General features: G+C 39.3%; 1 protein-coding gene and 2 long non-coding RNA genes across 8 annotated transcripts; 1 reads left to right on the plus strand and 2 right to left on the minus strand.

Annotated features, from left to right (window-relative positions):
* Window positions 1–19,819: 19,819 nt before the first annotated feature.
* TBX18 (T-box transcription factor 18) lies at window positions 19,820–50,356 on the minus strand. The gene is made up of 8 exons (XM_001926951.5): window positions 49,627–50,356; window positions 48,233–48,437; window positions 45,963–46,064; window positions 42,749–42,920; window positions 34,457–34,624; window positions 30,775–30,839; window positions 24,315–24,409; window positions 19,820–22,795 (listed from the first exon to the last, which is right to left on the minus strand). Exons 1-8 carry the CDS (start codon window positions 49,931–49,933, stop codon window positions 22,071–22,073), a joined length of 1,839 nt encoding a protein of 612 aa, XP_001926986.1. The 5' UTR covers window positions 49,934–50,356; the 3' UTR covers window positions 19,820–22,070.
* Window positions 50,357–53,595: 3,239 nt separating this feature from the next.
* LOC146406082 (uncharacterized) lies at window positions 53,596–64,149 on the minus strand. The gene is made up of 2 exons (XR_014805293.1): window positions 64,041–64,149; window positions 53,596–59,468 (listed from the first exon to the last, which is right to left on the minus strand). It is a non-coding gene; the product is annotated as an uncharacterized LOC146406082 (long non-coding RNA).
* On the plus strand, window positions 59,395–87,313 carry LOC146406083 (uncharacterized). Of its 6 annotated transcripts, none has more exons than XR_014805267.1 (4): window positions 59,395–59,550; window positions 61,399–61,502; window positions 68,010–68,186; window positions 83,800–87,313. It is a non-coding gene; the product is annotated as an uncharacterized LOC146406083 (long non-coding RNA). The 6 variants fall into 6 exon arrangements; XR_014805274.1 differs by having other exon boundaries at window positions 59,405–59,550; window positions 61,435–61,502; XR_014805266.1 differs by lacking the exon at window positions 61,399–61,502 and adding an exon at window positions 80,961–81,123 and having other exon boundaries at window positions 59,405–59,550.
* Window positions 87,314–144,179: the final 56,866 nt, after the last annotated feature.

Consider the following 144,179-nt stretch of genomic DNA (forward strand, 5'->3'; position numbering starts at 1 on the left):
TGTCGAAAGGGGTGTTTTTTTAAAAAACACACTGACTTCAAAGAAATGAGTTGTGGCATCTGTAACATCTATGGAGCCGCGCCAGTGGAGGCGAGCGGGGCTGCAGCCGAGGGGCGCAAGTCGTGCGATGATTGGAGCTTGCGGCGGGACTGAACAACATCTGGGCTGCAGCACGCCGGCCAGGACGTTTTAAAAGAGCTCCTGTGGTGCCTCAAACTTTGATTTTACAGAGCTGTGAGGAATGAAACGGGCTGCATTCAAAGGCTCGTGTGTTTTGGCTCACGCGTTTTGTCCTCGGTCACTGGGACAGACCACGCCGCCCCCCCGACCCACCCCCCCGACCCTCCGCTGGGGAATCAGGAGCGCTATTGAACGATCTTTCTCTGTCCACTCTGCCTGCTCTGTGGGCCTGTGCTGGGGGTCTGGGCAAGTGATCCCTGAAAAGGGTATAAAATAAGAAATACCTCTTGCCGGTCTGTGAAAATTACACTTATTCTTTCTCAGCAAGAAACTCTCAAGAGATGCATTTGTGCAAGAACTTGACACCTATCAGTTGGTTTTGGATAGTATGCCAGTTGGAAACTGAAGAGTTATTGTCTGCATGTGTGCACACGTGTGTGCAGTGAGGGAGTGAGGACAGTGACCTACATCTGAAAATGAAGAATATTCACTGTCAGTATCACAGGATACCAGTATCTACTCCAAATATCACAATATTCAAAAAATATTTACCCTCTCTCCTTTCTAGAATATTCATTTATTCAACACATATTATTATGAAAACAACCAAGTGTGACATAAAAGTACACAGCGTCCTTGACAGAGACAAGACCTGGGACTGAATCACAGCTTTGTAGCCCGCCTGCTCTGTGAGCCTCAATCACTGCTCAGATGCTTTGGAAACATTCAAGTTCTTTAACATAGCACAGGTAGAGAGATAGCACAGTGATGAAAAGCATCATTTCTGGAGCCAAAGCCCTTGGGTGCAAATCTTGACTTGGGATGCAAAAACCTGCCACTTATAGCTTGCGTGACTTTAGGAACATTATTTGATCTCTCCTTGATACTCAGTGTCCATATCTGTAAAATGAAGGTGATAATAACAGTAGCAACAATAACCTATTACAGAGGCTTATTCTTATGACCAAGTCTGTTAATACATGTAATACATTTGGAATTTTACTTGGCACAGAGAAAGCCTGTTATGTGATTGCTCTTTTAAAACACACGTGTACGTGTGTGTGTGTGTGTGCGCACACACACAAATGAAGGGTGTTATATCAGAATGAAGCCAACAGATGAGAAAATCGAAAAGTCCCTCTCTTGTGTCTGCAATGTTCTCTTTTCAGCCCTCACTTGACCCAGCTCTGTCCTGGACTTCCTGATTCCCTTGTTTTTACAACTTTGTGTGTGTCTTTTAATCAGCGTAAGCTTCTTTTGCCAACTTTTTATGCATTATAAAGTTTGGAAGCTTTCCATCTCCAAAACACAAGCAGAAGCAGAACCCAAAGGGCATGTTGTACATGTAAATTAGAAATGGAAAAGGAGGAGTTCCCATCGTGGTGCAGTAGTTAATGAATCTGACTAGGAGCCATGAGGTTGTGGGTTCGATCCCTGGCCTTGCTCAGTGGGTTAACGATCCGGTGTTGCTGTGGGCTGTGGTGTGGCTCCGATCCCGAGTTGCTGTGGCTCTGGCATATGCGGCAACTACAGCTCAGATCAGACCCCTAGCCTGGGAACCTCCATATGCAGTGGGAGTGGCCCTAGAAAAGGCAAAAAGACAAAAAAAAAAAAAAAAAAAAAAAAAAAGAAAGAAAAGAAAAAAAGAAAGAAATGAGAAAGGAAGTGCAGGAGCCTGGAGAGAAGTCACTGGTTGAAGAGCCTGACATTTAAGACTCTCACTTAACTAATGCCTGCTAACATTAGGAGCCCCAATCGGATCCAATATGAATCTTGCCTTGAGTATTCACTAAGCTGTATAACTTTAGTAAATTACTTAGTCCGCTTGAGTCTTAGCTTCCTCATCTGTAAAATCAGGATGATACTCTTAACCTCCATCCAGCACGATTACATAGATTATACAATATAAAGTAGGTAAACTGCTGAATAGAGTATTTGAAACATAAATAGTACACAATTAAGAGCAGCTATGACCATTACCCCTGGCTACCTCTTAGTTAGGCAGGAGTGTGGGGAAGGAATTGCCTTCCACCAGGAAGAAGGGAGAGAAAAGAACCCCACAGCTCTCTGCTTTTCTTTCTTTTAAGCCACAGATGCTTAACAGCATCTGAAAAAGCCTCCTCCTTATGCTTGATAGAAAAGAAGTGGGCTAAGGAGAAACCCCAAGCTTCTGTTTGCTCAAGAAAACAGAGACTTACCTATATTAGAATCAACATGAAGACCAACTTTCAAATAACTCAGGAAGAAAATATTGCTTTCAAAAGGGCCGGTGACCTCAGTTCTTTGTGCCCGAAACAAACAAGCAAAAACCCCAAGCCAAAAATGCCAACAGAGCAGCAGGGGAGGAATTAAAGAATGACTTTAATAGGATCATAATCTTCATGAGCTGTTGCATTTCTTCCATTCTTGAAAACTGACACTCATCAGGGTAGAATAGTTCAGGTTCACATGCTGCAAGAACTTACAGAATCATCCCAGTGTGGAAGCCTATAAATGAGTCACTTTGGGAATAACACATTTTTCCCTTCTTCTTACAAATTCAGCACCAGCAGAAAGAGATCATACTCTCTAGAAGCCACAGTGATAATCCTCCTTATCCAACCTATTTTCGCTTCAAGAAGAAAGAGGGTGTTGGGACCCAGCTGATTTGTCTTCAGGTTTGTGGTGGGTCAGCTTAACAGTCATGAAGTTCAATTTCCTTTTTGATGGCCGCCTTTCCCCTTTATCTAACATCAACCCAACTTTACTTTTTATTGGATTTCCATTTCTTCAGTGGTCTTCATGGAGACTCAGCTCCTAGAACTGTTTCAGCTGAGGATAGTTTAGTATTTTGAACATCATTAATTCACTCACTGCATAATGCAGGCTAGACACATTTCCATCAACACTGTTGTCTTGTCCTTCAGTCTAGAAACTTTGGCATGGTGCCCTCTCAGAAAGCCTGGATTGCGTCTAAAACCATAAGGCAGAGAAGGAAGCCAAAGTTAAGCTACCTCGGGAAGATTTAGGCTGGGAACAAAGCTCTCCTGTCCAAACAAGAGCGAATCCGCCACACTCAGACTACTCCACTGGCCAGCCCAGAAGTTTCCACATTTCCCTGAGCAATTTTATTTGCTGCCATACCAATTGCTCCGTCGTGACCCCCTCTACTTCTGATATAGTGACAAATCCAGACCCAAGTGCAACTACGTCCTCTTTCCAAAATTCATACACCTCTGGCATACCAGGTACCCCTAATGCTTGTCATAAGCCAAAAATCATTTTCATGGAGTATAAAAGATCTTTGTTCTTCTCTAGCAATAATCAAATGGTTATTTTTATGAGACTCCATCCCACGTTGCAACCAGTAGCCACCCATAAGTATAAAAAGGCTTGTTTCTATCATTTTACTGAAAAGTTTACATTACTACTAAATGGATGTGAGAAAAGACATAAAGGGTGTTAACACTAAGTGCCTGAATTATGTGTGAGTTCCATTCTGTGACTTCAAGGATCTTACATTCATATTCTTGACACCAGGCTAACAAATTCATAGTAACGCCTGCCCCTTTCTAAGCACTCTAAGTGATGCTTCATTCTGCCTCTGTGAGTTTCTCTTTTCAGTCTTTACTTCCTAAAGAAAAGCTGCCCTTTTAGCTTCAAGTCCCACTCAGACCCTCCTAGGGATCACAATGCTCATATGTGTCATTTTTCTAATCACACATTTTCTAATGTGTAAGACTGTATATATTCAAGAGTTTAAGAGAATGAAATTAAATTCCCAAAGCACAGAGATCTGGCTCTCACTGAAGCTTGAGGACCGTGCAGTGGAACATGGTAGCCACTAAACCCTTGTGGCCATTAGCATTTGGAATGTGGCTCATGTAACTGCAGAACTGGGTTTGTTACTCAGTCAAGTTAAGCTTAAATTTAAAAACAAAACTTTGTTGTGGAAGGGCTACACTGAAAATTTAGCACCTAAACTGTGATGTGCTATTACTGTAAAATATACACTGGAGTTCAAAGACTTAGTCCAAAAAAATAAATAAATAAAATTTTAAAAGAAAGAAAGAAAGAAAATGTAAAATCTTCCATTAATTATCTTTATATTAATTACATTTTTTTTTTCTTTTTCAACCACCCATGCCACATATGGAAGTTTCTGGGACACACAGATCAAATCCGAGCCAGAGCTGTGATTTATGCCACAGCTTCAGTAACGCAGGATCCTAACCCACCCACTGTGCCGGGCCGTGGATCGAAGTGGCACCTCCAGAAATAAGCCATATCATTAACCCACTTTGCCACAGCAAGAACTCCCTATTTATTACATTTTAAATGGCAATATTTGAGATACATTGGGTTAGATAGGCTACTTTAATAAAATGAATTTCATCGGTTTCTTATTTTAATATGGTCCCTAGAACATTTAAATTTACATGTATGGCTCATTTTGTATTATATTTCTATATTATAATATATTAATATAATATAATTATAATATATTAATATAAAATTAATATAATATTGTTAGAAATAATATAATAAAATTCTTTATTATATGTTATGTTTCTCTTGGGCAGTGGTGCTCTAAAAAAGAATTATGAAGAAAATAGAAAGAGTAGTTTCTAGATTGAAATGCAGGAGAAGGTTAGAGAAACTATTAATTTAGCCCATCTTGTTGCCAGGATTTTGGCCTCTGCTCAGTGGTGTTGAATGGAAATATGGAATTTTGGGTGAAAGGGAAAAAGATAGCTTTATTGCTTTGTCAGACAAAGGGGGCCAAAGCAGGCCCCCTTTAAGACTGGGCCCCCCTGGGGAGAGATTGGGAAGAGGTTTATAGTTTGGGGGTGAAAAATGGGGCCATTGATAAGGATCAGGTTAGAAGAGAGCTTGCATTGTTTTTCAAAGCTAGGTGGTCCCAGGATTGGTTCTTGAGATCCTTCTTTTAGAATGAAGAATGCTTCATCAACATCTTCCATTCATTGGGGCCTTCAGTTCTGTGGAAATACTCAAAGATGTTGTTACGTATATTCCTTGAGGAGGAACCAGGACCCTGCCCCAAGGCTTCACTATTGTCTCTGGACTCTTCCTCCCTGACCTCTGCAATGCCTCCCTTCCCTGATTGGCAACCTTCTAAGCATGCTTTTTGGAACTCAGGGCATGTCAAGGAGGCTGAAGAGCATCCCCCTCAAAGCAAAAAAAAAAAAATAGGGGATACAGAAAAGCTTTGTGTTCCCAGGAGCCCCACAGGGCCCCACCCAGTTTCAATCTAACTATATAAAAGGAAAATAATTTTATTTGAGAGTAAACAACTATCTCATAATTCCGTGTAGGGTTAATTTCCCATTCCATGTTCCTAACCAAAATCCTGCACTGGTCACTTCTGGTTACTGAGATTTTTCTGTGTGACGCTGACCACTCAATTCCTGGATGTGACATGTTCCCCCCTCCCCTTATTAAAGTGTTTCAAATGATGTTATAAACACACAGCTTACAGCAAAGGCATTAAATGTTCCTGTATACAGTGTCTGTATGGGGCTTGATTAGACGGAAGGATAACAGGAAAATTTGTGTCAAAATGATTCTTTAAAGTGAAACCATAGATCAAAGTTCACCACTGCCAAATATACAACTTGAGAACAAACTCAAGTGCTGCTATTAATCATGGTTTCTGGGGATTTGATGACACAGATTAAACTGCTGTAAAGAATACTGCTGTGCATCACATCCTTGCAACTGTCATCGGTCCTTCTGCCAAGTGTTCCCAGAGCAGGAAGAAAAGCTGTCCAGCCTTTGCTGTAGGTACAAATCTCTGTAGGTGTAATCTTTCACTGAGATGAATCAAAAATCTGCGCAAAAGGTTTAAGTCACGACAACACAAGCCTCTGCTTTCTTAGAAGAAAAGAAAAGTCTTGGAGAGATTGAGGGGCCGAGTGGAGGTAAAACTTGGGGGGACAAGTAAATTGAGGTCAGGTATCACATTTAATTCATTCCCATTGAAACTTCAATCAGATATAAGACTTGCCATCAAGATTCCATAAAAGGGAGTTCCATTGTGTCTCGGGGTAAGGAACCCAACTAATATCCATGAGGATCCAGGTTCTATCCCCGGCCTTGCTCAGTGGGTTAAGGATCTGGCGTTGCTGTGAGCTGTGGTGTAGGTCGCATATGTGGCTCAGATCTGGAGTTGCTGTGGCTGTGACAGTGGCCAGCAGCTGTAGGTCTGATTCAACCCCTAGCCTGGGAACTTCCATGTGCCAGGGGTGCATCCCTGAAAAAGACAAAAAAAAAAAAAAAATCTATAAAATATTTTGAGTAATTTGTAATCTATCATATTTCCAAGATCTGATGCTATGTAACTTGTTTTGTACATTTTTAACATCTTCCAGACAAATGCTTCTTAGAGTTGATGGCATCTTATCATCACTGTAGCCAGGCAGTATCTATGATGAAGTCATTGTTGCCTGCATTCGGTCATACTAGTCTTATTTTAATCACTTTCACTGAGTTCTTTGCACTGTTGGTACAACAAGGGTTGAGTTTAGCTGCAAAATAACATGTCTTTAAGAAGGTTACATAAGAATACAGCATGGAAACAAAAGACTGCTGTGCTCAAAAGAGGCACAGAGAGAGAAAGGTGGGGCATAAATGGGTGCTACTGAAGTCATCATTGGAGGAATGAGGTCAACAAAGCCTCCCGCCTTCTGGTTTATTGGAGACGTGCAAAAAGCTATCTCATTGCATGGAAGACAGAAGAAACTGCAAAGCAACAGGAGACTGATGTGATTGAGGCATATGTTGCACAGGAAGATGGATAAGGCCTTGTGTCAAGTTTAACTAGCATCAGATTTTCTTCCTGAGTGGTTCAAAAAGTGATGATTTATCTTCGATTCCAAAAAAAAAAAAAAAAAAAAACAATGTGTAAGTAAATATATAGACAAATAGTGTTAAAGAAGTGCTGTGACTTCAGTCTATTTTGGGTCCCCATAATACACTCCTAAGAGACTTCTTTGTCTTTAGTAGATAATACTTTGTGCTCTGTTCTCCATCCTAACATATGGAATGCTTGGGAAGAATTAATGTATTTACTTTTTTAAAGGATTGTTTTAAAATATGAATCACTTGGGTTTTTGTAGATGAGTAACATTCAGATACAGAAATGATGAAATTTCCCTGTGCCCTCTTGACTGTAAATAAAATGATCATCTCTTCTTCCCTACTTAAGGTCTAATAGGAATGATGGTAGCAATTTACTAAATAATATTGATAGGCTGTTTTGATTGTGGGGAGAATCGAATGCTTGCTAGTTAGATGACAGATGAGAATCAAACACATGCCATTTGCTTTTTGTATCAAGCTCATTTGTGTATCAGGCTTCGTTTTCTATGCCATACTTTGTCAGTTACCCAAGAAACATTACCCATCCTTTCCTTTTTTCATCTTTTTGTCTTTTCAGGGCTGCACCTATGGCATATAAAGGTTCCCAGGCTAGGGGTATAATCAGAGCTCCAGCTGCCAGCCTACACCAGAGCCACAGCAACTCCAGATCCCAGCTGCATTTGTTCACGGCAACGCCGGATCCTTAACCCACTGAGCAAGGCCAGGGATCGAACCTGCAACCTCATGGCTCCTAGTCGGATTCGTCTCCGCTGCACCACGACGGGAACTCCTCCCCATCCTTTCTCAGTAAAGCAATGTCACAAATACACTTGGATCACAGAAATAAGGAACTTGGGAAACCACAGCCACTCATGTTATAAGAGGTCCCAAGTATAACATGTCTAGTATGCAATAGTATTTGTTTAAGCTTTAAACTAAAAAACTTCAAATCAAGATCAAGTGTTCCTTTCTTCAATCACCTTCCTCCTAGTCTATGCCCATGGATGCCCCTTTCATGCAGAATACTTATGCCATAGTGATTTTATATTTATTTGAGTTATTATTTGGTTATGTCTGTTTCCCCTGTCAGATCATATACACTCTATGTGTGCAGGGCAGTTTTATGTCTTATTCTAATACTTAAGCAGTATTCCAATGTCTAGAATGAGACCTGATTTATAAATGATGTTCAAGTGAGGATTTGTTAAAGATTGAAAGAAAGAATGGACAAATGATTGAGATTTATTTTCTAAAAGTTATGAGGATTTTTTTTAGTCTTTCTTACTAGAATTAGTACAGTGCTATGTACTAGAATTATGCTTAAATTTTTTAAAATTTTACTAAAATATGTATAAGATAAAATATACCATTTTAACCACTTTAAAGAGTACAGTCCTACAGCAATTAAATACATTCACATGATTGTACAACTAACACCACGATCCATCTCCAGAACAATTTCGTTTTCCCATGCAGAAATTCTGTATCATTACACACTCACTGCCTCTTCTTCTCTCCCCTAGCCCCTGGCAACCACCACTCTACTTTGTATCTCCTTGAATTTGACTACCCTATGTATCTGATATTAATGGACTCATGAAAAATTTGTCTTTTTGTGCCTGGTTTATTTCACTTAGACTAATGTTTTCAAGGTTCATCCATGTTGTAGCAGTGTACCATAATTTCATTCCTCTTAAGGCTGAATAACATTCCTCAATATGTATATACCACACTTTGTGTATCTGCTCACTTGTCAGTGAACACTGGGATCACTTCCAACTTTTGGCTATTGTGAATAATGCTGCTGTAAACATAGCTGTACAAATATTCATTCAAGTCCTTGCTTTCAATTCTTTTAGGTATATATTCAGAAGTGAGATAGCTGGATCACATGGTAGTTCTATTTTGAATTTTTTAAGAAGCCACCATCCTTTTCCACAGTGGTTGCACCATTACTGCCTGCAATGCATAAGGGTTCCAATTTCTTCATATCCTTGCCAACACATTATTTTTTTTAATGCTATCCATCTTAATGGTATGAAATTGTATCTTATTGTGATTTTGATTTGCATTTCCCTAATGCTTAGTTTCCTAATGATACTGAGCATCTTTCCATATGGTTATTGGACATTTGTATACCTTCTTTGGAGAAATGCCTATTCAATTACCCATAATAAAGTAGGTTGTTTTTTAAAAATCTGTTATTGCTATTGTTGAGTTGTAGGAATTCTTTATTTATTCCAGATATTAATCCCTTATCAGACATATGATTTGCAAATATGTTCTCCTATTCCATGGGTTGCCTCTTCACTCTGTTAATAGTGGCTGCCGATGCACAAAAGGTTTTAATTTTGATGAAGTCTAATTTATCTATTTTATCTGTTGTTGCCTAGGATTATGTTTTGTGACACAGAGTTTACTGCAAAAACCAATCTGTGATCAGATGCACTTGAGTTAAAATCTTGATTTTGCTTTTTTCCAGCTGGGTGGACCTGGGTAAGCCAGCCTCTTATTAATTGCTCCCATTTGTTTATTAGTAAAAATGTACAAAATAATATTTGTTAGAATTTTGGAAATTAAAACATGTAAAGGAGGTTTGGGATTACAATTCATATTAAAAGAATAATAGGCAATGACACCAACAATCATAAGATTTGAATTTGGACCTGATATGGTTTTCCTTGAGCCAGTTCAACTGCAAGATCAGTGAACTTTGGCATGAGGTCAAGTTTTCCTTCAAGAAACAAGTTGACACCATTCTTATCTTGATCATCTCTTTCTTCACATATTTGCTCCCTTTTTAAAGAGTATGAAAATAATTTTCTTAAGTGATGACTTCAGAAATAATCCCCCATAAGCATTTTGACATTTTGTGCACATATTTCCAGGGGGAATCATAAGAGGGAAAGCTGGCTGTTTCACTTCTTCTCTATTTTAATCCCTAACAGTAAATTCATTTCACAATGAGGCCATTAGATGGAGGTGGCTCTAAGGCTATCTTTATAAGCAAACCCAAATCTAAGCTTGCAAATGCTTCGAGGTTCCAAAATCAAAATCCTAGGGACAATCAATCATAAACAACCAACTAAGTAAGGCTATAAGCTATAGTGTATCAATAATTCCTTCTCTTTGCTTTGGATTTTCGCTAAAAAGTCTGACCCCAAGTTCCTGTCTGTGGAACACTCCTAACCACTTCTGGTTTACCACTGCCAGGTTAGAACTGATTTTTCACTCAAATAAACTCTTAAAATATTTAATATGCCTTAGTTTATATTTTAACAACTCTTAATATAACCAGGACTTTCCCATGGGCTTTGAGCCATCTCTGAACCCCTTAGCTATTCATCTGAGGTAGGAAGAAGGTGGCAAAAGGAAGGTAAGCTGTGGAAAAGGGTATGTTTGGGGGATTTTTTTCCTGCCCATCAGTTGCTTTTCCAAGCAGGAGCCTCATGTTTTAGTTACACAGAATCAGCAAGGAGAACTGTCTCCCTTTTTCTCTTCCCTTCCCTCCCAGTCAGGATTTTCCCATCAGTCATGAGTATTTCCCCAAACTCCTTCCTTCCATGCTATCTGATACTAGTTAGGCATCAGAAAACAGTCTGAGGAGTTCCCTTGCGACTCTGCAGGTTAAAGACCTGACATCTCTGTGAGGCTTCAGGTTCTATACCTGGTCTCACTCAGTGGGCTAAAGGCCTGTTGTTGTTGTAAGCTGCAGCATAGGTCACAGAAGCAGTTCACATCTGGTGTTGCTGTGGCTGTGGTGTAGGCCTGCAGCTGCAGCTTCAATTCTACCATTAGCCCAGGAACTTCCATATGCTACAGGTGCTATAAAAAGAAAAAAAAACAAAAACAAAAACAAAAAACAAAGAAATAAACAGAGCTACTTTTAAGATTTCAGTCTCCATTTCTAGTATTTTCCAAGTTGGGGTATACTTAAGTAACATTTCTATTTTTCCTATTCAGTTGGGGGGAATTAAGATAGAATGCTAGGGTATCGAAGCCTTACTTTGAAAACTGGCAAATAAAGGGGAAGTAATCAAGTGTTTCTTCTGCCTTTTCTGAATGAGATATACAAGTGGGTAACCACATAATACATGAGCAGAAGTTATTCTTTATAGAATTCCTCAGCTGATAAATGAGTAAAGACTGACAGTAATAGAAAATCACCCACTTCAGTACCTAACGAATTAATGAATATATGTAGATCATCAGTGGTGATTAGTGTCCAGAAAGGCAAGCAGGTGTTATATGTTCCCTGATGAAAAGATGCTCTCTAGAAAATAGTCTTGTCAAAAAGAATTGAACCTGTATCTGATTCAGCCTACAGATCCAATTATTAAGTTGTAGGAAAGAAGAGGGAGAAGGAGCGCATTATTAAAGTCAACCACAAGGATGCAGTGGAATGGGGACTCTGGAGGACTCAAACTCTTAAAAATCTGATTTTGTCAACAGATAAAGTGCAGGACACAGAGAGAGAGAGATGGAGGGGATCTTATAGATCAAAAGATACTGAAAAGGCATAAAAATCAATCATGATGAGCAGATTTTAATTAGATATTGATTCAGACAAACTTCAAAAATTATGGTGTTCAAAAGACAATAGAAAGTTTGCACACTGCTTAGATGTTTGGTGATATTAGGGGATTATTATTAACTTTTGCGAGCCCCAGTTTCCTCACTTATAAAATGAGAATCAAAGCATCTTCACAGGATTGTTGTAAAGGCTAACTGGAATAATGTCTGTGACTGCAGGATCTTCTATAAACTGCTGGGCAAACTCTAGTCATTTTGTATATCTCCTATGAGTTAATTTTTGCATTCACTTTTTCCCATCTTCCCCTAGGAAGAAATGTCTTCTTAATTCATTTCATAGAGGTAAGGTAAAAGAAAGCATCACTTTCACTAATAAATGATAATTTGGGCTTTAGTCTGGTTGGACAAGGGAAGAGGATGACAACTTTTCACCCTGTCCTTCACCAGCGGGAACTACACAGAGAGAGTGAGGAGCAGAGCAAGGAGAAAGGGGCTGGAGTGTGCACAGCCAGCAAGGGAGCCCCTGACTCTGGGAAATGGTCTTCCCTGTTTCAGACTTAATAACTGCTCTTCCCAAAGCAAACCTCATCAAAGGGAGGGACCATGTGTCAACTCCCCTCCAGAGGATTCTCCTGGCTTCTGCCTTATAGAAGAAAACCAACCTGAGGCCTGGGTCATGCGCTGGATGACTGTGTGGCCAGCCCAGCTGTATGGAGGACAGAAGAACTGCTTGGTGCTCAATAAATGTGTTACCTCATGGGTGAGGTGCCAGGCAGAGACACCTGACTTAGTGAGTTTTCAGTGACCATAGAGCCACCACTGTCTCACAATAACCCTCCAGAAGCCTCACCTACGCAGTGGTTGAGGAAGTGCATATTGAGGGAGGTTTATTCTCATTTGCCCATTATCTACACTTCTCTTGGGCCGTGCACAGCTTTCTGCTTCACAGAGTTTTTTCCTGAGCTTTGCTGTCCAATGTGGTAGCCACTAGCTACCATGGGTTTTTTTTACATTTAATTTTGAAATAATTAATATTCAATACAATTAAAAATTTAGTCCCTGATCACACTAGCCTCATTGGAACTGCTCAGTGGCCACATGTGGCTACTGCACTAGTTAGTGCAGATAGAGAATATTGTCACTGTTGTAGAAGCCAAAATCCCATATTGGACTATTGGAGCATTCTGTTCCAGAGGGCTCATTTCTCACTACCACCAGCCTTCCCTGGCCTTTGGCAATGAGTGTCCCATCTTCACAGCTTTCCTTGATTCCTTACTTGTCTCCATGAAACCTTAGTCACATCCTCCAATGTTCCCACACTCCTGGTTCTACCTATATTTTAACATTTATTACATTGTTTCAGGACTGTGTGTTTGCACACTGGACCCTCTGATGAGGCTCTGAGCATCACCACCCCCCCAAACAAAGAACAGCTTTTTCTTGCTTATCACCACATATCCAGCAACAGAATCTGGCATGTGTCAATTATTCAACAAATGCTAAATGCAGGGATAAATGAATGATTGAACTTCAAGTAAATAAGCAAACACCTATGTTGGGAGTTCAGGGTGTCTTCTCCCTGGGGTTCTCACAGAAGGATTACACACACACACACACACACACACACACACACACACACACACACATGCACAACAGAAACAAAATACTGTTTTATTAGTCTGGGCAGATGTTTTGTACCCCCAAAGCACAGCTACGGTAAAATTTGCTTTGTGAACTCAGTAGGGCCACCTGCTTTAAGAATGCTCCCTTCTCCTGATCTTTGCTTATTTCACCCCCAATCTCTTAAGTGGATCTTTCCACTAGAATCTGAAGAAAAACCAAGCCAAATACTCTCCTATACACCAAAGAAAAAAGAATGGACAGATAGTAAGAAGGAGCTGTGCCTCACTCATCTAAGCTGCTCACCTAGAATGTGGAACAAGCTTGTAGATCAACAACCATTGTTACAAGTTTCCTCATAGCAAGAAGATTTTTTTCCAAAGTGTCTTGGGTCTCCACCAAGAGAGAAAACTTTTTTTTTTTCCTGACAGAGCATGGGAGTTGGAGGGATCTCTAGGTCATCTTCTGCAATTTTATTTTTAATATTATAAAGTAAGTGTTTTTTTTCTAGATGAAATATTTATTGCAATGTCAACTCACATGTGCAGATGAACAACTAATATCTAGAAGTCACTGTGTTAGTAACCTTACATAGCAATCCCTTTAGAACCACCATGCCCATAGCTCCCAAGATACACTATACACATTGCCTATGAAGCCTGGCCTTCTCTGCCTATCTTGCTGCAATCAACAACACATCTGTGGCTAGCTAGATGTCCCAAGATGTAGAAAGCCCCACTTTGCTCCCATTATTTCTATACTAGACTCTAGAGGTGACTGCAACAGAAACAGTCAATTCCTGAAACTACAGCTGAGCCTGCTGAAGTTCCCTAGATTGAAAGATCCCCATGCTGTATGCAATACATTCTTCTCTTAGGGGTATTTCCCCTTTGAATTAAAATCATATCCTAATAGCTTTTGAAGATAGTCATGATAAAATGCCTAAAATTGGGGGAGGAGCATCCTACTTAGGTATCAGCCACAATCTTGAAAGAGAGAAAAAAAGAAAGGAAGGAAGGAAGGAAGGAGGGAAGAAGGAAAGTTCTTCCTTTCCTGTCCTCTTCTCAGGAGGCACCAGCCTCTGTGTCTCCATTGATAATGGCAAATCGGCAGCTACCAAACGAAACCTTCGGACCTACCAAAATTTTAGGTACCTTTGTAGACCTACAAAATTCATTCAATTTTGTATTAATTCATCCACACAATTATTCGTTCATCACTTTTTTATCTTTACCATAAGCTGCAGCAAAAAATAAAGGAGACACAACTCCCTCCCTTGTGGATCTTCCACTGTAGCTGGGCTGGTGGACCTCCATGAAAAGCGTATATTGAAGTATTTTCTTTTAAGAAAAGTATGTTCAGAGGGCTGTGATAACATTTTAGAGGGAGAGTTTATTTCCCCTGGGGAAAGGAAGATGGAAAGAATATATGCATTTGCTTATGTTATTGGAGAATAAAAGAGAAATAAATCTTAATAAATTAGACCCTCCAAAAATAAAAAAAAAGAAGATTAATGTAATGAAAGTAACTGGCATATTAAAAAAAAAAAAAAGAATGGGAAAGGCTTCACTGAGGAAAGACTTGAAAAATGAGAATGTAGGCTTGAAAGACATTCAGGGCTGAGGGAAAAGCATAAAGAAAGACAAGGAAACTTGAAAGTGTTTAATGTCATTGAAGGGGGCTACCACAGAATTTCTTGTCTGAAGAAATCTTGTCTGAAGCTTGTAATTGGGTCAAAATGGTTACCTCCGAAGGTCACTTTTTTCTCCACACACAGCTCTCCTGCTTGACTTCTTAGAATCTTCTAGCTCTAAATTTTTATATTTCTGTCTCCCCACCCTACCCTCACAAGGTAAAACCAAGTAGACCTCAGACATTTAGACATATACAATTTCTATTTCCTCTCTTCTCAATACACAAGGTCATAAAATTCAGAAAAACAAAACAAGCAGAAGCTACAAGGGACCCACACGGGTGTTCATTCATTCTGAGCCAATCTTCCCTAAGGCAAGGGACTACTGGAACTTTGTAACATTCTTTGATAGAAGTGACTTGTGAAATTGTCTTTATTGTTGCCGAGTAAGAGCTTCTAATTTGTTTGAAAAACATATGGTTCAACACATTTTCCCTTGAAATTCATTTAGGCAAATTAAGAAAAAGAAATCTGCAAGTATCTCTACAATCCATTTCACCAATTACCTTTTCAGAAAAACGTGCAGGAGTTTTCCAAAACCCTAAACAAGCAAGGTTTCCCTTTCCTGTTATTAATAGAGAAATATCTTATTACAGTTCTATAAACATAGCCAAATTGAAAAAAATTGCATTTAAATGATGCTAGGGTTTCCAAAGAAAACCACAAAACAAACTCAGAGTTAAGGCGATAATGCATTCCTGTTGTACCTTGGCACAGGAGCAAGCATTTTGCAGTGACCATCTGGGATGTGTAATATCATCATAAGGGCGAGGGCACCAACTCACAGAGAAGCCCAGAGGCAATACTTTTTTTCCTGCCAAGGTGATATGTTGCAGTATATTGCATTTTGCCAGAAAACCAGCATTTCAACTTTTACAGGGCATTTGAAGATATCAAAAGTTTTTTTTCACTGCAATACCCTCAAATGTTTAAAATAATGCCAAAGTAGATACTTAATAAATATGTATTGATTGAATAAATATTGAAGACGGTAATAAAAATTTCATGATGCATTGAGAGCCTCTTACTTTCCCCTAAGGCACTGAAGGATGTATAATTATTTACCTAAGAACAACGTTTCAGGTGTATGGGGAGAAGCGGTAGTTTCTCAAGTACTATTAAGTTTATACACCCAAAAACATTTTAAAATGCACTTCTGTTACTACGACTTCCAGTAAGAATGTGAAAAGGCAGATTTTAAAAGTTCATCTAAATGTCCTGGCCCTCATAACAAAAGTACAAGCAACAAAAGAAAGAAATAGATAAATTGGATCTCTTCAAAATTAAAAACTTTTATGAGGCAAAGGACATCATCCATAAAGTTAAAACAGAGCTCACTAATAGGAGAAAATATTTGCAAGCAACGCAGCTAATAAGACTTGTATCTAGAATACATAAAGGACTTTTACACCTCAATAATTAAAGGACAACCTGAATAAAAATGGGTGAAGGAGGAGTTCCCATTGTGGCTCCGTGGTAATGAACCCGACTAGTATCCATGAGGATGCAGTTTCTATCCCTGGCCTCCCTCAGTGAGTTAAGGATCCAGTGTTGCTGTGAGCTGCGATGGAGATCACAGACTAGGCTTCAATCCTGAGTTGCTGTGGCTGTGGCTGTGGCCAGCAGCTGCAGCTCCCATTCAACCCCTAGCCTAGGAACTTCCATATGCCATGAATGTGACCCTAAAATGACAAAAGAAAAAAAAGATTGGGTGAGGGACCTGAACAGACATTTCTCTAAAGAAGATATACAAATGGCCAATAAAGCACAGGAACATGGGCTCAATATCATCAGTCATCAGGGAAATGTAAATCAAAATCACAATGGTATACTATTCACACCCATAGGATGGCTCTACTCAAAGAGAGTGATAATAACAACTGTTAGAATATGCAGAATTTAGAACCTTCACGCATTGCTGGTAAGAATGCATAATAGTGCAAGCAGTTGGGAAGGCAGTCTGGAAGTTCTACAAAATATTACGACAGGATCTAACAGTTTCATTCCTAGGCACATACTCAAGAGTAATGTAAGCGTATGTCCACACAAAAAAATGTGTACACCAATGCTTTTGCCAGCATTATCCATAACAGCCAAAAAAATGAAGACAACACAAATGTCCATCAAGGAATTGATAAAATGTATTGTATACCTACAATGGAATATTATTCAATAAGAAAAATAAATTAAACACTGGTGCATGCTACAACCTTGAAAACATTATGCTAAGTAAAAGAAGCAAGTCATAAAGGACCACAAATTGTATGATGTCACTTACATGGGGTGCTCCGTACAGGCAAATCTCTGCATAAAAAGGAGATGAGTTGTTGCCTAGGACTTTGGAATAAAGAAACAGGAGAGGAAAAAGGGAGGTGACTCTTATTAATGAGTATGGAGTTTTTTTGCAGGATGATGAAAATGTTCTAGAATTGAATGTGGTAATGGTTGCACAACTCCGATTACACTAAAAACCATTGAATTTTTCACTTCATGACTTGTCCATTTTGTGAATTATATCTCAGTAAAGCTGTTATTTAAAAAAAAAAGTCTCTAATTTATTATTAGGTTTTTCAAGTGACTCGATTAATATAACTTTTTAAATTTTAAGTGAATATATTTTTTAAATTGATATAATTTTTAAATCTTTAAATATAATTTTAAAAATGAACAAGATGACAATGTTGATCGAGTCTTGCATAAATTCAATGAACTGCAGAGTAATCAACTGTTTTATGTTATTGTATATGAGTCCCAGTATGAATAAAACCCTTCAAAAAGACAAATTCAAGGAGTTCCGGTGAAGGCTCAATGGGATCTGTGGCATCTTGGGAGTGCTGGGACGCATTGTGGGTTAAGGATCCAGGGTTGCTGCAGCTGGGGCTTAGGTTGCACTGTGTCTCAGATCTGATCCCTGGCCCAGGAACTCCATGTGCTGCCGGGCAGCCAAAAAAGTAACAACAACAACAACAACAACAAAAAAGACAAATTTGAGTGTTTGCTCCGTGAAGATTTAAATGTATTTTGAATAGCTTGGAATGATCTCTAGATGTCATACTTATTTCACTTATTTCCAAAGTGAAACAATTTTATGCCAAGCAATTAAAAGCATCATGAAAAAGAAGTTTTATTAACATTTTTTTCTGTTTACCATAAAATAGAAGATACATTATTAAGTGAAGCTTCCTTCGAATAATAATATGCAAAAGTGCATCCTAAATATTATAACTAAATAAAGCACAGTTTCACTTTAAAGTAATCCAATGAATTTAAAATAATCCTGGTGGTGTAATGCTCTTTGTAAAGGTAGATGTATATCTAAAATAGTTTTATAAAAATACATATTTTGGAACTATGTATATTCAAATATATGTATATATCTTCAAAAGATATATTTATATAAAGCTATTATCCTACTATTAAACTGAATATTACACACCAAGGTCATATGAATGTGAACCTGAAAGATTCAAATAACAATAACAATTCTCATCCCTGACACTCTTTTCACAAATAAAAAAACTGAGACTTAAAGTGGTCATGTTTTGTCCAAAATCATGATGGGGATACCCATGGTTTGAAACTAAGATTTCTAATTCTCAAGGAAATGATATTCTCAGTGTCCCAAAGTTCCAAAAAAAAAAGAAAATTTATGATCCTAAAAGCTAGCAGCATGAAGATAGACACTAAGTTCGTAAACATCTGTTGGATGTTTCTATACTTGAGAATGTATATATATGTATACAGGTTCATTTCCATCACTGACAATGTTTTCAGGCTTTGAGCTCCTAGAAGGCTGTAATCATGTACATCTGCTTACTTTTCACATATTCAACCTCACCCATAATTTATCTGAGCATCTCTCTTAAGGAATAATGGTCAATGAGATTAAAATACGATGTGGTAATAATTTAATAAAATGATTTAATTTCCAGTGGAAGGCTTAAGTAAACCTCCATGGAGATAAGTCAACAAACTCTCCATGAGGAAACCCAGCAGAGTGACACTTTGAAATAAAGGATTTTTTATAAAGCTGTCTAGTTAAAGACAGCATGGCATAGCATCTACCAACTTGACCATGAAAGAAACTCATAAAATTATTCTTAAAGGCTTTATACCAAGTTTGGTTAGAAATCAGTCTTCTTGCATCTTCTCCTTTGCATCGAAATCTTTCCACAACTGTTCTACTCTAAAAATGACTCATTTCTCCTAATCGAGACTCCGGCTATCTCCAAAACTTCTGTTTATCTATTTCATACTAAGGTGTGAATTGCTAATATGTTTAAATCTAGGGAGTGAGGTCTCAAGAGGAATTCACATTTTAAAAGTTAAGTGCCTTTTGCTAAAAATTTCACTAAAGAGTGAGTGTGATCCTTTGCTCTATCCCTGTGCCCCAACCTCCTCTGGGGGCCACCAAAGTCTCCTGACCCCCTACATTCCAGAAATCAGGGGTCAGCAACTGGGCGCCCGATTGCGAAAAACTGTTGACCTCTGGGAGGGAGCTTGTATGGAAGCAAGTGTTAATTTTCAAAATGTGACTGGTTGTGATAGCAGCAACCTCACCTCATCACAATGTCTCTTGGAATGTTTTCTGAGCAAGGGGTCTAAAAGTGATCTGTCATCACTGGTCAGTGGTACAAGCAGCTCATTCTTATATCCTTGCCCTTCCCCCCACCCCAGACCTGAAACAAAATATACCACTCTGCCCTCCTCTTCTCATATTTGAATTTTCACGTGTTCAACATTTGTCAGGGCTTCACCTTCAATGACATGGTCAAGGCACCAAGAAATTATATTTAACACATGAAAAATGAATACCAGGCCCATGCCTTCTAATCATAAGCCACAAAATTTGTGTTTGGGATATGCATGTGTGTGCTTATTCTTGGAACAACATTTATAGACACTTCAAATGATTACCCTCCAAAGCCATAAAAGGGTTTAGTAACACACTTTAATATATAATTTCTTAAGCATTTTTAATAAAATACAGATATATAATTATAATTATCAATGTATGTATGTCATTTAATATAATAATAAAAGGCTAGCCTTTGAAGTGACATGATGATTAATATTTACAGTAAAACCTAAAGGAAATAGCATTTGTAAAATATTGCTAAATCAAAAAGAAAAGATTACTTAAAAATTCTACTCGTACTGTGGAGTCATCTCAAATCACGAAGAACAAAAAAGGAAAATCCTCATCTTATTAGTACATCTAGGTATAGATCATTACTTTCCATGCTTTCTCAAGATGGAAAACCCTTATTCTCCTTAAATTATGCCAAGCTCTCAGGCTGAGATGTTCTGTTCCCAAATCTGTGTCAAGCTATTAAGACCATACACAAACATCTTACACAGATCTACCTATTGGAAAGATGACATGTGCCTTTGTGCTAATTTTAAATTTAAACATCAGTGCTGATTTGATGAATGGTTACAGAGTCCATGTAAATTTATTGGTATTTATAAACACTCACATCTGTGCAAACTGTTCAAACAGTAATCCCCCTAAATATGTAACCGTCACACTGTTTTAAAGTAAAGAGGCAAATCAGGAGCTACCTCCTTCCCCATCTAACCTAGGGATGGGGTTAAATGGGGAACCTGGGTTAAAGCAATTCTGTTTAAGCACTGAAAGGAAACCACACTGCTTTCATTTGGCCACTACATGAATTGTAATGAGTCAGTGCACAGGCACATAATTTTAGTTTCTTAACAGACATGCAGTAATGCTGTTCACCATGCAATCGTAGCCTTTCCAACTCATCTCATGATGCTCTATCAAAGGAATGACTTGTTTTGAAATGGTGTATACATCATTGAAGGAATTTTTTCAAAATAATGCTGCGTTTCATTTTTTTTCCACTTTTGAGGTTAAAAATGATGTTGAGGTTAAAAGTTTTACAGCGCCTTTATCATAATTGGTATCTTCCTCCTTAGTCCTCCAAGAGGGCCTTCATAGTAATGGGCTTTGGCCTTTGCACTGCAACCCCCAAAAGACAGATTGCCGGAGATAACCCCCTGAAATTCCTTACAGTGTCATTTAACACCACGAAGGCCTAGAATCTTTCTGTTTTGAGAATGACTCAGAGGCACAAGGTTCAGGAGGCGGGAGGTTTCAATTTGTAGGAGTTACGAGGCAGAAGTAAGTAGCATGAATGCCTTTTCCCTTACTTAGAGACCACGGATCAGGAAACTCAAAGCAAAATGGGGAAAAAAAAAAAATCCTGAATGAAAAAACCACACTGTAAAAACCTAAGGGATAGCTGACAGTATTATTCCTCTTGATTTAAAAAGTTAGATATTTCTCGCTGGAATCAAAGAATTTGAGGTGGATTTATTTTCTTTTTGCCATTCCACACATATCATATATTCCTTCCCTGGTGAAAACTGGAATTTAAAAACGTTTACAGGGCATGCTTAAATAGTCTCCTTGATACTAATTAAAATGAGCAAAAAAATACTAAATACTGGAAATTTATTCTCCGCAGATGAATAAGTGCCTCTTATACGTCCAATGGAAAGTGAAAAAAAAATCACAAACCTCTCCATCTTTCTGAAGAAAATAATTATTGTGGGTTATGAATTTTTACAGAACCAAAGTCACCTAATATCAAAGTTAATCCTTCATGATTACAAATTCCTCCAAACTAATGCAAAGATTTCAACTGGCTTTTACATTTTAGGTTCTCACACAGTGCCTAAGAATAACAGAAATCACAAGACTCTGTGTGCGCTGGTTACTGCTGGTTTTCAACACTCAAGTACAAAACTGGGTAGAGCATTTTTCTGAAAAATTAAGTTAAAAGTCTTAGTCTGGTTAGTATCATTGCAAGTTTTAAGTTTGCTATTTGTTTCTTTTAAAAGCATGAGAACTTCGGTTAAACATACTACATGTATGCCAATATTCTGTGCAACTGGATGAACCAGGGGAAATAACCAAGAGAGGATGTGATTTTGCAGCCTGCAAAACTCCACATGCCATATACAGTACACGTATATACCATAGATAATTACAATCTCACCATTAGAAAGTTAAAAAACTCAGGGAGCCTTCTTTTTCTATTATATGTACATTTTATAAGCTACTGATAGTTTCTTTTCATATTAGTTTCCAAAAGAAAAGAAAGAAAGAAAATACATCAGTCGGATTTGAATGCAGTTTAACTTAAAGGCTTCATCAGACCATATGTGCAGACACTTGAGATGATGACAGAGTTAAGCTTCCTAGGGTCCTAGAGTCAAAGAAACTCTGTTGACCCCCACTGCTAAGCAGGTGCACTCCTTCCACGGGGGGCAACATCTGCCGATCCGTCATGGTCCCACTCGGCGAGGACCCCAAGAAACTTCCTTGGGAAGAAACAATTTTCTCAGGACTGGCAGCCAGTTTGGGGGATGTAGAGAAGTTATATCCATACAAGGCACAGGGGCTGTGTAACCTGAACGTGTTGTAGGAACCCTGGTGGGTCTGGTTAGCAGCAAAGGCGTTGCTGGAGGGTGAAGGCATGATGTACTGGAGCTGGGGAGACATGCCGGAAATCTGCATGGACAAGCTGGTCTGCGGGCAGCTGAAGGTGTCCCCATCCGTGCCGGCCATGGACATGTTCACCGAGGCGCTGCTGCTCACGCCCACGTAGGAGGGAGTCCTGGGCGGGGCGAAAGTCTCGCCTGTCTGGTTGGTGAGCCTGTTGTAGGTCTCCGCCAAAGATGTGCTGTACCGGTTGAGTGTGAGACCCGAGCGGGCACAGGCGGAATAGTCAGCTGGGGCCAGACTACACAGCTGGCTGGTGTTGGGACCCAGATGAAAGGCGGGAGATGAGCAAGGGGAGCCGGACAAAAGATGAGGGTGGGTGGCCGGAACACCATTCCCAGAACCTTGGAGTAAGGTGGAAGAACTGGTATTTCCTACAAAAGAAGTTGAAATAGAAAGAGCATCTTTTTCTTTCCATTTTGTAAGCATGAGCAACACCACTTCTTACAAAGGGCAGGTACAAAGACAAAAAGGAGATGGTCTCCACTCTCAAGGAATTGTAATATCATTGACTTCAGACTGAAATATTTTAAACATAGATTCTCTCAATATTTTCAAGGAAAATTATCTCCCGGATTTTTTTTTCCTTTTCTTTCTCTCTTTCTCTTTCTTTCTTTCTTTCTTTTTTTTTTTTTTTTTTTTTCCGGAAGATAGGACTCTACCACATAGAATTTTCAGTTTCTCTGTCAATTAGCTTTCTCCAAGTTTTCTCATTTTTACTCTGTATCTTGTTCCAAAAGTATAACTATCACCTCACTTCTACCCACCTTTTTTCTTCAGCAGTCTGCTCTGGATCAGTATATTTTCTTGCAAGAAAAAAAGGGAATTCAAAAGAAAGAGCCAAACGGCTCAAAGATACATCCTGCCTAAAACATACTTGCAACTTCCCACTGACAGCTTGTGTGTGTCAATGACTATACCACACAGGGCTGCTGCAATAAAGCAACTGTCTAGAACTTCAAAAATCTCATTTCCAACCAGAAGACAGGTTGGTGAATCACATGCTCACACAAGAGCAGAGGTCCAGCAAATAAACAGCCCTGTACAACAGAGAGGGTGTTTAACCCTGCATCCAATCAATAATGTGGTGGAGGCTGACTCTCCCCTTCTAGATTTGCTGGCAGATTGATGTTTGCAACTTGACGGAACTTAGGGAGAGAGAAGAATTCCAACAGGCTGGACAGGTTGTAAAACCTTCATTGCTCTAGCAACAGTGTTTTATATAGCTTCTCAAAATAATCTAAAAGCCCAGTCTGCCCAGTGATAATCATCTAAAACCCAGCAGGCCAAATTCTCACCGGGGTGCTGGACAGGATGAGGCATAAACAACCTGAGCGTAGGAGTGGGCTGTGAGCCCTACCTACTGAGTAGACAAGGAAGCATCAATCCTTTCCATGAAGCTCCCCCTGAGGAAATATAAGCCCTGGGCTTGTAGGAAACACTCAGAGCTGAGCTCAGGGAAGTCTGCCTCACCGTGGCTGATGTTCTCATCATATATCTAACAGGAGAACCCTGTTCAGAGGCAATTCTACTGAAGGAAGAGTAGAAAGAAGCTGGCAAGAAAGGGCAAATAGGGACCAGCATCGGCAATTTCTTGTAAGGTACACCTGGTACCTGGGCCAACCACTCTACCTCTAATTTTAATAAGAGATTTAAGGGTAAAGGAAAGGTTATGAAATACATAAACAGCTTACAACATCCAAGACGTAACCTATGGCCACAAGAGCCATTTTCCTGGCCCACCACACAGAAAAGAGAGGGACCCTATAATAGGAGAATGTTGGTAATGAGGTCACCATTTTAGAGGCAGGTAAGGACTTGTGAATTTTTCCGTGCTTGAGCATCTAGGCAGGCCCTGTTTGTATACATGACCTGGAAGATGCTGTGATTTACCTTGCTTGGGAATTCCAGGGATATCTTCAAAGGTGAGAGTCCGTAGTGAAGGTCTCCAAAACGCATATGACTCCACAAGGGCTTCCAAGCCCATTCTAGATGGAAGGGTCAGGATGGGGGCGAACAAAAGAAGCCCAGTTAGCAACAGCCAGAGTTGTAACCAGTAATAAGCAGCTCCGAAAATACCACTGGTGTTGACAGTGCCCCCCACATTGGCAGGTTAGGGGCTTAACACAGGCAGAAACAAAGCTTCAGAGATGAGCTACCATCCTGTTGCCAGGAGCACAAAAGGATGAAAACCAGCCAGGATGGTTGAGAACCTGTTAACGGTTCTCAGAAAGCTCTGCAGACCTTGGAGGCTAAAAAGCTGTCCCCTGGGGCTAAGAAGCTGAGGTAAAGAGCGTCTATCCTGACTGATGTGAGTCCAAGGCCTGCTGGGTTCTGGGACCCACCCTCCCTCCCTGTTACATTACTTCCCCCTCTCATGAGGAAGGCTCTGCCATGAAAGCACTCCCCTATAAAGAGGCATTTCTGGCCATCCTTTGGTGCCTGGGGCAGCCGGATGAGAAGAGCACGCATCTAAAGGAAACTCTCAGGGGTATGATTTCCACCACACCTAGGACAGCCAGCGTCAGTTCAGGGGCAGCCCTGGCTTCTCAGCCCCGCATGCAGAAGGATTGCAGGACAGTGATCTCACGGTGTGCCAAGGTCTACAGAGCCAGTATTAGCATCAAGCATTATTTCAAAGCCCCTATATCCACTTAATGAATAGACACTTAAAGAAACAGGATAACTTCATTATGGGCTACTTGCAAGATATATGTATATTTCAAAACAAAGGTGACTACTCTAAATACCTATATAAATGTATGTATCTCCTACTGTAAGTGATTCAGAGTCATCCCTTCCTTATAGCAGAAAACTAAGTCCTCTGGGTGCTGGAAATGAGGCTGTTCACTCAACTAGCACATTCTTCTCTCAACCATCTCAGCCCTAAGCAGTTGGTTAATCTAGGTTAACACTTGTGCTTTTCATGAACCACACAGCCCGACTGCAGGCAACGCCTGCTTCCTGAACATCAAACAGTGCTCGGACATCTCTTGTGATAATTAGATACAGTTTTAGGTAGTATAGATCATCTGTACTTAAGGCATATATCAAAGATACTCTACGTGCTGCCTCCTCTGGATTCCCTGCATCCCCAGGTCATAAACCTTTATGAACCAAGACTAGAGTAAACCACCCCCCGTGCAACACAGCGAAAGCTCTCTGAACACTGTATGTGTGGATAAAACCATCTCCCACCTGACTTTTCCTTATTCTTTTTTTTTTTTTTAATGGCCTCACTCATGGCATATGGAAGTTCCCAGGCCATGGACTGAATCTGAGACAAAGCTGCTACCCACACCCCAGCTGCCGCAACTCCAGATCGTTTAACCCACTATTCAGACCAGGGAGAAATTGATACCTCCATGGCGACCCGAGCCACTGGAGTCAGACTCTAAACCCACTGCACCACAGAAGGAACTCCCTGACTCACCCTTCTGTTGCAAGGCTTTTCACTCTGAATTTGCTTCCTGAGCATGTTCAGAGTATAGACTCCTTTAATTTGTTGATTTCTGTCATGACTCTAGGAGGCCATGACTACCCCATATTAGTCACAGAAAGAGAGTGTGTGTGGGGGGGGGGGTGGTAGTGCATGCCCCGGATGCATAAACAAACCATCCTCACATGAGTCCACATGTGGACCTGACCTATTTCTTAGGTTGAGGTTGGGGGTGGGGAGTGGCACTGCTCTGGGAGCACAGCAAGAGCTGTCCTCAACCCACACAGGTGCTGGCACAAGACTGCACTGCCTCACTTACCTGGGCTACACTGAGCCTGAAGGACAGAGTCTGGCTTCTTCCAATGGAATCGGTGTGCCCCAGAGAGAGGACTCTTTAGTGGTAAGGACACTGGACTGAGGGTCAGGAGAACTGGGCTGTGACTGAAACTCACTGAAACTCATTACGTAACCTTGACTAAATGTTTGACTGCAATTTCCCCACAAAAGTAAGGACTGGAATACAAAGCTCTGAATCCTCTCCTAGCTCTAAATTCATTTGCCACTAAGTGATTTTTTCTCAAACCAATTATCGTATCTGTGGCTGACTGCAAATCAGAATCAAGATTACTCAATTCAGTAATATTTTCTGTACATTAAAGTATTGACTGGGGAGAAGGTCGGCAGCCTGGTCAATCCCAAAGCCCCACATAATCTGTAGGTCACACTTAATATTCAACTCAATGAATGGTAGGTGCTATTTACTCTATTTTTAGCTCATACTAATACTCAATTGTTTATGACTTCCTAGAAACAAGCTTTTTTAAGTGAAAGAAGTTAGGATGCGGTTTTGTATAAACTGCTTTGTTAAACCACAGATGAGTTTTCATAATTGTAGTTTTAAATATTAAGGATACCAAAGTAGTCCGGGGGTGGTCTCAAGGGGAATTCACTAAGAGGTAATTAACGAGCACCTACAGAACTTAGAAATTTATTAACTATGGAGATAAGCATCCGTGCGTTATTTGCTTTAGCAATGTATTTATTAGACTTCAAATACAAACCCAGAGACCAAATTCTTAGGGAGAAGTTATTGATCCTCACAAACATCTAACCCTAAGCGCTAAAGAGATGCTCTGAAGGTGACATACCTACAAGTGATCTGATTTAGAGCTACTGATATTTTTCCTGAGGCTGCTGTTTCACACTGCAAGTTCCAGAAGGGATTTCAGATATTTTGCAGGAAACAGTTATAAAATATTTATTAGCTGAATCTGGACTATTTTTTTAAAAAGCCTTCATTTTCTCCATTAATGGAGACTTTTCCATCTAGTTAAAGAAAAGATAAAAGGCACCTCCTGCAGGAGTGTAGCCAAGGCGATAATTTATACAAGATGCCTTTGAACAATTTCCACGTTTTATCACCCCCCTAATTTATGCTATCAAATGGCCAAGTTTATTTAGTAAAATGGTTATGTTTTTCCTGATGTATTTAAAGAGAAGAAATTTTTGTACCTTCCTGAGTAAAAAATTTTATAGGGTCAACCCTAAGGCCTAACTGAAGAATGAAACTATTCTCAGCACATAAATTCTCCTTCACATAGCAAATGTCCTGCAGGAGAGCTTTTAAGGGCTGAAGCTACTGATTCCTATAAAATAGGCTGTGGAACCATAAATAGCCAGGAAGGTATAATTTTTAATTAAAGCAAATTGTTTTATAAAGTTTAAAAAATCCCAAGTCCAAGTTTATTTCTTGTCTGCATAATTTGTTTATTTCATGTATAGGGAAAAATAAATACAGAATGTATATTAAAAGGCAGTAACACGACTACAACAAAGCCGGGAGTATTAAGGAAATATTTTGAACTTTTTCTCATGAGCTTTCTTCTCTATTAACATATGAAAACATATCATCCTTCCCCAAGCCCTCAGTACCAGGACACCCTCCTAGTCTCACAGATAACTTGGGCTCTTTTTTTTTTTTTTTAAGGAAAATAATACATAAGTCAGAATCTTTAAAGCTGACTAGATTTTCTCTTCTCCATGTAAGTGTCTTTTGCCTCTATCAATGGAAAATGTTAAAATCAGATTATATTTTAAACTGGGAATATTGATTCACAGATCTTTAGCATCCCCAAATCAGCACTGAAGACCTTATCAATGATAAACAGAAGTCATTTTAATGAGGGAAAAATAATGGAACTATTCATTCCACTAACAAGGAAGCTATGTACAGGCTCGGTATTTTTTCTGCCACTAAGATATTTGAACATTTGGAGCAAAACAAAAATTTTAACATCATTTAAAAAGTGTTAAAACATAACTCATTATTTTTGACATTTCCGTTACTTTAAAAGGCTCAGAGTCAGGAAATAAATAGTAGCAAGCACCACGGATGCCATGCTTATATACTTCTGAGACAGCCAAAGGAAAGAAAAATTCCTATCAAACCCAGCATTTTGAGCTCAGGACACCAGACAAGACACTCAGTGGTTTATTTTCACCAATGCCTCTGATTTTTTTTTTTCACTGATCGAATTAAAAAAAAAAAAAAAGGCTTTTCATTGTGCTGACTTATCTAGAATTCTTCCTGAAAACTTGTAATATGTGTCTTATCATTTCACTTTTACGCGTAGGCTCATTCACTATGACTATGACCCAAAATAAACCTTTAAAATATTTTTAAAGCTATTACTTCAAAAGTGAACTGATAGGTCCTGCCGTACAGCACAGGGACTCTATCCAATCACTTGGGGTAGAACATGATGGAAGATAGTTTGAGAAAAAGAATGGATGTATACATGTAAAACTGGGTCATGTTGCTGCACCGCAGAAATTAACACAATACTGTAAGTCAGCTATACTCTAGTTCTTAAAAATGTTGAGAGTAAATCCCAAAATTTAAAAAAAATGAACTGATAGTAATATACAATATGATAAATATAATTAACACTGCTGATTGTTATATAGGAAAGTTGCTAAGAGAGTAAATCCTAAGAGAGCTCATCACAAGGAAAAAATTTTTTTCTATTTCTTTCATTTTGTATCTGTATGAGATGATGGACATTCACTATACTTATTATGGTAATAACTGCATGATGTAGGTACATCAAATCACTATGTGTACACCTTAAACTTGTACAGTGCTCTATTTCAATTATATCTCCATAAAACTGGAAGGAAATAAAACCCAACGGTGTACAAGCAGTGTGATCCCCCAGGGTCAACAGCAGTGAGCTCTTTCTCCTACAGGAGATCTTGGACATCCTTCCTGGCTGTATATTCTCAAGCCTCAGTGCTACCTTCCTGGCATCTCAGAAATTTATTCTCTGCTAATAAAATAAAATTAAAATAAAATAAAATAAAATAAAATAAAATAAAATCCCTAAACTAATGCAATCTTAAATGGATAAATATTCTTCTGCTGTAACCAAAACCACAAGAAGGTTCCATCAAATTATTTGTGATGATAGAAAAGAAGTCATCCCACTGGCTTCTCTCAGACACCTCACCAGGACCATCTCAGCTGCTAAATTATTCAAATTTCAGAAGCTTTTCTGAAAAGTGATGTTAACCAGGAAGTCAATGGAACATAACAAAAACCAAGCAAAGTTCTTCTCCACAGTGAAAGAGACATCTAAAAATGACAGGATCATTGCAACACAGCAAACAACGAATAGTAGGAATACTTGCAAATCTTCCCACAGAATGAAAGAATTTCAGAAGGAAGCCCAGTTAATCTGTCTTGTTGACCCACCTGTGCTAAGTTAAAGGCTTCTCTATTCATGTTACATTTCAGTTCTCACATCCATCCCATGGTATTTTAATGAACCACTGCATATGAAGATGAAATCAAGTCTTTCTGCAAGCACTTGAATTTATTCTGAAATAAAGGTCTCTGTCTACACTTACCCCGCCCAGTGAATCAGCTGAAAGAACAAAGTCCAGACCACTACCTGATTGTTTTCGCTCTACAATTTTAAGTGAAGTTGTCCCTAAAATAAGAAAATTGGGGATTTTGATCACATGTGGAAAGAGCCTATCAATACCAGGTTTTCAAGGAGTATAATAATTTCTGGAGTAAAGTGATCAAAATGTCTCAGATACTTCTTTTTAAAGACAAAATGCTTTTAAAAACATTTAAGTCAAAGCCTTACCCCGCAAGGGCATCTGGAGAACATTAGTCTATTATTACTCTCTATTACCACCAACAGTTATTTTAGAAAATGTTGTGCCGAACTGTACTGGAATAGAATCATACCGATAAATTAAAAAACTCCTGGCACACAGACTAGGTGATCTGCTTTTTGATAAAGGTAATAGAGTGGAATTCATCACTGTAGCTCTCCCACTTTGCAACACCATAAAATGTGACACTGAAAAAATAAACAAGTGTGTGGCTGTCAGTAGATCCCAGATGAATTTAGAAACTAAAGAACATCAGCTGTCTTGGCCGTGGGGAGAAGTTTCACATTCTAGTTGAAAATCTGATGGAGAACAAGCGATTCTGTCATATTTTGAAGACAGATCAATCGATTGTTGTGACATCACTAAGCAAAGTCTAAACCAAGAGCAGATGTAGAGAGGATTTTGACTTGGGATATTGAAGCCCCTGGGTCTGTAAGGACAGTTTTCCACACGGCCCCTTCGGGGCATGTACAGCATGCACTGTACACCCTGAGAACTTGTATTTTCACCCAGCATCACACATCAAAGTTCACCTTAATGAGCCACAATGCTACATCCAAAATAAGTTTCATCCAAGACCCAATGGTACTAACACATTTAAATCCTCTTCAGCAGTGATTTCAAAACTATGTCAAGTAAATTTAACTGTTCACTTTGTAATGAAAATTTCACAATAAAAAAAAATCCGATATATTTATCACAGCCTGAAAGTTCTTCACGAAGACTCACCTGTTACGCCCAGAGTCTCGGAAGCCTTTGGCAAAGGGGTTCCTATCTATCTTCAGGCGAGTAATCTGCAGAGTAGAAAAAAAATCATATCAAATCTTCCAGTAATTGCCAAGGAAGGTTATTAGAAACAGAAATGATGGAAGAACTATAGGTAATTCCAAAATGAACTGTCAGAAGATTCTATTGTGTTCCTCTCCCCTATTTCTCAGGTATTTCATTATCTTAGGAGCAAAGCTACAAAAAAATTTCAGAAATTATCTTGACATTCATCTGCTATGAAAAGACATTCCCCTACCTCTAGTCAAGCTCTGTAATAGATTAACTTTGCTTTGCTTTTAATATCCCTGGAGAAGGAGATTCTAAATCATCTGTTGATAATTTGCCCTTTGTTTGACACTCTCCTTGAACTAAAGTTTTTTTCCCTTTAACTCTGGGACGTGTGTCTATTTGTCCTGCAGTAGTGGTGTGGGGGAACAGCTAATACCCAGCTTCTACTGAACAGCCATTTGTATGCTTTAGTATTGTTAACCTATCCCTCTCTTCTTCAAAAAAAGGTAATATACACTCCTTTAACTTTTCTGCCTCCCTATTTTTCTTTGTCTCTCCTTGAATCATCTCCTCTTTCATCTGTGATGAGATGTGATTCTCGTCATCTCTTTCATCTGTGGAGTTGTGACCGGGTGAGAGCACTACAGTGAATGCCTAACCAGAGGTAACCACTACTGGAATATTGAGATTCAATCTTATACATGTAGAAGGAATAAATACTGTCTTGATTTTAACGACACTTCTAATTTGTTGACTCAAAGCTAGATTTTTGCCCAATGAGACCATAAGATTTGAGGGAAAAAATTTACAAATGGTCTAATTGTCTCCATTAAAAACAATTTTTTTAGTTACGTCATCTTGAAATTGACACTGTTTCTTACCAGAGCTCCACCTTCCCCGAAAGAATGTACAGCCTATTTTATAAAAAGCACATCATGCTTTGTTTTCTGTGTTCTTTGGTGTGGTGGAATCTACAAAGTTAATAAACATGCTTCTGAGTGTACGGTTTTGGCTAAGGACAAATAAACACTATTGGATGACACTAAGGCAAAGAGAGGCATCTTTGGAAAGTCACCTGCAATCTCCCTATGTTGTGCTGTGTTGCTCTCAGTCATCTGCCAACCTGCCATGTAACACCTGAGATAGGTGTACTCCAGATGCCATTGTCTTAGGTTTTGGATAAAATTACATTATAAATGAGATAATATAATTTACCATGTCTGCCACTCTGCCATTGAAAGAACTCTTCATAATTCATTGTAGCTCAATTCTCTATTTATTCAAATAATGCTTAAAGAACATTTAATAATTTAAATGTCCACTTAAAAATGTGCTTTTTAAAAGAAAACAGACTTGCACAATGGTGCCTTGTCTAAATAAACATATATCACAATTACCATTATCGTTACTTTTATTACAATGGATGTGACATCTATTGAGTATATCCCATGCGTGCCGTAATACAAGTTTTATGCATATCATTTCATCTAATTCTCACAGCAACTTATACGTAGTTGCTATCACAATTTTATGTTTTCTTTTATACTGGCGTAAGTTTCCTATAATCATAAGGTTACTTGGCCATAAAACTGGGCTGGGACCCCCAAACTTTACGGCCCATGCATGGAACCAAATTTGCATGGCTACTTACCAGTTTTCCATGAGTTCTTCAGAATGGTAGCTGGGCAGTTTTAAAATGAACATGTTTGCATTTTATCACTATCGATTCCATTTCGTCTAATTTTTCCACCCTCTTAATTGATTTGTCAACACATGGTAATTGGTATTAGTCACCAGTGTGTACCAAAGCCAAATGTACCTTATTTATTGTATCACAGAGGCTGGGAGAAAAATACATACTTAACATAGTTACTGGGTGTGTTCAAGAGAGAAGAGAGAGACAGAAAAAAGATGAACTGGGGTTGTTTAAAAGGTACCAAATGGGGAGTTCCTGTTGTGGTGCAGCGGAAACAAATCAGACTAGTATCCAGGGGGATATGGTTCGATCCCTGGCCTCACTCAGGGGGATGGGGATCCAGTGTTGCCGTGAGCTGTGGTGTAGGTCACAGATGCGGCTCAGATGCTACATGGCTGTGGCTGTGGCTGTGGCCAGCCTGGGAACTGGGAACTTCCATATTCAGCAGGTGCGGCCCTAAAACAAAAACAGCAAAAAGCAAAAAAGAAAAGGTACTAAATGACTCTGCTCTTTTCTACTCATGTACTATGTTTTTCCTTTAAAAAATTCATTTTTCTGCACCTAACATATTTTAAAGAAATCTTCCTAATTATCTCCAGCCTTTTAAAGGTCAATTTCATGTTCCCTCCTAAAAGTCTATAGAAAAGTATGACAACGTGAGTGTGAGAGGCCAGGACATCCTCAACCATGGGACTGGTGTCACTACATGGAAGAGAGATGAGCCACTCAGTCCTAAAGGAGGACACACAGGATAGTGTCCCAATCTCCTAAGAAGCTTTAAAACAACAGGAAACACAATAGAGAGATTATAAAGCCTTAAATTGTTAACTGAGATGTATATAAATGTAAATAGAAGCAGAAGCCTAGAATAATTTTGCTGACTATTGAAATTTTTAAAAAAAGCTAATACCGACCACATCAGCCTCAACTACATTGCTATTTCTTATGAAAACTGGCCAGAATTGCATGGACCAAAAAATTGCCTCATTTCAATTCTCCAAGTGCTTGACACAGCCTTAAAGAAGTACATAACCTGGAGTGCCCATGTGGCACAGCGATAACAAACCCAACTAGTATCCATGAGGATGAGGGTTCGATCCCTAGCCCTACTCAGTGGGTTAAGGATCCGGCGTTGCCAGGAGCTATGGTGTAGGTTGCAGATGTGGCTCAGCTCCCACGTTGCTGTGGCTGTGGTGTAGGCCTGCAGGTACAGCTCCAATTCGACCCCTAGCCTGTGAACTTCCATATGCCACAGGTGTGGCCCTGAAAAGACAAAAAAAAAAAAAAAAAAGAAAAGAAGTACATAAGCTGATTCATTTAGAAAAGACATATTTCACTTCTCAAATTATTTCTAATTTTATAAAAGGATTTCTCCACAATTGCTCATCTCTGACTATAAGCTTATGCATCATTCTCTATCACAATTAGAGGCATGCTTTGAAAGAAGTGGATAGACCTTTGTATACATACCAAAATAACTATATGTGATAAATGCTTCTGAAATATTTGCCATAATAGCTGGATTGCACTTTTAAAATAGAGTGAGCTGCCAAATTCCATGCCTAGTGATACAGCTTACTCTTCATATGCTCCATGTCTAGTTTCTAGTCAGTACACATGTTTTCTAAGTTTAATTATGACATCAGGGCTCCACATCTCAAAACAGAAAGTAAACCTACACTGCCAGTCATGAGACACATTCTGGTCTAAAGAAATCCCCACTAGAGTAGCTTTACTTAAGGAATCATTCACACACACACGCACACACACACACACACACAAACACACACACACACACTGAGTGTCATAAATGGCAAATGCTCTATGACAATTCATAACACTTAGATACAGTGACAAGGATGGCTAGCTTTCTATCTGCACCTGAGATAAAAAGTCTAGATACCAATTCTCCTAAGATACCAATTCTGAGAACAGTACCTGCTGATTCTGATAGGCGGTGACAGTGGTGAAAACAGTTTCTGGAAAGGAGAACGCCTTCACTCCCTCCCCAGATGGGACAGGCTTGATGGGAGAAAGATCATCCCCACAGTCTTTACGGATGACATGGACTCGTGGTTGGTATTTGTGCATAGAATGAAGAATAATCTACATCAAGGAGAGAAAAGCCAAATTTGTCAGCAATTTCTACCCAATCTCAACACCATGACTAACTATTTAATGTGTAAAACAAATCCATGTTGGAAATAAAAATATCCAAGGATGTGAAAGTGCCAACTTAATAAAGTATATCAAAATTAGAATGGGACAGCGTGGAAATTATTTGCAAATTGTGCATAAAAATACAAAAAAAAGGAAATCATTACTTTGGTGGAAGCTTGTGTACAAGCATCTGAATGTAATATCAAATTTCTGTTTCTGAAAACACAAGAATAAATTCATAGGCATTTTATTTATAATGAGCCAAATGGAACACAGAGTCCAAAACAATAAAACTAAAAATGAGATTGAAATGATTATTTGAATTCCACCACACCCATCTCCTAAAAATAAGTATTCGCACACCAAGGTTTTCTTCAGAGAACATTTTTCCTCTGTTGTAACTACAGCATGCCCACTCCAGGGCAAAGGGATTTTAAGGTTACCCCAGGGTTTGCCTTTATGTGTGCTTCACAGTCTCTGGTTTGCCTGCAGAGCCAACCAGAGTCCGTGCTTGCATCACAACAAGGCTTCCAAAACCCAGATGCCCCGGGAGGAAAAAGCTCTCAGACTCAGCTAGGGGAATCTGATGATATGGTTCAACTGCCTTCTGTCCAATGATTCCACTTCTGAGAATTTATCCTAAGGAAATATTCCAAATTCAGAAAAGCATCTCATGTCCAAAGATGTGCAGTGCACCATTTATAACAGTGGAAAAACTATAAACCACTCACATGAGTTGATCGGTTAGGTAAATGAAAGTCCACACAATGGGATACAGATTATTCAGCCATTACTAATGCTTTTAGGACATTTTTAAACCACATAATGCAATGCTTCTTTTTAAATCTTAAATTAGAATAAAGGATCCAAGTTGTTCTTAAACTTACCATAACTACATAAAAATAGACAGTAAAAAGGACCCTTACAAAGATATGATCATCTCTGGATGATGAAATTGTGGGTGAATGTTTTCTTCTTTATTTGTTTTCTATTTTCAAGGTTGATGGAGTGGGGTAAAGAAATACCCGGATCTGATAGGGTTTTCTTGTTGCTGCCCAGAATCCATGGTTAGGTATTCACTAATGAGTTTAGGTAACAAATCTATGTCTTTCCTCAACTGTACACCTTGAAATCGGGTTTTGAGGTGTTAGGAGTTTGGAGAAATGCTTGAACAAAAGACTGGGTAAAACATGGTGGTCAGCCTGCCTCATGTTTTTCAGGATGTGCACAGTTTAATAGGCCCAATTCTGAGCCATTGGTCAGCCCAAACACAAATATCCCTCTACCTGCAGGGTGCCCCAGGAGTGTCTCCTTGTCACATAAGGATGTTTTTACTCTCTGTTATTAACCAACAGTTTGGGAGTTGATTAAACTAAAATTTTCTTTCAGTGGAGGAAATGCCTGTATAGCAGAGCTAATGATGGTGCTCACCAGACATGCTTGATGGAGGGACTGTATGAGTATAAGGAAAGAATGAAGGGACAACAGCCTGGGGACACACAACTTTCCAGGTCTAAAAAGGAGAGAATTTCGGTAACTCATTTATAACTCACAAAATCAATTTAAAGTGTTGCAATTGGAATTTTTTAAGATAAAAACTTATAAAATAAAGTAGAAAAATAGAGTAGGCTGCTTGTGGTAAGGGTAAGTATCATTTGGCAAAATACTGTATTTTCTTTGTGTGTATGTGTGTGCACAAAATCCAACATCTGATGTATGTCTGGCTATGAGTTAAAAAAAAGTTTGAAGAAACAAAGTTTGATTCTAATGATTCTAATGATTAGCAACTTCCAGAGCAGAAGAAAAAACGGAAGAAGCCATTTTACATTCAACAGAACAAAAATGAAGTGCATGGCCAATTTCAGAAGACTAGAATGAACTGACTTAGAATGAGGAAAACAAAAATTGATTTGGGTTTCTGTTTACTAGTCAAGGAAAACTTGGTTCTCGTTTACTAAGTTATTGTTCTCTCAAGCAGATGTTTCTATGTAGCTACATCAATTTTAATGTTGTCTATATTCTTACAGAATTTCTAAAATGACTTAAGGTGGGCTATATGGGGGTAGGGTGCAAAATCGCTATGCGTGCCGATGTTTGTATGTTAAAGGGTAACTGCAAAGAGTAACCTGAAAATTATTCAAGTGAAATAATGTACTTTCAATATTATTTATAGGAATTTAGCATACCCCTGGAGATTGTTGGGGAATGCTAAATAAGCCTCGCTTTTTTTATAAAATAGCATTGTTTTCTTTTTAATGAACTACCAAAGTTACAATGACAAGTGGTCAGTAATATTTTGGTTATTTAATAGAACTAGGGGAACCACTGGCTTTATAAATAAGGAGACCACAATGAAAATGCCCATGACTGAAACTCAGATAATTATAGCTGATCTGCATGTTCCATGCCCTCTGTTCTATTTGGATGGAGGATTTTTTTTCTCTTGCGCATTACCTAGGAGTATAGACAAACACACAGACCTTTGTCCACAAATACACTGGGTGCTTTCCCATGTACAGGTTAATACACATTTTTTTCCATGTTAAAGACAATTTGAGTCAAAAGAAGCATCATATTACTTATATTTTATCTGATGGGCCTTAAGTGCCTATAGTTTGACAGACATTTCAGCTGTGCCTTACAAAACTGCTCAAAAGAGAAACACCACCTGCTGATCCTGGAAATGTTCTAGATGACCTAAATGCCAGTGTTGGAACAAGTCAAGCAAAGAACCCAGAAGGAACAGATAACAAAAACCTGGTTCCCTGCAGTTTAGTGATACAAGGCACTGACTCACTTTGAATGGTGGGGTCAAGGCAGATACATCTGGTCTTAAGCTCAATCACAAAGTGGCCTTGGTTTTATTTCAGGTGTGATGCTGGATATGAAGCACTCCTTACAAATATGGACATTCAGGAGTTCCCGTCGTGGCGCAGTGGTTAACGAATCCGACTAAGAACCATGAGGTTGCGGGTTCGATCCCTGGCAGTGGGTTAAGGATCCGGCGTTGCCGTGAGCTGTAGTGTAGGTTGCAGACGTGGCTCAGATCCCACATTGCTGTGGCTCTGGCATAGGCCAGTGGCTGCAGCTCTGATTCGATCCCTAGCCCGGGAATTTCCATATGCTGGGGGAGCGGCCCAAGAAATGACAAAAAATAAAATAAAAGCCGATTCCTTTAAAAAAAGAAAAAAAAAACAAAAACAAATATGGACATTCAAATTCATCAGCACATTTAATTCACTCAAAATTCTCTGGTTCCCGTACAACCCATGCGAAAACCAAGACTCAAAGAACAAAGGTGATTTGCTCATGAACTAATGTTCGACCTCTAAGCTGTGGCAAATTCCTTCCATCAGGGAGATCTCAGCGACCTCCCGTGTGATCTTTTGCTTCCTCACCTGATTCTCAAGCAGAAACAGGAAGAGGGTGAGGACAAACTCAGAGCTAGGATGACTCTGTATCAAGGAATCCTCCGTAGCTGGAAGAAGAGACCCTCCTACAGGTTCCCAGGCTATGGCTGCCTGACTATGCTTCCCTCCAAAGCACCCCAGCACTATGGGTATGAGTCCTGTCAAGGTTTAAGGTGCACCATTACCTGTTACATGCCTTCTGTTCTGCAGGGAAATGTTCATCTAAATGTTTCCCTCTGGACAGCAAATCCCAGGTAAAACATGCATGTGGTGAGAAGGAAATACCGCCCCCCCCCCCCCCGCCGCCACGCCCCAAGCATGCTGACCACCTGCACAGAGGTAGCTTGAGAACCAGTCCTGGTTTGTATACAGTCCAAGATAAAGCTGACGATAGGTTACCCAAGGAGCAAGGGGGGATAATAAAGTCTTTACGACATTCAAGATCAGCTTTTGGGTGGTGGGGTGTTTCTATGTTTCTAGAGTCTCACCCATGTTCCTCTCTAAACAATCCCTGTTATTTGGAAAAATGAAAAATCACTTTGGGGAAAATCACAATGGTGCACAATATCATGTTTCATGCCTTCCTAGGCCCACTCACAGCCCTGTGACAATTTGATTCCTCCAACCTCTCTGTGTTTAATGAAAGTCCTAGATCTACATGGAGTTCTTAAGTCACCATGATGAACACTTGTATGTCTTTAACAGAGTAACACCTGATACTAAGAGGACAGAAAAATTAGAAAGTAAATTAAAAGACAAATTAGAAAATCAGGAGTTCCCATTGTGGCTCAGTGGGTTAAGAACCTGACATAGTGTCTGTGAAGATGAAGGTTTGATCCCTGGGCTTGCTCAGAGGGTTAAGGATCCAGCATTGCCACAAGCTATAGCACAGATCACAGATGCGGCTCGGATCTGGCAGTTGCTGTGGCTGTGGTGTAGGCCTGAAGCTGCAGCTCCCATTTAACCCCTAGCCTGGGAAAGTCCATGTGCTGCAGGTGTGACCAAAAAAAGAAAAAAAAAAAATCATCTCTCACTAGAGTCTACAGCTTGATCAGAGATTAATGTCACTTCTTTTAGAATGGGGGAATGTGCTCAACCATATAAGGGCAGTGGGGTGAGAGTCCCTGAGAGGTCTCTGCACCAGGAAAAGGACTGCGATTAGTCCCACCACAAAGTACTGCTGTCTTCTCAGACCCTGAATCACATCAACAGTAGAATAAGATACAAATTCCCGGAGTTCCCTTCGTGGTGCAGTGGTTAACGAATCCAACTAGGAACTATGAGGTTGCGGGCTTGATCCCTGGCCTTGCTCAGTGGGTTAACGATCCGGCATTGCCATGAGCTGTGGTGTAGGTTGCAGATGCGGCTCGGATCCTGCGTTGCTGTGGCTCTGGCGTAGGCCAGCAGCAAAAGCTCTGACTAGACCCCTAGCCTGGGAACCTCCATATGCTGTGGGAGAGGCCCTAGAAAAGGCAAAAAGACAAAAAAAAAAAAAAAAAAAAAGATACAAATTCCTAATCTCTAATCCAACCTTATTTGGGGTCATCAAACTGAGCAAGTATCACAACAGACACCTTCTTCATGGGGCCTTCCAATCTCTCCTGGCTGGAATAGTGTAGGAACTGACAGCACGATCATCTGGGTGCCTATCTTCTCTCCTCCTCTAGGCTAGAAGGTCACTGAAGGCAGAGACTATGACACTATACAAAGCCTTTGTTTTTAAATAAATAACAGACAAGAGAATTTTCCCTCCTACATTCTCTTCTAGTGTCAAGTGAGGCATACAAATACAAATTTGCAAAGGCAATTTCCTTGCTTCCAAAATGCACAGGTACATTTCTTTCTCTCCTGGTTCCCCACAAACACTAAATACTTTCCTTTATTAAACTATTATATCCTGTCACCAACCTTGAAAGAAAAATTTTACTGGAAGATGACACTTCTTCAGATGTTGCCTGTTTTTTGATTTTTATTTTTCTTAATAGTGAACCATTATAATTATTTAGGTATAAACAATTGTGGTTCAAATTTCAAACCGCTCTGTATTTTAAACAAATGCTGCATGATAATTAGTGTTATGTGTTAACTTGGCTAGGCCATGGTACCGAGATATTTGGTTAAACACAAGTTTCGATGTTGAATTGAAGGTATTTTTTAGTTAAGATTAATATTTAAATAAGTAGATTTTTAGTAAAGCAGATTACCCTCCATAATGTGGGTGAGTTTCATCCGTTCAGTTGAAAAACTTAAGAGAAAAGGATTGAGGAAGTCCCCTGAGGAAGAGGAAATTCTGCTTAGAGAACTAGGCTGCAAAATGAGCTCTCCTCGGGTCTTCAGCCTGGCATCTACCCTGAGAATTTCCAACCTACCAGCCCCCACAATTGCATAAGCCAGTTCCCTAAGATAAATCTCTTGATGTTAGATAGATAGATAGATAGATCGATCGATCAACTGATCTGGATAGACAGATATATTCCATTGGTTCTGTTTTTCTAGAGAATACTGTTTTAAATAAAGTCTACTGAAATTATGAAGTTAACATCATGTAGATGGATAAATTACTAGATATATATCTAATATTGTAGATACGTTAGGTATTAGCTATAAAGCCAGAAATTTGTTCTGAAAGAACTAGAATTAAAGAATGACTATATTTGTTTAAGTTGTTTAAAGGAGTTTATACTTTATATGTGACAGTGTATAGTTTTTAAACCCAATTATCCCTTTAAGTAGATATTCTCAAACTACAGAACTCAGAAAAGTAGAGTATATTTATATTAAAAACCCCTCAATGAGTGCACTGGTAAAATTTCACAGTTAGCTCTCTGAATAAAACAAAAGAAACAAGTGTCAAGTGAAAAATAAGTGCTACAACTTGATGATGTATATAAAGAAAAAAAAAAAGGGATTCAAAATAATGCACTAAAATATAGGGCATGACCCATATGTTCATAGCAGCAGTATTTATAATAGCTAAATCGTGGAAGCAACCTAAATCTCCATCAACAGATGAATGGATTAAGAAAATGTGGTGTATATGTTGCATACATATATATACACACACATGCAATGGAATACTACTCAGCCATAAAAAAGAACAAAATAATGCTATTTGTGGCAATATGGATGCAACTAGAGATTATCATACTAAGTGAAGTAAGTCAGAAAGAGAAAAACATATACCATATGATATAATATCTATAAGGAATCTAAAATATGGCATAAATGAACTTGTCTACAAAATGGAAGCAGACATGGAGAACAGAGTTGTGGTTACTAAGAAGGAGAGGGGAGGGAGAGGAATGAACTGGGAGTCTGGGGTTAGTAGATGCAAACTATTACATTGAGAGTAGATAAGCAATGAGGTCCTACACTATAGCACAGGGAACTCTATCCAGTCTTTTGGGATAGACCATGATGGAAGATAATATAAAAAGGGGAATGTGTATATATATATATTCATTTGAGTCATTTGGCTGTACAGCAGAAATTGGCACAACACTGTAAATTAACTACAATTTTTAAAAATACCAAAAAATAGGGTATGAAATTGAATTCAGAAATGAAATGTACTATGTTACCTTTCTGATCCTGTTTTAAATCTTAAAAGGCAACAAATAAACAAAAGCACAGGCAGTTTGAGAGACATGAGTCTTAAAAATCCAGATACTGCATTTGTACCACAACAAAATTTTACTTGAATGTCTTCATTAAGGTCAGTTGCTTAAGATATTGTCTAGCAACTTACAAATCACATCCTGTCATCACTGTTTTACTAGCTTATAACAGTTTGCATTTTTTTTAAAAGATTTGCCCGAAAATATCCTATCTTATGTCACCTCTTTGAGAAATGAAATAGTTGGCAGTCCTTTTATATACATTATATCTTCAAAAGGCATTTCAATCCTGCCTCAATCGAAACCCTCTCAAATAACAGAAACTTAATAGAAATGTCGGCATTGAATGGAAATCAGCATGTATCCAGAGTTACTTACTTATTAAAATAACAATGTAGAAATCTTGCCCAGGAACAATACTGCATAAAAGTTAATAAGGTGTTAAAAACGACTGTATTATTGAAATGGCAGACTTTAGCATACACATATGTATGTATGTATGTATGTATATATAATATTTCACCAGTTTTATGACTAAAAGGAATTATCATTATAACATATTTTGACACATTGGATGTCATTACAATACAATTGGGAGCTTGCAGATGGAACACACAAATAGCATAAGCCTGGACTATTACCGAGAAGCAATAAGCCTCAGATGGAAAAGAAGTGGATGCAGGCAGGACATAATAAATCATTATACCTGTTCATCCAACTGCCAAGAACTCATATTCAGAGTATACTACTTGGCACTCCATGGGATTTCAAACAAATGTTTGGGCTAAAAATGTCTGCTCAAGGTTCTTTCATTCCAATACAAACGCAGTTATCTAGTTTTACCTATTAAATGCTTCACAGAGTAAAGCCACTGCCATAGTCTCTGATGAAAATATAACCTTGTTTTTGCATTGATTATGCACAGGCTGATAAACCAGAAAAGGAAAATTACAATTTCAGAAAAGCTCACTTCCTCAGGCAAGTGCAGTATAGATATGGCTATCCCATCCAATGGGGGCGAATTAGGGAGGCCATCTACTCACATGGCCTTGGTCGTCCAGTTCATTGTTGGTGAGCTTCAGCTTGTCAAAACTGATTACTTGTCGCATCCAAGTCTCCCCCGAAGCAGGTGAGTCCGGATGAATATAAACCCGGGGTGGCACAGGGGAGTCAGCATTACCGGCTACCATCCATTTAGAGCTGTGGTAAACATACCTAGAAGGCAATGACAAGGCTCAGAATGTGGACTATTGCTTTCTTGGAGTTTCCAACCCAATAGACTCAGACAAGATGTGCACCTTTTTTTAAGTCTAAAATACAACAATTTGCTCTTTACAGTCAATGCATATAAAATAAGAATTCAAGCATGTTTTAAAAACTCTCTGAGGCAGTGTGGCCTATTGACCACTCAAAGTGGTATGTTAAGGATTTAATGAAAAATATGCACACTATCTCCACCATAAATGCAAATATCTGCATTCTTATGAATCATATTTATTCATGTTAGACATTCTGTCTGCATTCTGACATTTTTCATTTTTCATCTGGATATTCAATTGATGTGAAGAAACTGCAAGGGGTCAAGCTTCCCTTTAAGTAAATCCCCAAAATATCTTAAAGTGTCCCACATACTTTATCACTTTCCATTTTAGGTTATGTACAGACTGATGAGATAGGTGGTAGAAAGGCAACCGGAAACTGTCAGAAGTTTCAATGAATTTATTTTCATAGGAGAAAAAGTTTCACCTATTACCATTTAGAATTTTTTTTCTAACCCTATTACACCATAAGCTGAGAATATTCAGCTTAATTTTTAATCTGTATAATCCTAAAACGTAGGCCTTTATCTCCCACATTTCTCTTTCTTGACTGTTGTAAGAAAATTCTTTTAAATTTTTTTATACCACTAATTAAAATAAACATCAAACATTTAAAATTTTGGTATACCTAATTAATACTGCCTTTCTAATTAAGAGACAAACATCCTATTCTATTTATTTATATATGTCAACTATATTACTCTGTAAGAATATTTAAGTAACAATGTTTCAAGTAATAATATAAGACCATAACGTTTAATCATATTCAGATTATCATTTCTTAATGTTAATTTCAAATACACTAATTCAAAAACTAGAAACTGGTATGTCAATATTTGACTTTGAAAAGGGTAGAAAATGAAGTCATAAACTTAGATGTTTTTCTTCTATTTGTGTTTTAAAATATGGCATACAATTTCAAGCAACAATTTACAAATAGTCTCAGAGAATCCTGCCAGTATAGCATGGAAATTTCTTTTTAAAATAGCATGAAATATTTTTATAACATCTCTGGTGAGGCCCACTGTTTCAATCATGGTCATATATTTCATTCTCTTTTTTAGATCAATAAAGTTTCTATTCTTTAATTCCTTTTCTTGGGGAAAAATACATAATCACAATAATAAGAATAGGAATAAAACTTCCTTTAACTGATACAGTGTAATTTCAATAAATAAGTCCCTAAGTACATGGGCTTTTGTGAATATTAATTTTATATTCTAACAAATCATAATCTTTTTAAATTGACCAAATACCACTCTGAAAGGAGAGAATATGCCAAAAACAATGCTTCTACTATTGCTGAAAAGATTGGAAAATACAATGCAAATCTTAGAAATGCAAGAAAAAGCAGCACTCTGGATATAGCTATTACCAAAAGAAACAGAGTAACATCTCTATCAAATCCTTGGAAAAGTATGCATATTGAATCATTTAAAAATCCACACCCACTAAGGGAATAAACACTACATGTTACATATTCTCTGTGAAGCATTCTAAATATAAATACTAAAACAAATTTTCTCTTGAGATGCAATATTAATGAAAGCAAATTTATGTTTTACAATTTTCTTTTAAAATCTGCCATCTTAATACTTAAAATTGTTCTTGCTTTATGTGAGAATAATAAGAATCAGTTTAGTAAAATAAACCATCCAAAATATATAGGCAAGTTTTGGAGAAAGAAATAGGAGACAAACTTAGAAGAGAAAGGAATATTTTCTAAGCTCATTAAGAATTACATTTCTTCCTCAGCACAAAACCCAAATTAGAATATGCATTTTTAAACCCAGCACATTTAAAGAATAAACTTCAATGCCTTGTAGCTTCTGTCATGTAGTAGATAATTTTAGCTAAACTCCCTAATGAGTTATTTAATTAAAATAAATGATACAGCTTATATACAAAACACAAATAATAAAACTGTCCTTTATATTACCCATTCTTTAGTATTTCATATGTGCCTTACTAATTAAATCAGTATACTTTTGACACCATAATCCTGTTTTATAAAAGGAATGCCCCAACTTTTAAAAAGCGATAAAAGCCAAATCTGATTTAATTTAAAAACTTACTAAATTTTCTAGTTGTTTATATTTTAAGAAGAAAGAAGACCAAAATTTAAAGTGACATCTTTTGATCTTCCACTCAAAGTGTCCTTTCTTTAATATTAACATTTTTAACTCCTCAGGAAAATGAAAAGAATTGTCATTGAAAATCGCTGACTTGCTTACATGCAGAAGGAAAAGCAAAGATTGGTCTGATACTGAAGATTGTTTCTTTTACGACTTGATATCCAATAAATATAATTCTCTCAAAATCCAAACATTACAAAGTTTTTAAAAAATTACTGTTAACTATCAACTAAAAAAACAGCATGGTAACAAAATTCATTACCAGTTTAAAAATGTTTTCGTATTGTAATGAATTTTGAGATTTTGTTATTCTAGATTGTGAAAAATCTTCAATAATTTTCTCAAACTAAAGGGAAAAAGCCTGCACACAGTTATGATTTTGTACATAACAAAATAAAGGGAACTTATGTAAAGATGAAAAAAGCACAAGGACAATGAAACAATGTGTTCAGTATTATGTATATCTACAAACCATACTCAACATTTCCTCTCAAAATCCTAATCGAAATGTGAATCAATGGAAAAGACACATTTCATTCAGCAACAGGAAACTGGCCCTTTGTTAAAATTCCTCAACACTTAAAGACATTTCTGTATTTATTAAAAGCAAAGCAAAAAATAATTTTTCACATTTATTGCAAGAGAAAGCACAGTCTGGACTACTGGAAGTGACAGGCTTGGATTATGGATCTGAGACTTCTGCAGGCTTCTGGAAACAAATATCAGCCAGCACAGATCAAACAGATGTAGCCTATAAAATCCCTGCATTTCCTTTTTCCTCTGTACCCATCCAGTCACTGTACCTGTATCTCTTGTTGTCCACTGGCACAATATCCATGGCAATGTAATACTGCTGGTGAGGATCTAATCCAGAGATCTTCACTCTCATTGCTGGAAACATGCGCCTATGTATAACGGAGGGGAGGAAAGAGGGTTTTGGGTTTTGTTTGTTTATGATTACACTTGGAGAATGAATAAGCACAGAAAACTCTTGAATCTGTATTTTTCATAGGACCAAATGTATAGCATTCACTTTGGTAACGTCATTCAAAGAATACAAGGGCAGGACATATCAAAACCCGAGCCACTTAAACGTAATTTGTTGTACCCCGTATTGCATTCCATGTTTACTGAAATGTCAGTATAGCTAAAAGCAAAAGAAAAAAAATTGCACGCTGACATATAATGGCACAGAAAGCACTTTATTTTTTAAACAAAAATCAGTAAACAGACTAACTTTAATACTACAAATAACAAAATGTTCCAAATAATAGAAATAGAAAATTTGAATTTTTAAAAGTGATCAAATATATTATAATGTGAAATTTTAAAAGGGTTATAAAAAACCACAAGGAGCCAATGTGCCATGCCATAACCAAACAATATGTTCTTTATTGAGACAGGACTTCCTGTCTGCAGCATGGTAAAGGTGAAGTGCAAAAGTTGCTCTAAATTTGAAAGGTATAGTAAAACTTCTTTATTGAAAGCAGAAACTAAACACAATGTATATTTACAAAATCATTCCTTCCCCACCATCCCCTGAAAATACTTTCTTTTTTAACCACACTTACTCAAAACTTTGCTAATTAAAACAAATGAAAATTCACATTTTTCTTAGCTTCTCAGAGAGGTATATCAAAGGAGATGCTAAAGTAAATGCATTCATCTTTTAAAAGGGGCACAGTAGCACAGAATACAACAGCAAATTATTGTATATAAAAAATAAATAGAGCAGTTGTTTCTTCTATTTTTTAACTTTCATTTATCAATTTATGTCTAGGACCCTTCCAGTTAATCTAATTTTTGTTAATTTAACCTTAAAACCCAAATTTTAGTGCTATTATTTACCAAAAAAATGTTTCCTATAACAACAATGCCATTAAAGACCACTTTCAGAGAAAAGAAAGTCCATTATTCCTAACTAGGTATGAGAACAGTTTAATATGCTGGCTGTTTTAGTGTTATTTCAGTGCACCTGTAAGATAAAGAGTAAAGGTCTTTAACTACATCCTTTATAAGACAACTGTTGCTTTGTGTTGTTGAAGACTGAATTTAGATCATTAATAAAAGCTCTGTGAAAATGTAGAAGGTAGCATATGGATTCAATAAAATATGTTTTTGTAATTTCTAATAAGTTTGGATACTTTTATGCTAACCAGCTTTCTGCCATGTGTACTCCCTAAAAGAGTTGTGTATGCTTATTCTTAAAGAAATGTTTCTTTAAGAAAAGATACTATTCATAGATTTCTCTGCACCAAATGAACTGAAAATTTTAGAACGCAAATATTTCTGTGCCTCCGTCGAATTAACATGATCTGTGCAACAAATCAATTTATTTTACTACCTGATGGATGTGCAAATTTCACACTTTCAAAAAACAGATATAACTCCTGACACCTTTTTTAAAAATATTCCTCGGCAAAATTAGGCTGATTTGATGGCTTTCATTCAGGAAAAAAAATTAACCATTTAACTGAGGATCTACAAACAATGTTTTTTAAATCAGGGCAATTATTTTTGCAGGCTGTATTGCCAGTGATTTCAGGAATTTTCATCTTAGTCTGATATCAAAATAGCATAATACATCACGTTCTCAAATGCGATCAAATCTTCTGATAAAGAATCAAATGGAAGCTTCAAATCTAAAAAAAGCAAATGATAGCTGGCTAAGGAGTAAACTGCATTTTAAAAAAGGGGGTACCCGTTATCTGTTCTATAGTTCCAGAAACATAACTAAAGCCTAAATACATGCCCGAGCATTTGCTAAGTATGATCACGAATCTATTAACTATCATGCACGCTAAAGAGCCGCAGTAACCGCCACAGCCTCCGCGGCGACAGCGGTCTCCGCGCTAGCATCCAAGAAGAGCATGGCGGGCTGTGCCCCTCACCAACTGCATTCAGGGTTAGGTAGGCAAAGCTGGTCTCAAAAGTGAACCGCTACCCAGGGCCTTGTCTAGTCCGTAGAAACTGCTAACCAGAAGCCACACAGCGCTGCAGCCCCTTCTTCCTAACCCACCAAAGAGTAGGGTGAAGCCAGGGCCAGGGCCATTCCCGCCAGTTTGTCCTTTACCTGCCCGCCTTGGTGATGATCATCTCCGTGCCAATCTCATGAAAGCGCTTCCAGAGTTCAGCTCCCTGCAGATCCACCCGCGGGGTCTGCGGCGAGGGCAGCGGGGTCCCCGGCCGGGCCAGGGCCGGCGCCGGGGACGCCTTCGGGGAGCCTCCTGGGGACGCCAGCGGGGAAGCGCCGTGCAGGAACCCGTCCTCACAGCTTCCTGGGCAGCAAAAGTTAGAGAGGGGTAACGGGTGAGGGCTCGAGGTGGGAAGCCTGGTGAGACAGTTACACCCGAGGGCGGCTGGGGAGAGGAAAAAGGCCGGAGGAAAAGGAAAGCTTTCTTGCCGTCGGGTCCTTATAACAAACAGGCCCGGGGTAAACAGCCATTCCGCCAGCCAAAGTGACCAACTACGCCCGACGCTCAAGTAGGGCCCTCTTGGGTCGCAGAGGCACGCGGACCGTGCCCACCCCACCCTCCTCGCTTCAGACGGGTCACGGCCGGCCCCCAAATAAGTTTTGTGCCACGGCTAGAGTCTGGGATGCTTTCCCAACTGAGCCAGAGATGAGTTCCCAAGTCCGGATCCCCAGTGCAGGCCTGGAGAGCGCGAAGCAAAAGCTCCTTGCTCCCGGGCCCCAGGCCCCTGGTCCCAAGCGCCCGGGCCTCCCTTAGCAATAGGCATCCAAAGCGCCTTGTTTTGGGCCCGGCGGGAGGCATCCTCTAGAAAGCTCTTCAGACACTGCTCCTGGCAGACTTTCCAGCCTTCCTGAGCTTCTCAGCCTTGGGAAAAGAAGAGCGCGAAAAACAAGCCCACGATCTCTGTCCGCCTGGGCAGCGGGAATCCAGAGCGGAAGGGAAGGGAAGCGATCAGCTACCCCTCGGGAAACCACGTTTGCAAATAACGCTGTCTTCTTCCCGGTTTGCCTAAACGGTTTAGGAATTCGTTTCGGTTTGCGGTAGGAGGAGGTGTTATGCCTTAGCTCCCCCCACTCCCAGGCTTTTAATGGTTAGGAAAGAAAAAAAGAGCACCCGCGGGTTTGAAACCCCAGGGGAGGCAGATGCGGAAAGCCCAGATCTGTACCGCGGAGGGCCGCAAACTGCAGCCGCTGAGGGCGCGAGTCTCCAAGTGGGCAGCAGCCTGAGAAGCGAGGCTGAAAACAGCATTTTAACCGTTTGGAGGGTGACTCGAGTTGCCAGGCGAGAGCGGCCCAGGCAGCAGCGAGCTTTGCGCCCTGACACCCACCGGTAGTGCGTTAGTGGCTGAGTTGCCTCGGGTACGTAGGGACACCGAGCGCGCGCGCGCGCGCACGCCCACAACTCTCAGAAGTTCAGGTTCTCAGCCGCCGGGCTGGCTGGAGGGACTGGGAGGGTACGCGTGGGGAAGAAGTTAGGTGGGAAGGGGCCGACTCACCCGCGGTTCCGCGGGAGCCGCAGCTCCGCTCCAGTTCTGCGCAGCTCCGGGTGGGCCCGGACACCGCCCCCGCCGGCGGCTGGAGCGCAGTACCTTCATCCCCCTCAGAAGAGCCTTTTTCGCTCGCGCCGCCGCCACGGCTGCAGCCTCCGTCATCTAAGGCCCCAGCCACCTCTTCCGTGCCCAGCTTTCGTCGCTTCTTCTGAAGCTGTTGCTGCTTCTCCGCGCCGATCAATGCCTCCACGGAGAAGGCGTGCGCCTTAAGGCTTAGCATGCTGCATGGCGAACCCCTCCGCTTCTCGGCCATTCCCGCCGCCCGGCGCCCGCCGCTCGCTCATATACACACACACAGGCACACGCACACACTCGCTTTCCTTCCCCGACCAAAATCTGAACGACTCTCAGGGCCTCCCGCAGACCGAGATCTGCCCCCTGCCCCGCCGCGGGCAAAAACAAATTTGGCGTTTCCTCTTTCGCGCTGGTGCTGGGATCCGAGGAACCAGCAACGCGCCCTCCAAGTTTCCTTCCCTTGGTCTCTCGCGCGCGCTCCCTCACTGATGGACTCCTTCGCTCCCACCCCCTCCACCTCCTCCGGCTGCTCCAAGATCTGCCTCGACTGATGCGCCAGAGAGGACTAACATGGGTAAAAAACACTCTGCGGACACAAATTAGGGATTGTAATTGAAATTTGTTGCCTTGATCTGTCAGCACTTCCAGGCAGGAGAGCGGTGGGAAGAACTTGCTCATTAGTGTCAATAAAGGGGCGGAGGCGGAGTTCGGGCTTCTGTCAGTCACCGAGACGGCTCGCCAATCAGGAGGCGCCGACTCCGCTCAGCCCGCGCCCACTTCCTTACAAGGTCGCAAAAAACCTAAAGTGAAAAGCGCCGCCGTCTGGCTTGAAAGTACCAGCCCCGGCGCTGAACCCAGTCTCCCTGCCTCCCACAGCCCAGTCCTGCTCGGGAATCTCCAGCTTTCCTCACCGAGACCTGACGCTCCTGAAGGCCGAAGAAGAAGGCCGAAGCTTTCTTCAGCATTAAACCGAAATGATCCCCACGTTAGAATATCAAGAATCTTTCAAGACACCTGAAATTCCTTCCCACTCCACTATCACTTAATACCGCTACAACTCAGAATTTTCTGAGGAGTGGGGAGAACTCACAGCCAACAGGCCGTCTTTTCTCATGTACACGTTCCTGCATTTAGTAGGGTCCACTCTGCTCCGGGGCGTGGCATTAAACTTATTTATTTAAGTTTTACCCCGTAGATTTTTCTTGGGAAGGAAGAGAGAATTCAAGATATATTTAAATCCTTTACATTTAGGAGAACAAAATTTTACATTATTGCTTAGTCCTTTATATGAGATAGCCAGAAAAAGCACGCTCTTTCCGGAGCCTTCCATTTCTTTTAGCCCATCATAATAGTTAATTTAAAACTGGGATTTTCATTTTTATGTCTGTAATGATAAGGACTTAGTTTTAAGACCCCTAAAAACTTCACAAAGTGAAATAAGTTTTAAGATGCAATAAAATTTCCATTGCGCTTAAAAAAAAAAAGTCTCAGCAATTTAAAGTAACTTCGTACTTGTACTTTTCTTGACAATTTGCTACTTCTTTTCCCAGGCTTAAATGTAAAGAGCCAAAGTGTTTCTTTAAAACAACTATTTAAAAACGCTTTTTAATTGAATAATACTAAACATGCATTTACTTGTTCAGTTTGTTCTATAGTGTCAACTCGACTTTATGTCGGGATTAACAACAACAAAAAAAATAGGTGTGGTATGGATAGAGCAAATCTCTTGTAGAATAAAATAACACGACAAAGAATTGTTTCGTTTCTCTCCCTCGCTCAGTTCAACCTCCACGCTGTAGGATGCCCGTTATCTCCGACTTCGCTCTTAGCTTTCAGTACAATAATTCAGGCAGTAGCTTCGCCCTGCGATCCTTTTAACCGTAGCTCCCAAGGAACTCCCGGTTTCTCCACCGCACCCAGAAAATCAGGAACCTGAGAGGGCGGTGCTCAGAGGTATCCACGTACTGGCCATCCAGCGGACCCGGCAACCTCAGGGTCAAAAACAACTCCCTAGCAACCTGCCCTGGAGGCCCACTTTTAAAAGCTGGAGAAACAGACTCGACTGGGAGGAGTTGTTTAGCCTTTGTAAAAGAAGGCTGTGCGAAAGATCTGGAGCTGTCCGGACCCCGGAGGGCCTCCAAACTCGCCGGCGCCCTAGACGGGTAGTATAGCCTTACATGTAAGTTTAAACCCGGTTACTGAAGCCCACCCGAAGACGAGGGCGAACCTGGGAGAGCGAAGGGGCCGCCTAGAGGGCTCGGGCAGGGGGATGCGGTGGAGGTAGGGCCGCAGACGTGTCAGGAGTCTGCGCACCGAGCTCTGCGCGGCTAGGGAGTCTGAAGCCAGCATCCTCAGCCTGCTGGGACCGAGCGGCCCGCTACAGGCCCAGGCTCTAAGTGACCCCAAGGACGAGCGACCTGATGCTTCTCCAGGCCACGATCGCAGTCTCGGAGACTTGGAGGCCCGGCGGCCCAGGGGTGGAGTCGCCCCCAGCGCTTGGGCCTACTTGGGCCCCGCCTCAGGGGAAGGAGGAGCGGCTCCTCCGAAGAAACCCCAGGCCGCCTGGGAGGATCTCGGCTTTCCGGACGCGTAGCCTGCTTTGTAGATGTGTTCTTATCCATTTACATGCCCCGCAGCTCAAGCTGATTTAGAAGGGACTACACAGGCCTGCTGGGAGCTCTGAGGGTCTCGAAGCTCCAAGGCCTCCCGTATCCCTCCATCACGACTCTCTCTTTTACCCAGGGCAGCAAAGGGCGCTGCCCCCCGCCACCGGACGCCCGGACATCCGGGGACTTGTGTCTACAACCTGGAAAGTGCGGCCTTACAGACACCCACAATGTCAGATAGAACGTGCCCCTTAGCAATAATCCAGGTGTGTCCTGGCCCCCCCCCCCCCGGACAGGACCAAGGCGCTGGTCTCTTTAGTCCAAGTCCAGGCTGGGCTTTGGGGACCTTAAAAGCCCTCATAGCGTTGAATCCTGCTTAGGCTCCTGGACCAAGCAGTGACCAGCAGCCCCTATCCCACGAAGCAGAAAGTCACAGACCTCAGCGCAGCCCCGACCTTCACTCTGGAGAGGGGGCGCCTAGTGTGGCCTGGGCGCAGGAAGAAAAGGAGGTGGAATTGGCGGGCTGGCAGTCTCGGCCTTCCGAGTGCTGACGAAGCCATCACCCTAACCAGGCATTTTCTCAAAGGGGTGGCATGTGGGTGCCACCGCCAAACCAGAGCCCTGCACTTCGAGAGTGAAGAGAGCAAAGGAAGAAGTGACAGGGCACGAATTGATGGGAGAGAAACTTGATGGGGTGCATGTGCATTTGCATGTGCACGTGGATGGATGTGAGTGCACCTGCGCACGTGTAAACATGGGTGGGAACAGTGTGCACCGGGCGAGAGTGTGCCTCTTGTCACTTTAAGAGGGAAAATGTCTATTCTCAGTATGAAGTATGTTAAAGAAATGATTAAAACTGAATTAAACTGTCAGGCCTCTGGCAAGAATAGCCAGGCTCATTTCAAATAAAAGTCATCCAGGGTAGAACATTATCAGAGTGGGTCTGTTTCAGGAACTTGGACGGGGTGGAGGTGGGGGAAAGAACACAAGGGCTTTGCAAATGGTACTTAGTGGAATCTGTGTCCAGCCAGTTAGCAAAACTAAGGCAGTTAGCAGGTGGGTGTTGAAAAGCATGGTGGGTTTCTTTTCCTTATTTTTTCTTGGTGCAGTTTTAAATTGGGCAGTTCCAAAAGATTCTTTTTTTTAAAGCTCATTCTCTCTGTTGGTTCCTGCTCTGCTTTCCCAGTCTAGAGCCAGTTTACACTATATACAGTGCAAAATACAGGCACATATATTTGGACAGAGCTTGCTATTTCTGCTTACCTGACATGGCTACTTGTATTATATTTGCTTATTTTTAATTATAAATTTTAAAATCCTATGCGTCTGGATTTCATTCTCCATTCTCTAGCCATTCTCCAGATAGACCTTTTTTTTTTTTCTTTTACACTTGACGATGGTCATAAGCTTTTCTAACACTTTTGTTTAATTTCCCACACTAGAGACCTGACACAGGAGGTGAGTCCTGTCACACAAGAAAGTCTGTTCTTGGCCCTTGAACTCCAGGCGCGTCAGGTGGTCCCCGAATCTCCAAAGAGGCTGGATCCAGACTTCCTTCTCACGCATTAAAAAAAAAAAAAGTTTATTAATAGCTAAAAGAATAACAGAAATGGATGGGAGAGTGAGAGTGAGCAAGGGCCCAATCCTAGCCCCAAGAAGGGTACTAATTTACCTGCCTTAATTTGTAACCTAATCTGGAGAAAAGCTACATCTGAATTGGGGGCGAGGACTTCAAAGCGGTAAGGAGTAACCCACAGCACCTTACTTTGTAGGCTGCGGCTCCCCCTCTCCTCCCTATATTCCTTTACCCTCTCCTACTGTCTTCCTTCTCTGCGCATGTTCTTTTTCTCGCCTCTGCTTCTGATTTGGGTAAATAAAAATAATAAATTATAACCTGTATAAGTTTTCGAAGGCTACAAGGTAAATTCACGCGGCCAAGGGCTGAATGGCTGCGTTCTCACGGGCCTCCTCCCGGTCGTGTCTCCCGCTGCAGCTGCAAACCCAACCCCAGGGAGAAGGCGATCCAGAACCGCCACTCGTGGCTCGAATTGTCGCGAATTTGCACACACAGACTGCACCACCCCACATGTTGGCGACTGTTTACCATTCTCTTCCTCCAACAACTAGTTTGTTATATATTCTGATCAGCTGAGACTGAGTCTCCCAAGGAAAGAAATCGCTCACCGCGGAGTGGTCTTCATGGCTCCCAAGTGCCCAAACACAAAAGATTCCTTCTAGCGCCGGTTTATCAATCAATGCTCATTTCTAGCTGGGGCTTAGGGCAGGTGCTAGGTTTGGGAAGAGTGAAGGGAGTGTACTTTGTTGGTGAGCTTGTCACCACCACACCCTCCCCCCAACCTCCACTTTCTGCACTTTGGGGAAGGGGAAAGAAAGAAGAGGATTCTCAGACCCACCACGCGGAGGGGCGGTGAGAACGTAATGAACCTTGGATGTACACGGAAGAAAAGTCTCTTGGTGGGGGTGTCCCCATGTTCAATTTCCAGCAATATCTGCTCAACCTCCAGACATTGCTGAAATTATTTTTTATCTTGTGCGTGGAAAACCGCCCCCTTCACTTCATTTATTGACCCACATTCTTCTGACAACCTGACTATAATAAGGGGTTAGTAACAGAAATGTCCAAGAAGGACACACTTGTCTCTATCACTAATACCTGATCCAAATATAAGCTGGCTTGAAGAAGGTAATAAAATGAACACCTAGATGTAAATGCATACCCAAAGATGAGTAGTTAGACATTGCTGATACCAATATTGCAACTGGCCGAGTGGACATAAATCAAACTGTGACAATGAATGGGGAAATTAAATAATATTCTCTACATATGTAAAAGGTATCTTGATAGTTAATGCTTTGTAAAATGATGCCTAAGTTGCTAACTAAAATATGCAGCTTCATATTCTTTGAATTAAATGTTTAATGTTGTTTTTACCCATAAACGAAGACCATCTTGAGTTTGCTAGTTTAATAAAATGAATTGAAAAGGGAACTGAGTCTTTGTGTAGGCTCCATTTAAGAATCACAATGTATAGTGTTTAGTTTTTTATACAACTTATTAATTAGCTGTAAATTGGGCCCTGTTCTCATATCTTACAGTTGTAGATACCCACAGTTATTACACAGTGGAAATTTTGCTCACATTTATGTAATCTGCTGAAAGTATAAACAATAAAGAATGTGGCTGGAATTTATTCATCTGTACTGACAGATGAAGCATTTCAGTTTCATCTGAATGAAAGGATTTTAACAAATTAATTTAATGGTAGCACTAGAACTACACAAATAGAAATGAGCTATTGAAAAATAGTATTACCATTAAGAATAAATCTTGAATTTAAACACAGGAGCCAAAAATTTGAGAACAAGCTCTGACTTTTCTGTATTACTTTTGGTTTGGTTTTCACTTTTAATTGTGTAAACTCTCCTTTAGTGAGTGTAAGGTGAACAATTAAAATAGATGAAAAAAACATAAGGCTTCCCCCCCCTTTCAGTATAAAAATATTAAAATTTGTCTCAAATAAATAATCTTACTGGAAAAACAGTTCCAACCTGGGTTTTCAAGATAGAGCCAAATGAGAATCTGTGAACAAAAGTATGAAGACTAGCAATAACAAGAGAAATTCTACCAAAGCATTTAGACATTTTGGAAATGTTGCTTGCAAAGAACCCTCAGCAAATACAATACTGCACTTCAAAATTCAGTTTGAAGAAGGTGGTGGTGGGGAAAGCTCTCTCAGGCCATGCACAATAGGTGATGCAAATTTTGAATAACTTGCATTTCTAGAAAGACTTGTGCTTTTTTATGTTAACCTTTAGTCTTTGGTGCGGGTTTCTTCTCAAATTACATAAAATGTACTTTAAGAAGCACTCACTACCTGCTACAGATGTCCAGGAAAAACTGAATTATGGAAGTCGGAAACATATGGCAGTTGCCTATTGCAAAAGGAAGGTACATATGAAAGTTATAAATTTCTTTCTTTAAGTCAGCATTGTAAACGCATTTTATAGGGTTCACAGTATGTATTACATCTGTAGATTTAATTTTGAAATATACATTTTTTGGGGGGAGATATTTGTGGTTTGGGATTCTAAGAGAAAGACCTCATCTTGATGTGTTAGAAATAAAGAAAACACAACAAATAAAATAAATATGCGGAGAGACAAACATTTTTCTTTTAATTTCCCAGCTGGTTATACTGAAAAGGATGTCAGACCATCTATTGGCAAAGGATTACTCAGGACACAAGAGTTGCCCGTCAGCAGAGCGTGCTGCTTTTGCTGAGTTCCCACTCTGAAGAAGCAGAGATGTCAATTTGAGCAAAACCAGCTTGAGGTCGATATGAAAACCACCAGATTAGAATTGGATCACACAAATGTCAAAACCACACCAATTTAATTAGCTTTTGTGAAAAATTTCCAACTACCCCCTGATCTTTTTCTCCGTCAAAATATTATATTTAATTTTATTTCCTTTAATGCCTTAGAAACCACGTTTTGATTGCAATCATAATTTAATATTATGCATTCGGTATGGATAGAAGGCACTATCAACTACTAAGGTATCTTCCCTTCAAAGTTATTTGAAAATAATCCCTCCAGTTTTCTACATGAAGCCCCCTGTGGTATCTTTAAATTTAATTTCAATTTGTAGATTTTAAGAGTCACAGCTCTCCTGTTCCAGTTTATTTGGAGAAATGTTAGAGGCAAGCTATGTGAATGGTTTTGGTAAAAAAAGGAGTTTAAACAAATATATTCTTGTTTAATACCCAAAGAGTGGGGCAGGTGCCTACATTTAAGGTCGCTTTGGGTTCGCGTTAAGAAAACCATCTTCAGATTTCCCTTGCGGGAGTCAGGGAAACGCTGAGGCTGGTGTCCATTTTGTTGTGCTAGAATGAAATTTACTTGCGGGGGTGGGGATGAACATTGGGGTTGTAAGAAACGATGCAAAAATAATAGCAGATGCTCCCCACACTGGCAAAACTTTTTTATTTTGTTGTGTTTTAAGTTCCCCAAAGTGATCAATTGCTGAGTGGTCGCCTGTGTGGGTTTTCTCTTCTCTGCCATACTGAAAGGTTAGTCCTGGCTAGGTTTTTGACCACTCGGTCTATGAGTGATACAAAAACCTACAGTAGTAGGCTTTCAATACTTTCAATACTGGCGGCTTCCAAGAAATTGAGCTTTCAATACGGGCGGCTTCCAGAGAGGTGAGGGAGAGGAACGCTTGAAGCCAAAAGACTATTAGATTTTTTTTTCTGTCTATTCACAGATATTTGGGAACAAGGAACGTGCCTGGGAAATTTCTGATTTCCTTATTTCTAAAGTTTCAGATGGCTCCCAGAACTCCCACCCTGTCCTGCCCAGACCATTCTCGTTAACATTTACAATTAGAGCTTTTCAAGGGCCCCCCGAAAACAGCATTTATTATTTAATAACAAAAACAGCAGTAACAATAAAAAGAAATATCAGTCCAGTTTCTGGGGGCACCTTAGAATCCCCTAGGGCGGAGGCACCCTAGATTCCCCCCAAACATTTAGGAATCCACATTCTAGATGAGGTCCAACGCCTAAAATTAAAATCTAATCTGGGTTTCTGAAGCTCGTTTTGCTTTGGTCAGTATCTGCGTTTTCTTTCATTTTGTTTCCGTTTCCTCCTGCGTTTGGTGCCTGTGTTATTTTTTTTCATTGCCGAAGACAATCTGATTTACAGTTTGACTGAGAGTTGCATTTCTGTTTAGAAGGTGAAACGTCCAAGTCAGTTAGCCAAATTATTCCCCGACGGCTCCGATATTGCGCCAGAGTCCCAAAGTCAGTTATTTTTATGTCTGACTGTATTTCAAATGTGCAGGGTGATAAATAAAACTCGCCTCAAGCTGCAAACTATCTCAGTGTGATGAGGAACAATTGACAAAAATTAACCTAGCCAAAGCGTTGGGGTTCTCGCGAGCGGCACGAGCATAAATCAGCATCGCAGCGGCTTCGGAGAGCAGCGCGCTCGAAGCCGCGCGCCCGCTGCAGTCGCAATTTTCCAGCAACCGCTGGGCTCGCCAGGGTGAAGTGAGTGGGGCTCGGCCACCCGGATCCGAGCGGAAATAGGTTTCGATCCTGAGTTCAGAGTCGTCCCAGGAAAGGTCGTGTTGGGGGGGAATGACAGGGCAACGCCTAAGCGACTCCCTAATCTATCACTGAGACTTCTCCAGGGGGTTGTGAGTGAAGTCAAGAGGACTAGGGAGGCAAACTCCGGGTGAGGGTTGGGGTTTGCCAAGGAGTAACAACTTCCAACTCTTTCTGTATTTCAGAGGAGTTTTTCTGATTGCCCAAGTCACCTGACAGGGCGATTCGTCTCAGCTATTAATTAAACTCTTTTTATGGAAGCTCAAAGAAGGCGCCCAGGAAAGCGCTTTGCGTCGGTACTTTAACTACTCGAAGTCCGGAGCCCGCCTTGCATTTTCACTCCCCAATGCAAACGCAGGGCCGACCCTCGCTTCCCTTCCCCGGAGCGAGGTGGCAGGCCGCAATATCTAGGAGGCTTGGGTCAGGCAGGGCGGAAGATGTCCCAGTCGGTCGCCGCCGGCCCTAGCTACCAGTTCGAAAGATCAAGCCCAAGGTCCCGCGCCGCCGGGCGGACTCGTGCTCAAGGGCCACAGGAAGTCACGGCTGCGGAGCCGCGGGTTTCCGTTGCTAAGAGCAAAGAACAGCCCTCACGGTGCTAAGTGCACAGTAAGTGCGAAGAATAAATACATCATCTCCCGCGGGGAGGGCGAGGGGCGGCTCTCTAGAAAAGGCCTCTCAGCCCCTTGATGTGTACAGCCCGCTGAGGATTATAGATGAGTGTGGGCGCCCATGCCGCGCCCTCGTCTCCGCTTGCAGACTGAGAAGGGTGCGCTGCCCGGGCCACCGCGCGCCAGGGCGCAGTGCTGGTTCTTCCTAGGGGAACTATTAATAAAGAGCACCAAAACGCTCAGAAACATTCCCAGACCCCCGAGATAGCACGACCACAACAACCGCGGCACCCAGGATCGCCCTACCCTACCCCGGCAGCCTCAGTGGTGTGCGTTGCATGTGCGCATGTGTACGTGCGTGAGCGTGCGTGGACTTGCGGGTGCGCCGCTGGCTGTCAATTCCGATGGCCCCGGGAGATGGAAGGCGCCTGGAGTGGGAAGAGGAGGCTGCTGTAGTCATCTATAGCTTCGAATTAAGAATCTCTTTTTAAAAATGGGTTAAAGAACAAAGTGAGTGAAAACCTAAGGCCCAGGAACTGGGAGCTCCAGTTTCCAGGCGGCGTGCGGGAGAGGGGCACCCATCGCGTCCTCTGCCCAGCTTGAGCCTCTTTGCGGCCCCGAGGCTCCGCGGCGCAGGCTCCCCTCGCGCTCGGAGCGGCGTTCCTGGGCCCCAGACCTTGGCAGCCGCGCCGCCCACCGCTTCCACCCCCGAGGATGTAAACCTGAATCCACCCGGGTCTCGGACTTCGGCCTGCGTAATGGCCCGCGGCCTGCCGGGCTCCGAGGATTCGGGGCTGGAGTGGAGGGGGGAGCTCCGCTCCTGACGTGATTCCACATGTGTGGTTACGCACGTATTTGTTTCGGGACCCTGGCCATGTCCTGGCCTTAACCTGGTCGACATTACAACTGGGATAACAATCCTTGCTAGGCCCGCCAGCCGGGTGGTGGCCGATAATATATTCCGGTGGAGGAATGAGGGGAGTTGGCAGAGACTGTCAACTATCCCGCTGAGTGGTTGTTCACAGCCCGCCCAGATTTGGGGGGTAGAGGTTGGGAGTAGTTCAGGCCCTGGCCTAAGACCTCCCCCCGGAAGAAGGGGACTGGTGGTCCTTTAGGTTCCGCAGAGTTTGCCATACTTCCGGTGGGGCCAGGTGGCGCCCTTGGAGGCGGTCAATGGCACTGTCCCCGAGGTGGGCCTGTACTATGCTTTGCTCGGACCCCTCCACCTCGCAGCAGGTAATAACCGAGGGAGACTCTGGAGGCCCTGACCAGAGCAGGAGCTGAGTACAGCAGACAGAACCCAGGCTTCAAGGGAAGCTCTGTAGGTGGTCATGATCTGTGGGCACCGTGGAGGCGACCTCCTGTCGCAGGAGAACCAGCCCAGAAGACACTGGCCTCTGATGGTCAGACCTCCACGGATAGTCTCAAAGGAGGAAGTGCCCCAACTCTTTACAAAACTATAAAACCATCTAGAAAAGAAAGCATGGATGGAGGGAAATAATTGGAAGTAAAAAAGTAATTAGAAGGAGGAACTTGAAAGGAATATTAATATAAATTTTCTTTGTACTTGAGTTCATGTTAACCCCAGAGCTTTAATGGTGTAAACCAAAGAACCCTCAAAAAAAAAAAAAAAAAAAAAAAAGGCTTACATTTCCCCAAGCCCTGGACCTGCTAGCACATAGTTCCAGTCCAGTTCTCCTGACCTGTTAGCATTATCAGTACCCAGATCGTGGGCAAGGAAGCTTCTTCCCCATTGTCATTTCCATTCAAAAGCATAGAGAGCTCCACTGATTAACTTTCTTGACTGTTCTCATTAGTGAGGTTCTCCTTGGTTTTTGTTGTTGTTTTGTTGTTTGGAAAGGCACATTTCACAAGTTTATAAGTAATTCAGCTGTTGAAAACTATCTCATCTTGAATCATATAGCAGACCAAAAAAATGAGTCAATGAGTACAAAATATGTACCCCTGTATATGGGGTAGTGAGCTAAGATGGCTATGGGCTCTCAGTTGCATCGTTATTTCTAAGAAGACCTCATTTGAAAAAATGAAAAACATTTTGGGGGCAGTTACAGTTACATTAGTACATGTTGTGGAAATAAGCTTGCAGTTAGAGAAAAATTATTAGAAACAGCTGTGATGTTAATGTTTCAAAACCCAAGTACTCAGTATGCTCAGTATCTACTTTTCATCATAATTTTTTCTTGTGCATCCACATAATGCACTACTCTCTGTGTGTAATACAAGACACTTGTTTAATAAAGCAAATGATTGTCTGTGTCAGGGAGATTTGGTCCTCTCTCCCTCTCCCAGTTCCACGTGCAGAGCAGATCAAAGACCTGATTACCTCTCTTTCCAAAGGCACCAGATGGTGTCTTGATTTTTTTTTTTCTTCAGATATTTTAGCAATAGAATTCAAAGGACTAAAGAATCTGTGTGATGCTACAGATGAAAGCTCTACCCAGGTAAATTATTTTTTAATTAATGTCATGCGTACTGTACCTTATCCACTAAAGTTTTGAGGAATCTCATGCGAATATATATAATGAATAAATGTATAAATGGCGAGTAAATGTTAGAGTCAGGTAAAATAGAAATCACAGTCTAAGGTCAAGATGGGGAGAAAATAAGAACTCATATGCATGTGGAGTATTGGACAGTCATTGAGGAGGAACTTTGGATTTGTCTCTGAGCTTCCTAGCAGCAAGAGTAAAGAGCAAAACAAGATCCTCTTGGTGCAAAGGAGAAATCAAATCTGTTCCTTATGGTAAGCAATATGTTCCCTTAAGTGATGATGATGATGATGATGATGATGATGATGATGATAGTGATGCTGTTAGCAGCAGCAGAAGCATCAATGGTGTGTTTTAGATGCTGCTCCATTTAGGAGACCTGGCATCCTTCCCTCCCCACCCCACAACACACTCGGATACTGTTTTGGGGTTATTCTTACTTTGTTACAGTTAGGCTAAAACTTTTTCTCTACATAGAGGCAGTCTGGTGTTTAGAAAGGCTTTTGGAATCAGAGAGATCTGAATTCAGTGCTGGATTGCAGTCAGAAGAGAGAGGCTCCAGGCTTTGTCGGCTCTGTCACTGGCTCCATGAGCTTGCATAATCACCTAACATCTTTAGCCTCTACTTGAAATATTTAGATGAGATGATCTCAATGGTGCTATGTGGCACCAGCATTTTATGGTCCTGAATCCACTTCCCAGCTGAGAGTAATCTCATCCTCCTCTGAATTAACATTCATGTCATTTTATTTCTCCTCTTTTAGGCATTTACATTAAAATTATTGAGAACTATTTCTTATCTTCTCTATCAGAGCATATGCCTTATGAATGCAGGAATAGTATTTACATCAGCATTCTCCCAATAAAGCTAGTCCAGTGTTGTGTACCACTGTACTCAATATACTTTTTTGAGTGAATTAAATCAGTCCCTTTATTCATAACCTCCACTAATTTGGTGTAAAAGGAGGGCAGGCTAGCACTGGGCCATGTGTGGCAGAGACCATTAAGCTTTGGGGGACTGGAGCATATAGGCCTCCTTATCTCTCAATTCCTGCTGTCTTGTCTCTTGTCATCCAGGGCACACCCAGTCATGCTTGTGCTTGTTTGCGGAGTACAGGCCAAGTGATCCAGAATATTCAGCACCTTTACTTAGCAAATGTACAGAATATGACAGAAAGGAACTAGGCTTTATGATGGCTTTTTTTTTTTTTTGACCATGCCTTCAAGCATGCAGAAGTTCCTGGGCCAGGGATTGAACCAGAGCCACAGCAGTAGCCCGAGCCATAGCAGTGACTCCACCAGATTCTTAACCCACCAGGCCACCAAGGAACTCCTATGATGACTTTTTATGATGAAATTATTTATTCCCACCTAATAAGGTAGATAGTATTAGCACTGTGGTGTGCAGCAAGCAATGGGGTCCATTTGGTCCCGGGAAGGGCTTCAGAGAGGCCCTCCTATTTTTATGGCATGGTATTCATAGCCACGTTTGCCTGAAGGGGAAGGGTTTTCCTAGCCATGTTTCTCAGGGGAAGGGAAGGGAGTGAGAAGGCAGTTATACTGTTAAAATACGTGTGTCTGAATTCCTCTCTTGATTTTAATGGATTCCAGAATTAAGGCTGCAGGCAGAACCAGTAGACTGTTTTCTAGAACAATCGTGGTAGGAGAAGGATACAATAAATTCTCACAAGAAGGCATTTCCTTGCTTTCTCTATCAGTTGAGTCATTGGGTCCACAGCCCAGTCCCTCCCTCAGTCCTTTATGCTCACCTTAAACTGGAACGCCTCCAAGCAGCCCTTCATACTGTGACTCACCTAGAACCTCAGCCTTGGCCAGCTGGTACAGCACTCCTAAACTTCCTCCCTAGAAAAATGGTACTTCTGGAGCTTCTGCTGCTATTGCCTGCTGACACCAAATTGCTGAACTTGCTTGTTGCCTTGGTTACTATCTCCATGATCACCCCAACTTCCCATCACTGGGCCTGCCAACATGCTTGGGCCTGACATGTTGGAGACCCTGCTAAAGTGAATCCTTCTTGTCTGTATGGAGTTGAGCTGGGATGGTCCAAATGACTTGCCTTTTCCTCCTGCTGTGAACTCTTCCTCTTTCTTCCTTACCTGGCTTCACTCCCACACACCCATAAAAGTGAACTAGTGCACTCTGGCCATTCCTTTTAAAGGGTCCCTCTTTGACAGGCTGGCACAAATATGTAGAATGGTGTGACTGTGCATGACTCCTTGTGGCTGCAGGCAGTCCCCATGAACCCACATATGAAGGCTGGTGGCTGTTCCCCTTCAGGCCAGTTAGGTTTCCTTGATTTCAGTAGGATGCACATTCAGCCCTGTCAATTTATGATGCATTTATCATATGTCTCAGGTTAACTTATTTTAGAAAATATTTAAATTGTTGGAGTTATATATATTATGGAAGTTTATACTAAGTGCAGTATCAAATAACCCTTGAATAACAATGGAATAACTCAGTACTCACTTGAGAGCCCCATGTGGGTCAGGTGGCATCTTTCTTCCAGTGGTGACTCAAGAACCCAGGCTGAAGACTCCTTGTAGCTATGCCACCTAGAACTTGACTTCCAAGTCAGCTGTGGAAAGGAGAGACAGAGTGTATGGGGAAAGCAAACCTATTCTAATTATCTCAGCCTGGAAGTGACACTTATGACTTCTGTTCACATTCTGCAGACCAGAAATCAATCCCAAAGTCCCATGTACCTGCAGAGGAATCTGGGAAATGTAGTATTTCTCCCCCCCCCACCCCCTTAGGAAAATGGAAAGAAAACAATTTGATAATTATCTAGTTTTTTCTCTGTCACAAGTTTTGAAGAGAAACTTCACTTTTTTTCTGTACTAGGGAACTTCCATAGCTAGTATGCCCCAGACTCAAAAAGGATAGAAAAAATAGAATGCACTGTTTAATCAAGTATAAAAACTACGATGAGTGCTATTGGCCAATATTTGGTTTTGCTCTTACAGAGCTGATTCAAGGACAAAGTTCTCTTTGAGGTCAGGGAGAATTACATTCCATGGAATTGAAACAAGGTGTCTGGAGGAAGATGAGGATGTAAAGAGCCAAAGGATCTCCACTTATTGTGGAAACAGCTGTATCAGTGTTAAAAGCCCTAAATACATCTATTATAGATCTCCATTGTGTTTTTATTGCCAGAGTAGTTTCCAGTGACTTGGAACCTGGGGAGGTTTAGCCAACAAGCTATAGTGCTATTCCAAAATCCAGGAATTAATCATGTCTTTTCTGGCCTTTTACGTTTAGTCCTAATACATGCTATCAGCACTCTCCCTTCCTTCTCTGTCTTGGTTAACATTTTATTTGTACCTTTAATGATTTAACAGATGTCAGACTTTGTTATGGGTTTGACAAGGGCTGACGTTGCTCGAACATCCTTGCCCAGGTCTGGTTCATTTATGAGGGGATAACAGACCACTGATGTCATTTTCATGTGCTTTGATGGAAGTTTTAGTGTCCTAACTCCCCTGTGGATGGAGTTTTACACTTCTAAAGTGGTTGCAGCCTTCTTGTTAAGTTCTTTTCCCAACACACTCTTGCATTTTTACTTTCTCACTGAACAGTATATTGCAATACCATTTAGGATAGTCGGTTTAACACCAGAATGCTCAAATTTTCCAGATGAGAAGTATAGTTTAGAGAAGAAAACTCAAAAATCTCCTCTTTTTAGAAGAGATGATGGACATTGCACATTGATCTGTAGGTCTAGTCTTCAAAGGGACTACAAAAACCTTTGTGCTGTCTGTTCTTAGAACAGGTGAATTAATCATTCAAAATAGCCTGACTTATTAGTCTCATTCCTGAACTTATGTGTGAGGAGGTCATAGAAGTCCTACCAGAACCTTAGAAACTGCTTGACTGGTTGATGTTCAGGTGTTCACTGGCCACAGTCAACCCAAGGAAGGCTCTGGTTAAGAGGGCAACTAAATAGGGATAGTTGAGTGCCAGGAGATGTATGCCATGGACTGTACTGACCACAGACAAGACCTGGCCTTCACCTTCAAGAGTTTATAGCTAAATGAACTGTGTGAAAAGTCAAAAATAAATTAGGGCAGGGAAAGCATGGTCAGAGGCAAACCACTGACAATACCTAAAGGAAATGAAAGTGAAAATATTTGGCCGACATTCTTTCATGCCGAAATATTTTTTTAAAAGTCCAGGTAGGAGTCAGAGCCAAGTGAAGGAGGAAGCATTGAGAGGTTGTTTCTGGTGTATATCTTTAACTTACTGCCTATATGACTTTGAGGGAAGTTCTTTAATTTTTATGAGCCTCTGTTTCCTCAACCAAAAAATAAGAGTAATGTGGACCCTGGCAAATACATTAACGGATTGCGTGAATCAAATGAGACAGTATATTTGAAAGTGTTTCAAAGTGGTGAAGTGCTACATACTGGTAGCTCGCCATCCCCATACTCACACACAAACTGCTGTGGTTCTTCATTGCAGCACAAGGAAAGAATGCCACAGGAAACAACACTTTTGGGTGGAGGTGGTGTGGAGGTGCTTGTTTTTTGGTATGCTTTTTGGCACTGTGGGTAGATGTCAAAACAGTAATTTTGGTGGAGACCATTTTTCCCCCAAAGTTTATTTCCAGCTGCTAAAATCATTTACTATGTGAATGGAAACATAATTTAACTACAGTAGGATGTAGCACTTGGTGGTGACTCCAGATCAGTTCTCTGAAAGTCAGTTTGCCAAATTACCAATAGCAGGAAAACATCAAGCTCACGTCTTTTACCAGGTAGAGAAGGTTTGTAAAGAGCCTTTTCACTACCAGAGGTAGAAGCAAGGGCAGGGCATAGACCTGCAGAAGTAGGAAAGACTGTGAAATGTATTCAAAGGAAAACTCATGAATCCACACCTTAAATATTGAGTCCAAGAGAGTTGGTTCAGCATCTGAAATGTGAATCACATGGGAAACTGAGAGCTGAGATGCCTTATCCAAACATCTGTGAAAACTCCTGGTGCAATCACCGAAACTAATCTTTTGAAAAAGTTCAGCAGTAACTCAGTGAATTGGTCATTCAGCAACTTGGTCATACCAGTAAAGGGTGATCATTGATTCACAAGAGAGTGGGTTGGATCTGAATTGCTTTTGCCGTGTGTGTGTGTGTGTGTGTGTGTGTGTGTGTGTGTGTGTGTTGAGGGGGAGCACTGCAGTAGTGACACTTAGGCACTGGAGATATTCAGAGCTGGATGAGAAACTAAGCTCTTAGTTTTTTGTAGTTTATTCAGTTTAGAGCAGCATCCGGAATGGTGTTGAGGGTAAGATAGGAGTGGAAGCAAATGCTGGGAGTGAAACAGCCCTTGGAACCCAGGTATACAGGGCCCATTCCCATGAGTATTGGAGTTCAGACACAAAGAAGCCAATCAGATTTCAAAAGCACCCACAGTGGGTTTAGAGCTCTGGTTAAGAAATGGCTCGGGAATCCTTCATGTGGTCAGAGATGCAGGTTGTTGACATCGGTCTCAGCATCTGAAAGCAGTGAAGGACTAAGGTAGCCAGTACTGATACATGGTCCTGGGGTACAAAACATATACTCAGCTTGTACCACATGTGACTTGCCAAGTGAATTGGATGACGCCCCAACTGGTTTATACGCTGTTCAATGAGGTGAATGTACTACTGATCATAGGCTTGCATGTTACAGACATATCAAATTACTGTTAAGTTTTTAAGTGTTTATTCTCAATGTTTTAACACTTTATGAACTAATAATAGTGACAGACTTTCAGTGGAATAGATGGTCTCAAAGTTGTTTTCTACTTTGATTCTTTGTAAATGCAGATGTGGGAGGGACACTAATCTTTCAAATTCATCGATGGGTCACTACTGGAGAATGAGAATGTGAAAATGCATATAGAGGAATAGTTCAGAAAATAGAACCTTAAAGTACTGGTTAAGAGGATACTGGTTGTCTTGCAACCTCCATTTCTCTTTCTACTTTAGTATTAGAACCCACAGTCGTTGGCTGGACTCATGACCCTTGGAATAGAAACTGCATTTCTCAGCCTCTTTGCAGCAAAGTGTGGTTATTTGTTAAGTTCTGGACAAGAGTATATAAGCAGAGGTGGTGTGGCAACTTCTGGGAAGACCAAAAGGAAAAGTCCTGGGATGTGGACGTAATTGCTGGGGCTCCAACACTGATATGTCTGGCTGTCTTGGGAGTGCAGGCCCTGTAAAGCACAGCAACAGGACAGATGGAACCTTGGCCCCTTTCGCTGTGGACTCAGAGTGCCACATCACCACCAGCTGCAATATCAGATGGAGATGGGGTTAGGAAATAAAATTCTGTAGTTTCAAATGGTGTTTTATTTATTTGTTGAACCCAGTCATTAGCGACATAAGTGTAATTTTAACATCCTGACATTAAAATATATTTATTTAATAAAAGACAACTTATTTCCCTTGTCCTTAAACAGAGAATTTAAAATGCAAGTTAATCTTTTTATGATTAACAAGCATCCTCACGAAGAGCTATAACTATATGTGCCATCATCCAGGAGACCTCAACTGCCTGCTAATGAGGATTGTGCTTATAAGATCGTTTTCCTTGTCAGCTCTACTTCTTCTACTCTCCGTGTGCCTGCATCTAGAAGGTAGGACTAGCTTCCTTTAAATTTTTCTTCTTCCAGATGATTGCAACATGGAAACTAAAAGTATTAAAACTGAGTTAGATCAATTCCATCTCTATTTATTAAACACCTATTAAGGTGCCAAGCACTGAGCTGGATGCCAGGCATTCACAAATGCACTAATGTAATCTTTGATCTCAAGTTGTTTAAAATCCAGTGGGGCATTGTTGGTGCCATAGACAAAATATTTTAGGAGTGTTAAAGAGGGAGTATTAATTTTGTCTGGTTGTGAAGCAAGGTTGTTAGGAGAGACGAGAAAGGCTCACAGACAAGGTAACTTTGGAGCTGGGTCCTGATGTGGGATACTGCTAGGGGAAGCAGTCTTGATAAAGTCACTCTACATGGGGACAAGGCAGATTGCCAGTGGGTAGCCCAGGGAGGCTGGGACATGTAGCTGGAAAAGAGAAGCTGAAGCCACATTTAGAAGGGTTTTGAATGTTTTATATAAGAATTCAGTTTGTGTGGGCAGAGAACCGTTGAAGTGTGTTGTTTATTTGTGTGTTTTTAAGCAGGACAATGATATGACAAAAATCTCTAATCTTACGGAAATAGATCAGACAAGACTGTGAAAGAAAAATCAAATGGGAATAAGAATAGAAAAAAGGTGAGGAATCTACTCTAGTATAATATATACCACAATCTACTACAGTGTAGATCAGAACAGGACCTAAGACATTGGCCAAGAGGGAGGGAGATGCTTGTGAGGCATATTTTTGAAGAAGCAAAAAGACTTGGGGGGGGGCGGTTTATATGTAGGATGAGCAAAGGAGAGATAGTTTCATTGCTACTGATGATACTTTTAACTGATATCAAGCTCAAAAGGAAAATTAAGTTTAGGGAGAAAGGTGATTTTAATAAATCAAGTCATGTTGAGATAAGCCCTATAGAACATCAAGGTTTACTGTTCTAAAGGCATTTACAAATTTCAATTATCTGCTTCTGAGGGCAAGGACCATGCTCATCTCTTTTACTAGGGTATTCCCAACAAATGGTGCTTGACTATGCCCTCTGCATTGTACCAAATACATATCGAGTTAATGACGAAATAATTAAACTATTAGAAAGATCTAGGGAGGAGATAAAGGATTTGAAAGTCCACAGTATACATGGGATGCTTGGTCTATGGGAGTTGATGAAATGAACATCAAGAGTATAAATAGAGGGGACAAGAGAATTTAGGAGCCTTAGGAAACCTCATTAAGGAATAAAGAGGATAGTGAGGATATCTCAGAATGGAAGACCAGATAACAATGTGTTCTAGAAAACAACATAAGGCAGTTTTAAGATTGAGATAGTGGTGAATTCTATTAAATGCCATCACAGAGGAAAGTTTCATGAAGATTAATGTCAGTAGTGGATTTGGAATTAAGAATGACAGAGACCATTTAGAGAGCAATTTCTATAGAGTGATGATGCTCAAATTTTAGTGTGCAACAAAATCATCTGGAGGGCTTGCTCAGTAGGTCTGGGATATTTGCATTTTTCACAGTTGCTAGGTAATTCTTCATCATTGCTGGTCCAGGACTGTTCTTGAAGAACTACTCTCTTCAGAGAGAGAAAACAATTGGATTCTCTGGGGATGAAATAGAGATCGTTTACTAAAGGAAGGGTTGCTGGAAAGACAAAACAAAAACGAAAACACACAAAAAACCCACTCTACTCATTAATTAAGACTTCATCACTTTCTGGCAGAGAAGCATTAGAATAGATTTTTCTTTAAAAAAAAATTTTTTTTTGGTCTTTTTGTCTTTTTTTAGGTCCACACCCATAGCATATGGAGGTTCCCAGGCTTGGGATCCAATTTGAACTGTAGCTGCCAGCTTATGCCACAGCCACTGCAATGCAGAATCCGAGCTATGTCTGTGACCTGCACTACAGCTCGTGGCAATACCAGATCCTTAACCCACTGAGCAAGGCCAGGGATCAAACCCGCGTCCTCATGGATGCTAGTTGGGTTCGTTAACCACTGAGCTACAACGGGAACTTCAAGAATAGTTTTTTCTTAAATATTTGAAGCTGAAGAACTTTTGTTAAGACATTCAAACTCTTATGACTTCAGTTTCCTATTTCCTATTTTGTATAAATAGGAGTAATAATAAAATCTACCTCTGTGTATTGTTCTTAAGAATAAGTGAAATAATATATTAGTGATGTGATAGCATTCAGCTCATGTTTAGTGCTCACATAATGCTGAATTTGAGGATATACACTATTTATCAAAGGCAAAATATCCCGTACAGAGTAAATGTAGGGTAAATGTATCTGGCAAAACTACTGTCTATACAAATTTCCAGCAGTCCTCCAAAATATGTTTTTTATAATTGGCCCTCCAGTGCCATCTATAAATTACAAATTGAACAAATATAAAAGATTTGATGACTGTTTTCAGGGACAGTGGAATTTAATACTACATATCACAAAGCTTTTTCTCTCTTTCTCTTTGAATATGTGCTGAAATATTCCATCTCCTGAAATATTTTCCTCTGGTCACTTTAAAAAATAAACATTTAAATTAACCATTCAACATTTCTTTCATTAATGTGATGAGTGACTATAAATCACTAAAACATGTTTGAGGAAAGACTACAAAAATCTACTCAAATAAAAAATGTGAATGTTTGCCAAAGAATTTAATAGGAAGCCAAAACAAACTCTGTCAATATTCTTTATTAAACAAATGAAGTATTCCTTTAATTCACACTATATTTAAATAATGAATCCACAGGACTAAGGAAACAAACCAGGATTTTGAGAAATAAAATTTAAATATGTTTTACGAATATTCTAATCCAGGAATTACACTTAAGTAAGCATAATTAAGTTATTGAATGTGCTGGTTTATGGTTATATCATAATAATATTTTAAGGTTGTGTCTGTATATTAAGAAAAGGCAAGTATTTATTAATATCAACTTTATATAATTATTCTGAAGATTAAATTAAATAATAAAATATTTAGATTACTTGGAACAGAGTAAACATAATAACAATAATATACATGATAGCTGTCATTATTTTTGTCTGAAATTATTGTTATTAGTATATTAGCCTAGTTTAATCACTATTACATCAATATGTAGTATGTATTATCATTAACCTTATTTTATAGATGAGGAAATTAAGCCTTAGTGAGGTGAAGTAACATTCTAAGCACCACAGCTATAAGTAGTAGAGCCAGAATTAGAACCCAGGCTCTCTCCTGGAGAGCTCTCTCTTTCCCCCACTACAAAACCACTAAGATATAACACCTCCATGTGTTGATGTTTACAGTGTGATGAACCTAATAGAAATGTTGATGAGGCAATATGTCATACTGAATATGTATACAATGCATTTGATTTGAAGAATTTAATTATAAAGCATGCTTAAAGTTAACCTGAATACAAGAAATGTGTCTAAAAGGAGACTGTGATCACGTAGAGAGTTACCAAAATATGCCAAATAAAATGCTATAAACACTTAGCAAATCATATATCTGACAAAGGGCTTGAATCTAGAATAAAGAACTCTTACAACTCAATATGAAAAAGACAAACAACCCAATTAAAAACTAGGCAAGGAACCTGAATAGATATTTATCCAGAGAAGATGTATAAATGGCCAATAAGCACAAGAAAAAGGGCCATTAGCCACCATTAGCCATTAAGAAAATGCAAATCAAAAAAAAAAAAAAGAAAATGCAAATCAAAAAATTCAGAGAGATACAATTTCACACCTACTATGATGGCTAGAATTAAAATGTCAGGTAATAACAAGTGATGATGAAGATGTGGAGAAACTGGAACACCCATACATTATTGGTGGGAATGTAAAATAGTGTATAGCCTCTACAAAAGGTAGTCTGGCAATTACTTGAGTGAACGTAGAGTTATGACTCAGCAATTCCACTCCTAGATATATGCCCAAAAGAAATGAAAATGTATGCCCATCCAGAAATTTGTATGTGAATATTTATAGCAGCATTATTAATAATAACCAAAAGATGGAAACAACCCAAATATTCATTAACTGATAAAATACAGTATAACCGTACAATAGAATATTATTTGGTCATAAAAAGGAATGAAGTATTGATACATGCTACAACATGAATGAACACATGTTCAGTGAAAGAAGCCATATAAAAATCAATTGCATTTCTATACAGTAGCAACAAATTGTCTGAAAAAGAAAGTATTAAAACAACCCCATATGTGTATCATCAAAAAATACTTAGAAATAAATTTAATGAAGAAGGTGAAAGTTTTTGTATGTCAAAAACTATAAAACAGTGATGAAAGAAATTGAAGGACACAAATAAATAGAAAGATATCCCTTGTTATTGGATTGGCAGAGTTAATATTGTTAAAATATCCACACTAGCCAAAGCCATCTATAGATTCAGTGCAGTCTCCATCAAAATTCCAACATTTTTCACAGAAATAGAAAACTATCCTAAAATTTGTATGGGACCACAAACACCTCAAAGAGCCAAAGCAATCTTGAGAAAGAAGAATGTAGCTGGAGACATCACATTTCTGGGTTTCAAAAATATTACAAAGCTATAGTATTCAAAACAGTATGTTAGTAGCAAACGTAGGCATACAGACAAATGGAATAGAATCAAGAGTCCAGAAATAAAGCCTTGCTCATACAGTTAACAAATATTTGACAAAAGAGCCAAGAATAGCCAATGGGGAAATGACAGTCTGCTTAATAAATGGTGTTGAAAAAACTGGATATTCATCTGCAAAAAATAAAATAAAATTGAACCTGAATCTTAACACTACTCACAAGAAATAACTTGCATTGAATTTAATACTTAAATGCAAGACCTTAAACCATAGCACAACCAGAAGAAAACACTGGAAAAACTTGACATTGGTTTTGGCAATGATTTTTTTGGTTATGACACAAAAAGTACAAGCAACAAAAGCAAAATTAATAAGTTGGACTATATCAAACTAAAAAGTTTCTGCATAGCAAAGGAAACATCCACAAAATGAACAGCAACCCATGAAATATTTGCAAACCATATATCTGATAAGGAGTTAATATCCAAAACATACAAAGAACTCATACAATGCAAAAAAATAAAAAATAAAAAAAATCCAATTAAAAATGAGCAAAAGCAGACTATCCATTGTAGGTCAGTGGGTTGGGAACCTGTCATTGTCTCTGTGAGGATACAGGTTGAAGTTTCAATCACTGGCCTCACCCAGTAGGTTAAGGATCTGGCATTTATGCAAGCTGCAGTGTAGGTCACAGATGCAGCTAGGATCCAGCAGTGCAGGCCTACAGCTGCAGCTCCTATTCAATCCCTAGCCTAGGAACTTCCCTGTGCTGCAAAGCCCTAAAAAGCAAAACCAACCAACCAAACAAACAAAAACCAAAAACCAAAAACTCCACTGCCATATGGTACAGTAATCCCCATTTCTGAGTATATATCCAAAGTAAATGAAATCAGTATCTCAAAGAAATATTTGCACTCCCATGTTCATTATAGGATGTTCATAATAAACAAGACATGGAAACAGCCTAAGTGTCAGCAGAGGAATGGATAAAGAGGAATGGATACATATATATGCATGCAGTGTTTATATGTATTATATATGTATATATATATATATAAACACAATGGGATATTATTCAAAAAAGAAGGAAATCCCGTCATTTGTGACAGTGTGGATATACTTTGAGGGCTTATGCTGAGTGAAACAAGTCAGAGAAGGACAATACTCACAAATACTCACTTGGAATCTAAGAGAGCCAACCTCATATACTCATGTTGCAACAGAACAAAGGGTGGGGGAAAAAATGTAATTGTAATGTATACATGTAAGGATAACCTGACCCCCTTGCTGTACAGTGGGAAAATAAAAAAAAAAAAAAAAAAAAAAAAAAAAAAAAGAAAGAGTAGATTGGTGGTTGCCCAGGGTGATGTTTATTACTGAAGTTTCTAGAAAAACCTTTAGTATTTAACCATAGGGGACATTTGATTAAATTAGGGTATGCAAACATCATGGAATAATATGCAAATCATTAAGTGAGAAGTGCAATGACTATTTAGCAATGTAAACAAATGATTATGATGGCATATTAAGCAAAACAAATAAGCAAACTTCAGAAACAAAATTTCCACCAGAATATAAACTTAACTACCTAAAATTATTATATGTATATGGACAGGGGTTAGTTGGAAACACACAAAAATTAAAAGTTTGACTTGTTGGAAAAGAGAAATATAGGTAAATGTTTTTATTTTCTTTCAATTTTTATTAATATAATGGGCAGAAAATAAGATATATGGTGCAGCTGAGATAAAGTGCTATCAGTTGTACTTACTAAGGCTGGTTGCTATGCCAATGGGTAAAGTAAAATGGGATTTAAGATACAACGTGAATCATTAGAGGTGTCTGATAAAGTTTTTCAAACGCTAATTTAAATTAAACCTTTTGAAAAAAAAAAAGTTTGAGGCATTTTAGGAAGGTTTTACCTTATTGTTCAACTCCTTATCCCAAGGCTAAATATGGGCCAACATGAGAATATAGACTGCCTAAAAGCATCAGATAAAAGGGGAAATAGCAACATTTTCAGGCCCTTCTCCACAGATCTCAAGGAGTACTCACCAAAAACAGTGCAGGTAGCATGAGAATACCGAGAAAGACATCCTGGAATCTGGGCGAGGGGAAAAGCATCACAGTAAGAAAGTCATGAAGACCTACATGCGTCCTTCTCTCCTATTTTTTTCTAAGGAGCAAAAGTCTTACACTGCTGGGGAAAAGGCAAGGACTCCTGTGGCACTTAGGGTACTGGTAAAGACACATGGCAGCTGGTAGCAAGGAACTGAGAAATCTCCTCTACCTCTGAGGGGGAGCAAGAACACTCCTGGTCTTAGAACATTAGCAGTCTTCTATATCCGGGGACAGGCAAGATCACAAGAGAACCCCACTCCTGTGACCCAGGGACAATTCCTGCCTAAAACTAAAGCTTAATTAGAGCAGCTTAGTAAGCATTCCTCTTCCTCTTCCCCAAACCAAGACTCAGACTCTTTAAGCAATAGCTAATAGTAGTCTACTGCTGGGAGAGGGGCTAGAATGTGCAGAGGGACCTGTCTGAGGCACAGGAACAAAGGAAAATCTAAAGCTGAGGGTGGCACAGAAGCTGAGGAAAACTCTGACAAACCAACTACTACAATAAACACAAAGTAATTCTATGGGAATATGAAACATATGATGCACTGAGAATAGCCTTAGCATCAGCATCTCCCAGACCCATTTAAATTTCTGACTAGATTGATTCAACCTTCCTATACCAAAGGCCTAGCTGACGAAGTTGTCTGCCTATTTCCATACATAAAATCTACGTACCTTTGTCTCTACTGTACTATACGAGCCATTCAACTTTCAACAAAAAATTACAAAGCATACAAGAAAGCAAGAAAAAATATATATAACAATTTGAAGAGACAAAGCAATTACAGACAAGACTCAGAGGTAGCACAGGTACTAGAAGTATCAGATAGGAAATTTAAAATATCTATTACTAATGCATCAAAGGATCTAGTGGAAAAGGTGGACAATATGCATGATTAGATGGGTAATATCAGAAGAAATATAGAAATGATAAGAAATAAGCAAATGTAAATGCTAGGAAAAATCACGTTAAGAGATCAACGTCTACACTGCCCACTGGAGTCATCAGTAGAATCAAGTACAACCAAGGGAGGAAGCAGTATGCTTGAAGATAAATTGATAAAAATTACCCAAACTGTAAAAGGTGGAGAAAGAAGAGGGGAAAGGGAAATAGAGCATCCAAGATCAAAAGTCTAACAAATGTGTAATTGGAATACAAGAAGAAGAGAGAGTAGATGGGACAGAAAAAATATTTGAAGAAATAATGGCCAAGAATTTTCCAAAATTAGCCGGTTTCCAGTCAACATTCAAGAAGCTCTCAGATATCACATTGGAGAAAAACAAACACAAAATGCCCAAATATAAACACCTTGTATTCAAACTACAGGAAACCAAGGACGAAGAGGAAATCTTGCAGGCAGCCAGAGAAACGAAAGCAGTGAATTACCTACAGAGGAACAAATCAAGAATAACGGCACGTTTCTTATCAGAAACTATGAAGACAAAAGAGCCACATCTTTAAAATTCTTGACTATTCCACCCAGCTATGGTCGAATAGGACCCAGAAAATTCTGGCTTCCCAGATAGCTGCATGGGAGGGCCTGGTAATATATCCAAAAATGTTGGGGAAGTTAACACCTCTTGGGGCAGTCTTTGACCAGTGGAAGAAAGGAAATAGAAATGAACGAGCAAATAAATTACTCACTTTCCCCTTCCAACCTCCCCAAAACAGATTGTTCCAAGTTGTTACAGTTTCATGTGGACTCTTTAGAGAAATAACCATGTGAACAATTTTCAACCTGTGTTTTCTTTTCTCTTCTCTTCTCTTCTCTTTTTTTGAGCAGTTAAATGAATCTGCAATGAAACGTCCTGCATTTGCTTTCCCTTTTTCCCCCTACCTGTTTCCTTCTCCCATTTCTCTTGTTTCACTTGGATTGTATTCTCCAAAAAAGTAGCAGCATGTTAGCTTTGCTTCAAGATCTGTTTTAGTGTAGAGAAAAGCTTTTCAAATGTTGCTGTTCATAGGACTTACCTAGGGAATTCAATAAGATGCAAATTCTGATTCAGTACTCTTGGGTTGGGCCTCAGATTCTGCATCTAACTAGCTCCCAGGTAGTGCCAATGCAGCTGGTACATGAACCACAATTTTGAGTCACATAGCTATAGAATAAATAGGATAAGATAACTGGTATGAGAAGTGTTGTAGTAACAACCCCTTGTACTGTGGCATTACAATCATGAAAGCTTTCACTTCTTGTTAATTGGTCTGAGGTTTAGGTGAATGGCCAGGTATTAGGATATTGTGTCTTCTGTACTTGAACATTATGGGACAATGATAATTATAAGGATTATGTTGTTGAGTGGCTGCTTTTGACATCATCAGAAGCCTTGAAAAAAAAATTATAGGCTCTAGACAATTGTTAACCTATGTCATTCTATAAGAGCCAGAGGACGTTATGGCATCTTTAGAAAAACTTTCATCTCCTGCAGTTGCAAGACTGACTAGGTTGAAATTTAAGCCTTTGATCTAAGTGGTAAGTTTGCAGAGAAAACTAAATGTCCAGCCTCCGTAGTTCTTCTATGTCTTAAGTCAAGGCTTTGATTGGGAAAGAATTGGAATCCTGAAAATTGAAATAAGAACATTTGTGTGAAGGAGCCTAGAACCATTAACCCCCAATTTTTCTGAATTCCCTGGTCATTGGCATAGGCCAGGAGGCCATTGCCTACTTCTTGAAGAGGCCAGGAGTCTTCCCTTACCTGGGGAGTACTCAATTACCTCATCTTATGTGGGTGCCTCAGAGGATGGTCCTTGTTGTCATCAAGGTCTGCTCCTCACCATATTTATTGCCTCCAGACAATAACCTGGGTCAAGTTTCAGCACAGCCTGAGCAGGGAAGTGCAAGGGTGCTTCAAGAAGAAGCAGTTACATACCAAAAGAATTGTAGTATCAAGATATAAACACCTATCAGCAGAAACATGGGAATACCTTAAGATATTGAGGGAGCTAACTAGAGGAAGGTACAATATATGAGGGGGTAAGAGAGAATCCATTATCATGGGGATTTCACCTACGACTCAGGATTCAAGGTCTGGAAGTATGTCTACTTCTGGTCTTAATTTTCAAGATAAACTCTTGAAGCTTAGATATAGCAATGGCCTACAGGAAATAGAATTTTCTTGGCAGAGGATTGAAGAAGTAGTCAGAGGGCTCAGTATAGTGGAAACCTTAGAATAGGTGGATTCACTATATGGAACACCTGACCATGTTCCTAGAGAAGCAACATAGAAAAACCCCTTCTCTAAAACAATAAGAAATCTACTGGTGAAGGGAGCCCCATAGGTCGTTGAGAAGCTTGGTTGTGGAACTTGGATCCCATGGTGGGATTTTATGACAACAGATGCTGGTGACAGCATTAATCACTGGAGGTAAGGGGACATAAGTACTGTAATGAATAGCAAGGCAAGAGTGAGCAACAAGTGAGCATTGATCTACAAATCTATGGTGATGGCTAATAGACTACAGATTTCTTAGGGCTAATATAGAGGGGAAGTTGACCTGGGTGTTACTTGATTTGTATAATAAAAACAACTCATACCAGCAAAAAGAAGGTGACCTCATTTACAGCAATGAAAAAATCATGGTACGTTACCATTGTTTGCAGATATAGGATAGTTTACAGAACTAGAGTGTACTAAAAAAAAGATCAGTCTTCTTGAAAAAGAACCTGATATGGCATTTCAAGTACAGTATGGTAGTGGCAAAAACAGACATATAGACCAGTGGAAGAAGTCCTTCCCTTAATGGCCCTGTGGTCAAATATAATGATCCTCTGTGGAATATCAGACTTCTTGAGTACTATTAAATATGAGGGCTGATCTTTTACTGATACTCGGAGACCGGAAATGCCATGCTGGTCTTCTGGTAAGAGTAGGGATATATGCAGGTCAGGTAACATATAGACTCTTAGCCCAAGTTTTCCTCGTCAGGAGTTCAGTGGCTTTATAGATCCATCTGTGGTTATATTCCAAATATATACTTAGCAGCTGATAGAATTCTCATACAGAAGGGCCAATCGAAAGCTACTGATACTAACCCCCCACTCTTCCTGGCCAGGATAAGCATACTAAGAGGCACTGAAAAAATTAACATAACTGTCACACACTTAAAAGATGCAAAGCAGTCACCATTAGGTTTCCATTAATTTACCTACCAGACCTCTGCAAAATCCATCATTGATGAATGTGAAGTTAATGTTCATGTGTGGTAGTGGTAGGGGGACATTGATAGCTTCACTGTCAGCTGCCAAGGCATTAATAAGACTCTGACACTTAGTATGCAGCTATTAATTTGGGGGAATGCTTCCCTTTGATCTCTAGCAGCAGGAAGAATTAAAGGGATTTTTTGGTTTCTATAACAGAGATAACATTATGCCTCCCTTATCTCCTTTCATAGATATCAGACCTGCACTGTACACTTTCACTCTCTATCCCTGTTCCTTTTCCCTCTACTCATCACAGGCATTCTCCCCAATTAAAAAAAAATATATACGAATAATCGCATTTTGGAGGGCGATATTTTTTGGATGATCCAAACTAACATAGGGTGGAAGTAAGTTTGATCCTATTTGCCATCATTCTCAGTTATCCGTTTTATGGAATTTCTGGTTCCTCTTCTTGCAACCTTAGACTCTATTGAGTTATAGTTTCTTGGTCATAGATGGTGGGGTACTTTCTCCAGGAAACAAAATAAGATCCACTGAACTGGAAGCTGTGATTACCACTTGGCCATTTTGTATTAAGCATCAACCAGTTGGAGTTCCCTGATGCCTCAGCAGGCTAAGGATCCGGTGTTGTCAATGCTGTGGCTTGAGTCACTTTTGTGGCTTAGGTTTGATCCCTGGCCTGGGAACTTTCACATATCATGGACACAGCCAAAAAAAAAAAAAAATCCTGAGATAATTAACTGTAATTAAAATGAGAAATTCGTATTAGGACTACAAAATAGAGGGTATGGGAGAATTATATCTGATATCCAAGGAAGTCACTGCATTACCCATTGGTGCTTTTGTGGCCAGTGATAAGTGTGAATGGGCAATTCTATCAACCATGGCAAGACAATTTAGGGCTTAGACCCTTGGGAATGATTATCAGCCTAACTCCATTTAGTACAATGCAGGCCAAGGGTGAGGAAGATCTAGAAAGAGGAAGAGGAGGGGGATGATAACTATTAATCGTGACCCTAAGAGCAACTGCTGCAACATCAGTGATTGTACCTTAGACTGATAATATCACTGAAGTCTATTTAGGAGATTGCAACTGACCATTAATTTCAAGGATGAGACATACACCTTTTCTCTAAAGGAGGAAATTAGGACATATTGCTCTTATATGAGATTCAGTTATGGTAAAAGGGTGAAAACAGATCTGAGAGGTGCGTGGGGTGCATTGCACTGGACCAGTCTGTGCACCAATCTCTATTTGCTCAACATGTCTGTTCCCTGCGTCTCAGGTGTCACTTGGCTTTCCAGCCTGAGCAGCCAGAGTGACAGCTTCCATCAGTTCACTTCATCTTCTAATACCACTGGTGGTCTCAGCTTCCCCTGAGGGGTGAAAATTGTTCTGAGAGGCAGTTACTCCAAACAGCCTCTTTAGAAACATCTCACATGGATGACAGCCAGCTATGTTTTCTTTAGAAACTGGCGAATCTGGGTAATGCACTTCTTAATATTTGCTTCCTCTTTCTCCCTGCCTTACTTCCTACATCTTGCCTCAGAATATTAGCGCACAACCTTCCTCAGGTTTTATCTTCCTAGGAACCAGGCTAAGATAGCCAAATGTAATAGCAAGGCTTTTAAATTGTACAGTATATGGAAGTTGCCAGGCTAGGGGTCAAATCAAACTTCAGCTGCAGGCCTCTGTCTCAGCCACAGCTATGTGGGATCCAAGCCGCATCTACGACCTTGCAGCAACACTGGATCCTTAACCCTCTGAGCAAGGCCAGAGATCAAACCTGCATCCTCATGGATACTAGTCAGGTTCCTAACCTGCTGGGCCACAATGAGAACTCCCAGAGCTTTTAAATTGTATTGTAATTACTTGTTCTCCTGTCTCTCTTCCATTTTAGATTGATGCTTCCATGAGCAAGGATTTTGTCTTAAATCAGGGTTCAGCAAACTACTTTTTTGAAAGGGCCAGGTATTAAATATTTTTTGGCTTTGTAGATCATTCTGTCTCTGTTGCAACCACTGAACTCTGCTGCTGTAGAGAGAAAGCAGTCAAAGAAAAAGGTAATTGACTGAGTGCAACTGTATTCTAATAAAATTTTATTTACAAAAGCAAGCTATTGCCTGGGTTTTGAACACAGACCTTAGTTTGCTGACCCCTGTGTTATATTAAAAGCAACATGATGTGATGAAAAGAGCTATAGTTTTGCAAAAAAGAATAGATCTGGATTTAAACCTAATCCTACTACTTCCTACTGTGTAATTATGCAAGCTTTTTTGTTTCTCTGAGCCTCAACTTTCTCATTTGTCACATTAGGCCTTGTAACATTTCCAATTTTGTAATAATTAAATGAGATGCTAAGGTCATTTTTGCAAAATATTTGGTATAAATGCCCCATAAATTGAGGCAATTGCTTTATTTTATTTTATTTTTTCTGAACAGAACCTGATGTATAATCCCAAACATTTTAAATATTCAAGAAATGCTGGTTAAAGAAATAACCAGCAGACTGCTTTCCTCTCATGATGGGTTGCCTAAATAGGCTTTCCTAACATCTTTCTTGTCCTTTATATGAATGCACAGATTACCTGTGCATGAGCTGAATACTGTACTTCTAATAGTGAGTCATTAGATTGGGATATTGGTCTAAATCAGTCTCATGACTTTTTTTTTTTTTTTTCCCCTTTTTAGGGCCTTGGCATATGGAGGTTCCCAGGCTAGGGGTCTAATTGGAGCTGTAGCTGCCAGCCTACGCCAGAGCCACAGCAACACCAGATCCAAGCCACATCTGTGATCTACACCACAGCTCAAGGCAATGCTGGATCCTTAACCCACTGAGCAAGGCCAGGGATCGAACCCACAACCTCATGGCTCCTAGTCGGATTCATTTCCGCTGCGCCATGACGGGAACTCCTCATGACTTATATTTATGTGAGTTTTCTGAAAGTCTGATCGCTAGAGAAGATCACTGCTGTTGCCACTTGAAACTCTGCAAATCAGATGTATTAGAATATAAAGGCTGCCTGAAGATCTCTCTTCTCCAGGTCTTCTCTAAGTTTGAGAGAGCCTAGACTATTTCCAAGGCTTGCAGCACATTAAACAATCTAGATGTGCCAAATAGAGTTAAAATAGTGTGGTATATTTTAAATGTTTACATGAAGTAAAAAAGCTTTTAACCCTAAAAATAGAATGTATTATGTTCCCTTTTTACTTTGGCTGTCAAAGGTCTAAATATGAGGCCCATCATGATTGTGAAACTGGGGCAAATGGACCTTTGGGTTCAATCCCTCTGAACTTGACCCAGCTCAATTCATAAGGCTTCTAACTTGTTTGCACTTTAAGGCATTTTTCAACAACTGTTTTATGCTTCTGAGAAATAGTTCTACACTTCCATAAAGTGCACCTGGAAATATTGGTGCATTTTGGATAATAGCTTTCATATTTCAAAATTAGACCTGATAACTTACTCAACATGAAATGAGAAAAACAGATGCTCAGCCAGAAGAGATCCTATAAAATGTAGTTTAGGTTAATATACCTAAAACCATGCATAGGTAATAAGTAGTGTCATCCAACTTGGGGGAATACGTTTTAGAAGTAAATACTATTCTTGTTATTAAATTTAAAGAATGATAAATGTGTAGGAGGCATTAAAAGTATATATCAGTGGGGGTTTTTATTTGTGAGTTGGTATAAATTATCCTTAGAGTCCTCTAGAACTAAAATATTTTGCAGTAATCTTTATGAGTATGCCCACGGCCACAAAATTGTGTAAAAAGGACTGTGGAAGGATCATAGGCACAGCATTTTGTTGTAGATAAGGGATTCAGAATGTATCTTCTTTGCAGTTTTATACAGTTGCACTTCCTTCTGGCTATTAGAATTATATTTCTATCAACTACTTTTTTTTTAACTTTAAAAAATTGAAGTACAGTTGATTTAAAATGTGCCAATTTCTACTGTTCAGTATAGTCAACTATTTGTAGAGCAATATATTATGGTGGGCCTCTGCTGTGAATAGTCACTTAAGACTCCTTAGGAATGATTATTGTGTCTTATTCATCACTGCAGCCACAATGCTAAGGACACAAGTAAGAGCTTGATAATTATTTGTGGAATGTTTTTGAATGGATATGCTATCGTATTTTATCTTTACACTGACTCTGTGACATATAAATTATAAACTCAATTTTGTAGATGAGAAGCTGCAGTCAGGTAGCTAGTAAATAGTAGTGTTAAGATTATTTTGGCACCAACTATGCTGAGATGTCTGGAGGGTCAATTGTATTCGTTGTACTATGATGACTTTTTATAAGGGACTTGAGCATTTGAGGAGTTTAGTATCTGTGGGGGCTCCTGGAACCAATTCCCCATGAAGACTGAGGAACAACTGTATGGTGACAAGTGTACAGAGTGGAATTGTCCTAATTTGGACTTTATTTGCATATAAAAAAGCGCATTACCTGCAGAAACCTGCTAAAGAAGAACACAGATCTGGGGCCAGAAAGGTGACTCCTTGGGGAGGTTTGATCCAGCTGAATTTAAGTGTTCATGATGTTGTTACTCCATAGTATCTATTCTGTATCAGAGACTGGGGTAGACTTGGCTTATGGTTTTTCCTAATTTGTTTCTAGTTATTATTTCCCTGATGTTTTCCTGGAAACCCAGGCTGAGCCTTTCCATAAGCAACTGCAAGATTGCATTTTAATTATTTTTTTCTGTCTTTTTTCCCATCTTAGCTATTCAAATGGAAAAGTCCTGCCTTATAATGAGAAGCAGCATGATATGATGAAAGGAGCTCAAGTTTTGCAGTTAAATAGATCATCTCATTTTATGGGCAGTGCAATGGAGGATTAATAAGATGAAGTAACTTGTCACAGTCATACTGCTGGTAAGGAGCAGAGCCTGGATGAGAATATAAATTAGTATAATTCAAAAGCCATATTCACTTCTTTCCCACCCCACCCCTGAACAATGATGGAGGATGCAATTATGATGGTGATGTTGTCTGGTCCTAATGTATAGTTGGATCCTTTTTGCACTGGTAAAGACATGCTTCTGGATTTATTGATGTCTTGTATTTTTACACTTTACTTGGACAACTAAATCGACAGTGGGAACAGGTATAAATGAGTAACCATCATATTAGTTGCTGTGTAGAGATGCTTGAAGGTTCAATCACTTATGTTAATTGTGCTGTAATTTTTGGCTTTCTTTTAGTGGTACATTTAGATCCTTGTTGTAGCTTTGCAGGAGCTCCTTCTTCCAGATAGCAAGATCGGGCTTGTGTGTGTTGAGAGGTAATGCAAAATTTGACCTACAGTAGTTTTGGTCAGGTCGAGCTACAGCTGACCATACTGCTATGTTAGAGCCTTCTTTCTGGCACAGGGGAACCTGGTAAATTGATGCTTTAAACTGAGTGAGTGAAGCACTGCCTCACCTAAAGGGACTTTTGGCAGACTTGGCCCCTCTGTGGCAAGTGAGCCAGATATGGGGCTCTGGCCATACCCACAGTAAAGAATGCTACTGTTGATAACTCATCTGACCATCTGTGAAGATGATTATGCCAAGAATTCTGTCCTGAAGAGACCAAAAGCTGATGTTTCAATCTGAATACAGAGCAGTGACCACAGAGACTGGTCCTTGCTGGGTGGTCTGGAGCAAGGTATCATTCCAGATCAAAAGAATAAATTGGAAATTTGCCTACCTGTACATTCAAAAAACAGTCTCATGTGTTCTGGAAGAAATCTGTCATAGAGTGCTGCATTCTGAGGAACTGGTACACAATCCAAAGATCAACAGAATATTTATTAAATCGTTTGTTCCTTCATTCAGCAAGTATTTATGGGTGCCAACCATGTGCCAGTCACTGTTCTAAACCACTGAGAATCAAAGAGGAATGAGATACAGTCCCTGCCCTTGAGGAGCTCACTGTCCAGTGGGGAGAGAGAGAGATTAATGGATGATTATAAAGCAAGGTGAGAGATTATTGGCGAGTATAAAACTGCAAGGCATATTACTGGAGTACCAAGAAAGCACTGCTAAACTAGCCTGGTGTGTGGATCCATTTTCAAGGAGACTTTCTGGAAAAGGTAGCTGTTGTGTTGAGTCTTAAAAAGATGCTGTAGTATGCCTGGCATAATATAGGAAAAATAGTAGTCCATTTAGAGGAGTTTGGAGCAGCAAAGCAAGCAGCAATGTGCCTTTTTGGAGAACGTCATGGGCTTTAATGGTCACAGTTATGATGATTATTATATGTAGAGAAAGTAATTTTCTTTGTCTAAAATTATAGCCATGTTGCCCTCTCAAGGTATCAATAACTTGAATACTAAATCATAGTTCAAATGATGAAATTTGAGTGCCCAATAATCATTACAATAAAATATGTGTGCACTGTTTCTGCATAAAGATGCCTAAGTCTCAGTGGGATCCATGTGGTTTCTGCAGGGACCAGACTCCCAAGTTCAACAGAAATATAAACTGGGGCACTATCCCTGTATCTTTTAGGTTTTAATGGTAGCACTAATCTCTGTCATCCCTCCTGGTATGTGATAGTGCTGGGGTTTTGTTTGTTTGTTTTTGTTTCTGTTTTGTTTTTCAAGCCAGCAAAGTCTTTATTACAGAAAAGCAAATAACTCCCAAGGCTTCTGGGAGAGGGGAGAAGAGCCCCCCTGCATTGTCCTATAGGGAAGTTTTATCCCTTAAAGATGAGGGGTACCAACCTTTTATCCCTTAAAGATGGGATCCAGAAAGATGCGGTTTTCTCCCATTGGCCCAATTACCTATATCAGTCCTTTTCCAATAGGGTTTTAGGGGTGGAAATTTCCCATAAGTATCTTTTTTTTTTTTTTTTTGCCCTTTTCTTGCCATAAACAGAGTCACAGGGGTTTAAGGATTAATGCCCATCTGGGCGTAGGTACACTCCCTATAGTAAACAAGGATGTTACTCCCTGGAGCCCTTTAGCCACAACTGTTAATCAATAGCTATATCAAAGAATGCATGGAAGCCCATGCTCCTACACTGACCAGCTGAGTTATTACTCTGCCTCAATCCCCCCTTCTAGAGTTGGAGACTCTAACTGCAGGGGAAAGGGGCGACGACCACTCCAACTGCTTCCTGCTGACAAGGGGCATCATTAGGGGAAAGCAGTTAGGTCTCTACTCATGGGGCGGTTGAGTGGGCTTCAGTACATTACATTAGGTACCCCTTCTATCACCATTTGAAGGTTTATAGCTTCTAATAAAGATATAATGAAGCTAAAAATACAGTTAATTACACAGGGTCTGAATAAAAGGATCAAGGTCACAATGATGTCTTTGGTGAGGAAATATTTCCACCAGGAGGAGAAGGTCAAGCAGTTCCAGAGGGCAGCTCCAAAAGCTGGAGCTGGATTGGACATCTTATCAATCTGCTGCTGAAGATCTAGCAGGGAATCAGACACATTCTGTGAATAATCAGGAATATAGACACAACATTTAGATTTTATAATAGCACAGGTACCTCCTTGAGCTCCACTGAGTACATCTAAGGCCATTCGGTTTTGTAGCACTACTTTTCTTATTTGTTGTTCCATATTTAGGGTAGAAATAGCTTCTGCAGTATCATTAAGAGCTTGCTGAGTAAAATTAGTTAAGGCTTCCACTCGCAGCACTATGTCAGGGTTTCCCAATGAAGGCGCAAATATCGCTGCTAAGTAATCTTACCAGTGGAACACTGATCTGGCCCATCTAGCATGTCAATAGGGAAGGTTGGCTGGTACTCGGCTCAGAGTTTTCATAATGTTGCCATGAGCAAACGCCAATCCCAGAGTGCAGTGCCCTACCCATTCTGTGGGCAGCCAAGGCCACAGATTAGTTCCACATACCCATTAAGTTCCATTCTGGGCTAGCCAGCATACTCCAGGATTAGATCCCCAGTCTGTTCCAGACCATATGGAAGTCTTATCTGAATTGTATGACCTGGATGATTTGGAAACAATGTTCGTTTGCTAAATATCCTAAAGGTTTTAGCTCATTAGAGGATAGGGGTTGCCCTCCAAATCTGACATAATGATTTTGCTCCCAGCAAATAGATTCGGGTTGGGTTAAATAACCCTTTTCAGGAGTGATCCACATATATTGATCCTATATTTGGTAAAATTGATAAGAATACCTATAATCTGTATGATTTTTCTGATTTCTCTGGCTGGTCATGAAATATTTGTATGCCGTTTCCTTGGTCAGCATATAATTAAAAGTTACCTTATGTCTTTGTGAGGAGTGTGATTTATGGCACCACCTTACTTTTATAATTAATTTACTCAATTAAATTTATTCTGAACTTAGTACAAAGTGCACAAAAACCATGCACAAAATTCTTTTCTCAGTATCCACTTCCCACATACCTTGCATTACTTTCTGTATCCATATTAGTCTGCCCCTTATTTTTCCTTCTAGGGCAACAAGCTAAAGACAGACTATCTTTCTTTTCCCTTAATAAAATGCAATTCCATTCCTCATGCCTTCTTTACTGAAAGCACACACATTCTACTTTTCTAAAGCAACCACAGGCTGTCTTTTATAATTTCTAAAAACACGTGTTTTTCTTATTGAGACCATCTCAGGTAGCACTAAACACATTGATTAACAGTCCTCAATGTCTTTAGTTTCTCTGTTTAGTAACTGATGTCTCAGTGTCTCATTTGACCGCTATTAAACGTAGGTACAATAAGATATTATACTTAATGTCGATAACTGTAATGAAGTGTCTGTTAATTAGATCAACAAACTTCAATTCTAATATAAGATATTAATTTAATACTGAATATTTCCCAGTTTACATGAACCTAAAGTTAATTCTGGCCAGTTGGTTCCCTTCCATATTTTGAGAATTTATATATGTGAAGCCTTAGACAAGGAAATGCAGAAAAAGGTATCTTTTTAAATTTAATACAGTAAACCATGCTGCTGTTTCTGGAATTTGTGAGAAGAGAGCGTAGGGGTTGGGCACCACTCGATGTAACGGGGCCACTGCCTCATTTACTAGGCAAAGATCTTGTACTAGGTAGGCACCAATCCCCATTAGGTTTTTACACTCCCAATATTAGGGGTGTTACAAAGATGATTGCATTTGATTAATAGTCCCTGTTCTTTTAGGTTTCTTGTAATTGGGATAATAAGTCCCTGTCATGTCTCAGGTCTCAGAGGATACTGCTCTTGGCAAGGACATAAATTTTGATGTTTAAGAGTTATCTCCACCGGTTGAGCATTTTTTGCTCATCCTATCTTTCCTCCTATGGCCCAGACTTCTGGGTCAATATCTACTTCCATCAAAGGCAGGCATAAGCCTTGATTAGGCTCCATTGTCATGTGAATTGAGGCATTAACCTTTGACAAAATATCTCTTCCTAAAAGGGGAGTTGGACTCTCTGGAACAATCAGAAAAGCATGAGAGAAGAAAACAGACTTCCAGTCACAACTCAAAGGCTGTGTAAAGAATTTTGTAACCAGCTTGCCAGAAATACCACTAATAGTGGCAGCTTTATTTGAGGGGGGCCCAGGGTTGGAGAGCAGGACTGAAAAGGTAGCTCCCATATCCAGGAGGAAGTTGACAGATTGTCCTCCTACATTTAGAGTCACCGGGGCTCCTGAGTGGTGATAAAGAGGAGCCAATATGGGAAGCCCTTGATCCCATCAGTCTTGATCCTGGACCTGAGGGGTCAACCCTGGGGACCTTCATCTTTGGAGGCAGTCTCTCTTCCAGTGATCTCCCCGATATATGGGACACGATCTAGGTGCCGTGGCCTGAGCCTTGGGGCATTCCCATTTAAAGTGTCCCTCTTTTCCGCAGAGTAAAGAGGCTCTGGGCTTAGGTCTCTGTCCTAGTCCTCTTGCTTTGGAAGCTCCCCGGTTGACTCCCTGTAGTGCCATAACTAGAGCCTCAGCCTTTTCTCTGTCTCTCCTCTTGTTCTCTTTTCATTCTTCCTGGTCCCAATTATAATATAATTGAGTTGTTACTCTAAGGAGGTGCTCCAGGTCCTGATCAGGGCCAAAAGCCAATTTTTGGAGTTTTCTCTGTATATCTGGTGCCAATTGAGTTATAAATTTGTCTTTTAGAATTATTTGGCCCTCCATTGATTCTGGGTCCATTGGTGTATGCTTTCTCTATGCATCTCTGAGTCTTTCTAAGAAAGCCAATGGACTTTCTCTTTTTTCTCTTGACAAACCTCCGATGATTTGGAGTCGTTAATGGGCTTTACTCATGTGGCTTTTAGTCCCTCAGTTATATAAGTAATAAAATGATTTCTATGCCAATTATCTTTATCCCCCTCATTAGCAGACCAGTTAGGATCACTTGTAGGAACTGCCTGACACCCTGTAAGGAATCTTGTTTGTTCCTCTTCTGATCTGCCTCTGGCATTTATAGCAAACCACTCACCTCCCCAGCCTTGAGCATTTTCTAAGACTTTATTTTTTTTCACTTATAGTCAATGTCTGGTTTAGTAATAACATGACAGGCTAACTCAAAGGACTGCATGAGACCCTGAAAGACCTTGATATATCTATCTAGGTTGTCAGCAAATTTTCCCAAGTCTGTTTTTATCTGCCTTAAGTCCTGAAGTGAAAAAGGCACAAGTACCCATATTGGTCCCCATTCTCCATTTGCTACCTCTTGCAAAGGGAGTAAAGAGGGATATAACTTTGGCACTGGAGGGGGGAGAAAAGGAGCCTTGGGCAGTTTTGGAGAAGGCTGATTAACTTCAAGAGGGTCTGGCCCAGTTGGGCCAGGATATGGTGGGCACCTAGGTCCTGAGGGAGTTGGTGTAACACACTGGGGAAGTCCACAAGTCTTCCTCAGGGTAGCGTCTTCCCTCATTGTAAAGAAGACCTGAACATAAGGTACCTCTGACCATTTTCCTTCTCATCTACAAAATAGGTCTGATTGGAGACTAGTAGTATAATCTAGAGAGCCTTCAGATGGCCATCGCTCCCCATCCAACAGTTTATACAGTGGCCAGGCTTTCATGTAAAAGAAAACTAAATGTTTCTCTCTCAGAGTCTGAGTGTCAAACTTCTCCCAGTTTTTCAAGGCACATGTCAGAGGAGTTGCTATTGAGTCATGTACCAGGCTCGAGGATGTGGTTCCCATCTGAAAAAGAGAAAAGGCCAGCATCCAGCACCTATTGTCCTTTCTCGGTTATGTGAGGGCATTCCCTCTCTTGTCCAGAGAATGTCCCATCCGACATTAGGCTGACTGGAATTAACCACTCCTTACCAGCATAGCCTCTTCTCCTGTTATCCCTGCCCATTGCCTGTCTCTGGACAGAGGTGAAGAAAACCCAGGTATACAGACCCTGTGCTGAATTTTTGAATCCCAAGATGCTTGCTCTGACATGCCTTCTATTAATGTTAGGAAAGTTCCTAAGCCACAGTTAATGGGTAAATTGGATGAACCAGCTGTCAGTTTCTCCAGGGATGAAAGTGAATAACAAAAAGCAAAACTGACCATGCCCGGGCTCTGGCCTAAGTTGGGTGTACACTAGTTATGAACTCCTTCTCCCTCACAGACATGGTAACAACTCAGGGTGGTCTTACCATCTAGAGGTCTGTTTCCTTTGCTCCTGCAGCTCCATTTGAGGTAATAGGAAAGGAAAAAGGATCCCATTAGTCAAGCCCTTTAAAGGACTCCTAAGGAGATGGGGCATCACTTGATGAGAAGAATATAACAATGACTGAGCCCAGCATAGGGAAGAAGGCTGAAGTCATATACGAGGTGGTATCAATTGGCCTAAAGCCCAAGGGGTGCTGAACTGGCTAAAAATAGTGAGGGGTGGAAGACCAGAAGCACGATATAATGGGATGGACTTATAATTCAAGGGGAAGTCCCTAAGCTTACAGAACTGGATTATGAGGACTTTTGTCCATATAGCCCTTCGCTTTTTGTTTTTTTCAACAGTGCAAGGGGTCTCCTTGCAGCTTGTCCTCTTAGGGACACCACTCAAAGATAAATTTCCATCAAAATTTGGCCTCTTGCCATTCAACTAACATCATTTACTATAAAATGCTGGCTCCTAACATACTGTAGGAAGCAGGGAAGGTGGAGTGAGAATCTCATAAGGGGTCAGGGACAGCTACTTTAAATCCTTCACCACCCTTCAATAATTCACAAAAACGTTTTTGTTCGTCTCATGCCTTTCAACAATTGCTAACCTTCAGACATGTAGTAACCTGTGATTTCCCAAATGCTTTACAGAGTAGAATACAAAGAGAGAGGAGATTTCAGGGTGAGGGGAATGGGAAGGAAAGTTTGCCTTGTGACTCGCTTCATCCATCTCTGGTCGTCTCCCTCTTAGGACACCGAGACACCCCATTTGGTGCCTCCTGGCATATGGCAGGATGGTAGAAACCCCTGACCAGACTCCTGGCAAGATTGGACTCAGGAGGGCTGCCTTTTAGCTGTGTGAGGTTGTTCAGGAGCTTAAGCAGAATTCCAGATCAGGACTCCACACTCGCTTCACATCTAGGACATGTTTCAGGCTCGCACACTCATTCACATACTCACCCTCCTTTCAGAGGCGAATGAAACTGAAAAAAAGTAGAAAGCGCACGCTTACTGCTGTTTGCCCTATGAGCACTGGTGTATTGGATTGGATCCCTACGAGCCCCCAAAAGATGATGCCGGAAAGATGTTACAGGAATCCAGGCTCTTGTTCACGCAATTGAAGAATGAACTCCATGAACACACAGGCAGCAAGGAACCAAAGTCTTTATTACAGGAAAGCAAATAGCTCCCAGGGCCCCCTGTGATAGTGTTTTTAATTTACTCTTTTGGTTTATGAGACAAAAAGCAGTTTCAAAGGTTTCCATTTGGTTTTCCTCACTATGATAGCTCTTACTGCATAAGCTGAGGACCCAATACAAGGGTTATTCTAACTGGTTAGCATATCAGTTCCGATTATAAGGGAGGAAACTAAGGAAATGACCACTGGGTGGGTCTCTGACACTTGTAAGCCAGACATTAGCCATAACTGCATTTATTACCTGTCATCTGTAAGCCCCCACTGTAACAGGGAGCACACAATGATGCTTTGGACTTCTGGGATTCAATGTCAGTTCAGACTCTGAATCCAGTAGCCTCGATATGACTGGATATTCCCCTTTCCCCAATGTATCCAGTCACCCAAGTATATGATTTTAGCTCTCATTGGCAAAAAACAGGAGAAATTGATACAATAGGCCCTTATAGCAGTGTTGCAGTGTCTTCTTTCTAGGGACACTTTCAAGTCAGGGGATTCTGGGTCTGAAAGCTGAGCAAGGAATTGCACCTTTTTTCTGGAGAAGTAAAATGGCATCCTTGTTGCCCAATGGTCTATTTGTCCCTACAGATGCCATGTTATGTTAACCATCTCCACAGTTCCCTGAACATCAAGACCTCTTGGCTACCCCTCTGGACTTGTGTGTAATTATGCTAACCGCAACATCTTGGCTTCTGGTCATTAAGTACCCCCATCTAACCTTTAGTTCTTTGGGGCCGAATATTAATGGGCTCAGTTCTGTGATTGCCTCCCCTCTAGTAAGCGCCAGCCTAAGAGAAAGGCCACTATGAATACTTCCTGATGCTGATGTCCCTCCTACCATTGCAATTTTAATAGCCTTAGTGAATGATGCATGGAACATAATATTCTGGCCTTTTAATATACTCATTTCAGCATGCCCACCTCCCTTAACCTCTTTATTTCTTCCTCTACCACCAGCTAAGGCAACCCCAACATTTCCATTTCTTTCAGCATTGATCATAGATTTTTTTGAAGCATCTAACAACTATTCTAGCAGTGAGTTTGTTGCATCACCTGAAGTCCTCACCAAGATATCAAATAGAAACAGATTCGCTTGGACAAAGTGTCCCCAAAACAATAAATGTTTGCTCACTTAATCTTATATTCTGGATTCCTTGATATGTATTCTGGATACTTGTATCAGTCTGAGTCTAATCAGGAAACAGAAACTACGGTGTTACATCAACGGGGGATTTTAAATATAAATATTAAGCCACATAGGGAGTAACTATAAGGACGTAAATAGAACTCTAAAGGGACTCCTAGAGCTGAGGAAGCATACCCATGGAAGGAACACCTTGGAAGGAGGCTCCCTCTCCAAGACTTTAGGCTTTAGACCTCACTGTGCTTACAATTGTTCGTTGCGATGTTTGCTGGATTCCCTGGGTCACAGTTGGTTTGCCATTGTCAGGCAGCAGAAAATAACCCTTTAGAGTGTAGGTAAGCTGAAGCTGGTAGGTCAGCATGAAGAAGTTGGGGTGCCACTTCCAGCGCATGTTCTGGAATACACCAGTGTTGACAATAGGCAGATTGGAGCAAGGTGGTCACCAGACCCGGGTAAGGACTGTGGGGTCACCAGTGGAAGCTTTTCTGATCCATATACAGTCTTGTACACCCTTGAGAATGCCCATGAAACAACAATACCACTCCCCATTTTTTCCTAACCAGTTAGAGCTCTGCTCCTTACAAGTGAAGAAATTCTCACCCTACCCCCAAGTTAGAAGAAGGGGGTCTGCAGAATGAGCATCTTCAGGGACATCCATCCAGATGGCCTCATCCCATGTCTGGGGGTCTCAGTTTTTCCCCAGCAGGATCCTAGGCATAACAGACTTACCTTGGGTGAGCATTCAAGCATCTCTGGAGCTCTGACACTCAGCTCCAGGACATTGTTTATCTATGTCTACTCTTCCATTTGGGAGATAAGGACCTCTTAGTGAGCCACCAAAGATATGCTCCGCTCTCCTGCTTAGCTTCTAACAGCTTGTTCATGTCTCACAGTTTCTCATCATCCCTTTGAAGGGCATCAGAACAACTTAGAAGTAGGTTGCCACCTCTGCTATTCTTGTACTTATTGTTACTTCACATCTTCCAAATGCCTGGCTTGTTTAATCTATAAGGGTATTTCCTTCCACTCAGACATTTCCCCAGGCAAAAACTAGTGAGATCTGTAGCAATTGAGCCACCAAATTGTTACAGGTACTATCCATGCCCCATTTATTCCATCTTCTTTGCCTTTCTGTGATGATTAAGCCACTCTCATGCTCTTATCTTACCATTTATTTCTCAGACCACCCTCAGTAGCATTTGCATTAGTTCATGCCTACTGAGAAGCAGATGCCAAGATGGAATTAAATGTGTAAGGGATTTATTGGGAGAAGGAGCTGGAGAAGGTGGGGAGGGGCTTCAAACCACATGTCATTAAACTATTTACTTCTTTTGAGGGTGCCATCTCTTCCCTGCTGGGGTGGATCTCAACAGGTACCATTGTTTTTTTATTTCTAAATCGATTCCCTTGCTTATACAACTGGGATAATAATAGTACCTATATCATAGAATTTTTGTGATGGGAGTTCCCGTCGTGACACAGTGGTTAATGAATCTGACTAGGAACCAAGAGGTCACAGGTTCAATCCCTGGCCTTGTTCAATGGGTTAAGGATCTGGCATTGCCATGAGCTGTGGTGTAGGTTGCAGACGTTGCTCGGATCTGGCATTGCTGTGGCTGTGGCATAGGCTGGCGGCTGCAGCTCCAATTTGACCCCTAGCCTGGGAACCTCCATATGCTGCAGGAGCAGCCCAAGAAATGGCAGAAAGACAAAAAACAAACAAACAAAAAAACCAAGAATTTTTGTAATGGTTAAATGAGGTAATGTAGGTAAAATCCTTAGCATGGTACATACAACACAGCAAGTGTTTAATGAATGTTAGCTGTCACTCTTGTTCCTGTTATCATGATGATTATAATTGTATTCAGGTCCTGGATATTGGGACTGAGATAAGAAGGCTGAAAACTGGGCTTTCAACCAAAACCTCTGCTCAGGTCAGGATACTTGGCAACATGTAAGTGCAACCAAAGATTAGGTCCTATTAGACCCCATTACATGATAAATCCACTTTGCCAACATACAACTCACAGCAGGATCGTTCTGATCAGCATTATTTCTGAGTGCACTTAAAGGTCAGAGTTTAGTGCCATTCCCATTTACATATCCCTTGATGCAAATTAAACTAATTTAAAGAAGGAATTCTTAATCAGTAGCATGAGGTAAAGGAAAAAACCCTATAAGCACCTCAAAAGGGATTACTACTTAGAGAAGCAAGGCTTATTTCATCCTAAATACTTTATAATTCCTAAATATATATTACAATGAAAAGAAAGCTTACCTTAAAAATGCTGTAATTTGTCCACATTATCTGTGTAATCATTCCTAATGGCCTCATGATGGCTTGGATCAGTTAGTATATTTTGTCACTGAGGAGATAATAATCCTAATGAGGCTGGATTGCAGATTTTATCTCCATGTTGTTCTCAGAGCACAGAGAAACATTCTGCTTCATGACTGGATCCTGTACTCATAGCCTAATATTTCCATTTGTAAATGCATGATGATTTTCACAAAAAGAATGGAGAGAAAGTAGGGGAGGGTTTGATACCTATTCATTAGTACGAATGGAAGAAAACTCCAAGTCTGTGTTTTTCAGGGAGTAGGTAAATTATATTATTTACCTGTGCAAAACCTACTTTGGGCGTATGTAAGTGGAATAAGTTGTCATGGAAAGAAAGAACAATGTAACTATATACAAGTTTTAATAATGTGCCCTTTGTGTTAGTTTCCTAGGGCTACCATAACAAATCACCACAAGTTGGTTGCCTTTAAACAGAAATTTATTCTCTCACACTTTTGAGGGATAAAAGTCCAAAATAAAATGTCAGCAGGGCCGTGCTCTCCCTATAGACTCAAGAGAGTATCCTTCCGTGCCTTTTCCTAGCTTCTGGTGATTTCTGGAAATCCTTGGCTTTCCTTGGCGTGTGTCAGCATTAAATCCAATCTCTATCTCCATCTCCATGTGGCCATCTTCTCTCTGCTGCCTGTGTCCAGATTTCCTTCTTTATGTAATCATACCGATCAATTCAATAGAGCACTGACTCTAATCCAGTATGACCTCATTTTAACTCAGTTTTATATCTGGAAAGACCCTATTTCCCTATAAGGTCACATTCACAGGTTTTGGGTGGATATGAATTGGGGGGGCACTATTCAATCCATTATAATTGCACAAGGTTGGTTCATCTCCTTGTGGCTCTTTTAGGCTCTTCTTTTTATATCTTCTTTGACACTTGATTCACATCTTTTTAGCAGTTTTTCTCTCCTTTCAAAAAATTTTTGATCGACTTATCCAGGGGAGAAGGATTTAAGTTACATCATTTTGGTGACTACACAGCAGACAGGTTCTGCTTTTAGGGCAAGTGGTTTGCCTCACCCCTCTCACCCCCCTTTATGGGGTATAGACTCCTATTTTCACTATCCCTTTACTACATGGAGGATTGTGCGTTGGTGGGGAAAGGAGATTTCGGTGAATAATGAGCCATCAGTAGGCTTCTCTATATGGTATTTTATAGTCCACATACCCTGATAAGATGCCCTTCTAGGTAATTTTCAGTTCTCTGTTGCCCATTCCACAACTCCTTCCTTCCTTATGTTCTCTTTCCTAAAGCTACTCCCCAGAGGACACTCCTGGTAAACAGATTACACTGTTACTTTTGGCCCCTTTTGATATATAACTTAAAAGAATCCCATAGTTGTCTCCCATTTCCCAGCATATGTATATTTACAGTAATTAAATCTGTAGAACCGGTGAGTTGTTGGGCAGAGAGTGAACATGGAAATAGAGAATCTTCTGCCTTTCCAAGTCTTTTCCACTCAAGCTTCTTCCTCCCTCTTCCCCAAGTTAGGAAAAGTTGCTAAGCTGATTGTTCAGATTTGGGGAATATTCATTGGTGGTCTAATGATCAGGGTTCCTGTGTTCATGCTCATGCACTTATGGGCTTTCTTCTGTGACTATGCCTTACGCTGCTGGTGTGGTGAGAGGGCCAGATGCTGTTCTTATTACTCCCCTCAAAGTATGCCTGCACTTGTTGGTCATCTCCTTGATTTCTGTACCACATGACTGGTCAGAGATGGTAAGAGCCTAGTATGAGTTAGAGGTAGGGATAAGAAGTGGCTCCACTTTGTTGTTTAGACTATGCTGCATATACAGCCAGGCTAGATTTTAAACTTCATTTTGCACCAGAGATAACTGGGCAGGGCTAAGCCAATAAAATCAAAGAAACAAAAACCCTAGCACTTTGCATTTTACTTCCCTTTACGTGTGTGTGTGTGTGTGTGTGTGTGTGTGTGTGTAGCCCATCAGGAGCCTCTGAGGAGGGAAGGTTGTCAGAGCAGAATATGTGTATTTTGGATCCTTTAGCCAAATATGTCAACATCCCAGCAACACTTCCAACAAGTATATTACAAGCAATGTCTACAATAAGAGAGCTGGGTTTATTTGCTGGCTTAACTTATTCAGGCCATTTATTTGTTCACATAATTGGGAATTGGCCCCACTGTGGCTGCCCATGGTATGTCCCAGGCAGGTCATTTCAGAGGTGAAACTATGTTACACTGTTACAGAAAGTATGAAGCATGTGCTTTGAAAATGGCTTTCACTTATTTATGACATTAATGTACAACAAAAAGGAATATCATTTCATAGTGACTCTGGCTAATGTGTTATTAGCTGGTCATTAGACACTAGTGCCTGTACCTTTGTATAATACTTCAGTTTTACAGGATGCAACATTCTCTTAATAGTGGTGTTATTGGAACATTTTTATTGAACTATTCAGTGTCCAGCTTTGAGGTTATGGCAATGTTTTAGATCTGTCATTAATTAAATATATATTGGACTCTAGCTCTTTGTCTTATCGAAGAGAAAGTTTATTATAATGATTAAGGATCTAGTTCATATAGGTCTATTAAAGGATCATTAGTTAAAACAGAATTTGGAAATATGGCTTATTTCAAGGTAAACCAAAGTATATATTAAAACTATTATGCCATTAAAATCAGCAGGACTCTTAACCACTTTTAATGGATTGGCTAAAAAAAAAAATCTGAAATTTAAAATCCTGATATATAATTGGTAGAAAATTGACAGATCACTGTAAACCACCTATAATGGAAAAAAATAAAAATCATTATATAAAAAATTTATTACAGTATAGTTGATTTATAATATTCCTTCAATTTCTGCTGTGTGTGCAGATTTTTTTTGTGTGTGCTTTTTTTTAGGGTCGCACTTGAAGCACATGGAAATTTCCAGGCCAGGGGTCAAATCCGAGCTGTAGCTGCAGGCCTATGCCATAGTCACAGCAACATGGGATCTGAGCCATGTCTGTGACCTATGCTGCAGCTCACGGAAATGCCAGATCCTTAATCCACTAAGTGAGGCCAGGGATCAAACCCACATCCTCATGGATACTAGTTGGATTCATAACCCACTGAGCTACAACAGGAACTTCTTATAAAATTTTGACACAATAAAATAATTGTTTGATCTATTTCTTAAGAATAAGAGTTTAATGCTTTTAAGGAACTATAATTTTTATCCAATTTTAGTCATATGGTTGCTCCTTTAACATTTTTATAATTCCAAAAGAATTCCCAAGCTGATATAAAGATTATAAGAAATACATAAAAATGAAACTATTAGAAATATTTTGTCACAGGGTACAATTATTACCTATAAATTATAATGACTGACAGATATGATATAGGTAAAATTTTTCAATAAATTGAGAAGAAAGAAACATCTTTGTGGGGTTTTCATTCCAGAACTTGAATGGATTCTAATGGGACAAACTCCTAAATTGTTTTTTCCCACAACAACATGAAGAATTTTTTGCTCCAGTACCATCAATAAGAGATCATTAGTAATTGCTTACCGCTAAGGCTATCTTTATTGAAACTGATGGTAAAATTCTTTTATTTCCAAATATACATGTATGTCCCATGATGAGTAAAAGAGAGCTTTTCTTAATAATATTCTACCTCTTTGTGGTATTGTTGGTAAACTTTCAGGAAATGGCAGAGTAGCTCCTTCTTGAGGCTGAGGAAGCAACGCCTGTAACCAGAGTTCAGGATAGCTCACTGGAGGTAAACTAAAGCCCACAAAAATTAAACACTTGTCCACGGTGAACTAGCAAATCATTAGGCTCAAATCCTGTGGTTCCTGAGACAAGCCCTCTTTTTGCTCTCGTTTGTGATGTTATATTCTTCCCTGTGGGACCTTCTGAAGGTACCTCTCAGTGTGTGCTTTGGCTAAATTGATTGAGGCTGTTACCTGGACCTTGAAATGCATGTTCCACTTTTTGGTGCTACACAGACTCAGATGTAAAATCTGAACTGAGTCCTTATGACCACATACTGACTTCAATCCTTTTGGACGACTTCAGCTTAATATGACTGGAAATTCCTTGCACGGATCATGAGTAACATGTGACCCCCAAACTCCTCTCAGTTCATTATAATCTTTCATCTCTTCTAGAACATGTAAACCGGATGCTTTTTCCATTTATGCTGCCTTATATTTTAATCATTTAAAGACATATTTAACTGTATAAAATGAAGGTTGCAACTGAAGGAGAAAGAGTATTCAAAGGTGTTTGCACTGCTCTTTCTTGGCTTACTTACTCAAGGTGATTTCACTCCAGAGTTACCAACTCACTGCTAATGAGATTGTCTGAAATCTGCCAGCCCACCCCATTCTTACTTCAGGTCCCATGCTACTGAAATTTTGCTCATGGCATAGGCATTGTTCTTCCTTGTATCCATGGCTGGGTCTGTTAAGACCTTTCATACAATAGCCTCAGAACTCTGGTTGCAATTAGAGTTTTGATTAGCTGTCAGTGATGTCATAGCCATGGTTATTTTAAATCCACTGTGCTAAGTGTTTTCCTTTTCTTAATGTACTGTAGAAATTCCATTTCTTGACAGCAATAAGACACTTCAGGCAGTGTGTTTCAGGGCCAATATTGCACTTCTCATGGAGTTAAGACACTTGGCCTTCAGCCTCATGACTTATAACACAATCTGAGTTATGCTATAATCACCCAGATATATACATGGCCTGTTGTGTTTTATTGCTTAAATGGAACCTGTCCCAGAGCCTCATCAACTGACAAGGTGGGAATATAGCCCCAGATGACTGTTCAGATTCCCACTGGGAGTTGCATTTGGTCAGATCTCCTTCCTCCTTTTCAAGCGTTTCTCTGAAACTCTGGAGTCTTTGGTACATTTACCACACAACAGAAATCAAACCTTCCAGCCTCTCAGGTCTCACTGCCAGACTGCCCAGTATAGGTTGCCAGATATCTCCCCCTCAACACATTTATTGAACTTTAAAACAGCAGAACAGCATTGAATGAAGTCCAGTAATTTTTATAGGATATATTTTAGTCACTAGACTTTGAAGACTATTCCAACATTAATTATAAAGTTTCTGTGTCTGGATAACATATTGTTAACAGTTATTTTGCAAGTGCTAATGGCGAGATGGAATATTTCCAATAATTTTATTGAGGAAGTGGCAATTAAAATGTTGAACACTACAGGGTATGTACAAAATAAAAATAATCTTGCAAACATGGCACTACGTGACAAAAATGGGTGTATACTCTCTATTTTCAAATAGATATGATGATTTTGCACTTCCATCTCTTTGGGTTGAAGGAAGATCAAGAAACTCCTTTTTTGTTTGTTTGTTTGTTTTTGAATATTTAAAGGCAGTGTAAAATGCCAGCTCTCTGAGTTGGTTTGATATTATTTACCACAACATCATGAAATGATTTTAAGACAAGTTGTTATCCATATTTCTTTCAATAACAAATATCACTAAAATGAGATCATTGGCTTAGTGTGACAATTTATGACTCTGGAAGTGCATGAGCTGTCTTTTCTTAAGACTTTCAAAGACCTCATCTAGCATGGTTTTCCCGCCAAGCTCTCTGGTGTGACCACCCATCTTTCAAATGAACCCTACCACAGTCAGAGCCCTGAAAGCAGAATGGTGGAGAGTGGGAGGTAGCAAGCAGGATGGAGAGAACTCCAGTACATGTGCTGTCAGGGGCAAGAGATAGAGGGCTGAAGGGATTGTCCAAGGTTACAAGGCTGGGGACCCATAGACAGTGCATGTGGACTCTGGGTCCAGATGTGTGTCATCTTCATCATATTGCTTCCAATCATTTAAAATTCAGAGTGAAAATTATTAACTGCAGCATCAAGACCACTGGAATCAAAACAAACTGATTTTCCTTCAACTTGATGCAATTACATTTCAGAGGGATTTGAGACCAAGAATACATTCGCTTTCCAATTTTACTTGAGCACCGTTTCCTTTTTTAGCATATTCTGATTGGTGTGTAACTTAGGGCTAGGTTTCCCTTACTAATTTGGTGAAATAATTTTTTTACATGAACTGTGATTTATATTTGCCACTATGCTTAGATATATAATTGGAAACTTATCAATACTGGCTAATGATATCAAACTATTTGATAGCACTATGTGAAGTTTCCTGCTAAAAATATTTTCCTTAAGGTTATGTTTTTCTGGGATCCATGTGTATTTCCCCATTCTTCCCTTGTGGATGAAATCTGAAAAAAACTTTCTCTCTGAAAGACAATACAAGAGTAGTGGCATCAGGAAAAAGCTTTTCTTCTCTCATGTAAGAACAATAGTAGACATATAGAAACATAAAGCCAAGGTATTTTATTTAATTAATTAATTAATTTATTGTTTCTGCTTCCTTTTTTTTTTTTTTTTTTTTTTTTTATTAGGGCCGCATGCGCAGCATATGGAAGTTCCCAGGCTAGGGGTAGAATCAGAGCTGCAGCTGCAGCCTGTGCCGCAATCACAGCCACTCAGGATCTGAACCGCATCTGGGGCCTACACCACAGCTCATGGCAATGCTAGATCCTTAACCCACTGAGCAAGGCCAGGGATCAAACCCACATCCTCATGGTTACTAGTTGAGTTCATTACCACTGAGCCACAGCAGGAACTCCAATCCAAGCTATTTTAAAAAACATTTTCAGGAGTTCCTTGGTGGCTCAGCAGATTAAAGATCCAGCTTTGTCAATGCTGTGGCTCAGGTCACTTCTGTGATGCGGGTTCTATCCCTGGTCAGGGAACTTCCACGTGCCACAGGTGTAGCAAAAAAAAAAAAAATTTTTAAGGCTCTATACTAAAAAAGGCAATAATTCTCATTAATTATTTCCTCTTTTTTAACTTCTGTTTTTATGGAATTAATTCTTTTATTTTCATATTATTTTATTTACTCATTCTTATGAATCCTAAATAATAAAGCAGATTATTAAATTACTCCATTTTTCTTAACTATTTTTCCCCTTTTTATGGATGCACCTGTGGCATATGGAAATTCCCAGGCTAGGGGTCAAATTGGACCTGCAGCCACTGGCTTACACTGTAGCCACAGCAATACCGGACCCGAGCTGCATCTGCAACCTACATCACATTGTGGCAATGTTGGATCCTTAACCCACTGAGTGAGGCCATGGATAGAATCCACATCCTCATGGACACTATGTTGGGGTCCTAACCCACTAAGCCGCAGCAGGAACTCCAGCTATTTCGTTTAACAACACATCAAAGCCTTAAGAATTTCAGTTAAATAATTTATTTCTAGGGTTTCATAATAGCCTGAAAGCAAATACTTCTTTAGGCTGTCATCCTATGAAAAGATTTATTATTTGTTGATTTATTGCTCCTTATGAGAGGATTTATTATTTACTGTTTAGATATTTTTGGTTCATATTGGATGAATATATTACCTCTTCACCTTTGCCTCATAGGGGCCAAAAAGATCATTTTTTTCTCTTTATGTTCAGTGTGTTGTGATGTCTTCATCTAATGGGTGTTCAAAAAAGTGCTCAGAAACTGGTAGAAGCTGAATATATATATTTAATCCATGTGTGTGTATATATATATATATATATATATATATATATATTTCTCAAAGAAGTTTATTCTCAAATCTTGAGTCACAGAAGCCATGTGCTTAGGAAAAAAAATTATTGGTTATATGTAAATTACATTGGAAAAAATTTTCTGAATTTTCCAAGTGATTTTGAAGACTGATAAACTAACACAACAGAACACAAAAGAAGGAGAAACTTCTGCATAACAGCCAATATCAGGGGTTGGAAGGGAGACTTTCAGTGAATATCAGCATAAAAGTGTCACTCTTCTGTTTTGCTAATATACTTCCAAGACTTTGTACAAAATTGACTTTGAAATACAAGGTCTTGGGAGTGCCTGTTGTGGCTCAGAGGTAATGAACCCAACTAATATCCATGAGGATGTGGGTTTGATCCCTGGCATCACTTAGTGGGTTAAGGATCCAGCGTTCGGGTGAGCTGTGGTGTAGGTTGCAGATGTAGCTTGGGTCCTGCATTGCTGTGGCTGTAGCATAGGCCGACAGCTGTAGCTCCAATTTGACCCCTAGCTTAAGAACTTCCATATGCTTCATGTGTGGCCCTAAAAAGCAAGGAAGGAAAGAAGGCAGGCAGGCAGGCAAGCAAGCAAGCAAGAAAGAAAGGAGGAAGGAAGGGAAAAAAGTAAGAAAAGAAAGACAAAGTCTTAAAGCAAGAAATAAAGCTTATGTGGGGGAGTTCCGTCAAGGCACAGCAGAAACGAATCTGACTAGGAACCATAAGGTTGTGGGTTCAATCCCTGGCCTCGCTCACTGGGTTAAGGATCTGGAGTTGCTGTGAGCTGTGGTGTAGGTTGCAGACGTGGCTTGGATCTGGCGTTGCTGTGGCTCTGGTGTAGGCTGGTGGCTACAGCTCCAATTAGACCCCTAGCCTGGGAACCTCTTTATGCCATGAGTGTGGCCCTAAAAAGGACAAAAAGGCAAAAATAAATAAATAAAAATAAAAATAAAGAAAGAAAGCTTGTGTGAGTAGATTTTTGTTGCAAAGATGATCTTGGAAATTAAAGTAGTTTTCTTGTTGGTGGTTGGGCCCTTCTGGGAGCCGATTAGTGAATTCTTAATCTAAAATTATGTGTCAGGTCCTGAAACAGTTAACCTCCAAAAAATGTACCATTTATCAGGATGGACATAAGCACTCTGTGATTAAATGAGAGTCATTAAAAAGAACCTGGAATAAATGTTACCTATACAGGAGTCACTGGAAAGAACTGTACTTACCTGTTACTGACACTGTAAGTTTTTATGACTCATACTCCAGAAATTATTCCTCTTGATTTCATACTATGTCCTCATGACTCTGAAGCTATTCTACCAAATATTAAGAACCAAGGTTTGGATTGGACCCAGTGTATCCAATGAAAGGCAGAATCTTCTAGAGTTTGATGATTTGGGCATTGACGACAGGCAGATCTCAGTTTAATTGCTGTCTCTGCCTTTGTAGCTTTGTGAATTTGGAAAACCCAGATGTATGTGACTTTCTTTTATGATATTGCTTTTAGACAGAATGGTAAGACAATTACAGAGACTGAAAAGGCAGACTGCATTTTCAGGATGTATTAAAAATATGAGATATCTTTTTTCTCTTTTATGTAAAGCATTCTTTACCCCAATAACCCACTTGTTTTATGACCTTGTCAAATTATCTATGAAGAACAATTTTGTAGATGTCCTTATTAAAAGTATGCTAGCTACAGAAAAGACTTCAAGATGATCAACAAAAGCTTTTCTTCCTCTTCCAGGCTACACAGTCCGATGCCATTTCCCAGACTGTCTTACACTTAGATGTAGTCAGGTGACTGAGTTCTAGCCAATGGAATGAGTAGAAGTGATGTGTCGCATTTCTGAGCCTGGTGTACGAAAACCTCCCATGATAGATCCTCTATGTTCTTTTCCTTCATGAATTGATGTAGAGGAGTACGGCAACTTTGGGAGCTTTGTATTAAAACCAGTGGAACCACAAGATGGGAGGAGCCCAGGACCCTAAATCACTGGCTGGAGGTGAGCCCCAGTAAATCAGGAACCGTCATTTTGACTGTACATGAATGAGAAATATGTGTTGGGGCCATTACAAGCTTTGAGTTTGTTTTTACAGCAACAAGCATTACTTTAACTAATAATCTTTGTAATTAGAGTCTTGTTTAGAATTAATTTTCTTTTGCAGTTTATTACTTATGAGCCTTAGAAGTGCTATGTATCAGCTTTTAATGATGTCATTGCCAATGAGTGAAACAGTTCACATTGCTTAAATGTTTATCTGTCTGAACATATTGTAGCTACCCTTATTTTTACTGTTTTCAGCCTTCCTGGAATTTACTAATATACAAACAAGCTAGTCCAATATCAATTTGTCTTTCACTAAGACCATACATTCCCTCTATCCCCACCCTGCCTCTGGAATTCTGCCTAAAATGAAACAGCAACAGAAGAGAGGTCAGGAACTTGGAAGGATTCATATGGGGGAAACCAGGTACATCTTGATTTAATATCAATATTTCATATGTTCAGAGCATGGAGTTTCAGGCTACAAGATAACAGCCCATCATTTTTATGTCTTTCCATCTGTGAAAAGCTGTTCCTCAAAGCACAGTGTATGAACAACCTAGCAGCTTTTCATTTTAGGCACCATATTTTGGGGGGAAAAAATCTTTTGATGCATAACTAGACTCAGAGGATAATTGAAATCTATGGAGTTTTAGGGCCAGACTCATAAAGAATGCAGATTTCCTCCTGAAATATATGGCTGGGGAAATGTACAGAACACAAATCTTTAACATAATGAAAACTTCACCTCCTGCATATATAAAACAAAGGTTACACCATCTACTATCTGCCAGTGAAGAAACAAGTACTGTGTGTGCACTTAAAAGATGGTCAAGTAGGAGGAACTACAGGGGCAGAATAAAAATTTGAAAAGGGGGGTTTGGCAAGGGAGGACGCAAAAGCAGAACATTAGAGTATTTTTAGGGCAGTGAAAATATTCTGCGTGATACTATAATGAAGGGTATATATCATTATATATTTGTCCAAGCCCATAGAATATATAACACCAAGAATTACCCCTAATGTAAATTATAGATTTTGAGTAATAACGATATGCCAATGTAAGCTTATCAGTTGTAGCAAAGGTACCATCCTGGTGGTGAATTTGATAATGGGGGACAGTGTGCCTGTGTAGGGACAGGGGTAGATAGGAAATCTCTGTACCTTCCTCTTAATTTTCTGATAAATGTAAAACTGCTCTTTAAAAAACTCCTTAAAATTTATAGGAAGTCAAAGATACAATGCACTTAAATTTATAAGGTGAAGTTTTGTTTTAAAAAGTATGAATAATGACAATAATAGTAATAAAAGTAATACAGATAAACCCATTAAAAGCATTTTATAGCAAAGCATAAAATAGAAGTGGATCCATATTTTCTTATCTTCCGCAGAACTGGCATAATGAAAGGCAATAGAAAAATCAGAGATTTCTCTCCCTGCCTGTCTTCCTATCACTCTTGCTGCACGAGGGAAACCATAAAGGCAAACTTTGGACCAGGGTTCATCCCAGGTCAGGAACTTGTTAGGCAGGTACTTTGGTTTCCATTAAGGCACCCATCAGTACCCACAACATTTGAAACACTGGGGAACCCTGTGACAAATTAATGTGAGGATGGTTCTTATAGCACCAAGCTCAAAGATGGGGATGGTTGCCCCTTTTAGTGTAATTTTACAATGTTATTTTTCCATAGGAAGCCCTCTCTTTGTGAAGGCAATGCCAATAATTCATCTATTTCATAATTCACATGGGAGCAACTTTTTAGAAAAGTAGCACTTTTGTTTCATTCCACCTAAATCATCACAACATAAAAATTCCAATAAGAATACATTTTTAAGAGAGTCATCTTTCTTTCATCACATCTCTTCTGTCACATCTCTCACTGTATGAATGTTAAGCTGCTTCAGTATGTTATTCAGGTGAATCATAGAAAATTCTTTTTTAAGATGCTTTTTACATGTAAGGAAATAGATCTTTGAGATATTTTTTGAGTCACCATTCATCCATTCATTCATTCAACTTTAATCAAAAACTTACTATGTTGCAGACCATAGCTGTAGTAAAGCCTCAAGGAAAAATAAGCAAAAAGCAAATAAACAAATAAACCAAAGTAACTAACAGTTATTAGATGTCATGAAGTGGTGTGTTGAATATCCTTCACTTCATTTAATCCTCACAATCACCCTATAAAGCAGATATTAATAGGACCCTTGTTTTCCAGATGAGCAAACTGAGGTTCAGAATAGTTAAGTCACCCACCTAAGCTGGTAGAGAGCAGAGTCCAGGCTGATTCTGCTCTAGAGAGTGTGCTCTTAACCTCCACATGGTGTCTCCTATCATCTCTACTCTAAGGCACTACTGTAAACTCTATTTGAGGGGACAAATGTGCTAGCAAGTACTTTGGGGTTTTGCTTATTTTATTATTAACACTTTTATTCAATTTATTTAAACTAAAAAAGTAAACAGATCATCTATTTCTCCCACTTCCTACCCCATACTTCTTACAACCACCAACCTGTTCTCTATATCTATGAGTTTTTTGTTTTGTTCTGTTTGGTTTTGGAGTCCACATATGAAAAAGATCATTTGATTACATGGTGTTTGTCTTTCTCTGTCTACTTTCATTTAGCATAATGTCCTCAAGGTCCATCCATCTTGTCACAAATGGTAAGATTTCATTCTTTTTAATGGCTGAATAATATTCCACTGTATATATTAAACTAAATTTTTTTGAATTTTCTTTTTTTATTAAGTATAGTTGTTTTACAGTGTTCCTTCAATTTCTTCTGTATAGCAAAGTGACCCGACCACACATACAAACACATTCTTATTTTTTTCATATTATCTTCCATCATATTCTAACCCAAGAGACTGGGTACAGTTCCCTATGCTGTACAGTAGGACCCCATTACTTATCCATTCTAAATGTGATAGTTTGCATCTACCAACCCTAAACTCTTCTTCTTTCCCCCTTCTCCTGGCAAACACAAGTCTAATCTCCATGTCTGTGTCCTTTTTTTGATGCTTCTTTTTAAATTGAACTATAGGTGATGCATAATATTATGTTAAGTTATAGATGTACAATATAGTGAGTCACAATTTTTGAAGATTATACTCCACTTATACTTATTATGAAATACTGGTTATGTTCCCTAATAAGCTTATTTTATACATAATAGTTTGTACCTCTTAATACACTACCTCTATATTTCCCCTGCCCCCTTCCCACTGCCCATAGGTTTGTTCTCATATCTTTGAGTCTGTTTCTTATTATATTCACTAGTTTGTTTGATTTCTTAGATTCCACACATAAGTGATATACAGTATTTGTCTTCCTCTGACTTAGCATAATGCCTTCCAAGTCCACCCACGTTGTTGCAAAGTGGCAAAATTTCATTCTTTTTATGGCTGAGTAGTATTATCACATTCTTTGTCCATTCATATTTTGATGGTTATCTTGGCATTGTAAATAATGCTACTATGAACATTGGGGTGCATGTATCTTCTTGAATTAATGTTTTCATTTGGGGGTATATACCTAAAATGTCTTTTCCATTCATTCCTTGATGGATACTTAAGTTGTTTCTATATTTTGGCTATTGTAAATAATTCTGCAATGAACATGGGCGTGAGTGTATCTTTTTGAATTAATGTTTTCATTTTCTTCAGATAAATACACAGAAGTGTAATTGCTGGATCATATGATAGTTCTGTTTTTAATTTTTTGAAGACACTCTATACTGTTTTTCATTGTAGTTGTACCAATTTACATTCCCACTAACAATGCACAGTGTTCCCTTCTCTCCATATCTCCACAAACATTATTTCTTGTCTTTCTGATTTTTTTCTAATGACTGTGAAGTGATCTCTCACCATGATTTTGATTTGCATTTCCTTATGATTAGCAATGTTGAGCACCTTTTCATGTACCTGTTGCCCATCTATATGTCTTCTTTGGAAAAATGTCTATTCAGATCAATTTTTTCAGTTGGATTTTTTTTTTTTGTCTTTGTTCATTTGTTTTGCTACTGAGTTCTGTGAGTTCTATGAGAGCATATTTTTGGATATTAACCCTTTATCAGATGAATAATTTGCAATTTTTTTTTCCCATTCCATAGGTTGCATTTTCATTTTGTTGATGGTTTCCTTTGCTATGCAGAAGCTCTTTAATTTGATGTAGTCCCATTTGTTTATTTTTGCTTTAGTTGCTTTTGCTTTTGGTATCAGATTCAAAAAATCATCACCAAGACATGTCAGGGAGCTTACTGCCTATGTTTTCTTCTAGGAGCTTTGTGGTTTCAGGTCTTATGTTCAAGTCCTTCATTTATTTTGAGCTAATTTTTATGTACAGTGTTAAGATATTAGTCAAGTTTCATTCTTTTCACTGTTGAGTATGATATTAGCTATGGACTTATCACATATGGTCTTTATTTTGTTGAAGTATATTCCACCTATACCTGCTTCATGCAGATTTCTTTTTCATAAATGGATTTTGAATTTGGTAAAGTGCTTTTTATGCATCTATTGAGAGGATCATATAATTTTTATCTTTCATTTTGTTAATGTGGTATAGCACATTGAATTATTTGTGAATGTTGAACCATCACTGCACCCCTGGAATAAACCCCACTTGATCATGGTATATATGATTATTTTAATGTATTGTTGAATTCAGTTTTCTAATATTTTGTTGAAGATTTTTATATCTAAGTTCAAATTATTCTATATTCATCTAGATTTTTCAAATCAAGAAAGTTATCTGAATGCATCAAGAATCCATAATATGATACTGGAGCATAGTAGAAGGAGATAAAACTTTGTGTTGCAGAAGTGGGAAAAAGATATTGGGGTTTCTGGGTGAAGAATTAGGGGCAGGCTTTGCAAGCAGAGGGGAATTGTGTTCAAACCACAAAAGGCATTATATGGTGCACTAATGATGGTATGTTGTCATTCTCAGTGGGGAGGTTAGGATAAAAAGTAGGCAGAGGCCAGATGGCTGAGAATTCCAAATGTGCAATATATTGAGAGGATCTTAAGTAGAAATGTTAAGTGGATTTTTTTCCCCAAACAAATCTGTTAGTAGTGCAAGGAATGGATCGAAGCACTGATGGGGGAGCAGAATGACGACCTTTGGACTTTCATTTATTTATTTTTTATTTCTCTAAAAAGAAAAAATGAAGTTTATGTCTTGTGGAAGGAGATGCATATAAATAAAATAGACCTTCCATGTATTAGGGATCTACTCTGAGCTAGTTGCTATTTGAAACTTTGTATATGTTATATTACTTAATTCTCAAATATAGTTTGCAGTTATGCTGCCTTTGTTTTCTGCTCATAGATGTCTATGGGAAAAAATCCCCATTTTATTGATGAGGACTTGAAGTCTCTGAGAGCTGAAAACACTTGTCCAAGATAATTCAATTCTAAGTAGCCAAAGAGTGAGTTCTAGTTACGTTCTTAACAAGGAAAGTAGAGTTAGATGATATCTGAAAACTTTCAAATGGACTCATTGAGATGTATCAGTTCTGGCATGTCTGTTTTTTAGAAAGTCTAAATACTCTTTCAGTCACACTTAATATTTGGTTCATGTTAATTAGGACGGATTTTTAGTCTTCTCAATTTAAAAATAATTTGCGATTATAGTATATTTATATTACACTGCACTATAAGGGAAAAGACCAATGGCAAACACAGAAAAACTCTCTTAGATTAACAGCAACCTACATAGTAAATCTAAAGAGATTATGTAGTATTAACACACAAACACATTTTTGATATTGATTTCTGGAACCAAGTACTTCGGCTTGCCATTTTCTGCAGTGGGAGTTCAGGCAGCATACAGCCAAACTAAAATAGATTTTGTAGAATCAAATTTATTTTTTTTGTTATTTGCCCTCAATGCAGCACCATTTCTTATATACTTGAGGCTGACCTAAGTTTGGGAAATTTGCCAATCAATTGTTCAGACTTCTTTCTTTATTTTATAATCCATAGGATACTATTGACCAACACAGGATAACACCTGTTATAAAGAAAACCAAAAGCTATTAAAAACTTAATAATAGATGGTCACCTTGTCCTTTTTATAGGCATTCCAGAATTGAATATTAAATTGGTTCAATCAAGTTATCTTTAATTAATATACTCTTCTGGAGGTTAATGCCTCACTTTGTCCAAATTTTTACAAGGTAAATAGGATAATATGTCTAACAATACCAGCATTTGGAATAGAGCTGGGGAGATGGGTGTTAACAGATACAGCACCACTCTTTTTCACTCCTCAGCAGAGGGTTGAAGTTCAGCCAGAGGTCTTGTATAATAGGAGTTTTTAGAGGATATTTAGTGAGGTCCCTATTGGAATGTTATCTGTATCACAAACAACTGTACATCATTTGATAACCATGGGCAAGTTTCAAGTTGGGAAAGGTCTGGTGTTGACTAGTTTTATGTAAAATGCAGAGGTCTCAGTTTTGAGGATGCCAACATACCTCTATCCTGTCAAATCCCTCATGTCAAGTGGGATTATCTGGTGGAGAAGTGGAGGTAGAGGAAAGGGAGGAAAGCTCTGGAGCCATCCCTGGACGCCAGGAGGTTTTCACACAGTCTTCTTGGCAAGGATATAATATGAGGGGGTGGGCTTCATGGTCTCCAAAGTCTCTTGAAGCTTATAGCACTCTCCTCCTAAGCTGTGTCACTTGTTCTCTCTCTTCAGTTGTCCAGCTTAAATGACCAGGGAGAGTTGGCAATAGGGCCCTCTGCTGCTGCTGTCATGAAGAGGAGACTGAATTCTCCACACTCCTTACACTCAGATGCAGTTGTACCACTCCTGGCAGCTGATGGAAGCTCAGAAGGCAGGTTATGTGCTTTGTAGAAATGGCCTGGCCACCCAAGCTGGGCTGCAGTTTTCCACTTTTATTATTTTAGTTCTTAGAGAAAAATCTACACTGGTTTGCTAATTCAGAGGCTTTTAAACATTTGGGGAACAACTCACAATAAAAAACCAAAAATACACATGATATATACCTACATACACAAATACACAATTTATACAAACATTTCACAAAAGAACATTTAGCTTTATTCCATGTGATGTCATATTTTTACTTTTGATATTATAACCCATGATATATTATGATCTGCAATTTGACAAGCATTGTTCACAGTGTCTTAACTAGATTAGGTATTTGTTTTCATTTCATTTTCTCATCTCAAAGAAAATGAAAACCCTCTAAGGGCAAGGATACTGCACTAGAGTGTCCTTATATTAAATGTGGAAAATAAATACAAATTCAAAATAGAAACTAGAGGCATTTCCTCATTGTCAGTATTATTGTAGTACTGGAAAGCTAGGCTGCACCATTTTGAAGATCCTTCCATGTCACCCACATCCTGGATTCATACCCAAAATTCACAGCTAGAGCACTGTCACCCAGAAGTCAGGTTTTGCATCTAGGAAAAAAACAGTAATGAAGTTTCTCACCATTCCTGGTATTCTCTCTCATTCCTGCTCAGTCATATTTATTGAACTTTAAGTGTTAGCAATTATCCCAGGGCTAGGCATTTATTAGCATATAAATCTTCTACTTTAAAAACTTGATTTCTATAATACTTTGTTGGCTGAATTATATCTCTTTTTTTCATGCTTTTCACAACTAAATGTATATTTTAAGGAAACCTAAAAACAGTCACTTCTTTTTAATGATGATTATGACTGTTGGTGTGTATTTAATGATAAGGTCATATAAATTCAGCAGTTTCAAAGAAATCTCCCAATATTTTTTCATAAATCTTAACTATTAGTTTCTTGAGAGTTTTATAGACAGATGCCACAGGAGTCAACATGTTTAAATTCCCAGCTCAATGTCAAATGAGGCATAGGAGAAAAATAGCCTGGATTTTTACTTCTAATACAATTCGTTAAGCAAATAAGCCTATTTTATATTAAGGCACTTGATAAGGATTTGAATTAAATATACTTTAGTTTTTTCAGTATTCAGAGAGTATGACTGGCTGTGAGATAGTGCTAGTGGAGAAAATGCTCAGCATCCCTCCATAGACTGTGTACAGCCACAGACTGTATTTTTGTATTTATAAATCACCATTCACCCATCATCCATTCATCCTTTCATTAGGTTGTCCACAAGCATATGTTAAGTGTCAACCATGTGGCCAGTGCTGCAGTTGGCAAAAAAAAATTGGCTGAAGGCCTCTTGGGATACGTGCACCAAGGCATGCTGTTGGCCCTTAAGGAATTTTCAAGTCTATAAAGTTATACATCATTATGATAACAGTTACCAGTTGGTGGTACAGCCATTACCTGTGCAATGTGTGTCAGGAATTCAAATAATCAATTTAATAAAGTCCAATAGTTGTGGAAAAGACTAGGAAGATTCTGAAACCAGTTTGAAAAAACAAAGAACCTTTGAACCTTTGAACCTTTCCAAAAAGAAACATCAGTCTGTAGGAATTTAATTTCTTTAGTGCAAGTGATGACGACACAAGATATATATTGAACATTAATAAGAAGAATGTGGGAGGCTTATGATAGTAATGGAGAGCACAGGTGATACTATACTAGAAGCTTTCATATAAGAATGGAAATAGTTTGTCTTTAAGTAGTTGTTAAATATCCATGAATTTTTATTTTAATAAAAGTCAGGTAGGAAATGCAGACAATATTCTTGCCACAATTAGTCTGCATGAAAGGAATGTATGTTAAATCTGTATTGATATTGCTTTAACCAATGAGAAAGTATAGATATTGAAAAGAAAGGGATTTGGAGAAAGGGACATTGGGAAACACAAGAGAAACCTGGATCCCAGTTCAACTCACAGAGTCTAATGACATCAATTATAGAGAAGCAAATGCTGAGAAACAAGAGTTTCTGGAGGAGTGCACTCAGTGGGTTCAACCATTAAGACAAATTTTACCAATTGCTCTTGAGGCATAGAAGATAGAAGACAGATAAAGATGCTCTGGAATCCCATGCAAAGCTGCCATGTGACCTTTCTGGTGCTATCTCAGTGTAACAATGAGGAGAGAAAAAGAAACCAGTCACACAGATAATGCTGGAAAGATGCTGAGCCAACTAGAAGATTGATTCACTGGGAGCTCAAATAACTGATGCAGGGTAGTGTGCTAAATCAAGTTTCACAGAGGGGAATGGAACCTGGTTATGTGATGCATCTATAATGTGCAATTCTGTCTTTTTTGTTGGAAGAAACTCATGAGACCTAATTGGAAGGCTCAGAAATAGTGATTTATTTTAGCTTAAAGCTTAATATTAGTAGCATGGAGAGTTATTAAAGAATAGTTACATTCCAAAGAAAATAAATGGATAACTCAAAAACTAATTCAAATGCCTAAACAACATGAAAAAAATCAAAATTTGGGAAGTTCCCACTGTGGCGCCATGGGTTGAGGATCTATTGCAGCTGCAGCTCAGATCCAGTCCTTGGCCTGGGAACTTCCATATGCTGAAAGTGTGACCAAAAAGCAAGCAAACAAACAAACAAAAATCAAAATTTGTAGCAATAAAAATAACAAGAGGCTATTCTTTAGCTTAATAGAGTTGTTGTAACTAGTATTATTATGAGTGGCCAGTTTGAAAGGAGATTCAAGGACATGGGCGTTCATGCTTGCTGATTTCTGGATCTAAATAAAAATGTTTATTCCCTTTCTTTTAGCAATTCTGCTTCTAAGAATTTATTTAATCCAAGAATATAATCATAGATGGGCTCATCCATAAGGATGTTTCTTGTAGCATGGCTTATAATGGAAATACTACAAAAAAGGAACAGAATAAATGTCATTTATTAAGAGGCTGGTTTGGCCTATCCTGGTACCTTTACATGCTAAATACCTGCCCACTGCCTCCACCTTAGTTAGCCCTGAGGTTCTCCCCCACGTAGGTCACCATTTTCTCTTACCTGAACTACTGCAATAGACCCTAATTGGCCTTGAGACCTCCACAGTTGCCCTCCTCCAATATATTTCTCAATAGCAGCAACATGTATCTTAAACTCCAAGTCAGATAATGTCATTCCACTGCTGAAAACCATTGGAGGGCCTTCCATTGTGCTTAAAATAAAATCCAAACTTGAACCACGACCTCAAAGTCTCCACATGATGTGGCCCTAGCTACTCTTGCTTGTGTGTATGCATCCTTTGTTGTTCGTTTTTTGCTTTATGTTGAAGCAGACTTTATCCACAGTGAAATACATGGATATAAGTGTATAATGTGGTAAGTTTTGACACATGTATTCACCCGTGGAACACATTCCCTTATGATATAAAACACTCCTATCACCCCAGAAAATACCCTTCTCAGTTAATTCCTGCCCCACTCCCTAAGGGACAGTTGTTATGATTTATAACCATAAATGAGTTTTGCCTGTTCTAGAATTTCAAGTAAGTGAAGCATATTGTATCATCATCTCTTTTGTTTCTTTTACTTCATACAGTGAATTTGAGATCACCTGTGTTGTCGCTTATATCTGGATTCCTTTTTATTGCTGAGTAATATTTAATTGCATTCCCCAGCTGTTAATTTCCTGCCTACCTTTAACAACATTTCATGACATTCTTCTCTGTACTCCCTAAACTCCAGCCACATTGATCTTTGACATGTTCCTTAGACAATCTTAGAAGATTCTTTAAAATTTTAGAAGATTTTTTTGAATCTTCATCAGAGTCTTTGCATCTGGTGTTTCCTCTGCGTGGAATGCTCTTCATTCTTTGCATGGCTGATTTCTTCTCATTATTGTAGGACTCAGGTAAAATGCCACCCCTAGAGAAACATTCTCTGACTAGGCTATTCAAAGCATGTCCATGTAAGTTTTCTCTATTACTCTTTACTTTCCTTATAACACTACTCACACTATTTTCCTGTTTACTTGTTCTGTGCTTTCCCTTCCAGAATATCAGCTCTCTGAAGACATACAAAACATCTCTCACTCATGGATATATCCCCATCACCTAGTGGAGTGTCTCACACATGAAAGATGTTCCATAAATTTGGGTATGTCTAACTTGATTCAAATAAATAATTACTTAAATTTGAATTGTTATTTCAATAGCCATTAAAATATCCTTGAGGAAAAGTATATAATGTCATAGAATATTTAGGTTAGAAGGCATAGCAGTATACATGGTAGAAACTCATTTTTGTGAAAAGTAAAAATTACCTATGTCTGTGTATAATTAAAATACTGTTGAGTGGCAGAATTTTAATCTTCTTCCTCACACTTTTTATATTTTCTAAAATCTGTACAATGAACATTAATAACTTTAATGCTTGAAGTTAGTCTTTTTTTTTTTTTTTTAGGGGTGCACCTGTGGCATATGGAAGTTCCCGGGCTAGGGGTTGAATTGGAGCTGCAGCTGCAGGCCTATGCCACAGCCACAGCAATGCTGGATCAGAGTCACATCTGCAACCTACACCACAGTTTGTGGCAATGCCAGATCCTTAACCCACTGAGTGAGGCAAGGGATTGAACCCAATCCTCATGGACACTCTGTTGGGTTCTTAACCCACTGAGCCACAAGAGGAACTCCCAAATTAGTTATTTTGAATCAGTGGCCTTCATCTGTATTCTAGTACCATGTTGATATCCTTGTCTTCCCTTGCCTGGATTGCATCAGGCAGGCGTGGCTGCATCCAAATTAGAGGGAGCTAATTCTGGATATTTTTGGGGGGTATCAGGTGGCCTATTCAGAGGCAGAGAATCAGGAAGTGGCTCCAAGTAAAAGCTTGCCTTCTATCTAGGGAAAGGGTCACCAAACTCTTGTGTAAAAGACTATATAGTAAATATTTTAAGCTTTGTGGGATCTTTGACCACTGATGCAACTGCTCAATTCTGCCTTAGTGTAAAAGCAGCAAAATGTAATCAAATGGGTGTGACTGTGTTCCAGTAAAACCTTATTTACAAAATCAGGTGGTAAGCTGGACTGGGCCCAAGAGTCTAGTTACCTGACACCCTGATTAGTGTAATATTTCAAACTTTATTTCCTCATTTTGGTGGAGTCAAACCATCTGGCATTACTATTTGTAGGCAGCATGCTCCACTGGGCATGTTTCTGGACCTCTGGAAGCTTCAGTTTTAATGCCTCTAAAACAAGGCATTAAAGGTACCTAGCCCAGGGCGTGGCATGTCATAAGTTCTCGTTCTAGTTATTCTCTGTTTGCCCCCCATGTCCATTCTCTGTTCTGCTCTGCCTAGTGCCTACAAACCTGGCCCCTGCAGATAGCATCACCAGTCCCACTTGCTGGCTGCCTGCCAGTTGTGTTCACTCGATAGGAATGGTGGGAGACACTGGCCAGAGACCACAGAGCAGGCTTGAGGTAGTTCTTCCTAGTTATTTTAGCACTGCCTGTCTGTTAGCAGCTGGGTATCTCTCCAGCTACGGTTCTAACAGGAAGCTCCTACCCTGTGGCTGCAGCTCTTTCTCAGTGAGCCCAGGCTACATTATTTCTTTCCCTTGCCTTTTCAGACTTCCCACTCTCACTTGTTTCTGGAGGTCCTCACCTCCTTCACCTATCCCCTTTACCTGGCTAAAAGTAGTTTATTAAGTTGTCTTTGTTTGAACCTTACAAGTGAATTCTGTCTTCAGTGAAACCCTGTCTGAAACACTGCTTTCGTGTTAGGTATGATGAGGACAATAGTAACTAATAATTGCTGTGTCACTGTTGTAATTATCAATGACTTCAAAATGTTCAGGTCTAAGTTTTGAAACTTCTGTTTTTCAGTAGACTATCCACTCTCCAGCTTCTATATCTTTCCGGTATAATTTCCATCAGTGAATACCGTGACACGCAGTGATTGGTTATGGAGGCTAGGAGAAACCTGGAGAGACTGACTGATTTCTTTTCTTGCTTGAAATGTGAAACATGTTTCAAGGACAGACAGGAATCTACACCTGCGCCCTTCATCCTCTTCATGCAGGGAGAATTAAAATATGGTAATATAAGCCCTTGATAAATTTTCCAATAGTATGGACATCACTCAGCACTCAGCACATAGAGCAATGTATATATTATCATGTCAGTCTTCTTCCAGTGGTGGACAGGAATGCAGTGATGGACAAGGACAGGTTAACATAAGCTTGGTAATTCAAGGCAGAGCTGGAATTCCCTGACCAGGATTTGGAGTAGTCACAAGTCCACAGTAGACAAGTGTGGCAACGGACCTATGGTTTGGGCCCTGTATAGGGGCTCTGAGCTAGTATTGCCCAGTAGCCCTCTCTCTGCCACCTTCCTAAAGTGAAAGCTGGACCAACTACCATTCTGGTTCCTTGGGGCTATTTGTATTTGACCTCTCTTAATTAAGCCCACATATTTTGAACTGAGTTGAATTTGACTTTCATTTCAAATTTCACTGTTGAGTATATCTGAAAACTGGTCAACAGGTCTCAAAAAACTATTTTGTCATTTATAAAATTGTGTTGTGATAATTTTTGTATATATTTATGTATATACAAATATACATATATATATATAAGCACACCCACAATACATATGTATTTATTTTGCCAGCTGTGTTTTCTTAGAAATGATTTTTCTTTACTCTGAGATACTTCCTACTTTTTTGTGTTAAAATTATCTTTCTTTTATGAAATTATAATAATGAGGATAATAACAGCATATGCCAGGCACTGTGCTATGTGCTTTGTCTGCATTTAGCAGGTAATTAATGAGTACTTCTCAGGAGAGGCCTATGACGTGAGTATAGCCTTCATCTCTATTGTAAAGAGACTAAAGCTGAGGCACAGAGTAATTAAGCATCTTCTTTAAGGTCTGGATACACTGTAGAGATGTTTGATACTATAGCCTAAACCTTATTGTTTTCTGGTGGTAGAGTGCTGTTATTTTTTGTTAATGCTCTTAGTTGGGAAAACTTGACTTGTCTTGAAATCCTAACATCTGAGAGCCACTATACTCTCTTTTTTTGTTCACCGTATCTGCTCATGTGTTGCACAGAGGCCTGACGGAAGGGGCGGGGGGAATGTGAGTGGGCTTCAGAAGCCCTATCTGAACCACTACATCATCCAAGGGTCAACACAGTGAAGCACTGCAAAGGCAGGTAAAATTCCAGTATAGCCACAGAGCTGTCCACGAGGTCATTGACCACAGGAACACAAGGGCCAAGGAGGGGCTTTGTGGCTCTCATGATACCACAATGGGGTGTTATCACATTGCTGACACCAACCCCCTAGCAAAGAACACCACCTTCACCATAAGAAAGCAAACCTTCCTGAAGCAGCACATTCTGAGAAAATACGGCTATTGTCCAGGAAGCTATTTCCAAAAGCCACTCCCAGCTGAGTGTCCTTGCCCCAGCTGGAAAGTCGGGTTATTGTTTGGATCAGCTTATAAGAATCCCATGGGACTCTTCTGCTCTGTCTGATAGTAGCAATAGAACACGGGCTCTGGGAAGTAGGGTTTCTCATGCTGCTACATGCCTCACCTAATATCAAGGCAGTGTATTCTTGACAAGTATAATGGTGTGAGTGTGAAAGGTTGAGTGGTCTCAATTGGTCCATGTTCTCCAGAAGTCTACCCTAAGAGAGCGAAGGTATTCCAGGAGCAGCTTTTCCTAGAGCTGGGGCTTGAGGGGAATTTGGAAACCACCTACCTCATCCTGCCAGTACCAGAAGTACCTTTACACTAACCCACAAAACAAATGAACCAAAACCAGAATATTGGTTCTCTAGTTACACACAAACATGAATCGTCAAACCAAACAGGTGTGCGTGTGTGTGTGTGTGTGCATAAAATGTCAGAAAATCTTTCTATTCAGTCATCATTCACAGGGGTCACAAAAAGGGCAAACATACATAAGCAAATGCCTACAAGGTATATATGTGAAAACGGTTCTTTGGTTTCTAGTTCTGCACTTTCTCCTGAAGATCTACCTCTCTTTATTCAAATTTAGCTATGCTGTTTTTCCTGTCACGCCAATAATGCACTCTTAAAACTGTTCTTTAGTGTTTACTTTTATTCCACACCAATAATGCATTCCTTGAAATTGTTTTTTAATATTTTTATTATTAATAGTAGCTCACATTGACCAAGCTCCTACAATGTGCCAGCCACCATGCTAAGGAATTTACACATATTATCACATTTATTTATTATAACAGCTCCATGATGCAGGAACTATATTCTTATCTTTTTTTTTTTTTTATTTTCCCACTGTACAGCAAGGGGGTCAGGTTATCCTTACATGTATACATTGCAATTACAGTTTCTTATAGATAAAGAAGTGAAGTTGAGGATTTGTAACTTCCTTAAGGTCAGAGAGTCAGGAGCAGAGTTGAGATTTAAATTAAGCAGATCTTTCTGACTCTAAGGTTTACTCCTAAGGTTTACTCTCTTTCCACTGCACCAAGCTCTCTCTTTTCAAGCAGGTGTTCTCCAATATGGTGTAATTATTGCACTTCTGCTTGTAACACAGCAGCTATGGAGACATCCTGCCATCTCCCTGCCCCACAGTCTTATTCAGCAAGGCAGCCCCGTCACAGGACCAAGCCCGGACTTTTGCTGCTCAGCACATATTGATAAATATTCAAGATCCAAGGCCTTAGATGTCTCGTTCTCCCAGTTAAGTAGGTGATAAGTAGGGGTTGGCAAAGTTTATTCTCAAAATTGCTTAAAGAAACAAAGTTTTCTCATTTTGCAACCATAGAGAAAGTTAGCTGATAGAGCTGTAGTTTATGAATGCCTGTATCACGTGGAAAGCATCTTGATTTTGGTGCTTTAGATTTCTGTTAGTTCCCTGTTGGGCATTCTGCTCTCATGGTAGCAGAGTTGGACTCCAGATCTGTAAAACCTAAGTAAAATTTGGGTAAGCGGAGGATTTCACTGAGTCGTGTTGACCTTGGCCTTCTTCCAGGCGCAAAATGGATTTCCTGAAATGGTCCACACCTTTGGTCACAGAGGCAGATAATCTGGGTAAGAGGCTTGAGAATTTTTGATGATGCTTATGTCATACTTAAATGGAGGATTTTACTTTAAGTTTGGAAATATAATCTAAAAACAGATTTTACAATGCATTTTGAAATTCATTTCAGCAAACATTTATTGAACATGTGCTATTTGTCAGACCTGTTTTACGTGCTGGAGAAAAGCAGTGAACAAAGCTGATAAAAGTTCCCATGCTCATGGATATTATGTCCTGCTGCAGGAATACAGACAATAAACAATAAGTAAACTATATATCAGATGGTGTAAATACTGTGGAGAAAAGAAAAGCAGCAAAGGGCAGTGAGGGGTGATGGGGTGGGATGGATATTGCAGTTTTTAATAGAGTGATCAGGAAAGGCCTTGCTGAGAGCGTGAAATTTGAAAAAAGCTGGAGGAGTGACCCTGTGGGTACTGGAGGGAAGAAAATTCCAGACATAGGAAATTCCAAACACCAAAGCCCAGAGAGGGTGCTGGGCATGTTGGAGAGCTGGCGGGGTAACCAGTATGGGCAAAGAGAGGAATAAGAGGGTAATAGGTAAGAGAGGTGATAGGCACATGTGGCCTCGTGGGCCATGGTATAAACTTTGGCTTCTGCTCTGTATTGAAGAAGCCGCTGGAAAGTTTTAAATAGAGAAAGTACTTCCTTATTAACAGGGTTCTCTGGTTGCTGTGTTGAGAATAGATATTATTGGGACTAGTTGGTAATATTAGTATATTAGTTTTCTGTGCTATGTAACATATTACTGTAAAGTTACTGGCTTAAAATAATACATATTTATGATCTCACAGTTTCTGTGAGTGAGGCACAACTAAGCTGGATCCTCTCCAGGCAGGGGTCAGGATATCAGCCAAGTGAGTTCTCATCTTCAAGTTCGACTGGGGAGGGGTCCACTTTCAAGCTCCCTCAGGTTGTTGACAGAGTTCATTGTTTTGCAGCTATAGGACGCCTGTTACTATCTTCTTCAAAGCCTGCCATGGTGAGAAAAGAGACAGAGAAAAGAGAGAAAGAGGGGAGAAAAGGAGAGATACAGATTCTAGAGCAAGTCTGTTAGCACAGCCAAAGTTGCCTTTTGAGGGTCCAGATTCAAAGTTTAGTGAGATACTATATTGCAGAGTTGATAAATGAAATGAAGAGAACTTTCTTATTTTGTGTGTCTTCTGAATTCACCCTTATGCAAAATCACATCACTCTTCCACATTTTGGCCTCAAGTTCCACTGTAAAGCTGAGTTTGCTTATTTCACAGGGTCACTCAATAGCTCAACACAAAAGCTTTCAGCCACTGTTTCTGGTAGAGGCGTAAAGTAACCTGAACATCTCTGACCCTGCCTCAGGCAAGGCTGGAATTTTTGGGGGGTTGGTTTTTTGGGTTTTTTTGCTTTTTTTTTTTTCTTTTTAGGGCCACACTTGCAGCATATGGACGTTCCCAGGCTAGGGATTGAATTGCAGCTACAGCTGTCGGCCTACACCATAGTCACAGCAACTCCAGATCCGATCCATGTCAGTGACCTACACCACAGCTCATGGCAACACTGGGTCCTTAACCCACTGAGCAAGGCCAGAGATTGAATCCACAACATCATAGTTCCTAGTCGGATTCGTTTCCACTGTGCCAGGATGGGAAACTCCAAGGCTGGAATTGTTATGAAGCCATCTGGTTTTCTTTTTTTTTCTATAACTTCTTGCCTTTCCACATAAAACAAGTGTTGACTTTAGCATCTCTGGAACTTGGTAGCATTTCTGCCATGCTCTCTTTGTTGAGGAAATAATACATAACTTTATTCATTTGGCACTTTTGGTCAAGAACTTTCATTTTGTCTTTCAGCAATCCTATTAGATCAGCTAGCCCTCTCCTCTTCGTCTACACCTTTAAATTCTCTACACCTTTAAAATTTCTTAGAAATATTTTTTTATTAGTCTGCAGGCTTAATTACTTCAAGCCTACACCCCCAGCCTAGAATCTGTATGTAGAGACTGCTCTAGCTCCTAAAAGCTTTCCACAAACCACAGCTTCTTCTATAGTTAAGAAAATCTCTCTGACCCCACCCATTTATACTTCCTACTCCTCAATCTGTTATCCCCATCACCAATCATAGCATTATTTAATATTTCCCATAAACATACAAGGCTCAATAGACTCCACTATGTCAAAACCACCACGAAGTCTGTGTCCTGAAAACTTCACATTCTGATGTCACTCTGGTTGTTGTTAACACATTAGGACCATAATCCCACGTTGGTGAAGAGTGCAGTCCAGGAGGGCAGCGTCACTTCCAGATATTTTAGAAGGGGCCATTTAGTCATTTAGCTCATGTGAGTCAGAATTCGGATCCTTCATCAAACAGTCTTCATGAAGTAGACCTGCTCCTGACACACTGAAGCTTCCCTTTAAATCAATGAGAGCCTGTGGGTTCTATGAGTCATCCTTTCCCAGGTTATTAAGGCTTAGATAGAGTTTTAATAAAAGACAGTCAGTTATAGCTAGTTCTCCACACCCTTCATTTAGAAGTGTATCACCCTAGAGTTTTCTACTTCCTGCCATAAAGTCTTCCCAGTGGAGCTTACAGAAGCCCTACTGAATGTACAATTAGGCATTCAAATTGTGCTGGATAATAAAAAAGTTTATAATTGGTTCTTCAAGGAGTTTGAAGGAAATGAGTAAACTAAAGGATGTTGGCTTTCTGTTCACTCAGACTGACGTTTTTGAATCATGGCTTACTATGGGCAAGGTTCTTATTTTCTCTGAGTCTCAGTTTCCATTTCTGTAAAACAAGGACAATAATATACACTTATGATTCTTGGTAGAATTAAATAAGCAAAAAAAAACAAAAAAACCAAAAACCTGCAAAATCCAGGCACCTTGTAAGCATTTCCCGCTTGTGAAGTGGAGAAGATACTTCTACAATCAGAGTTCTCTTGCAAGACTGCTTATACAAGCATTCCACATTTGAGAACAGCCAACAGACTTGTCTCAGTGGCCTTCCCCTGAGAACAGTATGGACTCCAAATTTCTACTACTATCCTTCTTCTTTACCCAGTCTTGGTTAAAGGAAGCACAATAAAGAAACAACACTTTAGATTACCTTTAAGCATCTTCACAAAATATGGAAATATGAAGGAACCAGATTCTTAAATCTATGGGGACTAGTATGGAGGCACCAAAGAAATTTAAAAAATAATAAGATGTTTAGTGTAGTGTATAAGTCACTAACGTGGTCAAACTCAACTATTATTCATCTTTTTAATGTGAAAAGAACCTTACAGGTAATGTTCAGGCAGTCAGGGGAGGATTTCAGAGTGGAATACTCTAGTTTTCTGGACTATGCCAGACTTCTCAGTTTCTTTCTCTGTAATTTCATGTGTTGGGAAGCGGGATCTGTGGGTGTCAGGAAGGAGTGTGTGTGTGTGTGTGTGTGTGTGTGTGTGTGCGCTGGGTATGTATTATGGGGTTGGCAGTGTATTTCATTTAGGAAAGAGAAAGATTTAAGAGTGGATTAATCTTTTATTGCTTTGTATCCTATTAAATACTTCAGCACTCCATATTTTCTGCACAATTATACTTTCATATGTTATCTTGAAATTACAATCTAGAGAACTTGTTCTATGCCTTCTACGCCATATCTTTAGGTCACTGAATATTGTACAGCTCCATGAGGAACTTCCCAAATTTCTGTTATCTGTTGTTGATTTTATTTTAACTGGGAAGTAAGCAAATAATCTTAAAAAAAATTCAGGACTGTATGTGGGTCTCACTTTGGTATTCAAGTGTTTTTTTAAACAGGTTATTTAAGGGCTGCTATCAACTGGGTGGTCTTTTTATTGTATTTTCTTTTCCAAAGTTAATTGGCTATAAATTCACTTTTAAAAATCTTGCTGTGTATCTAGCCTTAGCATAGGAAAGAAAACAAAACCAGTTATATCATCATTATTACGATTCATTAAGATTCATTTCTAGTCAAACTCTGCCCATATCTAAAACTTAGAAATTTTATTGTCACTTCAGAATCATGCCATAGGAATGTACAGGATTATAAATTTGCTTTTAGAAAGAGAGAGCTTTAAGTTGATCCCCTGTCTTACTGTTAAGCATCTAAATGACATTAAAATTTTAGATGACTGTATAAGGAAAATTCCATGAAATTTATCACAGCTTCAGAAATTAAATGATGTAACATTTTGGGCAGTCCTAATACTGATGCAATTTTTTTGTCAATGAGAAAGGTATTACCATCTCTATTTTTAAAGAACGTTTGCCATTAAAATTGATAGTTTTATTCACTTGTTGAATTACAAAAGACACCTTTTTTTGGCTGCAGTGAATGTGGACCCAGATGAAAACCAAAAGTAGACAGGGTATATCAGTCTGTGCTCCTGCCCCAGGTAGTTTTCTCACTATGATAATTCTGCAAAAATCTAATGAAAACCTGGTTTCCTGGTGTTAAGGGTCAGAAATATTAGAACTGAGGGAAAAAACAAGTCCACTGGGTGAAGGAATTTTACTAGGAATCTTACTAGGAATTTTACTAGTACCCATGGCTTGGAGTGAGGAGGATCATGATTTTAAAACAACTGGATGTTTTTAAAAGGATTTTAGGAATAAAAACTTGGAGTAGATGTGTGGCCATTCTAAGTGCAGCCTAAAAATTAGTAGCTAAAGAAATAAGAATAAGAGAATCACAGAAAGAAGCCATTTGAAATACATCCCAAATTCATCACTAGTGTCACCCTGGAACCAATGTCTTACATATCTTCCCTATTTAAATCATCCTGAAGAGTAAGTTACAGAAACTCCCTGCAATATTGAGCGACTATTACTGCTAAAAATTCTTCCACATATCTAACTTCATTCTCATGATGCATGTTAAAAATCATTTCTTTCTTTCTTCCTTTCTTTCTTTTTTTTTAATGGCCATACCGATGGTATATGGAAGTTCCCGGGCCAGAGAGAGAATCTGAGCTGCAACTGTGACCTTCACCACAGCTGCAGCAATGCTGGATCCTTTAACCCACTGCACAGGGGTGAGGATTGAACCCACATCTCAACAGCAACCCAAGCCACTACAGTCAGATTCTTAACCCACCGCACCACAGTGGGAACCCTCAAAAATCATTTCTTTGTATAGTTTTCGCTGGAAATAAAATCAGTTAGATTCCAAAATCTGCAGAGTAAAGAGAAATACTGAAGAGAAGTTTAAATGATCTTGAGAGTATGTTTTCAGAAGTGGTGGACTTATTCAAAACATTCATGGCAATGTTCTTAGTAATAATTTAGATCATAGAATTTATGTCTTTTTTTTTAACATGGTAGAATATTTAAATTTTGAAGCACAGTTTATTTGCAATATTGTATTCATTTTAGGTATCCAACATAGCAATTTGATACTTTTATAGTTACAGATTTTTATAGATTTTACTCCTTTTAAAGTTATAATAAAACATTGACTATATTCCCTGAGCTGTACCATATATCCTGTACATTGTATACATAGTATTTTATGTTACTTATTTTATACGTAGTAGTTTGTATCTCTTAATCCTCTACCTCTCTCTTATCCCTTCCTGCTTTTCTCTCCTCACTGGTAACTACTGGTTTGATATCTCTATGTTGCATCTGTTTTTATTTTGTTATATTCAATCTTTTGTTTTATTTTTTAGATTACATGTGGAAGTGATATCATATAGTATGTCTTTCTCTGACTTATTTCAGGAAGCATGATACACTCTAGGTCCATTCACCTTGTTGCAAATGGCAAAATTTCATTCTTTTCCATGGTTGAGTAATATTTCATTGTATAGTAAATACCACATCTTTATCCATTCATCTGTAACATGTTCATCTGTGAACATCGGGGTACATGAATATTTTCAGATTCCTGTTTTCATTTTCTTCAGAAATTACTCCAGGAGTGGAATTGCTAGATCATATGGTAGTTTTATTTTTAGTTTTTTTGAGGAACCTCTGTAAAGTTTTCAATAGTGACTGCACCAATTTACATTCCCACCAACGCTGACCTGACCCTTTTTTTCAGCATTATCGCCACCATTTGTTTTTTTGTACAGTTTTTGATCACAGCCATTGTGGCAGGTGTGAGGTGATATCTCTTTGTGGTTTTGATTTGCATTTCTCTGATGATTACTGATGTTGAGCATCTTTTCATGTGCCTGTTAGTCATCTGTATATCTTTTTTTGAAAAATGTCTATTCAGGTCTTTTGCCTGCTTTTTAATCCAGTTCTTTGTTTGTTTTTGGTATTGAGTTGTATGAGCTGTTTATCTATTTAGGATATTAACTACTTATTAGTCATATCATTTGCAATATTTTCTCCCATTTCATAGGTTATCTTTTTGTTTTGTTGATGGTTTCCTTTGTCATACAAAAACTTTTAGGTTTAATTTAGGTCCCTTTTGTTTATTTTTCTTTTGTTTCTTTTTCCTTAGGAGACAAGTCAAAAAAAATACATTGCTACAATTTATGTAAAAGAGTATTCTACGTGTGTTCTCTTCTAGGAGTTTTATGATTTCAGGTCTTACATTTAGGTCTTTAATCCATTATGAGTTTATTTTTGTATATGGTGTGAGAAAATGTTCTAATTATATTCTTTTACATGTAGCTGTCCAATTTCCCAGCACCGCTTACTGAACAGACTGTCTTTTCTCCATTGTATATTCTTATCTCTTTTGTTGTAGCTTAATTGACCTTAAGCATGAATTTATTTCTGGGCTCTCTATTCTGTTCCACTGGTCTATATGTCTATTTTTGTGTCCATGCCCATACTGTTTTGATGACTGTAGATTTATAGTGTAGGCTGGAGTGATGGAGTATGATACTTCCAGTTTTGTTCTTTTTTCTCTTACATTGATTATTGGTATTTGGGGGTTCTAAATAAATTTTAGGATTTAGCTTTTAGGATTTCAGTTCTAGCTCTGTGAAAAATGTCATTGGTATTTTAATAGAGATTATGTTAAATCTGTAGAAGGCTTCAGGTAGTATGGAATTTTAACAATAGTAATTCTTCTAATCCGTGAACATGGATATCTTTCCATTTCTTTGTATCACCTTCAATTTTCTTTATCAGTGTTTTCACTGATATAGTTTTCAGAGTATAGGATTTTTCACTTTCTTTGCTATGTTTATTCCTAGGTATTTTATTCTTTTTGATGTGATTTTAAACAGAATTGTTTTCTTAATTTGCCTTTCTGATAGTTCAATATAATTTTAAGAAAAGCAACAGATTTCTATATATCTTGTATCCTGAAAGTTTACTGTATTCATATATTAGTTCTAATAGTTTTTGGTGAAGACTTTAGGTTTTCTGTATATAGTATCATGTCATCTGCAAATAATGGCAGTTTTGTTTTTTTCCCTCCCAGTTTGGATGCTTTTAATTTATTTTTCTTGTCTGATTATTGTGGCTATAACTTCCAATACTGTGTCAATTAGAAGTAGTAATGCTCATCCATGAGCATCCTGGACTTGTTCCTGATTTTAGAGGAAAAGCTTTCAGCTTTTCACCACTGAGTATGATTTTAGCTATGTCATAAATGGGCTTTATTATGTTGAGATATATTCCACCTATACCAATGTTAATGAGAATTTTTATCTTGAATGGATATTTATGTTGTATTTCTTTTCTGCATTCGTGTGGTTTGTGTCTTTCATTTTGTTAATGTGGGGTATCACATTGATTGATTTGTGGATATTGAAACATATTTGGGTGTCTGGAATAAATTCCCATTGATCATGGCCTAGTATGTGCTTTATCCTGGGAAAAATTCCATGTGCTCTTGAAAAGAATGTGTATTCTTCTGTTTTTGGATGGAATGTCCTGTAGGTATCTATTAAGTTCCAACTGATCTAGTGTGTTATTTAAGACCAATGATTTTCTCTCTGGATGATTTGTCCATTGATGATGTAAGTAGGGTGTTAAAATCCCTTACTATTATTGTATTGTTGTCAGTTTTTCCCTTTGTGTCTATTAATATTTACTTTTTATATTTAGATGCTCCTGTATTGGGTGCATATATGTTAACAAGTTTTATATCCTTTTATTGTATTGATATCTTTATCATTATAAAACACCCTTCTCTTTTCTTATAGACTTTGTCTGAAACCCCATTTTGTCTAACATGAGTATTGGCACCCCTCTTTTTTGTCATTTCTTTGGTGAAATATCTTTTTTCATCCCTTACTCTCAGACTTTTTTTTTTAACTTTGAGTCTCTTGTAAGCAACATGTTTTTGTTGTTGTTGTTGTTGTTTTATCCAGTCAGTCATCCTGTGTCTTTTGATTGGAGAGTATAGTCCATTGACATTTAAAGTGATTATGGGAGTTCCCATCATGGCTCAGTGGTTAACAAATCCAACTAGGAACCATGAGGTTGCGGGTTTGATCCTTGGCCTTGCGCAGTGGGTTAAGAATCTGGTGTTGCCGTGAGCTGTGGTGTAGGTCTCAGATGTGGCCTGGATCCTGCATTGCTGTGGCTCTGGTGAAGGCCAGCAGCTACAGCTCCGATTAGACCCCTAGCCTGGGAACCTCCATATGCCGTGGGTGTGACCCTAGAAAAGACAAAAAAATAAAAAATAAAAATAAAGTGATTATGGATAGATGTATACTTAATGCCATTTTGTTACTTGTTTTCTGTATTTTTTCTTCTCTTACTTTCTTACCTTGTAGTTTTATGATTTTTCTTTAGTGGTATGTTTGTGTTCCTTTCTCTGTTTTTTTTTTGTTGTTGTTGTTGTTGTTTATCTATTGTTTATCTAAGCTTTTTGACTTGTGGTTACCACAGAGTTTATATACATTGAATTATAACTGTATCTACTTGTTTCAAATGGATAGTTCTTTAAATTCTAACACATTCTAAGAGATCTACATTTTTTACTCTCCTCTCTCATAATTTGTTTGTCATGTAATAATTTACATTGTCATGTTTATCCCTTTACTGTTTATTATAGTTATAGTTGATTTTACAATTTTTGTCTTTTAATCTTCATCATAGTTTATGTAAGTTATTGATTCACAGCTTTTACTATATATTTGTCATTACTAGTGGAGTTTGCTTCTTTCTTATAGATTTGTAATTCTTGTTGTAGCCTTTTTTTTCCCCACTTAGAGGAGACTCTTTAAACTTTTCTTTTAGGGTAGGGTTGGTATTGGTTAACTCTTCATTTTTGTTTTTCTGCCATGTTCTTCACCTCTCTTTCAATTCTAAATGATAATCTTGCTGCGTAGAGTATCCTAGATTGCAGATTTTCCCCTTTCAGCACTTTAAATATATCATGCCTCTCCCTTCTGGCCTGCAAAATTTCTGTGGAGAAATCAGCTGATAGCCTTATGGTTCCCTTACATATGACTCTGTTTTTCTCTTGCAGCCTTTAGAATTCTCTGTTTATCTTTAACTTTTGCTATTTCAATTATAATATGTCTTGGTGTGGATATATTTGGGTTCATCTTGTTTGAGACCCTCTGTTCTTCCTGCACCTGGATATCTGTTTCATTTTTCATTTTTGTGAAGTTTTCAGCCATAATTTCATCAAATATATTTTTGACAACTTGTCTCTCTTCTCCTTCTGGGACACCTGTAGTGTGAATATTGGTATGGTTGATGTTGTTTTAGGCTTCCCTTAAGTTATTCTCTTTTTTTAAGTTTGTTTACTTTTTGCTGTTCTGTTTGGGTGATTCCCATTATTCTATCTTCCAAATCACAGATGTGCTTTTGTGTATCACCTAGTCTGCTGTTAATTCTTCTTTTAATTTTTAAAATTTCAGTTATTATATTTCTCAGTTCTGACTAGTTATTTTTAATATTTTCTAGTTCCTTGTTAAAATTCTCACCATGTTTATCTATTCTTTTCCCTAATTCAGTTAGCATTCTTATTACTAAAGCTTTGAACTCTTAATCTGGTAAACTACTTATTTCTGTTTCATTAGTTGTTTTTTAGGGTTTTTCTCTTTTTCTTTCAGTTGAAACAAATTCCTCTGTCTTCTATTTGCTTAACTTTCTCTGTCTCTGTGAAATTAGGTGAAACATTTACCTATTGTTGTCTTTAGGGAGTGTCCTTGTGAGGGACCCTCCATAAACAGTCTGTGTGTGACCAGTGGCTTTGATGGGAGAGCTGGATCCCATGTGATCAGGAATCATGTCTTCTCCCAGTGTGTGCTGGCAGTTATCACCTTGGTGATTGGGGGGGGGGAGGCATGGGGGAGGTTGGTGATAGAGACTAGAACCAGAGCTAGGTTTGAGCAGGTCCCAAGAAGCTGGAGCAGATGCCATGACGGTCAGATCCCAACTGGTTTGGTTCCCTCTAAGTGTGAGCTCTCCTATATCTCAGCACTGACACCCTCACCTCAGAGGGGAGCATCACTAGAGCAAGAGGGGATGGAGTGGGCTCTTGGTGTGGAATGAGGCTTGGGTTGTGGTGGTCCCAGCCCCAGTTGGAGCTCTGCACCACTTCTGATGAACTACCTTACTAAGTGCCAATAATGGCTGCTCCTGCCCCATTCAGATGCTGTTCCAGGTTCAAGCTGAGTCCATTCCTCATTACTAAGCACTCCCCTCAGCCACACCAGCCCTTGTCCTAGCTTGGAGCTGCATCACAGAGAAAAAGGGGCTGGAGTGGATGTTTGTTTCAGGCTGGGGCACATGCCAGGTGGTCACAGGAAACTGGCCAGAGTTCTCTACAGCGTCAATCTGCTTTCTCTACCTTATTTTGTGGAATAAGTAGGTATATGTATCCTCTTCATGAGCAGAGTGTATATTTCTTACAGTCCTCCTGTTAGTCCTACAGGTTTTCTAGCCAGCAAAGGAGACTCATTTTCCTGATGTGCAGACTCCAGGGATGGGACACCCACCATGTGGCTCAAACCACTCACTCCCCAGGGACAATCTCCAAGCCCATGAAATTCCCCTCCCCTCATGTCCCTTCCCAGGGCCACAGGTCCTGCCCTCATCTCTTCTCTTCCCATCCTACCTGATTCCATGTGGATCTTTCTTACAGCCTTGATTGTTCACGAGTATTTTCGCCAGTCTCCAGTTAATTTTTAGTGAGGATCTCCACACAGAGATTTTTTTTTGATGTGTTCATGGGAAGAGGTGATCTCCATGACCTCCAAATCCATCTTGATCTGAATCTTTTAGTCCTGTCTTATGACTATCACTTTATGTACTTGTGAATAAGCCAGCAACTTCCAAGGCTGTGCATTTAGTGATACCTTCATAGAATCCATTCAATCAATATAAACTTTTATGTATTTAATACCAACAACAAAATGAGAATGTCTAACTGAATACATGCAGTTACTCTCATGCTCAATCCCTAGTCTAAAAGAAATATAGAGTAAGCATGTGCTATCAGGGTGGGCTTGGGATATGTAAATGTACCAAACTTTAACTGTAGGAAATAACATAAATAAAGGGGGGAAATACTTCTTTGTGCCATTGGGGTCCCGTGTTCTGGAGTGGCCTTGTCTATGTGCTTACATTATACATGGATAAATGCTTCACATCTGCTGCTACCTCCCTGGCATATTCAGAAGAGGAACAGTACTGTCTATAAACTATTTTAGTTCCCTCATAAAATACCACAGAAATATAGGGAATATACTATTATCATTATATAGAGTAGAGGCCCAAAACCTCCTGCCAAAGTGATTCTCAAAAATTTTACACCTATTTCATGCATTAAAAAAGAAATGTGTAACATATGTTTTCACTTATTTTATGATTAGCTCATCAACTTTGTGATCTGTGGGGAGAGAAAGCCAAAACGCCTGTCTCTCAAGACCCTTCCTCAGCCCCTATGCCTGCCTTCTCTTCCAGCATTGTTTTTAAAAGATTTGGTCTAACAGGTCCTCAGAAGTAAAATAAAACTCAAACTCAATAATTTGCATTTGTGTTGATCTTTTAAATTCACAAAATGGTTTTACATAATCTCATTTGACTCTCACAATTATTCTATGGGGCTATCAGGGCAGGGAATAATATTCCCTTTTTACAACTGGGGACCCTGAGACTGAGAAGAAAAGCTTCATGGCTTGCTTCAAATAATGTTATTAACTAGCAGAGTCTGTGATTTGAACCCAAGTCATCTGGCTCAATTCAGTACTGCTTTTTTCACTCTCCCCAGGCTTCTTGTGGGAGACAGGACTCCAGCATGATCCCTAATGACCTATATAATCTCCACTCTTAAAGTGTTCATGAAACCTGTAAATATGATGAATCATCACTCCATGATCATACTGCTTTACATGGAAAAGAAATTTTGCAATTGTAATTAAGGCTCCCTGATCAATTGACCTTAAGATAGGGGGACTGCCTGCGTGTGGCTGTTTTAATCATAGGAGCCCTTAAAATATAAGTCTAGAGGTCAGATAGGAAGGAATTCAGAGATATATCAAGCATAAGAAGAACTGAATAAGAGGATTATGCTCTGTCACTGGCTTTGAAGATTGGGCAGGGTCCATGGCAAGTAATCTCTGCAGGCTGCAGGAACTGAGAGCAGACCCTGCCACCGCCAGCAAGATAATGGGTACTTTAGCCTTAGAACAGCAAGGAACTGAATTTGGCCAGTAGTCTAAATTAGCTTGGAAGCAAATTCTTTTCCAGAACCTCTAGATGAGAACTGAGGCTGACTAAAGATGATTTTAGCCTTGAGATACTATGAACTGGGAACCAAGTCATACCATGCTGAACTTTCAAACTGCAGAACTGTGACATAATAAATGGGTGTTGTTTTAAGTTGCCAAGTTTGTGACAATTTGCTATGCAGCAATTGACATCTAATAAACTGCCACTCATAAATATTTATTGAATGTTCATTATATGCGAGACAGTAATTTTTATTTCAGAGATATTTTATTTTGTGCCTGTGTCTAGGAGGGTTAGTTTAAAAAAACAAAGCAAAACAAAAATCTGCAGACTTGTGGTAATAGTAGTATTTCTCCTTACTTGTGGGAATATAGAAAACTCTAATTCCCTATCCTCTTGAAGGTAATGTCCCTTATTCTGACCAATGAAATGGAGAGGAAGTGACACATGTTTCTTCCAGGACAATGGTTCTAGGTCTCCCTGTTCTCTTTACCTGTTGCAGCAAACCCTAAAACTCTGGACCTGTCAGCCTGGATCTGGGGAACAGAGCCTCCCACCCATCAGCTTTGGGCATATAGTGTGAGCAAGACATAAACCTTTGCCGTTTTCAACCTCTGTGAGTTTTGGGCTCTTTGCATAATATGATCTGGAGTATTCCTGACTGACACACTTGCCTTGAATGTACTGCAACAGCACATAGTACTGAGCTTCAGAAACACTGACTGCTATCCTGCAACAGTAGCAATGAAATCCAGGTGGTCTGTTGCCAGGACCTTTTGTTTAACACTTTTTGGGTGAGAAAAAATTGAGCTTTATTTACCATCATTCTTCCCTCCATGGAGTGGAGGAGTGGGGAAAGGGATGGATGAAGTAGGATAAGACTGAGAAAAGTAGGAAAATAGGAAATAGTATGTGATTTTCTGACTGAGTGACTACAATTACTGAGTGGCTACAACTAGACTCTGTGGGTCCCCAAATATCAGTGGAGACAGGCCCACTCTCCATAAGACGTTGATAACTAAAGTCGGTCATTAGTGTACCGAGTTGAAGTGAAGAAGTTGTATGCCTTAAATATTTATGGTGTTTCTCTTCTCTGGGTTTAATGGAATACACTATCCTAACTTGGGAGAAGGAAATCAAGATTGTAACCAACCTTTGATGAGGTTTCCACATTTCATGTTTCTCTTTCATTTCTATAGATGACCCAGAGGATAGGTCTCTATGGTGGCTAAGTGAAAAAGCAGTTTTTGGGAGTTCCCGTCGTGGCGCAGTGGTTAACGAATCCGACTAGGAACCATGAGGTTGCGGGTTTGGTCCCTGCCCTTGCTCAGTGGGTTAACGATCTGACGTTGCCATGAGCTGTGGTGTAGGTTGCAGACGCGGCTCGGATCCCGTGTTGCTGTGGCTCTGGCGTAGGCTGGTGGCTACAGCTCCGATTAGACCCCTAGCCTGGGAACCTCCATATGCTGCGGGAGCGGCCCAAGAAATAGCAACAACAAAAGACAAAAAGACAAAACAAAACAAAACAAAACAAAAAAAAAGCAGTTTTTATATTCATCCAGAACAAAGTCACTAACAAATATAGTAAGTCTTATTATTTTGTTTGCAGTGAACTATCCTTATAATTATTCATCTGCTTTTTTTTTTTTTTTCCTTAAAGCAGTAGCATTAGATAAAATGCTTCCTTTCTGGAGTTTAGAAAGCACAGCAGGTTAAGGATCTGGTGTTGTCACTGCAGCAGCTCAGGTCACTATTGTGGTATGGGTTTGATCCCTGGCCTGAACTTCCACATGCCACAGGTGCTGCCAAAGCAAAAATGCTTCCTTTCTTTCAAGATAGTCATTAAGATTTAGAATGTTAAATGTGCCAAGTTGAAAAAGTTGGTCTTTTAACCATAAACAATAAACTTACTTTGAAAATAAACTGTTTTGGGGGTAAATTCCATATAACTGCTAACAAGTGGAGGTCAAAGTGAGCATCTGTCAAAAACATTATTTCAAGAAGTTTTGATACAAAGCAGGAACTTTACGTGATATTCAAGCTTTTGGTTTCCAGGCTCATTCCGTCATCACTATTTTTCCATTTATTCGCTAATCAGATTAACCAATTCTGTAAGGAGTTTCTTCCATCCATTTGTAAAATTTTTCAAGTAGATCTTTCTCAAACTAAAGTTAGAAGATCTCTTTAGAACTTTAGGAAATTTCTGGAAATCAAAACCAAAGTGGACTTTTTTTTTTTTTTAGATTAGTTTCTTTTTTTAAGGAAGTAAAAAAAGGAAGAAAATTTCAAGATCATGGTTTGATTTTTCTCTTTCCTTTGCAAATCTTTTTTTTTTCATATATATTTCAAGGTAATTCTAAAGGACTTAAAAGTTGAATATCCTTCACAGTCATCTTTCTCTTTATCTCTCTTTCTCTCCATCCAATAATATCAAATCAGCATCTCAGCATCTTGAGTAGAATATGACTTCCATGTAGACTGTGAATTCTGAAGACACCCCTAACTCTAACTGCAGTGGACATTTGCTGATAAAATTATCATCAAATACTTATTTAAATAATAAACTAAAAATAATTTCCTAAGGTTAAACTGATACCAGAAGATATGAGATATGAAGCCTTACCAGAGGCTTACTGTGTCCTGGCCTGGGTAGGAGGGTGGTACACTGCGAGGATAAAGCAAGGCTGGACTATGTAAAACTAGTACCTGGTACCTCGTGAAATTTTCCATTTTCCCCCAGCTGCCATATTGAGCTTCTTCATCAGCATGTTAATTTCAAAATAACAGATGATTTTTTTTTTGAAATGGGCAAATTTTCTCTTCAGGAAGCACATGCAACAATTAATTTCAATGTGGCAGTGAAACAAGAGTGTCACTGAAAGCATAAAAGGGCTGAGCCTTTAAGTGTGAGTTTTTTCCTTTCCTCCACACACAAAAAAACCGTACATTTACTATTTCTTTATTTAAAGACATGCCCGCCCACAAACATCTGAGAAACATCTGTAGACAAAATGCCAAAATGCATAGTCGAATTTTGACTCACACCTCACCACCCACCAAGACCCCTGTCAACTCACAATAAACACCTTTCTAGCATCTGCCCCAGAGAAAGAAACGCCACATTACCCAAAGGTCAGAGCGAACAGATGTCACTTATTGCAGACCCTAATCATATCCATATCCAACCTGAGGAGGCCTCCAGTGAAAGCCGACTTCTGGAGTCAGGGTTCCTCCAGTTAGAAATGCTCATCCCTGCACCCTCTCTCCCTCTCACTGAACCAAGGGGACCATTGGAGCAGTTGTCTCTAGGGGCCATCCCTGGGCCCTGCTGACAGAGCCTATTACTGAGCATAGGGTTTAGGGAAGTAGCAGGAAATTCATGGTTGGCCAGCATCTTAGCAGTCTTCCCACTTCTCATTCTGTTAGGCCTGGAATACTTTTTCAAGAACAGCTTCTGCATCAGCCTCCCTGACTCCCTGTGAAAGACTTGGAACTGCTTCTCTCTGTTTCATGGTCCTTTGTATCTCTGTACCTCCTTTTATAGCCCTGTCATACTGAATAGCATCACCTTACCTCTCTGAATTCCATGAGACTAGTTTTAGATGGAAGGAGGAAGAAGGAAGGAAGGAAGGAAGGAAGGAAGGAAGGAAGGAAGGAAGGAAAAGAGAGGGGGGATACGGGTTTATACAGGGGTTTAATGGAAAGCTAATGTTGGCAGTGCAATTTAGTAGAGTTGTTTTGTTTTATTTTTGTCTTTACAAGCTGATAAAGCATAATACTCAATTCAATAATATTGTATGTTTAATATCTATAAAAGATTTTTAGAAAAATAAATGTGTGGATATTTTCCATTGGCTCCTGTGGACTTACCTTTCTCCTATCCTCTACTTCCATTTCAGTCCTGGGGGACAGAGTCAGGTAATTCAAGGAGAAATACAATAAAGATGATAAATAATTTAGAATTGAGAAGATACAGAGGTTTACATGTCAAGATACAAGCCTGTACATTTGAAGAATTCTTTCTCAAAATTTCAAATAAGTTTGCAAAGGTTTATAGTTGGACATGATATAAAAATAAAAGTAAAAATCATGAGGAATGAAGCTCACTTTCCATAACAACTTTCAGTCTCTGCTTGCCTTAAAATTACAGACACAGACATTATGTACTTACAGCCTGAAGGCTCAGCTTTACACACTCTTGAGATGATCCTGACCATGTCTTTCTGTATATTAGGAGCTCCATCCTCCCAGGGGTTGAGCTCTGGAGGCAGTTGAGCTCTAGTTATCCTGGAGTGGCTCCATATGCTTCCTGATATCTCCTCTCCATCCTAATTACTGAGCCTGAGTTTTCCATGCATTTGTATACCAGTTTTTTCCTCTCTTGAACTGGAACCCTATTCTGACTCTTAGACCATAGATTGGAGTTTTCCATTCAAGTCTTGTTAACTCACGTCTGTGGAGGGTGAACTCTACTTTCTGACTGGACTGTGCTCCAACCATCACCACTTCTATTTATTATTTGTGCCAGGGGCTCCTTTTATATTAATTCTCACCAAAACCATTCAAGGTAGATGGCATTGTCCTCTTTTAGCAGATAAACCACAACTCGGAATTAGAGATATTGTATGCCTTAGTAAAAAAGCTAAAGAGCTAAAAAGTAGAAGAGGCAGGTGTCTCTGATTCCAGAATTTATGACCTTCCAACCCCTCCTCTCTGGAACTTTGACACTTTTCATCTACCATTCATAAAGATCTCCTCTGTCAGAGATGCTGCCACAGTCAGATGTCAGTGCCAGATCAGACAGGACGTGGATTTGGACAAGTGGGGAAGAAGCAGACTTTGCTCCATTGCCCCAGCTCCTACCAGAACAGCCTTAATCTCCTTGCAGATACTGAGTTACTTTTAAATTATAAAATATTTTATGACAATTCTATAAAGCTTTAGCATCATTTCAATGCCTTTTTAGAGCCTACTGTGTAGCACAAGAAAGTCTACTCAATAGTTTGTAATAACCTATATGAGAAAAAAGAATGAATACATTTGTATGTATGATTAATTCACTTTGCTGTACACCTGAAACTAATACAACATTGTATGTCAACTATACTCCAGTAAAATTAAATGCAGTTTAAAAAAGAAAGTATTTTTTTCTCATATGAGAAAAGACAGATGCACAAAAATGTAGGCTTTTAAGGCTATTTTCTCATACAAATATAACTATCCTTGAAACCTCATCACATTAATGTTGATTTTTTAAAGGGGTCTCATATCATTCCTGATCACCAGAATTAATAGAAGTGAAGTTTGATATCACCAAGAGTTTGAAAATTTCATGTGATTGCAAGCAACTCTTATTTGCTCTGAAATGAATTATCCCATTTAGATATACTGAGTGTTCTTGCTCTTCTTTTCTCCTGCCTTGTGAGTTTGTCAAGTAAAATCTGTCAAAGATAATTATTGAATATCTCTGTGTATATAGTACTGTTCTACACACAGTATTATCTATTTTTCAGATATCCATTAGTGGATTTTATGTCTTTATGACTCCTAAACCAGGTTTTTGAGATGTTGTTATAACTTAGAAAAATTAGAGATGTCATTTCTGAATGATGATTTTCTTTAAAAGAGTTAATGGTTCTTAACTCTCCTTTTTGTTCAAATCTCTCCTCTCCAGATTCCTATTTAAAAGTTAAATTTTAATAACAAATATTTGCCAGTGTGTATATGTATGTGTGTGTGTGTGTGTGTGTGTGTATGTATTTCCCTTTTGTAGGACTTCTCCAGGTCTTTTTATTTGAAGAAAGACCTGTATTATAATGTACAGGTAATATACAAGCAAAGCAATGCTAGCTGCTGTAACAACCAAAGCCCCACATGTATAATGGTTCAAATATGATGGAATTTTATTTCTCACTCATATAAATTCCAAAATAGATTTGTCTAATTGGCGGGTGACAGTTTTGTCAAGGGGCAATGCGGAAACCCAGCACCCTCCTTCCTATACTTCTCTCGTATTCACCATATCCAAGGTGCCCATGCATGTTTGCCTCAAACCAGTGGAAGAAGAAAAAGCATAAAGGGAGAGGTCTGCATGGAAGATTTTATGGGCCAGTCCTGAATTGGTACACATCATTTCTATTTGCATCCAATATGTGGAAATTTGTCATATGACCACATCTAACTAAAAGGGACTATGAGGGGTCCAGGAAGAAAAGGAAATGAGTTTAGTGAGCTCACAAGGTGTTTTTAGAGTCAGGAAGATCTAGGGTCAAATTATAGCTCCACATAGAATTTTTATGTGAGTCTCCAGGCCTCAATTCCCTTTCCTTTTAAGGGATAGTAAAGCCAATTTCAGCAATTATTGTTAAGTGTAAAGAGAATAATAAATATAAAATGATTAACACATAGTATTGTTAATTAAATCTGAAAGGCCAAGGTACATTTTGTATTATGGTTATACAGATTGGTACAATTTTAGATTTTTGCCTGGTCTTCAGAAAGCTTTGTGATGTTAAGGTGCCTTAATATTTTGAATTTTCAACAGTATTTTACAAATGCACTTATGTTACTTAGAAATCTAATTGAACATTAAATAAATGCCATACATTGGTAATATATCATCTAATGACTATCCATGTTTAAATTACCCTTGCCAAAATTTTACAGATTACACTGAAAAACTGATTTTTTTTCCATTTCACCATATTTGGTTTGGAAAATTGATACAATTTGGGGAAAATTAAAATAATACCTACAATTTAATTCAACCATAATGATGGCTTTCAAGTCCCATGACCACAATAGTGGAATAAGAGCTTAAAATTCTCTTCAAGTTCAAAAGTTTCCAGTCTAAAGTGTTAAAGCTTCATGCATAATCCAGGTCCATAAAATCATTCTACCATTTCAAAATCAGAAATCACCCAATAACTTAAATTTTAGAATAAATGAAAAGAATGATCAGGAATATTTTTTGATAGGCTGTGCAAATCATTTGCATTTACCTTCTTTTTGTTCTCCCAGATAAATTTTAGCCTTTGGTATCTCTTCTTCTTTTCTTTTATTTCTTTTTTTCTCTCTTTTTTCTTTTTTGGTTTTTCTTTTTGTACCAGCAGCAATGGGATTTCTGCCAGAACTGAACTCAGCCACTTCCCTGGGAATGTTGTCCAGTTGCTAATTTCACTACCGGAACTGTGTTCCCTCGCGTTCTGGCCTATTTCCATGCATGCCTCCACTGGAATAAAGGGTCTGACAGTTCTGTGGATAATGGTAAACATATGTAGCCAATGCTGTGCAATTCTTTTAGAGCCAGAAAGCATTAGTAGGTATTTTAGTTGCTGGCAACAAAAAAATCAGTGTAAGGCACTTCAAACACCAGAACCCAAAGAAAACTACACATCAATGATTTTAATGCACAGCAAAGTTCTTCTTTCATTCTTTCTTTTTTAAATCATTTACTAATTAAAAATAAAAGTCATACTATTATGACAACCTAATTCCAAACTTTAAAACTACAGAGGAAAATGCTGGGTTTAGGGGGAAAGAGAACATTATAACTTGTTTATTTTGGATACTATTCCAGTTCCAAGTTAGGCTTTTGATTCTTTAAGTGTACAAGAGAACTTTGACTTTGTTGAGTACACAAGGGAAAAATTACATATTGTGATGTCATTGCCTCGTGGATTTCTCATACCACCAAATACATTAGTCACACTCAATGTCCAAGAGATATAAAGGAAAAAGGGAAAACAAAACATATTATCTTTATATGAGAATCAGTAATGATTTCTCTTTGGATGAGTTTCTTCAGAATTGTTTCCTAGACTCCAGTGGAATCTAAGGGACCTATTAAAAATACATAACAACATCTTCAATAGGCCAATTCATAGTACTATACTGCCAGCCTAATAAAAATATTACCATGTAATGGCAAATAAGAATGCAATGAAGGGTACTTTGAATACTGTTTATTGGCTATATAACTTAGCCTCATTTAATGGTCTTATTCTATATTGTATATTGATGATTGCAGGGAGATATTTTCATCCAAATATACTGAGAAGTGATAATCTTCTAGTGTTCTTGTCTATGATGTTAAACTGATATAGGTGTTCCCAGCCTCCTGGCTGTTGGCTCTTGCCAATCCAGTTTGCAGCTGCTTCTCATTTGCCTGGAAAACCATCTGACATCCCATACTCTCTGCTTTGTTTCCTGCCCTCTGGCTGATTAGCATTCCTTCCAATATAATGGAGGACCTGTCTGATTGACTGTCTTTAAGATGTTGTGGGAGCTTTTCTCCCTAAACTCAGAACAAATGACCCAGAATTAGATCGAAAGGGAGGAACCAGTTGTAGAACCCAATGTCAAGAATCAGGGATAGTATTAGACCAAGAAGAATTCTTCTCAACTTCAGTTGAATCCAGTATCAAGATGTTCACTTGGCTCAATTCCCCAGAAGCTGTCTAAGAGATTGCAAATAGAAAGATTGATACACACAACACACCTATGCAAACCTTTTGATAGGATGGTGTAAGTGAGCCAAAGAAAGCAGGATTATTTGAAGTTCATTCAAACCACTGGATGCACAAGTGGGGTGGGAGACAAGCTTCAGAGCAATTGGACCTTTTCTCAATTGCCCAATATTGACTTAGATAGGGGTTTCTCAGTCTTGGCACTGTTGACATCCAGAACCAGATAATTCTTTGTTGTTGGGGAAGGAGGGCTGTCCTGTGCATCATAGGATGTTGAGCAGCATCCCTGGCCATTACACACTAGGTGACAGTAGAGCCCCCATGCTAGCTGTGACAATCAAAAATATCTCCAGACTTTGTTACTTGTCTCTGAGAAAAGGGGAGCAAAATTGACTCTGGTTGAGCACTGCCAAGTTAAGACAAATCTGAGTCTGGAGTTTGTAAGAGGAGTGGCCAGGGTACTGGCCTTTAGCCTAAGTGACAGTCTTCCAAGCCATGGGGGTGGTGGTCAGAATGCTTGACTGCTGGGGAAGAGAGAGGGACCATAATCTATGTAGGATGCAGCCACTTACAAAACAAGCAAACACACCATCCACAAACTGTTTCACTTACCCTTAGTGACATGCATGAAAATGAATAATTTGCCCTGGACTTGAAACATCCTGATCATAGTAAGCCCATGAATTTAATAATTACAGGCTGCATCTCTATAAACCTCTAGGTATATATACATACAGGTATAGGTAGGCAGATATACATAGTTCCCAAAGCACTTTCTCAGATAGAACCTTAAGCAATTCTCTTAACTACTCATAAAGTAAAATACTCAGGTGTTGTGGTTGCTCTCATGTCATGGTTGAGGAAACTAAATTTCAGAGAGTTTAGATGATTTTTTTCTAGGGTTTGTATCAAATCCAGGGTTTCTATTACTATGCCTTCTTTTAAAAATGAAGGTCACTAAAACAACACTGTGAATCAACTATAACTCAATAAAATATTGATTAAAAAATAAAAATGAAGATTAAGTAGTGAGGTGGCATATGCCTATACCATAAAAATACCTAATTAGGAATCTCATAAGCAGAAAGATTAAGTATCTCCTTCCCTGTGATACAGGGAGAAATTCCAGCACCTGTTGGGTAAGATGACCCTTAGATTGTGGAGTTTATACTGAATATTTATCAGTTGGGCTACAGCAGCCCATTCACACCAGGAATAAATAAAATAATATTTAATTATTTCTCCTTCAACATCCAGAATTTGTATCTAGTTTGAAGGAAAAGAACGATCTTTCAACTGTGACAATGCTTTAAACAACTGATTGAACTCATTTAACTGCCACTGTCACTGATCCTATTGTTTTGTTTTTTACATCATCAGATTTTGATCAAAGGGTTCACAAAAATTAGAAATACAAAGAACAGCGCATGCTGTGCGTCAGCTGCTGGTAGAAAACAGATTAAACAAACACCAGGGTTTATCACAGGCCTGGGACGACCCAAGCCAGCAGTTTCAAATATAGCAAACCCTCAAATAACATCAAATCCTTTTTTATCATCCTTTACAAAAATAAAGCAGGATACGTACTAAATTAATAAGCATTCTCTGAAACACAGAACAAGCAAAGGAAGAACACATATCATGCCAGATCAAATGCTGTTTCTCAAAATTAAATGTGTAATAAATGTAAGCAATAAATAAGGAAGAAACTTTTTCATGAGTTCTGAAAGGGTTCCCCTTCTGTCAGACTGTGATCCTCAAGCAGTGTCATGTCCTTTCATTTACAGAGATTCTTAAAACAATTTTTATACAATGAATGTATGTTCTCTTTTTCTTTTGAAAACACAGTACAGAGAAGCTAGAAGCCATCAATAACCTTCACCTATAATATACACTACTAATTTGGGGATATTTTATTCTAGTATTTTTACTATGTATTTTCCTATATTGTTAATTTCAAAATAGTGTATACCATCTGATGTATACACAAAAAAACATGGACCATGAGGCACAATTATAAAATGACACCCCTGGACTTACAGCTCAAACCAAGAACCAAAGAGTTATCAATAACTTGCACCTTCCCCTGGGTTCCTCCGCTACCATCTCCCTGCTTTGCCCTCTAGCTGCAAACCTAGGAGTAACCTCTAATCTCAGAGTTTTGACTCAGGGGCAACTTTAACTCCTATGGGACATT

This window comes from Sus scrofa, chromosome 1, assembly GCF_054392235.1.
Source record: "Sus scrofa isolate SSC_HxYL_T2T_F1_AM1 chromosome 1, Sscrofa_HxYL_maternal_Yorkshire_Landrace_v2.0, whole genome shotgun sequence".
Taxonomy (NCBI): Eukaryota; Metazoa; Chordata; class Mammalia; order Artiodactyla; family Suidae; genus Sus; species Sus scrofa.

Bases quoted from the DNA above. Each gene is read 5' to 3' on its own strand.
- TBX18 (XM_001926951.5), bottom strand. From the start codon at position 49,933: ATGGCCGAGAAGCGGAGGGGTTCGCCATGCAGCATGCTAAGCCTTAAG. The intron at 48,438-49,626 runs GTGAGTCGGCCC...TTTGCTGCCCAG, and splicing joins CGGCTCCCGCGGAACCGCGG to GAAGCTGTGAGGACGGGTTC. The intron at 24,410-30,774 runs GTGAGTCTTCGT...CCTTCCATCTAG, and splicing joins CGAGACTCTGGGCGTAACAG to AATGGGCTTGGAAGCCCTTG.